The 142,774-nt window shown below is 32.9% G+C and overlaps 13 protein-coding genes and 1 pseudogene across 25 annotated transcripts; 7 read left to right on the top strand and 7 right to left on the bottom strand.

The window, feature by feature from the left end:
- The first annotated feature begins 4,634 nt into the window (after positions 1–4,634).
- On the top strand, positions 4,635–6,583 carry LOC107938767 (probable RNA-binding protein ARP1). Its single transcript, XM_016872006.2, has 5 exons — positions 4,635–4,935; positions 5,041–5,213; positions 5,666–5,922; positions 6,017–6,050; positions 6,148–6,583. The coding sequence occupies exons 2-5, from the start codon at positions 5,052–5,054 to the stop codon at positions 6,346–6,348; spliced, it is 654 nt and encodes a 217-aa protein (XP_016727495.1). The 5' UTR covers positions 4,635–4,935; positions 5,041–5,051; the 3' UTR covers positions 6,349–6,583.
- Positions 6,584–16,278: 9,695 nt separating this feature from the next.
- Positions 16,279–18,465, bottom strand: LOC107938771 (pentatricopeptide repeat-containing protein At2g13600). Its single transcript, XM_016872009.2, has one exon. It carries the CDS (start codon positions 18,463–18,465, stop codon positions 16,279–16,281), a length of 2,187 nt encoding a protein of 728 aa, XP_016727498.1.
- Positions 18,466–23,573: 5,108 nt separating this feature from the next.
- On the top strand, positions 23,574–25,609 carry LOC107938772 (high affinity nitrate transporter 2.7). The gene is made up of 2 exons (XM_016872010.2): positions 23,574–24,892; positions 25,357–25,609. Exons 1-2 carry the CDS (start codon positions 23,766–23,768, stop codon positions 25,595–25,597), a joined length of 1,368 nt encoding a protein of 455 aa, XP_016727499.2. The 5' UTR covers positions 23,574–23,765; the 3' UTR covers positions 25,598–25,609.
- Positions 25,610–25,876: 267 nt separating this feature from the next.
- LOC107938765 (sirohydrochlorin ferrochelatase, chloroplastic) lies at positions 25,877–31,525 on the bottom strand. Of its 2 annotated transcripts, XM_041116836.1 has the most exons (8): positions 31,158–31,525; positions 30,177–30,599; positions 28,258–28,406; positions 27,963–28,180; positions 27,799–27,860; positions 27,183–27,293; positions 26,981–27,073; positions 25,877–26,232 (listed from the first exon to the last, which is right to left on the bottom strand). In XM_041116836.1, exons 3-8 carry the CDS (start codon positions 28,305–28,307, stop codon positions 26,107–26,109), a joined length of 660 nt encoding a protein of 219 aa, XP_040972770.1. In that variant the 5' UTR covers positions 28,308–28,406; positions 30,177–30,599; positions 31,158–31,525; the 3' UTR covers positions 25,877–26,106. The 2 variants fall into 2 exon arrangements, with proteins under 2 accessions (XP_040972770.1, XP_016727493.2); XM_016872004.2 differs by lacking the exons at positions 30,177–30,599; positions 31,158–31,525 and having other exon boundaries at positions 28,258–28,443.
- Positions 31,526–35,892: 4,367 nt separating this feature from the next.
- Positions 35,893–41,471, top strand: LOC107938763 (glycosyltransferase BC10). Of its 4 annotated transcripts, XM_041116838.1 has the most exons (13): positions 35,900–36,518; positions 36,806–36,826; positions 37,194–37,307; positions 37,966–38,066; positions 38,206–38,277; positions 38,887–38,968; positions 39,108–39,188; positions 39,502–39,540; positions 39,665–39,730; positions 39,999–40,148; positions 40,452–40,580; positions 41,229–41,281; positions 41,350–41,471. In XM_041116838.1, exons 1-12 carry the CDS (start codon positions 36,276–36,278, stop codon positions 41,268–41,270), a joined length of 1,140 nt encoding a protein of 379 aa, XP_040972772.1. In that variant the 5' UTR covers positions 35,900–36,275; the 3' UTR covers positions 41,271–41,281; positions 41,350–41,471. The 4 variants fall into 4 exon arrangements, with proteins under 4 accessions (XP_016727490.1, XP_016727489.1, XP_040972772.1 ...); XM_016872001.2 differs by lacking the exon at positions 36,806–36,826 and having other exon boundaries at positions 35,893–36,518; XM_041116837.1 differs by having other exon boundaries at positions 41,229–41,471.
- A 2,658-nt stretch (positions 41,472–44,129) lies between these two features.
- On the top strand, positions 44,130–51,136 carry LOC107938781 (zinc finger CCCH domain-containing protein 41). Of its 3 annotated transcripts, none has more exons than XM_016872019.2 (5): positions 44,130–44,416; positions 45,760–46,563; positions 47,701–48,876; positions 49,211–49,525; positions 50,510–51,136. In XM_016872019.2, the coding sequence occupies exons 2-5, from the start codon at positions 45,820–45,822 to the stop codon at positions 50,888–50,890; spliced, it is 2,616 nt and encodes an 871-aa protein (XP_016727508.2). In that variant the 5' UTR covers positions 44,130–44,416; positions 45,760–45,819; the 3' UTR covers positions 50,891–51,136. The 3 variants fall into 3 exon arrangements, with proteins under 3 accessions (XP_016727508.2, XP_040972773.1, XP_040972774.1); XM_041116839.1 differs by having other exon boundaries at positions 44,150–44,416; positions 45,136–46,563; XM_041116840.1 differs by having other exon boundaries at positions 44,150–44,416; positions 45,709–46,563.
- A 331-nt stretch (positions 51,137–51,467) lies between these two features.
- LOC107938770 (oleosin 18.2 kDa-like) lies at positions 51,468–52,276 on the bottom strand. Its single transcript, XM_016872008.2, has one exon. The coding sequence runs from the start codon at positions 52,185–52,187 to the stop codon at positions 51,681–51,683; it is 507 nt and encodes a 168-aa protein (XP_016727497.2). The 5' UTR covers positions 52,188–52,276; the 3' UTR covers positions 51,468–51,680.
- Positions 52,277–53,791: 1,515 nt separating this feature from the next.
- On the bottom strand, positions 53,792–58,906 carry LOC107938774 (denticleless protein homolog). Its single transcript, XM_016872011.2, has 16 exons — positions 58,683–58,906; positions 58,487–58,599; positions 58,148–58,256; positions 57,960–58,024; positions 57,228–57,266; positions 56,926–57,022; positions 56,757–56,853; positions 56,571–56,634; positions 56,429–56,505; positions 56,242–56,323; positions 55,775–55,839; positions 55,573–55,657; positions 55,225–55,293; positions 55,078–55,145; positions 54,932–54,980; positions 53,792–54,402 (listed from the first exon to the last, which is right to left on the bottom strand). Exons 1-16 carry the CDS (start codon positions 58,747–58,749, stop codon positions 54,016–54,018), a joined length of 1,533 nt encoding a protein of 510 aa, XP_016727500.2. The 5' UTR covers positions 58,750–58,906; the 3' UTR covers positions 53,792–54,015.
- Positions 58,907–70,114: 11,208 nt separating this feature from the next.
- On the top strand, positions 70,115–74,800 carry LOC107938782 (pescadillo homolog). Its single transcript, XM_041116841.1, has 13 exons — positions 70,115–70,304; positions 70,411–70,496; positions 71,092–71,340; positions 71,428–71,553; positions 71,673–71,757; positions 71,871–71,981; positions 72,354–72,447; positions 72,600–72,862; positions 73,018–73,125; positions 73,222–73,343; positions 73,589–73,808; positions 73,938–74,132; positions 74,507–74,800. The coding sequence occupies exons 1-13, from the start codon at positions 70,275–70,277 to the stop codon at positions 74,615–74,617; spliced, it is 1,800 nt and encodes a 599-aa protein (XP_040972775.1). The 5' UTR covers positions 70,115–70,274; the 3' UTR covers positions 74,618–74,800.
- A 985-nt stretch (positions 74,801–75,785) lies between these two features.
- On the top strand, positions 75,786–76,469 carry LOC107938778 (40S ribosomal protein S17). Its single transcript, XM_016872017.2, has one exon. The coding sequence runs from the start codon at positions 75,884–75,886 to the stop codon at positions 76,310–76,312; it is 429 nt and encodes a 142-aa protein (XP_016727506.1). The 5' UTR covers positions 75,786–75,883; the 3' UTR covers positions 76,313–76,469.
- A 742-nt stretch (positions 76,470–77,211) lies between these two features.
- Positions 77,212–106,806, bottom strand: LOC107938775 (titin). 7 transcript variants are annotated; one of them, XM_041116847.1, is made up of 38 exons: positions 106,599–106,806; positions 106,446–106,496; positions 106,309–106,359; positions 104,205–105,155; positions 103,771–103,932; positions 102,331–103,677; positions 102,138–102,233; positions 100,452–101,699; positions 100,224–100,328; positions 99,932–100,090; positions 98,793–99,761; positions 93,819–94,328; positions 93,616–93,714; positions 92,014–93,255; positions 91,798–91,902; positions 91,497–91,655; positions 90,347–91,309; positions 88,437–90,161; positions 88,241–88,357; positions 87,694–87,933; positions 87,354–87,612; positions 87,028–87,149; positions 86,806–86,928; positions 86,599–86,724; positions 86,014–86,262; positions 85,810–85,929; positions 83,414–85,720; positions 83,183–83,308; positions 82,973–83,098; positions 82,391–82,630; positions 82,200–82,316; positions 79,799–82,102; positions 79,591–79,692; positions 79,395–79,508; positions 78,646–79,275; positions 78,401–78,514; positions 78,205–78,315; positions 77,212–78,014 (listed from the first exon to the last, which is right to left on the bottom strand). In XM_041116847.1, the coding sequence occupies exons 1-38, from the start codon at positions 106,641–106,643 to the stop codon at positions 77,457–77,459; spliced, it is 18,192 nt and encodes a 6,063-aa protein (XP_040972781.1). In that variant the 5' UTR covers positions 106,644–106,806; the 3' UTR covers positions 77,212–77,456. The 7 variants fall into 7 exon arrangements, with proteins under 7 accessions (XP_040972781.1, XP_040972780.1, XP_040972778.1 ...); XM_041116846.1 differs by having other exon boundaries at positions 87,028–87,609; positions 87,709–87,933; XM_041116844.1 differs by having other exon boundaries at positions 87,028–87,609.
- Positions 106,807–115,505: 8,699 nt separating this feature from the next.
- Positions 115,506–117,523, bottom strand: LOC107938783 (F-box/LRR-repeat protein 3). The gene is given in 2 exon segments (XM_016872021.2): positions 115,506–115,949; positions 115,951–117,523. Coding segments are annotated over 2 exon segments (1,407 nt in total). The 5' UTR covers positions 117,316–117,523; the 3' UTR covers positions 115,506–115,907.
- A 9,716-nt stretch (positions 117,524–127,239) lies between these two features.
- LOC121203779 (HMG-Y-related protein A) lies at positions 127,240–127,632 on the bottom strand. Its single transcript, XM_041074233.1, has one exon. It carries the CDS (start codon positions 127,630–127,632, stop codon positions 127,240–127,242), a length of 393 nt encoding a protein of 130 aa, XP_040930167.1.
- A 5,774-nt stretch (positions 127,633–133,406) lies between these two features.
- On the top strand, positions 133,407–135,180 carry LOC107926448 (UDP-glycosyltransferase 90A1-like; annotated as a pseudogene).
- The last annotated feature ends 7,594 nt before the right edge of the window (positions 135,181–142,774 follow it).

Below are 142,774 nucleotides of genomic sequence, written 5' to 3' on the forward strand. Positions count from 1 at the left end.
GAACTTTAACAGTAGTCGACACATAGTGTCTCATCGACTCAATGTCGAAATATCCCAATACTTCCAATTCCTATGACATGTCAACTATATCCGACTAGCCCGACACTGTTAATAGGGTATTCAAAATCACATTCATTTCAATATGGTAAAAATACTTACCTCATTCACATTTTCATACAATATAAATATCAAATATAGCAATAACGATTAAGTTCGGTTTATAGAAATACAAACCACTATTTATCGAATTTAATCGATATCTTCGTTCACTTTCTCTTTTCCCTTCTTTGATGACGTATCCGGTGCTACGTTTGCTACTAACAATCATACAATTAAAAATCATCAATATACTAATTCATAAAACACATTTTCACTTTCTATCAAACTTTTACAAAAATTCCAATTTCGTCCTTTTTCCATTACTAATCTTTTTTCTTTAACTTAAGCTTCATATTCTCTTTTAATCAACTCATTAACAATTTCTAACTCATAAAATTCATTATAAAACATAAATTTTGAGCTCTATTCAACTTAATCCCTATTTAAACCTAACTTAGAATTCTTTTAATAAATCACTCAATTTTCACTTCTAACTTCAATTTCTATCAATTTAACCCATAAAACCTCAATTTATTCAACTAAATCAATATCTAAAAATTTTCTATTTTTCTTCATTTTAACCTCATACATGTAGAACTTTGAATTAGGCATCCATAAACAAAAAATTATAAGAAAATAAGCTAAAACATCTTACCAATCAAGCTTTAGGGCCTTAATCCTCAAATTTCCCTTTTCTATTTCTTTCTTTCTTTCTTTCTTTCTTTCTCACGTTTGCTCTCTGTAACTCTTTCTATCTTTCTTTCTTTCTTTCTTTCTTTTTAACTTACTCATAAATCTATATTCAATATAATAATATTAATAATATAATATTATTCTAATAAAATAACTTAATCTATAAGAAAAACTACTTTAACACATTTAATATCTTTACCAACTATTACACATGTTATATCATACATTCACACACATGGCACTTAGGGTCTAATTGCTAGATTAGTCCCTTTACTAATCTTTAATCTATAATTAAACTTTTATACCGTATGCAATTTAGTCCTTTAAACTAAATTCAAGCTACTTCACTTAATTAAACACTAAATAACCATTCAACTATAATTCATAAATATTTCTAATAAATATTCATGAATTAATTTCACGGAAACAGTACTCAAGACTCAATTTTCGATACCGTAACTTTCGGTTCATTACAGTCATTGCCTCGTAGGTTAATGATTTCTTTGATATTTTAGGTTGTTTTGTTTTTGTTTGAATTTATTGTAAATCGGTTTGTACTTACATTATTGACTTTTTATTTCAAGCAGAAAGTATGAGGAAATCAAAAATGGTGTAAGCAGGGGGCATGGAGGGGAAGATTTTCAACAATAATGGGTCAGAAAAATGGTCAAAAATGATTATGTGGTGTGCACAGTCAATAGTCGTTGGAGATTTAATGTTTGGGTGACTAAAATGGAAAATTTCTTTAGCAACGATGACCAAATTGCAAGTTTTTTTTTCTTTTATTTTGGTGACCAAAATAAAAGTGCCTCATGTATGGTCGTGTTGACCTTCTACAACGAATTTTTCTACTCCTTTCCTCCTCCGACAATAGATATGACTTACTATAAAGTCTAAATCATGTTATATAATACGAAGATGTCACCAAATTCGATCAAACAATTGGTTCGTGCATAGGTATGAAATCGCACCTATGTTCCTAGATGTAAATATACTTGCCATTGAATTTAGGCCAATCTTTATTAGTTCTCCCTCGCAAGTCAATCTAGTGAAATTCATCGAGCTCCTAGGGTGAGGGCATAATATTTTGCATAAACCCAAACTAGCGCATCACTTAATCAGATTCATGCATCTCAACCGTTGCAAAAACTATCAATGGCACTTTCCCGTGCTAGGCATTGCGATTCATCAAAAGTTCGGCTGAGATGTATTCTTGAATTCTCATATCAAAGTGTGGCATCCATTCAAACTACAGTACAAAATCATAAATTTTATTACGTACCTAATATTAAATTTCAAACCCTTACGTAATTATTATATAATTGAAAAAGTCAAAAACTAACCTCGGTTTCTGACTGTTGATCTAACAATAACCAGATTTTCTTCAAGCTCATTTGGGATACCCACATGACTCGCATCACTGTTCCACTTATTCAAATAATATGTTATCCCAAAAATATAATAATGAAAATAATAATATGATAACTATATTATTAAATGAATCTTAAATTATTATCTTAAGTTATTTCGAGTGAGAATTGATAAGGGAAGTTTACTCGGGGGAGTAAAAATAGTATGCAATACCATGCCCATGACTGAAGAAGAAGTATACAACCATCGATTTTAATTTTATGTGCTTCAATTCCCCGACACATCTCTCAGTATAATGTAGCCATGACAGTTGATCCCCAATTGAGTCGCTCGACATATTTTAAATCGATTAGTTGTAGGAGCCACCTTTAATGTACCAGATTTCGAGAGCTATTTGACATTAGAAAACCCTTGATCAACTTTAGTATGAATGCTCGAGCGAGTTGTTGTCTTTCAATCACATTAAAAGAGTTGTCGAAATGTGAGAAATTATCTTCTAGCCATTTCATTTCTATCCGACTTCCACTAAACTTGTCTGACACCTTGCGTGATAGTTGGTGGCAAATTGTGCTCCAATCACCAACACACACTACCCCATAACGACTAGCCATCAACTAGTAAACCGAGTTATAATGCCATATCCTTGAGTGTAATCGTAAACTCACCATATGGAGGATGAAATGTGTGTGCCTCAGGTCTCCATCTTTGCAGCAAAGCACTGATAAGTGTGGGCTCCAATTTAGCCCCGCCGAGCATACGGGACACGTGCAAGAATTCCGCCTCTCCCAAGTGTTGTTCAATAACACGTGGTACTCTTGCACTTAAATTGTGTACATATGTATCAATAAACCAATCTTCATCTTGATTATGTAAACATAAAAAATTAAAAAATATATATTAACAACTCAATAATTATATTAATTCAAATAAAAAATATAATAATAATTTCTTATCATATATAATTGGATGTCGAAAATGTGTTTGTGATCCAAACGAATTAGAGGTATTGACATTTAAAAAAATTTTAAAGTTATGAAAATAAAAAAAGATTATAAAATAGAAAATTAAGAGAAATTGAATTTGAGAGAAATTGAATGAAAAAATTTGAGAATAAGAGAATTGAGAGAATATATTAATAGAATTGAGAGAATAGGATTGAATGAAAAAATTAAAAATAGGTAAGGTATATATAGGAAAAAAAATGACCGTTGGATAAAAAAAATTTGTTGGTCAACTAGCCGTTGGTCGCCAACGGTTAGAAAATCAACTGTTGTAATTTTCTAACAGTTGAAAATCTAATTGTTTATATATATATATATAAAATCAGACTTTAGGATAGGGCAACACCACATGACAAAAATATGCGATGTGTTTTCACCCTCTCTCCTCCATGTCACCTTAAAACGCATCTTATAGGGCACATTTTTACCTTGCCTCATGCCACGTCACTTGAAAGCGCATCTTACACAACGTTTTTTAATCTTTTTTTTCTCCATAATCAATTTATTTCACTAATTTTCAACAAAAGTAACCTAAATCCCTAATTTTTTTCAAACCAATATATACGCCTAATTTTGCCCGATAGATATAACTTACCACATGTATGTTAGATACATACTGTGGGGTAATAAATTAATTTCATGAATCAATAATTTAATGATATAGAAAAGGAATACATGCATAAACAAATCATAACAAATGAGGAAAGAAGAAAAATGGAGAGTTGTATACAGCAAGGCACGTATTTTTTGGACCCATTAAAAGTGTGTATATATATAGTATGTATATATATCAAATTTACAAAAAGCAAAAATGAAAATAATAATAATAAAGTTATTTATATTTCATTGGAAATTCTCCCTTTTTACTTCTTTTGTGCCCCTACTTGCAATCTTTTTTAGTAAAATATGCCACAATTTTTTATACTTTTAAAATTAAAAATTTAGTGTTGTACTTATATTTCATAGAATTTAGTCTATTTATTTTTAGATTTTAAAATTTAAGTCCATCTTTTAATATTATTAATTTTTTTAGTTAAATTCAAGTTAATTATAAAATTATTTTTTTAATTACATGGTTATTGAATTAGTATTTTTTTTATTTGAAAACATCTTAGTAACGAATTTAACAAAAAGAAGATTAACAGTGTTAACAAATTAACTTAAATTTTGAAAATTAAAAAATAAAAAGACTAAATTTCATGAAATATAATACATTGTGCCATATTTTTAAAAAAAATGTAAGTAGGGCACAAAAAGAAGTAGGAAGGGGGAATTTCCAATGAAATACAAATAACTTTATGATTTTTTGCTTTTCGTAATTTTGACAAATATACATACTTACTATATATATACACACTTTTAGTGGGTCCAAAAATACGTGCCTTGCTGTATCCAACTCTCCATTTTTCTTCTTTCCTCATTTGTTATGATTTGTTTAAGCATATATTCCTTTTCCATATCATTAAATTATTGATCCATGTAATTAATTGTTAAGCTAATTATCAGTACATGCCAAATAAAAACAAGGGCATTTTCCTATTTTGTTTCTCTACCTAGGTAACCCCCTCTGGGGTATATTTTTCTTATGCATCATCATTTTCTCGTTTAGGGTATCTTTGTTAGGGAATCTAAGGTGAGTTGTCTGTGGATATGAAGAAGTTGAGGAAGGTTTGATGTGATTGCTTTCACTCCATAAATGTTTTCGTTTCTCTTACCCAACGGCTCCTTTCTCACTTTGTCTCTTCATTTTCCAGTATATTTTGGCTTTTAGGTGCTGAATCTCGCCTGGCTTCTTTCCTTTTCTTTTTTTTTTTTATAATAATCTCTTTGGGGTTGGCTTTTTTTGTTTGGTCTGCTTATACCATGTCTGAACCAGGGCTCAATAAGATGGCAGTTGGTGACACCACTTACACCAAGATCTTTGTTGGAGGTTTGGCTTGGGAAACTAAAAGAGATACCCTCAAACGTTATTTTGAGCAGTTTGGAGAGATCTTAGAAGCTGTTGTTATCAATGATAAAAGCACTGGAAAATCTAAAGGTTATGGCTTTGTAAGCTCCCACTTATCCCCCTCTCTTTTCTTTTCCTCTTTAATTTTGTTGAAGGAGAATCAATTCCGTTGGTACAAATCTTTGAAGTATCATCTTTTAATCTGACTTAAACTATCAATAATAAAAAATATTGTAATAACTTCCATAGAAAATCGGTTTACAGAAGAAATACCTCAATTGATGGAGACTGATACTATAAAACTCGGAATAAATATTAAGATTTGACCTGAACGTATCGAAACTCGAATTACTAACCTTAGTCTTATAGAAAATTTATAAACAAATCTAGTAGCACTTGAGCCACTTTCCAGTGGAGTTTAGGGAACAAAACCCCAACCACGAGGATAATATGGATAATATTTTCGATTGTAGACTACTTTAAAAAAAATTCCAAAATAGCATATGCCTCTCAACAAATTCTATTCTTTTTAACTTGGTTTTCAATGTTGTAGGTAACTTTCAAGGATGCTGATTCAGCGATTAGGGCTTGTTATAATCCATTTCCTGTGATTGATGGAAGAAAAGCAAACTGTAATGTTGCAGCTTTTGGTGGCCACAAGAATCCTCCAACTTCTGCATCTCACCATGGTATTCAACCCTTAATTAGCCCGCCACCACCATCTCGAGTGATGGCGCCTCCAAGCATTGGTACCCCCGCATTTTACCGTCAACTCGTTCCACAATACGGACTACCTTACTCGGCTTACGGGTTAGATCATTCCGCAAAGCATGATTTACTAGAATTAGTATTTTATTCTCTAGTTTTCCTTTTTCTAAATGTCTGCTTGCGCTTTACCATTCAGGTATCCGGGTTACACACACAACAGTTATCCATTGGTTAGTCTCTTATTCTATCTAAACCAGTTCAATTTATGTTTAAACATTACAGATGATGGTTTGAAATTAGTTGGTATTGTTGTTTTTGTTTACGCAGAACTATTACAATGTATATGGAGGGCAACATTTGGCATCCCAATACACAACTGGAGTCTACTTAACTTACTTCCCACTCTATCCCCAGTATCCCAAATACCGAGCATTGGCACCCTCTCCAGTTGCTGCCGCACCAGCAAGAGCGGAAGAAGTTAAAGCTATAGTAGGAGCTGCTTCCTCTGCACAAAGTTCAGCACTGTAATTATGCCAATGGAACGTAAACAGACAAGTTAACTGCTTATGCTTAGTATATACTCTCCAAAAGCAGAAAAGAAATGGAAGGGATTTTACACTTTTCATTTTTAGATTTTTTCTTGCTTTTTTTTTATTTCATAAAAATCACACTTCAATATGGCAAAGACTAGTTAAATGAAAAGACATAGTTAGTTACCTAATTTTTGTGTAGAAGTAGAAAATGCAATCGCTCTTAAGCTTGACTTTTACCCATTATTGATATAATGAAAAATTTGTTATCTAGGCCGCAATAGTGGGGCTGAATTATGAAAGAGAAAGGCAAGATGGGTGTTGGCTAGCTTGTCAGGTCATCTTGGCTTTGCAACCTATGACGAGGTTATTGTCTATCTGTCTCTGTCGTATCTCTATAAGAGTCAAAAAATCTGACTTCTTTCTTGGGGGTTTACATCTTTTAGCATCATTTTTTTTATCTCTATTATCCAAATTTTGCATATTCAGCTACCGGGATTCATGGAAAATGTCGTGAATCAATGCAACCGCCCTTCTTGTTTCAAATTCTAGCAAGAATCTCATTTTTAATTGTTTGTTGTTCTTCACATGCTGTGTAGAAACAGAACATTAAACCGCTGAAACCGCTCGAGGGAGGACAGAAGGTTAAAAGGCAAATACCAAATCTAGTGTGCTGTCTATTCCACTAAAAACCTTATATTAAATCCTCCGGGTTGTTCCAACCGGACATCACCATCCAATTGAATCCGAAATTTTGGACAAACAACTTAAATAATTGATTCATAAATTGGTACATATAGATTAAATTAAATTAAAAAATTATTTGAATTAAGTTTTTATTTTTAATATTTTAATACAATTTATTGCTTTTAATAATTTATTTAATTCAATTGGATCAACCGATCAAACAATTGAATTGAGAGAATTAATGATTTAATTGGTTAGATTACAAAAATAATTTTAAATAACCCAATAAAAATATGCTTAAAATAATTTATTTATAGTTTGTTGAAAGTTACAAAATTATTGTTAATTCATTTATAACATCTTAGTTACTCATCTATTTTACTTGATAGTGATGATATGACATATTTTTGTACAGGGTTAATACTTGATTTGACCATTGAACTATAGTGAAAATATACGTTTGGTCCTTTTAAAAAATAACAATAAAATCAAAAAAAATCTAAAAATATCATAAAATTCTAAAATAAAATATGAAAATTCAATATTGTCAGAGAGTAAAGAAACAAAAAAAAATGGGAGAGCAAAAGAGAGTGTATTTTATTGATCAATCGAAATATTTATAAAGCTTCTCCAAAGTCTCTATTTATAGGCATAAGAATTATAAATGAAATAGAGATCTACTTTTAATGACTATTTGAATTTTAAGTACATCAAACTTTATCTTGATCTTAATGGACATCCACTTAATAACATATTCATAACACTCCCTCTTGGATGTTCATTGGTAGATAATGTGCCTCGTTAAAACCATACTAAGACAAAAACTCTGTGAGAAAAAAATTTCCTAGTGAAGGAAACAGAGTATACATATCTATAATACGCATAATATGTTGTCTTATTAAAAGCCTTACTAGAAAACTCAATGGGACAAAACCTCGGTTAAAGGAAAAAAAGTACGTGTATTTACTCCCTCTTTTGAAAACATCACATATTTTCTCATATTCTACATATTCAATCTTGAATACTAGTTTTTCAAATGACTATTTGAATGTATTTGCTAAGCATTTATCACCATTTTTTTGAAAGTCATGAGTGAGAGAAAATTTGGAGAAAAATATATTTTGATATCTTCAGAAGTTTCAACAATAATCATAGCAAACTTTAATCATGATTCTTCTATAAAAATACAAATAAGTATTTTGGATCATTTTATAATCCTCTTTCAACTACTACTGACTAAGTCAAATTTACCACATATGTTCAATTATTTCAATTCATATAAATGAACAATTTCCCAATAATTTCAATATACTTCTGGAATTTTAAATCCTTCAAGGATTTAGAATATAAACTTTACTATATAATAATTAATAAAATGTTGTAACAACAACCATTAGACGCAAGTTAAATCTTTTATGAACTGTCAGTTTAATAATATATCTAAAAGTTATTACATTCACCACAAAAGAATATTATATCTTTTCATAATCAATATCAGGACTTAGCAAAAATTTCATATTTTTATTTCATTTTGTGAAACTAATTCATTTGTATCTTCACTGGCTTTATACCTTTGGATATTTAGACTGCTGGTCCAAAAACTCCAAGAATTTTGAGTTGCATTTTTCTATTTTAACCAATCTATTCTCAATAGATTTATTCAAGATTCTCTTTTCATTTCAACAATAATATTGCATGCAAAACCATTGTCGGCCACTTTTATTATTCAGTTCTACATTTTCTCGAATTGATATAACTTATCAAGATCTCTTATTTTCACTATTTTAATTTTCAGTTTCAGGTACCTGAACTTGGGTCTCTTTTGGAACACCCGCTTCTACTATATAACCATTTAGAAGAATTTTCATCTTGGACACTGATCAATCTATCATTTATTCTAACTAATTGTCCTACTGGGACTTTGATTCAAATTAAAATATTAGATGGTATAAAACACTTGGTTATTTTCATTAAGTTTGTAAATACATCTGATAGTTAACTTGTAATAAAGTGAGTTATCCTTTTTGAACTTCTGGTTCAAATTACTCTCTATAAGGATCTAGATAATGATAACTAATTACAAGTAGTGATTTCATTCAGTTATTATTTTTCTCCCCATAATATCAAGAAAACTATCAAATCAAAATAGTAATCAGAAATTATGTTATAATTGAATCTCCAATACATGCAAAACATTTAATAATACAAGAAGACTTGTAATTAATATATATTCTCAACTTTCTTTGAGCATTCACTAATCTTTGTTGTGGTGGAGCAATTGGAACATATACGCACATTCAAAAGTTCAAAGATGAGAAATATTTAACTCTTAACCAAAAATCAATTGTAATGGGGAATATTTATAACTTATTGGTTTGATGCATACAACACCTAAATCAACATAATCTCATGTTGAAATAGGAAGTTTAGTTCTCATAAGTAATGATTTAAATATTAATCAAATGCATTCAATCAATAATTTCTCTAAACCATTATGCGCATAAATAACAAGTTTTTATAAAAGTTTTTCAAACTCAATCGATAAAAGACTGAAATATAAACCCATCAACTTTAACAATATGGTTTGTCTTCATTGTATAATCTGAAATTAATTATTTTGAAAAGCAATCTTGCAAACGACAGGTTGCAAATTGATAACACATATGTGATTATTTTGTAGATGCATCTACCAAAATCATATAATATCAAAACCATCCACATAGTGGATGAATGGGCTCATATTCATTTCAGAAATGTAAGAAATTAAATCTCTTTAGCTAGTAAGTTTCTCATAAGCAATTTTCATTGAGAACAAGCAACAAACAAGAATTTTTAAATTAAAGAATCTTCTGATTTTTTAATGAATGTCCGTATGAATTCTTAATTAATTTTCGCATCATATATGATCCAGGATGGTCTAACTGGTCACACCAAGTAGTAAATGCATTTGTATCAGTAAATTTCTGATTTATTTTAACATGCATTTTAATTGTACTAATAATGTCAATATAAATTGTGACAAATTAATAATTTTACTGTCATTCCTTTTACTTTGTATCCACATATAAGTACTATTGTGACATTTACTACTGGAAATGTCTAAATTAATATGAAGTTTATAATGCCACTAAGTCAACAAAATAAATATAATTTCCAAACAGTTATATGCAATATTCGATTTAGGGAATATGCCATAATCTTCAAATATCCAAAAAAAATGATGATATAATGAGAATATTATATAATCTTTTCCTCATTCACAATCTCAATATGATATCCATTATAATGAATATTTTTTAAAACCAATGCATTAACCATCACAAATTTTGTGCTTTTTAGATATTTTATATTAACTCTTCTAGAAGTAATTTATACTAGCAAATATTAGAATAATATTTGTTTGTTTCAATATCAAAATATAAGATAAATATTTTCTATCTGTAATGATAAAATTTATTTCTATATTCTCATATCCTTCCTCAAAGAATATTAACGGAAACAAAATATTTGGACATATGCCACATATGTATCAATAATCTTTCATATCATATTGATAACATAAGTTATCTTTAACCCTTAAAGAGTTATTTTGAGAACTCTCATTGTTCTCTTATTTATTACTATGTTCTTACTTTTAATAACCCATGATTATATCTTTTACTTTTTATGTTTTCATTCATTTCAGGGAATACAACATATTTAGTAGGAGAGACTTATAAACATCTCAATAGATTCTTTATTTCATAATCACCATCGCAAACATTCTTGGATTTCAAATCAGAATCTATCTATTCATGTTGTTGTGATTAGTCTCCAATTACAATAAACATGATATAATAAATAAATCATAATAAAATATACCTGAAGATCTGAGTGGTTAAAGACTCTAATGATTACCCATAGTGCACAAGCCTCAATTGAAGACTGAAATTGCAATAGCTCTAGAAGGCAATCAACAACAACTTGAGCAGCAGATTTAGAGTGGCCGTATTATAAAATAAAAAAAATCGTACTGATAACGTGTTATAAAATAAATAGATAGAGAGTAAAAAAACAAAGAAAATTGGAGAGCAAAAAGAGAGAATGTATTTTATTGATCAATCAGAATATTTACAAAACTTTTCCAAGGTCTCTATTTATAGACATAAAAAGTATAAATGAAGCGGAGATCTACTTCTAATTACTATTAGAATTTAAAGTACATCAAAACTTATCATGATCTTGATGAACATCTACTTAATAAAATATTCATAACAATTTTTTTTGACATTGTAAAAATTATTTTTTAAATTATAATTATTCACAAAATTTAAAAATTTATAAAAAAAAAATTAGACCAGAAAGAAGTTAAAAATGACGTTTTAAAATTGTTAGTTTTTAAATGATGTAAATGCATAAAAATATTAAAAATTCTAAAACAACCCATATACTATGAAATTATCCAAAAAAAAATCTTTAAAAAATGATTTCATAAAACTTTTAAAAATATTAAAATTTTTTGAAATACCCAAAACCAAACAATATGTATCCAAAATCCAAATCAAAAGAAACTTTCATAGTTTTTTTTTTTCCTGAGAAAACCAATTTCTAAAAAAATGTAGTAGAAAAAAAAAACTGTCCACTTGAAAGGAAGAAAAGTACATGGGATGAATTATAAATAAAATATGATCCAGATTTAGTTTGTTGTTTAGCTACTGTAGTTCCTTTTTCTTTGATAAAAAAATATTAATTTTTTTTAATGTAAATTGACATGCTCTTATTAGTAAAGAAAGAGAAAAGTAACTATCATAAAGTAAAGACAATACACGATTTCGGGCAAACAAATAAAATAAAAAATTAAAGAAAACCATATCCTTTTCTTTTCTCTGTCCTAGGGACCTCTCTATACCGATACGAAATCTCAAATCACAAATTAAAATGGTGAACCAGATCAAATATGAGACAACCACTCCTCTTCTAGAGAATGAATAATACATTTTCTCCTTAAGTTATCTATTTCTTGACACTCAACTAGGATGATAGATGTTCTACCTCTCTGTCTTCGTAACCTCCTGAACCACCGTCGAAGCTTTTTCAATCCACCAAACATCTCGTTTTCACCGAAATACTTCCTTGGCTAGTAGGTGAGCTACTCAATTTTCCCCTCTCTTTATATGTTGGAAATTGATACTTTTAGAGCCCACAGAAATTTATTTTGCTTCCCAAATAAAATTATTAATCATCAATCTGTCAATGGACATCGCTTTAAACTTCTTTTATCACCACCGAGGAGTCGCCTTCTACTTCCACAGACCGGAAACTCATCTCCTGAGCGAATTTGATTGCTTGGGTGCTTGCTAAGGTCTCTACAGTTAAAACATCAGGTATATAACCATTTCATAAGCAAACTGTGCCCATGATAAATCCTTCACTGTTTCTGATGATAATACTTGCACTTGACACTTCCAGATCTTTATAGAAGCCGGCATCGAAGTTTACCCAAATAGAAGGCTCCAAAAGAGGTCGTCACCCCACTGACTCTATTAGCTTAAGCTTTAATTGTTCCCCTGCCAGTATTTCCAAAAATATCAACAATATTACATTTGCCAATGTATACTCAATGAGCATGAATTTGCCTCTACTTTTATTATTTACCTAACATCAACAGATGATTGTCTACATCCCAACAGCTAAAAGAAACTTTATATATCAAATAAAGCAGAGTTTTGGAGCAAAATAGGTAACTTTTATTCAAAATTTCCAATCACTAATTACTCCATAATTACGCTTTGGCTCTACTTTTATTCTACATGACATAGTGTTTATAATTGGAACAAAAAATGTTTTATGTGTATAAAATTTGTATTTACATTTCACCCTATTTATTTTATATTTTGTGATTGATTACGTTCATGATAAACAAAATACTAATTAATAAAATTTAGACAAATATATAAAGCCCAAAAAAGAGACTTGAACAAAAATACAAGTCTACTTCTAATCAAATCAGGCATTAGGTAAAGTTTTTAAAGCCAGAACTCACACTCGCTCAATTGCATATAAAAGATATATTATATATTATAGGCATAATGATAAATTTAGTTCTTACTATATACATTTTCTGTCAATTTGATCATTATTCTTTTTTTAGCTAAATTCGACCCTTAACCTTTTAAAAAAATAGTCAAATTGTTTTTTTTAATGAGAATGATGACTAAAACGTTAGTTTTTAACATTTTTAGCATGGTAACTCACATAGCAGTCTATGTACACATCATGCTAATATAATTTCATTTTTCTTTTATGTCATGTCAACAAATAATTCAAAAATTATAAAAAAAAATTCATGCAGGCTGTTGTGTTTAAAATTTTAACATTTTAATTAGTATTCTCGTTAAAAAAATCATTTTGACTCTATTTCAAAATGTTCATAGTCAAATTTGACTCTTTTCAAAAAGCTGAGGACAAAATTTAGCTCAAAAAATAAGAATAATGACCAAATTGATAAAATATATAAACATCAAAAACTAAATTTGACATTATGCCTATATTATATTTATAAATTTTTAATATATAAAAATCAAATCAAATCCAAATATTTTAATCTAAAGTCGGAATCGAAACCCAAACAACTCCTAAAAGTCCAACGTGGAATATAGAAATCTAAAACACTTGTCAAGATCCCATTCATTTAGGAAAAAAAATCAAAACTATAAACTAGCCAGGTCAAGGGCATGTTAGTCTTTACTTATCAATATTATGATATCTCTATTCTAATTTTAACTTTCTATTTACAACACAAAAAAAAAAACACACACACACACACACAAATTGAATCACATTTACAACAAAAATGTTACAAAACATAACGTACTTAATAATACTATTAAATGAATTAAAAAAATAAAATATTACTTCATGATATTTAATTATTAAATTATTAAATATTATTTATAAATCTTTATTCTCTATTAAATTAATATTATTTATTTATTTTACTGTAAATTGGTATTCATTGTTTTTTTTTACGTTCTCATTTCTCCACATTTTTTTCCTCTCCCAGGCTTCAACCCACTCATACTTTTGTCTTCTCCAATTAAATTCTTGAAGAGAAATTTATATTCTTAAAGTTCCCCATTGAAGTAATTAGACAAGTCTCTAGACAATTAGATTAAGGAGCAAAAAGAAACTAAAATACCGATTTACTATTTACTGGGGAAAAAAAAGAGAGAGAGATTGAAAATAATTATATTAGAATATAATAACTAGACCAAGTCTGTGGCATTTTACATGAACTAGTTATTATGGAACACCCTTTTTGCTTTTAATTTTTTGGGGTGAACCCCCTTTTTTTTTATCATATCATTTTCAAATGGAGACTTGAATCCTATTTCCATGGAAGATTTCGAGAATATAAATTTTATTTTAAGAATTTTAAATAGAGAAGGCAGAAACATGAGAGGGAAAACATAAAACCAAGTCTAGTTATTTATTTTTAAAATAATTTAATTAGCTTTAAATTGAACTAAAGAAGAGGTTGTGTATGTTTGTGTATAGTAATATTTATACATCTTTAAAATTTGATAATGTGAATTACAAAAATAGGGTAAAGCTTGAAACAACAAACATGACTAGCACGACTTGAATCCAAGTCAATGTATTATTATTTTATTAGTGTCTAAAAACAAATATTTTTAAAATCATCCTAAAAAAACCTAATCATTGTTGAAAAGAATCAAAGTTTTTGGAGTTTTGATTTTTCATTAAATTATTTTTAATTAAGAAAACTAAATATATATATATAAGAAAGGCTAATATTTGGTGCACCAACATTGTACTCTCTTTTTGTCACAAATAATTTTAAAATATTACCATGTGTTTCTCTATTTCAAATATTTATTTTTTTTAATGTTTCACAAATGTTCTATAGGACACTTGTCAACTCCTAATCCTACTTATGAATCGATTCCATTGTTCCAACTATTTATTCTCCAATTAAAAAAAAAAAAGTCTTTGGAAAATGTATTCCATGATTACTTCGTCCTCAACCTTCCTGAGCAAAGAGATTTAAGCAATCTCAAGACAAAGCATTAGTCGGAATCACAACATTTTGAATAAAAAACACATTGACAATCTATATGGAAGTCAAAGAAACAAGTTCACTTTTCTGATTATTGTTTATTCTGTCCGTAAACCGGTGTGGGAATATGACATTACAAAGATCCTTCAAATAAACGTAAAAAAGAATGAACAAGCCCAAGCTGGACATATATTGTATCCAATACTTATCATGTCCAAATAACATTTAAAGTACTACTTTTTTCTTAAATAACATAAATGTTCCAAAAAAATTATGTGTATCTTTCAAATGTAAAACTTAAAAGAATACATAAATAGGTTAAACATCCCAACTGCCTTTCAATAATGTCACAAAATAACTAGCATGCATTATCCAAGCAGATTTCTAGCTAGACTTGCAGGGTACTAGAATTAGAAAAGGAGTATAAAGAGCTCAACAGGTAGGTAATGAAAAGCAATTTGATTTATGCATTGCTAATATGTTGGAAAGACTAGAAATTGCAAAATTTCTTTTTCTTTGTTTCAAGTTCAACTTTTGGCACACCCTAGTTTTTAAGTTATATAAATCTATGTGCTGGACGGCCTTATGATTAGGATTCAGATTATTTTTACCTGTATTGGTTGCAATTGTTGAAGGTGCAGCAACTTCAAAGAGAACTACAAGTTCCCCAGTATGAAGATACAGATGCTATTGCCAGAGTCAGATCACCGGAGTTTTACAAGAATAATTATCAAAATGGGTAGATTCTCGATTCTAAGAGGGGGAAAATCTCCTCCTGTCAGTGATTACGGTTTTTTTCCATGGTCTTCTTCAACTTGTGCAACCCTCCACCTGCTTACTCAGACGGTTCAACCTTGCTTTCTATAATTGAAACCTGGACTCTATTTCCTTTATAAACAAAATTCTGATTACTTCGTAGCTGAGATGAGCCTAAACTTAGACAGTTTTGAGTTTGGAAGGTTTGAGTAGAGAGGCTAGAAATCAAGATATAATGCTCTGATATTGAATCAAGAACTGTCAACCCGTCTTTCTCTCTGATGTTTACGTTGCAGTTGCAACCACCATATATTATGCACCCTTATATACTGCCTTTTAACTGCCTGTACAGCATATAATGCCCATGAAATCCCAGATCATTTCCACAAGCAAGAAAGGGTAAGACTGTAAGTTAAAGAAGTTACTTTAAGAAGCCATCATTTCAGATCTCAAGAGCTCCAAGATATCGTAAATCTCAGCTAATTTTGAGTGTGTTCCATCTTCCGAATAAAAAGAATATAGATGGTTTCTCACCTCAACCCAACTGCAGCCACCACTCTTTTTCAATCCCTTCTCCCTCATTAATTTCCTAACATTTGAAACATCAACCCATCTTCCGGCTGAAGCGTATATGTTTGACAACAAGACTAATCCAGCGGAGTTTTTCTCAGCAAATTCAACAAGTTTTCTAGCCGTTCTCTCAGCTATCTCCTCATTTTTGTATGTCTTGCAACCACTTAGTAGAGCTGCCAGTGCATTAGCTTCAGGTTGAAATGGCATGGAATTTATCAACTCTTCAGCTTCATATAAGCGTCCAGATCGAGACAGCATATCTACTACGCACGTGTAATGTCTTTCTTTTGGCTTTAGACCATATACTGACTCCATTGCACCAAAGAACTCAAGTCCTTTATCAACTAACCCGCAATGAGAACACGCAAATAAAACTGATAAAAGCATGAACTCATTAGGAGCAACAGAGGAACTTCTTTTCATTTCTTCAAACAAGGAAAGAGAACCATCTGCAAAACCACTTTCTGCAAGGCCTTGAATCATAACAGTCCATGAAAATTCATTTCTCTCTGACATTCTATCAAAGACCTGCTTAGAGCTTTCAATATCACCAGATTTTGCATACATATCAGTTAAGGCAGTCCCCAAGTAAACATCATAATGGAACCCTAGTTTTAAGATCTTTCCATGGATATCCTTGCCTTTTTCCAACGAAGCCACACTTGCACAAGTAGAAAGCACACTTGAGAAAGTGAGCTTTGTTGGAGTTTCCCCAGACAAAAGCATTTCATTGAATACTTCAAACACCTTATCAAATTGCTTATTTTCTACATAGCCACCAATTATAATACCCCAAGAGACGTTACTTCGAGTAGGCATGTTATCAAAGAAATACTTAGCTTCATCCATTTGTCTATTCATACTATAGCCACCAAGCATAGCATTCCATGAAACCACATTCTTCTTTTTGATGGAATTAAAAATGAATCGCCCATCTTTAGTATCTCCACATTTACAGTATAAATCAACAAGAGAACTACTGATGAAAATGTCTCCCTCGATCCCAATTTTCTTAACATAAGCATGGATGTTCCTCCCTGCTTGTAAATTCTTAACGTTAGACAATGTACTAAGAATGCAAGAAAAACAAGAGATAGTCGGCCTAAGGCCTTCTTGAACCATTTGTCGAAAGAGTTTCAAGGCCTCTAGATGATCACCACTCTGACTATACCTAGCAATAACTGCACTCCAAGAAACTTCATTTCTTTCTGGCATCTCATCAAAAATCCTCCTTGCCTCTCCCAAGTCCCCCATCTCCACATACATGTCCAAAATCGCTGTCCAAGAGATGACATCTCTTGTTTCCATGCGATCAAACACCCTCCTTGCCAAATCAAATTCATGCATCCTTAAACAAAATGTTATCAAAGAGTTACAAACCGAGACATTATCCTCAAACCCGGTTTTCACTATCAGTCCCAAAACACTCATTCCCAAATCAAAGTCCCCAGTTTCTATACACGCGCTAATCACAGAAGTAAAAGTAACTTGATTAGGCTTAACCCCAGATTCAAGCAACCTTAAAAAAAGTTTCAAACCACGAAAACTGAACCCGTTTTTCAAGAACCCACTTATCCCAGCGGTCCAGGAAACCACATTCTTGAATGGGTTCATTTCAAAATACCACATTGATTCTTCCCATCTTCCATATTTCATGAAACCTGAAATCAACGTAGTCCACGTAACCTCGTTTCTTTCAGGCATTTCATCGAACAGTTTTCGAGCTTCAACCAAATTTCCCCATTCTGTATTAGCTTTAATCAAACAGTTTTGGACAACTAAATCAAACCCATTAAACTCTTTCACTATCTGATTAGCTTCAGCTAATTTCCTAAAATCAAGGTACATTATTAACATCTTGATAGCTATAAATTTCTCAGAAAAAATACCCTTCTTCAGTAAATGGCTGTGAAGGACAGTTCCTTCAGTGACCAAGCCTTTTTCTGAGAAATTCTTTAATAAAGAAGCACATTCTTTAATATAAGAGTTGAAGTTTTGGCTTGGGTTTGTTAAGAAAAGGGCTTTCAATGCAGTTTTCATGCTACGAAATTGGAAGGGGAAAGAGATCGGGAAGGAGAAGTATTTGACGAATTATAGGGGATGGTGGCTATAAAATACCTAAAAATTATAGGGGAAGGATTTGATGAATATTATTTAAAAAATTACTGGATTAACCCCCCCCCCCGCGTCTCTTTTTTCTCCCTATATAAACCCCTCTCTCTTTTAAATTTCTCTCAATTCTCTATTCCATTCTCACTCAATTTTTATTTCTCTTTCAATGTTGACATCAAATCAAGGTGTCCCTCGGTTTAATGTTGGACGACATATCGTTGGTGAGTCGATGCGATTAGTAATTTTCGTATTCGGTCCACTGAAAATTAAATTGACATGATCAATAAAGTGAGTAGTTGGATCTATCAAGAGAGTTGACAATCAAGTTTAAACAACTCACACAATTGAAGCTATCGATTTGACTCGGATTCTTCTAGTTTGTAAAGTTGCCAAGGAATTAAATCATAGACGTTGATTTCAAGGTTATTCACTTGATAATGGTTAATTTTCGAGTTGCTCCTGCAATTAATTTACAACTATGGAAGGACTGGCGTTTGAGGCTATTCCTCAATCGATATAACTGATTAATCGACTGGAGGAGAAAATTTTATTATCTAGGATCAATTCAAAACTGGAATCAAAATTATTCCTATTTCTTCAAATGTAATTTCATTATATTTTTTTGTTGAGTTTTCATATTTATTTAATTTTTATTATTTATTTTATATTCAGATTTAACCCTCTTTCTTTTATTTCGTGAGTGAATTCGTATAAATCTTGGTAGTATGAAATCATAAAATAGGTTAGTCCAGTCTCTGTAGGATCGATCCTACTTCATATACTGAAAATTTTAAATTCAATTAATTTTAGGCATAAAATTTTATTTTTGGTGGATTCGACACCCATCAACAAGAGAACAATAATCCCACTGATAAAACTATTGATAGTTACAAAATTTACGAATTAGTAGAATTAAGGAGACCCAATTGGAAAAGAAAACTAGTTATTTTTATAACTTGCTGTATACCTAATATAGTCTGATTTTGATTTAGACCTAAGGTTTCATTGTTTTTATAAGCCATAAGGATTGGAATTATGAACTCCAGCATGATAGAAGAGATGTGTAACGACTTGATTTTTATCAATGTCGGAAAAATCTATTTTGGGATTCAAATTTATTAAACCAAACCATCCAAATATTTTTATCGAGCAATTACAAAATGAGTGTAGAGTTAGAAAATTGAAATATGAATAATTAAATTAGAAATAAAATTATTCAAAAATTAATTAAATAGAATTTTTTAGTAATTAAATTGATTAAATTATTATAAATGGTACTGGGACTAAATTGTGTAGTAATTAATCAAAGCCCTTGTTAGCAGTTAAATTACCACATTATTTAAACTAACGGACATAAGTGGTCTTAGCCATGAAATTCCACTAAGAAAGTTGACATTAGATGATGACCATTAGATGAAGATAATTATAAGGATTAATTAAATTAGGAGTCCTTATGTTGTAATTAAGCCAAAAGCCTAATGAACAATTTTATCAAGTGAAGAATTTGATAGTGGATAGCCTGATATAAATAGTCACCATTGATCTTCACTTAAATTACCATTAAAATTATCATCACCATTGGATCCCACTGACAAGAATTTTTTAGCTTAATTAGTAAGGAAACGTAGATAAGAAATTGAGAAAAACTCATTGCCACCGTCTCTCTTATTCGGTTTTTGCAAGAGAAGAAAAAAAATGAAAATTTCATAGTTTCTCTTCTTCAAGCCGAGAGCTTTGCCATGGAAATTGGTAGAGAACTTTCAAGGAATTGCCAAATTTGTTGGTGGAAATTTAATTTAGAGAGGGAGCCCATTTCATCGATGTCAAAATTGTGAGGAGATTAGCTTAGTTAGCCGTGGGTTCTTGGTAGGAAGCTTGAAGGGTAGGCGAATTATTATTGGAAGGTGAGTAAGATTCCATTGCATATTTAGTTAAATTACTTTAAATGATAGCTAGACATGAACTTTCAATAAAAATGATTAATATTGTTAGTTGGAGGTCCGTAAAGTATGTTTACGAATATAGGATGGCAAGTTTTCATTTCTATTTTTGGAAATTTACATTCATTTCTTCATTTAAGAGAAACACATAATCATTCCTAAATGTTTCTCATTGCTCCTTTTCTATCCATTCTGTTCATTTCTATTCAAACATGAAATTCATTTCTGGTTTCAACGAGTTAGCTAGGGGACCGATTGGACATTTGTGGTTGAGGCTCAAATGATTTATAATTAAGTTTCAGTTTTTTACTTATTAATTATAAACTCATTTAGTTATAAAGTCATTCTATTATAATATCGTGACTGAGCTCTCCTCAACTTGAGATACCATGACGAAAGCAACTACTCAATGCTCATCTAATGACCTTGTCATAAATGTGTTACCCTCATAGGATATCCTTAATCTATTTGGGATAATATTCGTTCTCTCAATATGATCTATTTTATCTTATAGCAACTATTACATCTTTCTTCATAAAAGTCAATCACCATCAAAAAACGATCAAGTCATCCATTACAGAAACGAACGACCTGCGACCACATTTACTTTTCATCAATCATGTAATGCCAATGAGAGGATATCATTTACCCATGTTTTGAGCTATGAATTTCACTATTGTGAATAACGCTACATACTGCAGAAGTCGTACACCCAATGCACCAGCTTTTGATTCCTTATCTATTTGAATTCAGGTTTTTATTTACATCAAAGTGTACGAGTATGCATGCATAATTCGCCATTCATTCAGGATTTATGTATGTTACACTATGAACGTCACAAGTGAATAAATCCATAAACGAATTTAGGATCTATTCTTCTTGGGTCTTGCCCGATGTATTGTCAGTCTAGTCAATCATATCTATGTCTCTATCTTCCAAGAGTCATTTGCTTTGATACCCAAGATAAAACATCTCCCCAATTGGACTGATAGACGACATATTAGTCTTTCAATCTGTTTGCTCATTTCTGATTAGACTAAAACATTTTTAGGTTCATCTACTAATACAAGTTGTCTTTCTATACTACGATCTGACTACATAATATCAATTAGTATTAGTTAAACATTAAACAACCAATGAACAACATTTGTTTCCAATTTGCTTTACATGCAAAAATAATGTGAGGACAATATACAAAGTATTAATATAATTCACGAATAATTTTATTAATCAATCTATTCGAAAAAAATTACAATTGTACTTAGACAAAAATATTACACTCAGGGCACTAGATCCAACAAATTGCCCTTGAGAAGTCATTTCCCAACTATTTACAGCATTTCCTGCGTTGTTACCAACCTTATGAGAATCGTCCATAGCTAATTATTAAGTCTTCCATTAAGGAATAGGCTAGTTCCATTCTAACCAAACCAAGTTTGTTTCTCAACCATACCCAATTTGGTTTCCAGCTTTCCTATTCCTTCTAATAGAGGTCGTCAACTTGCAGTCTCTTTCAATTTAGTTCTCTAGTTAATTCAAATTTCTAGGTTATTAGAAATTCGAGTGTTATAAAAGAGCTGAGAGGTGGCTTTCACCTCCAAGAGAGGCCTATAAAGTAAAGTTATTAGCAGTAATAGGAATTCTGATTAGAGATCATATGAGTAAATTTATTGGTGTGTGCACTTAACGCATCGCCCATATTCCATCCACTTTCACAACTTAGGTATCTGTTGATTTTTGAGCTTTCCCACTAGAAATAGGTTTTCAAAAGGTTATATTAGTAGGTGATAGTTTAAGCATATAAAGTGTTGGAACATTTTCAAAATATATATAGTGTTCCAATAAATGTAAATGAAAAATTATAAATAACCAAAAGTTATGTCACTCGGTTATTAACCAAAAGTTGTCACTATTTATAGTGATGAGTTATATCTCTTAAATTTGATAGTTTTTTTTCTTGATTATTAATAATTCAAGTAGATATCTATTGAATAATTATGTTTACTGCTAAAGATATGACTATCCATATAGTAGTTATGAAGAGACATGAGGCCTCCTATAAATAGGAGTGAACTTCCGTTCGTATGACACTTCCAAAAATATAGAAACAAAATTCTTTTCTATTCTCCCACCATTTTTTGTATTTCTAGATTGTTCTATAAAGAATCACTACAGAAATTCTTTGTAGAAATTGATATCATTACTATGCTTCGCTCAGTGCTTAGTGCACTATTTTCGTCAGTACAAAATGTAGACAACCATTGGCACCATTGTATCCTCGAGATTCATTTGATAATAACTCTTTTGCATACCATAACATAGGTGGGGGGCGAATAGAACCTTAAAGAAAGCGGCATTGATACACACCTTAAAGCCTTCATTAATTTCTCATAAGTTCATTTTTATCCCACACACCAACAATGAAGCCCGGGTGCTAGACAATTCACTTATCATCAATGGCAGACGACTCATTTTAGGCTTTAGGTATTATATTCTTCATCATATCCGCCGTGAAATCAAACAAAAAACACATGTTCATGCTAACAAGGTTTATCTCTCATAGGTGACAAGGTTTGGATGGAGGATTACTCTAAGAGCATTTCTCAACGGATTGAAAAGGAGAAACAAGATGGGTTTATGAGTCTTTTTTAAGTGTAAATTTAGATAGACAGTGTATTTACCTGCAATTAATATAAAAATAATAATAGTAATAAAATTAAATATTATAACATTAAATAAAAAGTAAATTAAAATTACCACACTTCAAAATCTAAGTTTAGTTTGTTTTCTCACTCTTTCAGTTACCGTTACATTGGCTGAAGGGATAAGACTTGTGTTTATTGTGTTTCTTCTTTCCCGAGGATTGATGCATTGAATGAAAGGAATAGTCCAGCTCTGTGTTTCTTTAGTACTTTCCAATTGCCTTTCATCATTCCTGGTTTTTTCAGTTGGGGTTGTAACTGTTTCCTATTCTTTACTAATGAAATTTTAAATTATATTTTTAAAAGGTTAATCTACAATCATCACTCTCTACTTTATCTATCATAATCAAATAGCTAAATTTAGCAACAAAATCTCCAGTCGAGATAGTTAATTAAACCATTCCAGATTTTTTTTTATAAATTTTAAATAGAGAATCTTTTTTATTTTTTTTCACAAAAATCCAACAAAATCCATGCCATGCATGACAGATTAGAGATTTATGCTTTATAAATTTAAATTCCATGACAAACCCAATTTACATTTCGACTTTGTGCTTTCCTTTCTTTTCGTCGTCAAGCCTCTGTAATGGAACCTTCTTCCCCAAGAAAGCCTCACTTATCTTCTCTACCTTTAGATTCTGAAAACAAAGCCACTGAATTCCACCCTTTCTCCACTTCACCACCTCACATGTTCGCCTTTCACCTCGCGTGGCTCTCCTTGTTCTCTTGTTTCTTTTCCGCTTTCTCAATCCCTCCCCTCATACCTATCATGCGCCAAAACCTCAACCTTTCGGCCGCCGACATTGGCGCCGCCGGTACTGCCGCTTTCGTCGGTTCCATCTTTTCCCGCCTCGCTATGGGACCTGTATGTGACCTCGTTGGCCCACGTATAGCCTCCGCCGCTCTCTCCCTCATCACCGCCCCAATAGTTTTAGCCACCGCTTTTATTTCTTCCCCGACTTCTTTCATCCTCGTTCGTTTCCTCATCGGATTTTGTTTAGCCAACTTTGTAGCTAACCAGTTCTGGATGAGTTCATTGTTCTCCACATCCGTCGTCGGCCTCGCTAACGGGTTCGCCGCCGGTTGGGCTAACATGGGAGCTGGGGTTGCTCAATTAACCATGCCCCTCTTATACTCCTTCGTCAAATCCTTTAACGTACCGGAAAACACCGCATGGCGAGTCATTTTTGTTGTTCCGGCGACTTTCCAAGCTTTAACAGCCATAATGGTCTTAATTTACGGCCAAGAACTGCCATGCAAGGACTCCATAAAGGTTTCAAACAAGCCAAAGGAGAGTTTTTTACTACTTCTATTCAATGGGTTGATGAACTATAGAGGGTGGATATTGGGTTTAATCTATGGCTGCTGTTTTGGGGTAGAAATGACAATGGATAATATAGTAGCACAGTACTTTTACTACCGATTTGGAGTGAATTTAGAGGTTGCAGGGACGATTGCGGCTTGTTTTGGGCTGACGAATTGGTTTGCACGGCCGCTGGGTGGGATTGTGTCAGATCAGATGGCGAAGCTGTTCGGGGTTAGAGGCAGACTTTGGGGGTTGTGGGCGGTGCTGACGGTGGCAGGTTTGCTTTGTGTATTAATGGGACGAGCTAACTCGGTGGGTGGCTCCATTAGTGTGATGTGTATGTTCTCGGTGTTTGTTCAAGCTGCTTCTGGCCTTACGTTTGGCATTGTCCCTTTCGTTTCCAAAAGGTGACGTTTAAACTTTGAACCACAAACGCCCAACACGGTCACATGGACACAATCCTAAGTTAGATTCAAAAAATTATAAAACGGAATTAAATTATTTGAAATTTATTGAGTTGTTATGATTGTTTTAAGTGATCTACCGATTGGAAGAATAACATATTTTAAATTTAAATTGATCTAATGGTCAATCTAGATATAAGAAAAAAAAGTTATTTGAATTTTAGTTAAAATTATTTCATAAAAATAAAATTAAACCATAGAAAATAAAGGAAAGAATAGCTTTCGATTGGTGCAAACAAGTACATATGAAGAAAAGTATACAACAATAATTTTAATAATTCATTGCGTTATTTGAAAAATTTTAAATAATTTATCGATTATTTTATAGTTTTTTAAAATTAAATGATTAAAATGTAAATTTATTGCCTAATTTAATTTCATATATAAAATAATGTGATGTTTTGCAGGTCATTGGGAGTGATATCAGGGATGACAGGAAGTGGAGGGACAGTGGGAGCTGTTGTAACACAGATGCTATTGTTTTCGGGTGATAAATTTTCAACACAAACAAGCATTTCTGTAATGGGGCTTATGATGATCATTTGCACACTTCCAATCTCTTTAATCTATTTTCCTCAATGGGGAGGTATGTTTTGCACTCCCAATGAAACTTCAATAGATGAAGAAGATTATAGCTTGCTGGTTTAAGATTTACAACCAACTGTGAGATAGTAAGGGAAATGCAAAACTATTTATCAATTCTCTCCTATTTGTAATCTTCATACTCGAATCATAAAAGTATAATCTTAAAATTCCATTTCATAGCTTAAAACCTAGTTTTTTACCAATCTTCTAAATTTCAGGTTCTACTAGATAGAATAGGCCTGATTCTTGATTCAATTGGTTCAACTAAACCAATTTTATTTTATCCACCAAGAACTTCATTGTCTAGACCAAACATGTCATTGATAAAAAAAAGGAAATATGTAACAATGAAACTCAAATATGTATTACATCAGATTGCACAAATCATATATTTCGTTTAATACATGGAAAAATGCATCTTGGCATAATTTATGGACAGAACATCCTGAAAGATAAGAAAAACTACTATATATGCAGCCTTTGCATGAACTGTTGGGTTATATTTCATATGCTCAGATCTCAACTTTCGTACAATCGGAACCCTCCGATTCCTACATTCAATCCCGAAAACTTTAAGTTTTAATTACATCCACGAGTCCGTAGAGCTTGCACTTGCTTGTTCCAGCACAAGCTGCACACTCATCGGCGTCTCCAGCTACATGGCTCAAGCAGTGTTTGATCCTATCATTCATGACATCCTTCAAAATATAGAAAAACAATTAGAGAAGAAAATATCTGACGGTCAAGTAAAGCCAACGTACGAGGAAACAGAAACTATCTACAATGATGTTATTAAAAACCTGAAAACAAGACATGCAAAGAGAGATTGATTTAGAGCCAATCATTTGGAAAAGCTAGCAGAGAAAACTTCATAATTTTAATTGAAAACATAGTGACCAAAGAGGAAAACAAGAGAGTTCATAGTTCATACAATAAGCAGCTCGAGCAGGTTATGGAGCGTTATTATATACGAGACATGTTTGAGCAATAACAAAGAAAGTTACACAACAATCATCAATCCTGTCCTTGACAATGACTTACAGGCTTCTTCATTTCAAAACCCATACGAAATCGACAGTTACCAATAAGGTAAACAGGGTGTTTATATGCAATACATGTTTGGACAATAACAAAGAAAGTTTCACAACAACCGTGCACTTGACAATGACCTATGAGCTTCCTAGTATCAAGCTCGTAAGAAACCGATGGTGAACAATGATGGAAACAAGAGAGTTTGTATCACAAGCAGGCCATGGGGCAGTTATTACATATGACGCGTATTTGAGCAATAACAAAGTTTCCCAACAATCACAACAATCATGTACTTGATACTGACTTACAAACTTCTTAGCATCAAAAACCATATTACTTGAGCTAAATATAATAGCCAGAGAGAACTTGTACGAAATCAATGATGACCAAAGAGGAAAACAAGAGTGTTCATACCACAAGCAGCTCGTGCAGGCCGAGTGGGGCAGTTATTATATAAGATACACCAGGGTGATCCTTTGCAGCATCAGCAGTTAACAATGGGATATCCTGTGAAATAACATAGCGACATTCAGCAAACCAGAATTACCCCCCAAACTTCTATAGACACAACAAAAGTTCTTTGTTGAGTTTATCAAAAGTAAATATATTGAGCTACCTGGTACCAATGCCTTCCAGGGAAGAGAAAGAATGGACTAACAATCACGCGATTTGCTCCTCGTTGGACACACAAACCAAATGCATCTTTTATCGATGGCTCGGCCAACTCCTAGTTAAATTAACTGAAAATGTAAGAATTCAGTGCCCAAAATATGATACTATAACATCTTAGAACCAGTGAAAACATTGACATCTACCTTAAAAACACCAAATACTATATATATATATGCCTGTGTTGCTAAATACAGTGAACCATTCAAAGCTAAAACTACTGTTATCAAATTGCCTTCAAAGTTCTAACAGAACACTATCAACATGGGATTCCTTGAAAACTCATGGTTAAAAAAAAGGGTAAACTATACAATTAGTCACCCAACTATTAGTCTCTGTTTTGATCACCAAACTATAAGAATTTTCAATTTCAACACTAACATTTTAGATCGTTTCTGTTTTGGTCACTTAAAAATGATGAGGTGGCCTTTTTCTAACTGGTATAATAATACATTTAGTCCTCAATAATGCAAAAAATTTAACCTCCACATTTACAATTTCTATCAATTTGATCCTCAAACACATATAATTAATATTTTTAATGGAAAAAAAAAAGGAATTACCATATGAGCTGGTTCAACAATTGGGTACCCAGATTTTTCTCGAAACATGGCTACAAATTCATCTGAAATTCATTAAAATTTAAGTATAATTAGCTCAAAAAGTGGTATATTTTTAAATTAATTACCAGATTAAGAAAAAAATTAAAAGTTATTTTAAAGCTTACTTAGCATGAGATTGGATTCTTTACGGCGAGAACCATGGTCCACGATGATAACTCCATCTTTTTCACCGACCCCATTTGGGACCTGTTTGAATCCACCATTTTCGAAGCCCAAACTTGACTTCGCTGAGAAACTTCTGATCCTTGAAGGGCCCCTTTGAAATTTTGGGGATTTGAGGGACGCCCAAGTAGATTTTCTTGCAGTTCTGTCAACTGAAGAACTGCAATTCAAAGGACTGAATTGAAAAACAAAGAGTATATGATTCTTCAAATATGAAAATTCAAAAATATATATTACCTTTTAAGAGGGAGAGTTTGAGGGATGAATAATGATTCTATCGACATCATTGGAGCCAAGTTCTCAATACTTGGGTGAACACTTTCAATACGAAGAAGAAGGACCCAACGATGTCGTATCGTGTATGAATACTTTAGCCCATCTTAAGCCTGAAAAATGAAATTTTTTTGAGTGATGGGCCAGCTTCATTCATAGGAGATAAGGTAAATTTCAAAGAGGCTGCCCTTAATATAAAAGTTGCTTTATGGTTTATTCCTATAATAAGCCCTCAAACTTTTACCAAAAAATCAATTAAGCTCTTCCAAATTTTTTGAGCTTGACTAAGAGACATTTTCATCAACATTGACCATTAGAAATTAATGGCAGTATTAACATGACTATTAACATATGCCACGTCAGCCAATAAATGTTGATGTTACATATCTAATAAATTACTTTTTTTATAAATTTTATACAATTTATGACTTAATTAATTTCTAACAATTTTGATGCTTAATTTTTATAATTTTTTTATATTTTTTATAATTTCATAATGCATCTAAACAAATGATTGTCCCAAAAATAAATGGGTGGCCTCATTTTGTGTATTTATTTTTAAAATATTTTTTTATTTTTTGAAAAAATTTATTTCTTGCTTTTTCATTGTGTACTTATTTTTTATTTGCTCATATTCATTGTGTCCATTTATCCTTGTACTATTTTTAAATTTAGAATTTAATACATGTACTTTTATTTCTATGAATTTAGTCTTTTTACTTTTCAAGTTTCAAAGTTCATGTCCAACTATTAATACTGTTAAAATTGTTTTGTTAAATTTAAGTTTATTACAACGTCATTTTTTTAGTTACATAATTACCGAGTTTTTTTTTCAAAATATCGCACCAACAAATTTTAAAAAAAAAACAATGTTAACAATTAAACCTAATTTTTGAAATTTGAAAAACAAAGTGACTGAATTCTTGAAAATAAAAATATCAAAATTAAATATCAAAATTTGAAGATTAAAAGGACCTATAACATATTTTAGCCTTTCTTTTTTTAACATATCGAATCCAAGTTAATTTGGTACCTAAACTTGGCTTTTTTTTTAATTTTGTACCTAAATTTATTAAATGTTATACAAATTACCCAAAATACTAACGATATTAAAAAAAATTATTATGCTACAAAAAAATTGTCAGTATTAGAGGAAATTCATGTTAAAAAAATAGATATTGAGCTATGCTTAACGAATTAATATTAAATAAGAAAAAAATATTTTTAAAACTCCAAATTAAAAGAAATTCTTTATTTTCAATTAATAATTAGTTAATTAAAATAAAAGTAATTGAACATATAAAATACAAAAATATATCATATCATCTATCACATGTCAGTCATACATTGATTATTTTTACTACCACATAAAAATAACATTTTTAGTATATTCGAGTAATTTGCAAAACGTTCGACAAGTGCCAAATCAAGCAAAAATAATTAAGTACCAAATTAGAAAAAAGAATCAAGTTTAGGTACTAAATTAGACCCCAAAAAGATTAAATACCAACTTTAAGAAAAAGTGTCAAATTTAAACACCAAATTACAAAAACGTGACAAGTTCAAATACTAAATATTATATTAAACCATAATAAATTTCTTCATGTTTCAAATTTCATTCACATGTTTAGAGTACACTCCCCATGTAAGCTAATATTTAATACCCAAATTAATGGAAGAGTCTAATTGATATGATATTAATATTTTAAAATTTTAATTATAATTTTTTAATTTTAAATCACACTTTACTTCCAAATTAATATTTGATACCCAAGCTGATGAAACAATAATATTTTATATAATTAATTATAATTTTAAATTTTAAATCATTGACGACATGTGTTACACTTAAATGAAAGAGTTAAGTTTAAGGTGGCCTTTACCTTAACCTGGCTTACTTTTACTTGGAAGTGGATTTAATAAAAGAGTGTGGCCATTGATTCTTCCTTATTAGAGTTGTCCATGAACCAAGTCGAGCACAACCAAAATCTTAGATTCGATTAGTAGGTTGGGCTCGACTCGGCCTAAACAAAAGGCTTGGATTAAGGCCTCTGTCCTTTCTCTCTATTTAGATAGATGTTCATTTCGTGTTGATTGCAGATGTTGTCTGAATGATTTCTATGGATATTAACGGCAGCAAAGCTGAAACCGTAAAATAATGATCCAGTAAATGTGGTGTTGCAGTTTCTATTTAAATCGGCAGTCCATCAATATTAATCCAACAAATGCCATAACAGTCTCGAAGAATTAAGGCCTAGATTCCATTCTTGCAGCAATGTGGGTGTTCCATCTTCTCCCGTTAAACACTGATAAAAGCAAATAAGATTATGTTTCAAGAACTTACATCCTCCATGAAAGTAAGCTTGGTAAATAACATGACAGTATATCAATTAAAAGATCTAAAACAAGAAGATACATTCACAAACAGATCTATAACATGAAGATATATACCACCGACACTCATACCCCATATCCATATTGTATATAACTAGTTTCTTCTCCAAATTTGATCATTTTACACCAGAAACAAATTATCTAGACCCTAAATCCCAAACATAGATGAACATTAATGTTCATCCATTAAGAAAAACACAAATGTATGCATAACATATTCCAAGTTAATAGGAATATAGATCTGAATCCCATCAGTTTTTGAATCCAATACACAAGAATATACCAAAAAGGATTTATCTTTAAACAATAATCAATTAATTAATTACCAGAAAAACAAATGCGATATGCAAATCATATGGAAAAAAAAAGTCTTGACTAGATTTCAGGGTCAATAACAAAATATGAACAAAAAAAAATCACAATAACAAGAAAAACCCAGAATTTGAAACACACAGAAAAAGAAACAGAACCTGATTGAAGCTTGACCAGAAAACAGAATGAGAATGTTCTTTTCTTCTTCGTCTTCTCCGTCTTCGTATGAATCTTGAGAAGAAACCGAAACAAATCTTAGATTGGTGAGGGGGTGTCGTCTCTGTGAATAAGTGATTAGGGATTGGGAAGGGGAATTAGGGGTTGTAATCGGGAAGGGGAATTAGGGGCTGGGAGTGGCAATGGGATCTGGTAGGGGGAAAGGGATAATATTTGAGTCGGGCTCGAATTAAAAAAAAAATTTATTCAAAGTTTACATATTTTTAAAATGGATTTTATTTTTAAGTTGAAACTTATTTTTGAATTTATAATTTTATTCAAACATTTTCATATTTTAAACGAAATGTTGGAGTTGGTTCAAGTAGCATTACCCATGAAAAATTGTACATTTGTGGCATGTGAGTGTCAATAATTGCTTAAACTCAATCTTGGCAACACAATTAACATATTCCAATTCATACGTGTGAAAAAGAAAAAGGTTAACGGTAATTTTCATCCTTATTAAATATTAATTAAGTAATATCTTTACACTTTTGCAAATGATAAATAAAGTTATTATTATACAATATATTAAAAAACTTTAAAAAAATATTTTAAGACATTTGTTAAATAAACTTAAAAAGTGAAAAAGAAACACAAGGTTTGGCGTGGTAGTTCCTCACCTCGTTTTTAATCTTGTGGTTAAGGGTTCAATTCTCATTTGTGAGAATAGGGTACATTCTATGGTCAATTGTTTATCTTTTTAGTTATTGCTATTAGTAGTGGATATTCTAATTTCAAAAAAAAAAGAAGATAAATTACATTTAAGGTCACTAAATTATTATTAAGTTTACATTTTGCTCATTTAACTTAGAAAATTTATAAAATTGTCATTGAACTATTCAAAAGTTTTCATTTAAGTTATTGAACTATTTGAAAGTTTTTATTTAAATCATCAAGCTATTAAGTTTTTTTTCTTTAAAAATCCCATATAGCAAGTTCCAATCTACAATTTAATGACCAAGACAATGGATCAGCATCTATTAACAAGTAGAATAACATAGCGTAGATCCAAATTGATCTGACGGTCAATGTCGAAGATCAAAGAAGAAAGTTGCTTAAATTTTTGTTTGTGGATTTGTGAAATTTAAAATTGTTTCGTGAAAAAATGAACTATAAAAAAGAAAGAAAATGCGTGTTTTAGATCAATTCACGTGGTGTGAACAAATAAGCTTATATAGCAACAATTTTAATAACCTAGTAACTTAAATAAAAAATTTTAATAATTTAATAACAGTTTTTAACAATTTTCATTAAAAGATTGCAAAAAGATGATGATTCAAAGAGACAAAAAATGGTGTTATTGTCTAAGGTTGTTGAAAGAAAAGGATGAAAATGGAGGTTGATAAATCACTAATTTAGCATTGATCTCTAATGATTTTAGAGAAGACACATTGCTTAGCCAATACCCCACTTTTAGTAGTTGCATTTCTTTAGGATTAATAAACCACTTTTGACCCCTTTTTCATTTATTGTTATTTTATATTCAAGTCCTTATAATTTTATAACAACCAGGTAGTTAGCACTTCTTTTTCTCAAACCATCCTATTTTTTATGTTTATTTACTTCCTCTAGGAATATCATAACATTTCCCTTTTCTTTCATCTGTATTTCTCATCATATCTAATCAAAAAGTCATAATTAATGCCATTTAATTTTTGCTTTTTAAACCATGTTTTTTTATCAATTCATTTTAATTAATTTAAGTATATAAATATCACATGTTTTTAAATAAAGACACATGATAGTTTTTAAATTTTGTTTGGAAAATTTATACTAAATAATTTATATTATTATTAGAAAGCCATTCCCTAATTATTTAGTTTGTAGTAAAAGGGAATAAAGGGATTTTTTTTTAATTTCATTGCAAAATGATGAAAATATAAAAATATATATATATTTGAATTTGGATTTTGGAAGCCTTTATTTGATAATTGCCTTTCAAAAATTTAAAAATATATATACTTCTTTTTCTTGATTGAAGCAATAATTCACTATAATTATTTTCAATTATTGAAAAAAAAAAAGAAAAAAACATTCCCATTATATTGATCTGTTTAAGCTAGAGAACATGAGATTTTAGTGCCACAATGTAGGTGAAGCATTCCACTAGCAAGGTAAATGGATAATTAGACATGGTTTTTTTTTAATGGAAATTATAATTAATAACATACCTATTTTTATTGAATTATTATTTTATACACTCCACAAGCGAGTGCAAATTGATGTTACCTTATTTTTGATACACTGTTAATGGAATTTTTTAGATTTTATAAGCACGTGAATGGGTTATTTATAATTTTTTATCACACTTTATAATACACTTATTAAACTCTTAATCCGTTTATAGAGTTTTAAAAACTTTATTGACAACGTATCAAATAAATTTTTATAAAATAATAATTAAATAATACACTTGACATCATTCTAGACCCACTTGTAAATTTTTATTACTGCACTGTTAATGAATATAATAATTACCCATATATTACTTTCAAGACTAAGTGTTGAACTTATATTTTAAATAATTCATAGTAATTTTTTTGTTTGTTTGTTGGGATTTTTTGGTGGATCAAATCTTTAAAATATTATTCAATTGGATTTATATTTAAAAAAAATCAATTGGCATCATTTTTAATAAGGGTACTTGTGTCTTTTAATAATTTATATAAAAATTTTAAAATAATTTATTTAAAAATACAGTATTAGGGTTTAAGCTTAGATTTAAAAGTAGAAAAACCCCGACCACTATTTTAAAAAAATATTGTTTCTTTTTAAAGTAATTTAAAGATAAAAATATAAATCTATCTTTTTTTTAATTAATTTCACTTACAGAATAAATATGAAATAATCTAATAGTTTAGGTCCAATTTTTTTTTTTGAATTCCTTAATTTAAAAAAATTACAAGGTAAGAGATGATAGAAAAAACACAAGCTAAGAAGGAGATAATTTAGATTAAGAAAATGAAAAAAAGATTTAAATAATAAAAAAATTTTAAAAATAAAAGTACATAGACATATTAAAATTATATATAGTTTTGGAAATTTATTAAAATTATATTCTATAAAAAAAAGTAAAAAGGTACTTGATAAAAAAAATTAAAGTTGAAACAAGAGCGATGTTGGAACGATTATTCTTAATTTGGGATATAGAGTTTCATAAAGTTGAAGTTGAGTGTGATAATACTTTGTTGGTTGAATTATTCTTGTCTGGTGGAACTACGGCTGTTACATCAAGTTTTGCATCGGAAATGGGATATTCGTATCCAACATATTCCGAGAACTTTTAATGGTGTTGCTGATCACATGACTAAATGTACTAATACAGGTAGCTCTTTGATACGTTTATTTAGATCCCCATCGGCTTCAATCATGAACTTATTGGGAAGAGATCGCAACATATCTATTTACTCTTGATTATGGTTTTATCTAACGTAATCGCTTAATGCTATCATTTTCTACCAAAAAAAATTTAAAATATGCTTTGAGTTATTATATTTTTCGCAGATTTTAAATTTAGTCCATACTTTTATTTCAAGAAATATAATTTCCATTAAAATTATTTTGTTAAATTCAGGTTTGTTACAATATCATTTTTTTAGTTATAAGTCAGTAATTTTTTATTTAAAAATCAGGGAGAGTAGGTAGTCGCCTTGCCCCTCTCTAATGGTAAAATTTTCATTTAGATCCTTTAAATTTTAGGAAATTTCAAATTAGTATAATGGTAAAATTGCACTTTGACTCTTAAAAATTCATAATTCAACTCTAGCCATCCTTGAAGTAAATTTTTGGTTTCGTCTCTATTCAAAATATCACACCAACAAATATAATAAAAAAAATTATAGTGTTAACAATCAGACCTAATTGTTGAAATCTAAAAACTAATGGGACTAAATTTCTAGAAACAAAAGTATAAAGACTAAAATTTGAATTTATAAAAAAGTACATAAACTTATAGCATATTTTAACCTTAAAAAACACAATATGAATAATTAATGGTTAAAATATGCTATAAATCCATGTACTCTTCCTAAATTTGGAATTCAGTTCTTATATTTTTATTTTTAGGAATCTAGTCTTTCTATCTTTTAATTTTCAAAATTTCAGATTCAATTGTTAACATTGTTAAAATTATTTTGTTAAATTTAGGTTCATTGCAATGTCATTTTTTTAGTTAGGCTACCAAGTAAGTAATTTTTTTTTTGTTTCAAAAGGTCACACCAATAAATTTAACAAAAAATTAACAATATTAACAGTTGAACCTAAATTTTAAAATCTTAAAAGTAGAGTGACTAAATTCTTGAAAGTCCCTTTACTTTTATTTCTAGGAATTTAGTCCCTCTACTTTTAGATTTCAAATTTAGGTTCAATTGTTAAGGCTGTTTTTTTCTCCTTTTTTTTGGTAAAATTGGTTGGCGTGACATTTTAAAATTAAAAAATACTCACTTGGGAGGCATGTAACTATAAAAAATATGTTGTAATGTATCTGAATTTAACAAAACAGGACAAACAATTGAACTTAAATTCTGAAATTTAAAAAAATATAGGGACTAAATTTCTAAAAATAAAAATATATAGACTAAATTTTAAATTTATAAAGAGTATAGGGACTTATGGCATATTTTAACCTTTAACCAAAATAATAAAAATACAACAGGAATAATTAAATTAAGAGGAAAAAAGAAAAGAAAAGAGTAGGAAAATGAGAAGGCAACTGGAGTGGGATCTGTGTTGAAAAGGGATCTGATCTCCTTCTTCTCACGCAAACTTTACTGAACAAAAAAAAAAAAAAACCTGTCTTCCCTTTACGACACCCACATTAGTGGGCGAATTCGAAACGTTCTTTCTTTTCCTTCACTTTCATCATCACTTCACCATTTTCCTTTCAAACTTTCTCTCCAACCAAACAACTACCGGAATCTCACGTCGAATCCTCTCAATTTCTTAACTGAATTCAACTCATTTCCAAGAAAAAGAAAATGGTGTTTTCGTTGTTGTCTTTCGAGTGATAGAAAGAGAAAAACACATAAAGTAATTAATTAAGTAAAAGAAAGAAAAGAATGAGTGCCATGAAGCGAAAACCGGTTCAGCAAAAATCACAGATTAGATGGAAGAGGAAAGTTTTGGCGGCGCTTTTAGTGTTGCTTTGTTTCGCGAGTTTAGTGTTAATGGAGACACAGTACCCTCAAGTTGTTTCTTTGTCTTCTTTACGACATCGTTTCATCGTTAAACCGAAGATTGCCTTCCTTTTCATCGCTAGGAATCGGCTTCCTCTTGATATGGTTTGGGATGCTTTCTTCAAGGTACTTCAATTAATTTACTTAATTATTCCTGAATTTAGTAAATCCTGCTTAATATGGATGCTTTGTATTTTGCTTTACTATGTTTCTAATTTTAGCATATGTGGATAAAGTTGGTATCTTTTCTTTTTAGCTACATTTTTTTCTTAAATTAGTTACTAAATATTTCTATAGATTTGAAAATTAGAGAAATTATTATGCCTCTTTCTGAATTATGATCTTGATCATCATAATCATGAAGTGTTTTTGTTAATCTCTTTTTTATATTCTTTATTAATTTATTTTTGCAGGGAGAAGTGAACAGGTTTTCAGTTATGTTTTCTTTTTAGCTAAATTTTCCTTAAATTAGTTACTAAATCTTTCTATAGATTTGAAAATTAGAGAAATTATTATGCCTCTTTCTGAATTATGATCTTGATTATCATAATTACGAAGTGTTTTTGTTAATCTTTTTTAGAAAATATTATTTGTTAATTTAATTTTGCCGGGAGAAGAGAACAAGTTTTCAGTTATCTTTTCTTTTTAGCTACATTTTCCTTAAATTAGTTACTAAATATTTCTTTAGATTTGAAAATTAGAGAAATTATTATGCCTCTTTCTGAATTATGATCTTGATCATAATAATCATGAAGTGTTTTTGTTAATCTTTTTTTCTTTTTATTTATTTATTTTTTTCAGGGAGAAGAGAACAGGTTTTCAGTTTATGTTCATTCTAGGCCTGGTTTTTTATTAAACAAGGGAACAACGAGATCCGCTTGTTTTTTGAATCGGCAAGTTAATGATAGTATTCAGGTTAATTTTTGGACCATTTATTAAGACTATAATATCTTTTTTGCTACTATATAAGAAATTTGACTTGCTTTTTTAATTGTCAGAGTTCTTTGTTTCGGTGTCCACTTCCGTATAAATGTGTTCATGTTATCCCCTTGTCCTCATTGGGGTGCTTATGTTGATATCACAATGGTAAATGGCATTTGGATCTTGATTTTCTGGGGCCACAACGTTCCTAGTGCTTCCTTAATGACACTGTGTTGTTGCATGGACTTTGTATACATGCATATATGTGCACGCATCTTTTCGTTAAGGGTATATAACTATACTATATATGTTATTAAATTATCAATTTGTTTGCAGTCCTTCATCCGTGGAGGAGTTGTTAAATTGCTGAAGGATCTGACTCTTCACACTTAAGATGTAGGATAGCTAAGCCTGAATATCTGAGAGTAGAATATTTCATAACCAATAGAGTTGTTATAATGACGAGTTTGTTGGTTTAAGTTTTGCTGCATGTATCTGAGATATTTGTGGACCCTTTGGTCTGAAATTCATTCATGCAATCAATCATAAATAGTAGCCTAGTGCATTACGAAAATGCTGATGATAGATTGTGAACTATCAAATTTTAGTGTTTCTTGACATGAAAAGATTTCCTTCATGTGTTCTATTTCAGGTAGATTGGGGAGAAGCGACTATGATTGAGGCTGAGCGTATATTGCTTAGACATGCGCTTACAGATCCTTATAATGAACGCTTTGTTTTTGTCTCGGATAGGTGAGGATTGGTTTCTATGATGATTGTGCCATTAAGACCTTTCTTTATTTGCATTATTTTCAGTTTTGAAGCTAAGAGAATGCTACTTTTTCGAAAATTTGGTATCTAACAATACTTCAGTTACTTGGTTTCTTCTCAGCTGTATACCAATTTATAACTTCAGTTACACATATGACTATATCATGTCAACATCAACCAGTTTTGTAGACAGGTTAGTGGACCTTTGAATTTTAATTTGTAGATGTATTTTTTGTAGCTCACATGCCATCCATTATTAATATCTATTTGGACAAATTGGCTACTAAATATCGGACCGTTCAAATGGTCTATTGACATAGTTTAGTTTTAGGTCACCTATAGAGAGAATTGGTGATTAACTATTAACTTTTCAGCTGCATCTATATTTCTTATTTATCTTTGCTTGCATAAACATTGTGATGCTTCCTCAACAAGCTACAAATGCTAAAAACCTGGTTCTTGACTGGGAAAGTATACCCTATACGGACTTATGTCATTCTGCCCGTGCCTATTATACGTACTTTGCTGACCTCGAATAGCCCCTTTTTCTCAGTAAGACCTTGCTCTGGGGAATAGATACCAAATCAAAAATGAGTTTGAATGCTTAATCCTGAACTAACTTTAAGACATGCCTATATTGTCGTTAAATGATTCAGTTTCCTGTTAGCATAAACTGGAATCAACTGGTATAAACTTATATGATGCCTTCTTAGATCTTGTAATATTTTGCTATGCACCAACCTTTAAGTTAAAGTGATTTTAAGATTCTCTTTCTCTGAGTGCTCCAATTACTTGTGTGCAGCTTCGCTGATACAAAAGAGGGTCGCTACAACCCAAAAATGGATCCTGTTATTCCTGTTTACAACTGGAGGAAAGGATCCCAGGTAACAGTCAGGTTTTTTGTGGTTGACATCTCCTTATCTTTTTATTGATATAAAAGAAAGTAAAATAGCATTTATTTTTGCTGCGGAACTTTTCAGTTCTGACAACTTATAGTCACCCTACAATTTGCTTATCTTGCAGTGGGTTGTGCTAACAAGAAAGCATGCAGGGGTGGTTGTAAATGATACTACAGTCTTTCCCATGTTTCAACAACACTGCAAGGCAAGTTGTCTTGTATTTATGACTGCTGGCCCTTTTATTAATTTAAAAAGATCATGATCTTTGTAGTCACAGAATGGCGTGAACTTAAGAATTTCAAGCTAATGTCAGTGCTTTCTTCACATGTTTTGAGAATAAATTTTACAAAATGGACGGTTATTCTGACTCCATTGCAAGTTTAGCATGTGAAATTATGGTTTCTTCTCTCAACAGGCCGAGTTTTTTAGAATACACTAAAGCAAATTATCTAAAATGATTTTCGTGGTTGTTAAGGATCTGCTATTTTCTCATATTTTACCTAATCAATATCATGCAGAGGAAATCATTACCGGAGTTTTGGCGAGATCGTCCATTTGTAAGTATGAATATGTCCTTTTTATGTATTTTCAATATTATTTCGAGTCAATTTGGAGGAAGTTTCTTTATACTTTTTAAGTGTTTTAATAGATGAAACGATCTCATGCATTTATATTGTGCAGCCAGCTGATCCAGCAAAGGAGCACAATTGTATACCAGATGAACATTACGTTCAAACATTACTTGCGGTAAGAATTTATCTGCTATATCGCCCTTCTCGACTTTTTTATTCAGCTCTTGAGTTGATATAAAAAGTTTCCTTTTATTGGGAAAAGACATTCAAAATTGCTGTTCTCATCTTCATACTCTTTTAACCAGTGAACATTTTGATTTTGCACTTGAAATTTCTTCTAAGGCTTTGAACTAAAGTGCTAATCATACTGCTTTTGTCATTCTTTCTTTTGTTTTTCAAATTATTATATCTCTTTGAATACCAATCTTATTCAAAATATTCAGCAAGAAGGCTTTGAAGGGGAAATTACGCGCAGATCATTAACCTATTCTGCATGGGATCTTTCGGCCTCTAAAGATCGTGAACGCCGTGGATGGCATCCTGTGACTTATAAGTTTTCTGATGCCACTCCTGTGCTAATCAAATCCATAAAGGTACCTTTGCCCTTCCTTTGCGCGCCTAGATGGTAATAGATTATCGATCTCCTATATTTAAAGCTAAAGGAACAAGAATCATATTTGATAGGCATTTGTACCGGAAACTAATAAGTTTAAGTAAAAACTGTTCTAATTCTTCATTTTTCTTGAACTACTTGTATCTGACATTCCAAATATATGGAAATCTTGAAAAAGAATTGAATGTTCGCATGTTGTATGCTCAGACCTGAATCTAAGTAAACATTGATTGTATTTCATGAAGTGATCGGGAAAACTAAAGGTGTTTAATGACTTATGCAGGATATTGACAATATCAATTATGAAACTGAAAACAGAAGAGAATGGTGCAGTAGCAAAGGGAAGCCAGCCCCTTGCTTCCTTTTTGCGAGAAAATTCACCAGGCCTGCGGCTCTCCACCTTCTTAATTTGGTAAGTTCTAATTTTACCCAAATCTTTTTAGCATATAAAGATGCTGAGAATAACCCGGATGTCTTTTGAAATGCATGACCATTTTATGTAACTCGGATTTTGCTTTTGGTTGAATACCTTTTTTGGCCCCTATACTATACCTAAATTATCACTTTGGTACCGGTACAATCTTTTATCAGTTTGACCCCTGTACTATCATTCTGCATACTTCGTTAGCCCATTGTTGATTTCCATTTAAAAAAAAAAAGGCTTGTTACCTCTTTTGGTTCATGTACTGTAACTAAATTATCACATTGGTACTTGTACACTTCTTTTATCGGGTTGGCCCCTGTACATCGTTGTGTATACCCCGTCTGGAAATTAAGTTGTCCACATGTTGACATGTGATAGACTTTAGGGTTTTTTTTAACAAAAATGAACAGTGGGGTAGCGGGTATACAACATGATAGTAGAATGGCTAGAGCGATAAAAAAAATTGTACAGATACCAAAGTAATAATTTAGCTATGGTACAAGGACCAAAAGAGGTAATAAACCCTTGGTTTTTTTTTCCCGAAGTACCTTCATCCAATACATATCCATATCCAAAACTCACCTCATAAAATAACATCTGCTTTTTTTGTGGTTCTTGGTTTTTGTTGTTGAACAGTCAGTTCTGGGAGCTCGCCGAGGAGCAAAAAGTGAGACATAACAATACAAAGGGTAATTTTCTGTACTTTGGCTAATGTTAGGTAGGATTTGTTAGGCTTAACCTATTGTATTTTTTGCAGTAAAAAATAATAGAGGGAGCTGTAAATTTAGAGAGAGGGGGAAATGAAATCCAATGTTTGTTGTTGTATAATAAAAATATCATTTTCTAAATAAAAATATACATATATGAGAATTTTCATTATTTTATCCATGGATATTTAATTTTTATTTTTATTATTTTATACAATGTATGTTTCTACTCATACCTAGAGGTGTGCATGGGCCGGGCTACTCGGCCCAGCCCGAAGGCTCGCCCGAAAAATGGGAGGGTTTGGGTGAAAATATAGGCCCGAAATATGGGTTTGGACACAAAAATGAGGCCCGTTTAGAAAATGGGCTGGGCTCGGGTAAAATTTTTTTTGCACAGGCCCGGCCCGAATTATATAATAAATATATATTTTTATTTTTAATTATATTTATATTTATATTTTAATTTTAATTTTAATATAATCAATTTTTATTATATATTTTCAATTTGTGTATTGTTTTAAGAATTGTTTTAATATATTTTTTATTTGTTTCTTGTTTTAATATTTGTTTTAAATGTATTTGATTATTTAATATATTTTAAAATTTTTTATTTAATAAAATAAGTTAAAAAAATTTAATATGGGCCGGGCCGGGTCGGGCTCGGGCTTAACAATTTTATTTTGGGTCGGGTTTGGGCAAATTTTTAGGCTCATATTTCAGGGCGGGTTGGGCCTGGACCTAGAAAATGGGCTTGGAATTTTTGGTGAGCCCGGCCTAAACCCGGCCCGGCCCGGCCTATGCACACCTCTACTCATACCCTCAACTTATTAATTGGAAGAAAAGAAACAGTGCAGTTAAGCGGGTTTAAATAAACCTATGTTCTCGTAGATTTTAATATTATGTACAAATTAAAATATTAAAAAATATTTTTTTTTGTAAAATCTGTAGCTAAATTTACATAAAAAAATTTGTTTATTATTAAATAGATAATTTGAGATGATTGAAAATTTTAAAAATAAAATGTCGTTGGGTTCTGGACCTTCGGGGCCTATCGAGCTGGATAGGTAATGGACATATATATATTGATATTGAGGTAAATAAAGGGATAAATTTAATTTAATTTTTATTTTATTTTATTGAATTTCTTTTTGATGTGAAACAAACAGAATAATTAAACGAAATTAACTAGAAATATTTAATGGACGCTGTTCACTCTTATTAAAAGTCAATTTAGTAATATCATCTGCTTCAATTCAAAACAAAAATTTTAATTACAAAATATTAAATAGTTTAAATATATTAACTTTATTAAATAATAAATAAATTTTTTGAGTCGTATGAGTCGATCTTAAATGGTGGGGACCCGTTTCAAGCAAAAATAAAAGCTAATTTATTCATTGTTTAGTCTTTCGGGGGTTGAAAGGAAGTGGATGTACATGTTTGCTGCTCCATTGTTGAAATTGCAAATAAGAGAAATAAAGCCTCTACCGCATTATTTTGTTCCCAGCAGCTAGATTTGTTATGATGTTGTAACAATTAAGTGGATGGTTAACACTGTAAGGGATGCAATTTGTTCACACTGTTATGAAGAGCTACTAAAATGGGAACTGTTCAAATTGCATATGATGTAAAGAGCTGCTAGGATGATGATTGGAGAAAATTGGGTTTAAGTTTAAGCATAGTATAGATAACATAGGTTATTTGTACGTCTTATCCTTACTCCTTTCCCCAGTCCTACGAAGGAATATTTAAAGAGGGAAGTTTACTCAGTCTATACCCTAACTAGGACATCTTCCTCAGATATCTTTTGAGGATTGTGTGCGCCTACTTAGTGTGACAGGATATTTAAACAAAATTTGTTACTCTCTTGGCAAGGCCGTAAGGTCAAGCTTTGCAATGTTCTTGTGTCACAAGATTATTATCCTTTTCTCAAAAGAAAAGTTTGGTAAGATGTGTAGCACACCCATTTATATACATCAAATCTAATCTTTTTCTTGTCGATTTAGAATTAATACATCTTACCTACTTATTTAGAGTGCTTGATATGACACTTAGAACTATTAAATAATTTGAGGAGGTATATTGTGGCGACCATATAAAAATTATAAATAGGAAATGGATTAGGTTAGGCCATGTTAAATCCCAAGCTATATTGATATTTTAAATATGTTTTTTTTTTACCAAGCCTACTTTAAAGCTTATTTGTGTACATCCTTTTCGATTCAATTTAACTTTTAAATTTAGACCAATAATCCGATTCTTAGACCAGTCTAATAATTTAGTATATTAACAAATTTCTATCTTTCAATTTCATGTACCTAGCAATTTAAGAAACATAAGAGAGTATCAAAAGAGAAAAAAAATACAAGGGAATTTTGAAAAAAAAGAGAACATAAGGGAGAGAAATGTAAATATACAAAAATCTAATCCCGAAACAAAATTTTATGGGACAAATATCAAAACTTTACATTAACTTTAATTTAATGTGCAATGTAATATATGAACTTTAATTTTGTGTACTTTTATATATAAAATTTTGATTTGATTCAATTTTCACAAATCACTAGTAATATTATAAATTAATATCATTTTATGTTGATATATTATATACACAAATAATTATATTAATCCGATATAAAAATAAATGTATATATTTATTTTTTTAAATGTCTATTATAATCGATTAAAATTAAAATTTCATATATATATGAATCACAATTTAAATTTTATATATATAATTGCATTAAATTAAAATTTATACATCAAATTGTAGAGATTAAACCAATTTTTATGTATAAATTTTATATTTACCCCAAATTTTTTTCAGCCTTTTTCGTCTCTTTCCTCGTCTCTCAAAAATCTCATTTCCATGTATTTATATTTGTCTTTTTTTAATTAGAAAAAAATTATCACTGCTTCTTCAAACCCTCTAAAATTCTCTAATTACCCCGCTTTATTACGATCCTGACCCTCTCTCCGGCCGACGTATTCTTTTCTATTTTTCCCGAAATACCCCTCCGTCGCCTCATAAAGTACCTTCTTCACGATTTCAAGGTCGGGCCGGATTCAAATGATAGCTCTGAAGACATTCCTCCTTTTATTCGTCTAGAATATTCTGTAAGTTCTTTTTTTGTTAACTACATATATAGTTTGTTTCTTTTTTTGGCGAAACAGGGATTATTGATTTTTTTTGGTTAATTATTCCAATTTCTTGGATTTAAACTGTGAAAATATAGGTTTAGGAGCTTAATTATTATTATCTTTGAGAAATTTTTGGGATTAGGTTATTGTTCTTGATTCTTGTTTAAACTTGTGTCTAGATTTTCGTCGATTTTAGCTTTATTGTAGTTTAAGTGGAATAAATGGTTTTAAGCAGTTTGGAGGTTGTTATTGAGCTTGGTTTTTTTTAGGTTTGAAAATGAGAAATCACAATTTATGACATGCTCAAGGAGTAAAGAAATGAGTTATGGATATGTTGCAGAATGATATTTGAGTTTAAGCTGACTGACATGTCTTAGGGTTTAGATTTACCTTGCTCGAGCTTGATAGGTGGTTTATTATTTGGTTTAAACTATTTTTTATTGATGCCTGGACATGCTTGATTTGGTATGTATTAATATGATAACTTTGAAATGTGCGAAAAAACAAGTTCCATAGACGTTATGCAGTAGTTTTTGCTGTAATATCAGCTTGCTATGAGTTCATGGATCATGAAAACCTCATCGATGTTGAAATAATGGTTTTCTTAGATGCATTTAGGTTAATCTGTATGTTCTTTGGTATTTATGTTAGTGTTAGCTGTAGGCAATTGATTGGCTTGTTTTTTTGAGTGTAAGGTCCTCTTTGGAGTTTATGCTGGTCATATTTTGTAGAAAAGTTAAACTCAAAGGTTGATCTCCTGAGTTCGTGACAAAATGCTTTTTGATGGAGACCGAAGAGTATGGTTAGACGTCAGTTATTCTAACTACCCAAAGTCAAATTATAGTGGCAAAGCTGTGGATCTGGTTGGTTTGTGTTCCATAGCATTGATAGATGGATTTCAATTTGAAATGACTTCTAATGTGGGATATGGATGGTTTCTGTCATAAAACTAGGGAAATTTAGTTTGTTTGCATTTAACTTTATATGCCTTAATTGACTCGTGGGGTAGAACATGGATTTATTGCAATATCAGAAACCTCATTCTGAGGCATTAGAAATGCAAGCAAGTTGTATATATGCTAGCTTATTAGGCATGCGGCCGGAGATTTGTTTATAGTTTTGGGACCATTGGTTATGTGAACTTCCATTTGGACATGAGGTTGCTGTAGTGAGCGCATAAGAATTTATGTAAAAGGTCTATTTATTGCTCTGTCAAGTACTGTTTTATGTTGTTATTATATACCTTAAACTCTTTCCGTTAATCTTAGATCTTCCTTCAAATGGCTTCTCATGTTGTTTGACTGCTGCCATTTTGATAGAGATTGAAACTCTGCATGCGGTAAGGAACAATTGTTTGTTATTTATTCTGAAAGGATCCAATGGAGCTGAAAGCTTCATCACCTAAGCTTGGTGGTCTTTCTCCTCCTGCTTATGTTAGTGATCCTGAGGATAAGGAAGTCAGTGATGAGGAGGATGATGACCGCAACCACAAGCATCGTCGGCGTGATACACGTTCTCAATCATTAGAGACAGATTCTGTGGATCCAGTTTTTACAAGGCCATACAAAAAGCACAATAAACCTTTTGAAAATGGGCATCCTATCAGAGAAAATGAATCTCGAGCAGGTGAAACCTGGAAAAATTACAACGGTTTGCCACTTGACAAAGACTTGGCATCCAAGTTTGGCAAAAGACGCCCTGTATTTAGGTCGAACCAAACATTTAGCGGAGATTATGGTCCTGGTAGGGCAAGAGGAAGGGATAACTCTTCTTGGAAACAATGTGATCCTAGGTTTAGTTCAGTTGACATTGCTTCTCAGATGGTTCAGCCAGGATCTGTTGCTCCAAGTCTCTTTGCAGGAAGGGGATTACCAAATGTTTCAAATGCACAAAGCTCATCATGGACTGCCTTTGGACTTATGCCTGGAATACCAAATGGCGGCCTGGATACTCTCCATCCCATTGGCTTACAAGGTCCGCTCAGGCCTCCGATGAATTCTTCATTGAATATGGGCATTCCTCGACAGCGTTGTAGAGACTTTGACGAGCGTGGATTTTGTCTAAGAGGAGACATGTGCCCAATGGAGCACGGTGTCAATCGCATTGTTGTTGAAGATGTTCAGGTATGCATTTTTGCTGATGTCCAACTTAATCCTGACATGTGCCTTATACAGTTGTCCTTGAACATCATACTGTGATGCAATAGAGGTGTTCACCAGTTGACCTAGCCTGCTTCAGGCCGGGCTTGGTTTTATTTTTTTCAACCTTGGGCCATCTGGCCTGTGCCTATTTCCTGTTCAATAAATAAAATATATTAAAAAAATTATATTATATAAAAAATTAATATTAATATTAATATTAATATATTTTTATAGCGAAACAGGCCATTTGGGCAGGCCAGGCTCAGGCCTGGGCCTGGAAAAAATTTTAGAATCAAGCCTAGGCCTGTCCGAGCCCATGAACACCTCCAGATGCAATAGGTTCCTATGTTCATCTGGATTGTCTTATCTGGCTACCAACAAAAAGTATAGGATGGACAATGTGCTAAAAAGGTTTTTCGGCTGTTAATATTTCCTTTTTAACACCTTTCAAAAGCTTGTTGCAATGTACCTTCATCTCAATGCTGCACTACCACCGAAAGCTAGGCTTTTTTTCTTGTTGCTTTAAGTTCAGTTACCTAGGTTTTGCTGCTATATTTAGAGTGTAAATATGCTATATTACTACAAATTATTCTCATGTTACTTTCTAATATATTCATTTGATGTTTCCTTCCACTTATGTTGATCCTATTTATTTTTTAACAACCTCCTAGCCAACGAAAGCATGAATACCAGACAGATTTCCTGCTTTGGCTCCTTCTGGTAGATTAGCTTCAACTGCTATTGATTTTTAAGTATCTTCTTGAAGGGAAGCCCCCTGGATAGTATAATGGGGTTACACAAACAAGAAATTTGTTCCTATAAAATTTTTTCTGCTTTAATCATTGACCAAAAATATACTACATGAATTAGAGATCTCTGCAATTAAACTTATTTAACATAATCAATATTTGCTTCATGGCCTATATTGACTGGTGGAGTTGCTTCTTTTCCAATTTATACTGTCTTCTAAATGAGGATCTCTTCCATAATGTGCATGCTTCTGAAATCCAAATCGCCTTCATAGGAGAGTTCCTTCTTCGACTTTGATTCTTTATTATCACCCTGAAACACCTGGCATTCCTCATGTATTAAAGTTAACAGTTCTTTTCTGATTTGCAGAGCTTGTCACAGTTTAACCTTCCTGTAACGGTTTCAAGTGCACAGCTATTGTCAACCCCTGCTGTACCTGGACCACTGCCTTCAGGTGTTCCTTCTTCAGCCTCTTTAATGAACAGTGATGGTATTTATAGAAAAAGTAGCAAACCTGGAATGACTGGCGATGCCATAGGTTCAAATGGCACATATACTGTTTTTACCAGTGCTAGTGAGGCTGATTTATATGATCCTGATCAGCCTTTGTGGAATAACAATGGCTCAGAAGCAATGGCAGCTCTCTCAGTTCTACATTCACCCAAGGTTCATGAAATGGAACCCTTGCACAATAATGAGTTTCCAGTTAGAAGCACTGGGTCACAGGGCACAAATTCGTCTGTTTGGGGTAGAATTGCTAGCTCAAGAAATAGAATAGATACAAAACAGGAAACTGATCTCACACGGTCGGACTATCTTGAGAATGAAACCAAGGGAGAACAAAAAGAATTTCCCAGCTCACAAGGCACTTCCTGTCAGGTAAAGCCAATCAGTACTGAGGGTGATGGCACCAAAGTTATGGATTTGTCACTCAAGTCACAGACTGATAGTAGACATAATAGCAGAAAACCAACTCAGAAGGCACTTCGTACACTGTTTGTCAATGGAATTCCCCAAAAAAGCAACAAAAGAGAAGCTCTTTTTTCTCATTTTCGTAAGTTCGGACAGATTATTGACATTTATATTCCATCAAATAGCGAACGTGCCTTTGTCCAGTTTTCAAGGAGGGAAGAGGCAGAAGCTGCTTTGAAGTCACCTGATGCTGTAATGGGAAACCGCTTTATTAAGCTCTGGTGGGCTAATCGAGATAGCATACCTGATGATGCCGTAAAAAGTGGCAGCAGCATAGCAGTAAATCCACATGGTCTAACAGCTCCTGCTTTTCAAGTACAACTTGTTGCTACAAGAGGAAAGGATAATCTTCAACCAACTGCTCAGAAAAGCAATGTTGTCCATGATGCTGAGGTGCCGCCATCTCTGAATTCCCCTAAGCCTGTCAATTTGAATGGTCCCAAGGCTTCACCTCCATTGCAGAAAAAGTTAGAGACTCTGGAGCAGATGAAGGAGGAGCTCCGCAAGAAGCAGGAAATGCTGGAGCAGAAGCGGAATGACTTCCGGCGCCAGTTGGACAAACTTCAGAAACAGGTACTGAGAATTTTCTCTACTTTTAACTTTTACTTCCAGAAAACTGTCGTGTATAGTAATCAGGTTTAGAGGTTGCATGTTCCATAGTATGGTACTTTTTTTAATGAACCAGAATTCTATATCCAAGTGATTTCAAAAACGTCAGTGGGCATGCAGCATTTCCAGTTTTCCGCACATGTATCCTCGTTATTTTCCAATAGTTCAACTACATATTACATTCCATGCTGTCACAAGTTGAGAGATAGCAAAACAGAACATCAAGGTTATAAATATAGATATGGGATAATTACTTATAATTTTAAGTTGATTTAACGTGTGTTTCAACCTTATGCAGTCTAGTGGTGCCAAGGGCGACCCACATACTGAGCAAGCTGCTAAGAGGCAGAAGGTGGAAATTGTGACTGACACTGCAAAAGCTTCAACTTCAAGTTCCTCCGAACCAGCTGCTTTTGTAGCAACACCGTGCACTGTAATGACAGATAAAAACAAATCAACGGAGAATCTTGCATTGCAGGAATCTACAAGCTCAAAGCATCAGTCTCATCCATCAGCGGTGGTAGGGCATCCAATCATGATAAATAAATACAAATTGGACAACCGACCTACTGCTTTTCGAGTTATTCCGCCATTGCCTGCGGGTTTTGCAGATGTGAGTATCTTTCTCGCCTTTCCTCTAAGAAACATATTTGCTCGGTCATTTATGATGATAGATTTTACCAGAATTACTCTTTTATTCCATTTTGAAAATGATAAAAATAAAAAGAAGCGCATTTCACTATAAGACTTTCTTGGTATGTCTAGTACTCTATTTATTTGTAATGATGAATTATTCCAAAGGTGAAAGGCATAACATAGCATGTGATATTTTCTTACTCGCACAAAGAGAGTTTAATAAAATATACTTGTGCTGTGTTGCTAAGACTTGAGTACGAGTCTGATGCGAGGATGTATTTGATTTTGGTGTATTCTCTAAGTTTTTCTTTTTACGTCAAGGGTGGAGTCGCATGGCCATATGCATATCTAAAAGGTTAAAAAATGCTATTAGTCAGTTAAAAATTAAGTCCCCTCTCTTTTCTGATTTAAAAATCTCAGTTCAATCATTAACATTATTAGTATTTCTGTCAAGATTTGTCAACTTGGCATGTTCGATGTTGCATATAATTGACAGTTGAAAATTTTTGACAGAAATTGCAAACAACGATAATGATTGAACTAGAATTTTTAAATTAAAAAAATAGGATTGAATTTTTAATTTTTAAAGTAGAGAACTAAATCTCAAATTTTGTACAGGAACTAATAGCATATTTAAACTATCTAACGTGTATGGGATACGGGTACTTTACGAAAAAGAATGGTCGGAGCAAACATAGCAGGAGCAACATAGTATTTATATGCTCTTTAGTCTTTACATTATATTTAACTGAACTAAATTGTTTTGCTTCGTTTTCTGAACCAGAACATCTTGATTTAGAACATGGTTTCATTTTGATGGCTCATGTTCTTGGCCCCCAAATTTACCTAAAAAATGTGTAGCTCCATCTATAAATAAAACCATACCCAATGCCATAAACTCGGTATTTAATATTTTTCTTTGTAGTCAATGAGAGGTTGCTGAAATCTGTGTGTCAATTAGGTTGATGTTTTGAAGCGACACTTCTCACAATACGGCGATCTCGTCTCTGTGGAGCTGCAAGATGTGGAAAAAGATGATAATACGGGATCAGAGGCATCGCATAATTGCTCGGTTCTTATAACTTACAGCACACACCGCTCCGCAGAGAAGGCGTATGCAGATGGTAAATGCTGGAAGACACATAATTTACAGTTTTCATGGCAAACATCTAGCAATGACCAACATAGTAGAAAGGAAACCAATGTGGAGACCAATGAAAAGTTAACAGCATGCTGCAGTACTTCGGGTAATTGCGAGCATATGGAATGTTTAGTACCGGAAGATCCAAAGCATAATCCATCCCAAATGTCTAAGCATGAAAGAGTGGCTGAAAAGGCTTAAGGGCTCATTTTGAGGCTGTTTTGGGGATTTGTATAGTTGAGGTAAAATGTTAAAAAAACCTATTGAAGTTCAAAATTTTGTGAAAGTTAAAATTCCATTTGTTTCTTTTTTACAGTATAATGTTTGCTTATGATACTCATATATTAGTTGTTGCCACCACAAGGATGATTAGGGGTGGCAAATCTGTTTAATTTTAGGGGACTAACATTCTCCTTTTCCATGAATATTTGGTAACTTCCTTTTTTACTCTCTTTGATTCTCCTTATAATTCAATGGTTAATTTTTATTTTGGTTTTGTTACTGCTTATGGTTGTCTAATTTCATCTCTTTTCTTTTTTTACATTTTTATTCATTAAAATCGAGAAATATATATAACTTTCCTATAATCTTCTTACTGTTTTAAGATAACGGTAAGATTAAAATTCTATATTCGAAATAAAAATATTTTACAGATTGGATACAGAATATAGAATTTAAAATAATAATAATATTTTTTAAAAATAATTTAAATGAAATTTAGGTTCTTTTTTCCTTTCAATATATTAGCCATGCTCAAATGTTGCATCTCGGAAACTGATTTCCTTAAAAAGTAGAGTATATTTTATTTAGAGTAAAAAAACAAGCGTGATTAAGAGATAAAAAGGAAACATACATGGAATTGGAGCAAAACCCACATCATTCACTTAACAACACATGCACACTAACAACATAATACAACCCCACACCCCCCCCCCAAAAAAAAAAAAAAAACCTACATTCTTTTTTATTCCCAAAAGCCTTGTTATCATCTTCAAGTCCTTCCAACTTGACCTTCATGTGCCTTGTTCTCAATCTTCTGCCCAACTTCCTTTGTCTTTTGCCCCACATACTCTGTCATGTCCTGTACTCGTCTCTTTGCATGGTCTAAATCTAGCTGCTCCGTCCCTGTTGCATACCTCAGCCGGTTAAGCACGTAACTCAACGACGACAACCCTGTTAACCCAAACGCCCCGGACGACAAGAACCCCGTCACTGCCATGGCAATGGCAATGGCAGCTGGGACAAGAACTGGGCTGAAGATGATGAACAGCGGTGTGGCTAGCATCAGCCCAATGACGGTGCCGGCCAGTGTTAACCCGGCTAATGCAAGCAGTGTACCACCAATGGGGAGAAGTGTAAGGACGGCTAGAACTTGGCTTGTTGATGGTCCACTGTGATAGTTCTTTGCACCGTAACCGCCTCCGGTTGTATTGTCGAAACGGTACTGTGGGTGAACTTGAACTTGGTGCGGCAGGTTGCGGTCACGGACTTCAGCCATTGATACAAAAGCTTATGAACTTCAACAATAGAGAGAGCGAGAGAGAGAGAAACTTTGACAGTTGACAGTAAAAGAAAGAGATGGAGAGAATAGGGGAAAAAGGGGAGGGTTTTATAAAGGAATAAAGAGGTTTAATGGGAAGACACGTAGGGGATGACATGGTGAGTCGAGGCTTTGCATGGGGAACAAGTTTCATTGTGATTCCTTAGCAATAAAAATTAAAAAAGAATCTTAACAGACAAGATTTAAAGAAAGTTTTAAAATGTGAAATAATTTCTTGTATTTTTTATCAATTTTTAAAAAATAAAAATTGAATTTCTAAAATTAAAAATATGGAAAGTAAATCTGGGGAAAACATTGCTGGAATTGACATGGTTGTGCAAAATTGTTGCGTTGTGGTTTTTGTGTTGGGACATATGGGTTTGAACTTTGAAGTGGCCATATGCCCCCTTATGATGTCTTTGCTAAAAGTCATTTCTATGTTGTCCTTTCCAGGTCTTCTTAATCTCTTGCACCAATTAACACTTAATTCCTTCATTAGAAATAATGAATAATAATCTTAATAATACTCACTGTTGTCCTTTCCAAATTATAAACAAGGTTAATTTTTTTGGTATTAGTATTGTAGTTTATGAAAATTATAGATTCAGTCCATATACTATACAGTTTGGTTATTTATAATTTATGTACATTTTAAATTATAAAATTTTAATTTTATTGAACAATAACTGTTAAATTTATTAAGTTCAATCATGTTATTTTTAAAATTTGATGCAACAAACACATTATCATATGTGTAATGTTATGTCAATTTGTTATTTCATATATTACTCACCAAAAATTTAATTAACAGATTAATTGTCATTTGCACTAAGATCAAAATTTCAAAATTTAAAAGTATAAAAACTTAAAATGATCCAATTGAAATATATAAATCAAATTTACAACTATACATATATTATAAGACAAGTAATTTAACTTAACCAAATGAATTTAACTATTTTTATTTAGATCAAGACTAGAATTTTAAAATTAAAAAAATATAAAAAATTAAAATTAATCAAATTAAAATACAAAAATTAAATTTTTTACTCTTACTAAATAGCAAAATTTAACCTTATAAAAAATGTGTTCTTAATCTATACAACTAAGGACGGCCCACAATGAACACCTGTCCATCTTTTACCTTTTACCTTTTACATGAGAATATTATGGGTAAATATTAATTCCAATCCCTCTACTTTTTAAACAATATGAATAGTTAAATTTCAATTTGATTCCTATATCTCACTTAAATTTTAACATAATTTAATACCTCAATTTTTATAATACCATTAATTAATCTAAATATTTTACTCAAATTAAAATAATTATGTAAACTTTTAAAAATTAACATCACTAAATTCTTTATTAAATTTAAATATATTACAATATTATTTTTTAATTATTTGAATACAAAATTTATTTTATTTTTTTCAAAATATTACATCAACAAAAAAATTCTTACAATATTAATAAATGAGTCTAAATTTTTTAAAACTTATAATAAAATTAATATTAAAAAATTTTCATATCCAATTTATATAATTAAAAAATTAAATAATTTATATAAAAAATTATCTTTAGTTTAATTAAGTAAAATTCCCCGGCATAGGGCGTAGACAATCGTAGCTAGGTTTAAATTCGCTAACCAATTTACAAAACCAGAATCTATACCCATAACCAAGTTATTGGTGTTTAAAGTGAAAGGAGTTTGAAGAACTTTACTCAACACTACTATTTTTTATACGAAGCCTTTTTCCTCAATGAGAAATTTACCGCCAAAGTTTCATGGAGCTGCTACAAAGTAATCTTTAATGGTTTTTCTTTTCAAGGAAGAAGGTGGGTTTAAAACTGAAGATGGGCTTTTCATTGCAGGTTCAGGTGTTTGTTCAAAGCTGCTTGGTTCATTGGTGTCTGAAATTGATGCTAATAACTTTTTCTTATGCCCTTCTGGTGTACTAAGCAAAAACGTAGTGGTTATTGGGTGTGATGGTGAGCTCACTTGGATTTGGTGTAATGGTTCATTTGGTGAATCTGAGCTGCCGCTTTCTTCATTATCATCCATCAAAACTTTTCTACTTTCTGTGCTTGGAATCGCATTTACTCTTCTTCGGATGCTAGATGGTGATCTTGAGGTGGAGCAATACTTGTTTTCAATGTTCCATATCCTTACCTGACATATAAATTCAGATTTGAAGAATGATTCAATAATTCCAACTGGTTGCAATGGGAAACACTACTTTAATTTGACTCATTTCATATAAAAAATCCTTTAAATTCGATAAAGATTGCTAGTCAGATTGCATTTCCTATGCTGTAAATTCAATAACAAACAAGTACTTTTTATTAAAAATTCTATCTATTTTTACTTTTAAAAATTAATTAAATAATTATATAGAGCATGTTACATATACCTCATGCTAATATATATGAACTAATTTTTAACAGTAAAAATAAATAAAATTTTTAATAAAAAAAATATTTTTCATTTAATCTATTTTTTTTAATAAAAAATACAATGCAATCTAACTCCGTAATACTCTTACACTTTAAATTCATGTGAAGAGATGTACACTATAGATTGATACCCCTCAAATTCTAGTAACATTGAATACCCTGCTCAACTGTTATGTTAGACATTAAATACATTTATAGACACTCACACTCAAATCTAAATAACAAAGCTTAATTCCGACACATACCGTGAAATCATCTGCAGCAGTTGCTATCTTTCCTATCTCAGATGGGCACCTGCAAAGTACAAAAAATATATATTAACGTTTAAAACCTAGCAAACAGCGAATGGGAAACATAATAGAAACTACGGTTGCAGTGAAAGGAAATTTACCAATCTACTGCAGTGACTTCGCCGTGATGATTTTTCAAGATGATAGGCTCCGCTTGAGGCTTGTTTACCTGGTTTCCATTGCTAACTAAATCATGTTCATGTATCAACATAGAACAAGAAAAGTTTGTTTTTAAGAATATAACCAACCTTCCATATATGAGCATTTCCATTACTGGAACCACTTAGTATGTGATCTGCATCTGGACTGATTGCTGCCTACAATTGCATATAAATTCAAAGTTAGGAGAGATTATCAATATAACAAAATTAATGGTGTGCATAAGCTCTATGTTACTTGAACTTGAATGTAAGTTTTGGAGGCAAATATGCAACTAATATGTTCAATTTTTTCCCTCAATTTGAAAGATCATACCCTTGTACCTAAAATATGTTCGGATGCAAATACTTGAAGAAAAATGAGAGTCCGAGCAAATAGCTTGGGCTTATTAATAACATTTAAAGGATGAAGAGGACATAAAATGAAACAGAATATACCTTCACATAAAAAGACTCTATTTGGCATCCAGAGAAAGTTTGCATAGGTCCCTTATCAAGCTGAAGTACATTATACAAGTATACTCTAGTAAAAGGAAAAACAAAATGAGATATATAGCAGTAATTAATGACTTTTTTTTGTTAGTGTACAAACCACCAAAACAGAAATTTTGACTCTATAGTTAATCTCGTCGATCAGTACCTATTGTCCATGCATGATGCTGTGAGGAACACTCCTTTCGAATCCTGAGACAAGCTAGATATACCCTGAAATCAAGGACAGAATTAAAAGAAGCCATGTTAATTAGATTTGAGTGTATGTGTCACATGATATATATATCTAACACCAATTTTTTCATATATTTAGGATCATGTGCTTGTATTCATATTGAACAATGGTTTAAGTTTGGATATTGCGGTTAAAATAAAGAACTAGAGCAACATTAGCATAGTAAAAAAAAACGCCATGAGACATGCATGATATATGTAACTCTAATTAAAGCTCTAGATTTTCGGATCAATGTCAACCCTCATGCATGCATCTGGACCATTTTGCAGCAGATTATCGGATTGGACAGATTACTCAACTATGAATGAATGGCTTTTAATTTCTCATAATCTCATGCTAAAATAATCATTTCAACATATTCCGAAGGAGAGAAAGGCAACCTTTTTAGATGAAGACTCTGGCTTGGAACATGCCCGAGTGACATGAGATTTCAGATTTCTGGTATCCCAGAACTTCACAACGCTGAAATAACCAGGGTTGGAAGGAAAGGATATTAAGTACACATGAATTTATGCTTAAGTACTCAAAACTTAAACCTTAGGGACCTCAGAGGTGCTTCTAATTTACCTGCCTGCTGCTCCAGCTGTAGCAATGGAAACTTCGTCCTTGAGATAAACAAGTGATGTAATGCTTGCAGCAGCAGCCTGACAAGATTAAGGTATTAAGAATTGTTTATGAAATTCTGAATAAACCTCAGCAGTGAACAAACCTTGCCATGCCTACCCCGCCTTGCTTGAGATGAAGCATGAGCTCCTTTGACCATGGAAGTTGCTCTGAATGTAGTGACAATAACAGTAATCCATGAAGTGACAGCTTATTACCAAATATTAAAAATACAAAAGGCCGACATATTGAGATATATATGTATGTGTGTGCATGCATAGCGATAACTTACGTAAGGCAAACCCCATCATATCTACTTCGGGAGTTAATCTTGCATCTTAGATCCCAAATAGCAAAGGACCCATCTCTCGAACCAGAAACAACAAGATCTGTTGGAAAATTAATGCTTAAAGATCATATCTTTCTGCACCAAAAGAAAAAAGGTTTTAAGAAAACCTTACCAGAATTTGTTGGATGAGAACTCAAGCATTTTACACTTCCTGTGTGCAACATCAAGACTCCAATGCATTTCTTTTCCAGAGCATCCCATACTTTTATCTGCAAAATGTCCAAAAGAAAAGGCAATTCATTTACATCCGTCGTTTCTCTCATTGAACTGAAATACTAAAGATGCACTTTTGAAAGAAAAAGTGAAGCCAATTTTATAAATAAATAAATAACTCAAAATAAGGGACACGTAGCACAATGTAAAAGAATCAACTAAACAAAGCCTTAAACAGTCTTTTTATGCATGGCTACTTACAGTTTGATCTCCTGAAGCTGTTAAAATGTGACTATCTTCCTGCAAGAAATATTCACCGGCGTTAAGGGAAAAAGAGGCATGGAGCATAGAACCATTGACTAGAATAGTTTGCAGGGCAATGATGATAAAGAATTGTATTAAACAATTAAATCACGTTAGCTTTATCTTTTTTCTTCAAATCATGACACATAATTCATCAAATAAGAAATAATTGGTTTAAAATCTATGGCATAATTTGAATGAAAAGAGATATAAAATGACGTGATATATAACAATTTCATGCAATCATTTCTTTAGCAATGACCTCTTCATATTGTTTAAGGTAAACCAAAAAAACTGACCTAGATAAATTTTAAGTTGATAACAAATGTTCTTAATTCGTTTCTATTGTGTTCAAGAAGTCGGTATGCACAATTATTAAATAATGTTTCCCCAACCAATGCACTCTTTTCAACCATCCACACGAATCTAAGTCCTCATCACAAGCTCAAAAAGCATCAAAAGGATGAGCACTTCTGTCAAAGGGTACAATTCCACACTAGTGCCAAAGTGAATATATTTTCACTCGCATTGTGTTTACAAAAGTAATAAATACTATCATGGTCGATTAGACCGTGAATATCAAAAGCAAAGGGAGCCAAAACCACTAAAAAACAACTAGAGCGTCACATTAGCACCGCGATTTATTCGCGTAATCTTCTAAAAGTCAAATGCAGAAAATCGTGGGATTACCTTTATCCAGCATACATCAAATATGGCATTTTCATGAGCAACCCAATCACTGATTCTTGCTTTTTCTGCACAAAATTTTTTAGATTAAATACATACAGCCAGACAGACACATATACATATCACTGTTAATAAAATTGAAAAACTGAAATTGTCATTCTGAAAGAAAATACAAAATTAAACAAATGAACCTGCATTTTTCTGGTGAGATGCAGCGGAAGAAAGCTTCCTACGAGAATCAAACAAGCTTACATATCCAGCCTCATCAGATACAGCAAAAATATGAGAATTTTTACTCGCCTGTAATTTAAGATTTCACAAATGAAATTTTTAATGCAATCCATAAAACGAAGGCACACACAAAAATGAATGCAGATACCAAGTCAGATTCAAAAGCCAGTCAGACTTGAAACATAATGAAATACTAATCCAACTAGTAAAACTAAAAAATTATACCAACGTTGTTGTAGAATAAGAAACTTATTTATAATATATTTATATGATTGATTATTTAAAAAAAAAACCAGCACCTTGCAAAAAGAGATGGCCAACGGAGGAGTCGGGTCAGCATCGTGTTCAATGGCGACAGCGCCGATTTCAGTAAAATCCGAAGCTAATTCATCAATAAATGGTCGTTTTCTAACTGAAAAAAAAAAGAAAGAAAAAATATATTAGATAACAAAAAAAAGGCAAGTAACAGAGCGAGAGACGGAGAATGTGAGTTACCTCGAAAGCTACTGAGTTCTCTGGAACTGATGCCATGGAAACAAGATTTTAATTTGGAGGAATCCATTTGGATTTCTCAGAGAGAGAGATTTGAAAATCGAAAATATTAAAAGTTTAAAATTAAAAAATAATAATAAAGAATAAAATGAAATGAAATGGAGGGGAATGTTTATAGATTTCCTTTGATTTGGCGCGATGAGTGTTTGGCTGTTTTGAGATGACGCGGGAAAACTCAAATTTCTTTCCTAGTATTTACCGGCGGGGGCATCTTTACTGAACAATAAAGTTAATTGTATCAAAAGTGACTAAACTATTATTAATTTTTTTAATTTGGTTTTTAAATTTCAAATTTCTTTTAATTAAGTCCTTAATTTGTTATTGTACCAACTAAATCTACACTTATTCATAGGTCAGACTACTCACTCAAATTTCAATAGAGTTTAGGTAAAATTATTAGGTTTTCAAGTTTAGGTAAAATAATTGGACCCGTTTAAAAATATGGTTCGGACTTGGACTTTGAGTTCATGCTCGAGCTCGGTCTAACCCATTTTTTAAGTTTGTAATGTTTTATATTATATTAATTTTTATACATTATGTAAACTATAATACAAAAATTAAATCTATATTAATATATAATATTACTATAATATAAACTATTAAAAAATATTAAGATGACTATATATAAATCTTAATAAATAAAAAATATAATATTATTAAATATCAAATTAAAACAATATAAATATATTTTTAAAATATTTCGAAGAAAAATATAGCGGATCTAAAATAGGCTTGAGTTAACCATTTACAAACATAGCAGGCTTGGAAAAAATTTTAGACCCATGTTTTGAGTCAAGTTAGGCTTGAACAAATACAAAGTGTGTTGATATCATGTTTATGTCCCAACCTGCTCCAGCCCATGAATACCTTAAACCTTTAGCCGTTAATTTAAGTATCAAATTTCAAGACTAATATGATGAGAATTATACTCAAAAAAGGTTTAAATATGCCAAAAGTTTTTAAATTAGAGGTGCTCATGGGTCGGGTTCAAGCTAGGCTTAAACATTATACTAATATTCTTTATGTTTGCTTAAGTCTGGCCCAACCTAAAATCTGGGCCTAAAATTTTGCCCAAACTCACTCATATTTCCAAAAGGCTAACCTAAGCCCGTTTTAGGCCCTCCCATATTATTTTTTATTTTTAAAAAAATATTTATATTATATTGTTTTAATATTTAATAATTTTATATATTTTATTTGTTGATTTTTTTATTTAGTCATCTTAACATATTTTAATGTTTACATTATAGTAGTATTATATATTTAGTATAGATTTATTTTTTTAATGTGTTCTAAATTACATAATATAAAGTATTATAGACTTAAAACGAGTCAGGCTTAGGCCTTGAATGTTCAAGCCCGAGCCCGACCTATATTTTAAACTAGCCTAATTTTTTCCTTAAACCCATTTTTCAGGTTTGATATTTTTGCCAAAATCCTCCTAAATTTCGGGCCCAGGTGGGTAGCCCAATTAATGAACAGTCTACTCTATATTCATTTGAAATTTAAAATTAGTCTCTATACTTTAACGACTAAATTAAATGGATGGAGCAATCTTTTTAAATCAAAAGTAAAAATTACAAGGGCTTAATGTCTCAAAATTAAAAATACTAATTTGCATAGTTTGTTGTATTAAATTGTAAATTGAGTTAAGTTGTTGTTTAATGTCTATAAACTTGTTACGCATTCAATATACTTACTATGTTGCATCCCTTTTCCTTGTTTGCTAACTTGCGAAACGTGTCAAGCCGAATCAACGTTGAAGGTCACACTATCCTATTGTTGAATTGGTAAATGTTTGATTGTTTTAAACCTTAAGTTGTGGCGTGTATATAGGTGTCCTAACACATACATACTTAAATGTAAAGAAGTGTTTTGGTATATACCTTAAAGTATAAAATGTTTTGATGACTTTGGTAATTAGAAATGTTTTGGTAACCTAGTCCATACATAGAAATGAATATATATCCATCTCGTACTTGGTGATGTATTAGCTAATAATCATAGAAAAGGCATATGACAAAGAATTGAACTTGTTTTGTGGTGACTAGAATGATGGCCTTGGTGTGAAAGTTTGAAATGTATGAAATAGATTAATTGTAATTGTTGAACTCATGTTGAATTGACATTGTTTTGGAATTGGTAAATGGCATTTTTTTTGGTAGGAAATGGTGTGTATTTTGCATGTTTTTGAGTGATCAAATTGAATGGTTATTTGAAGGTTTGGTTTAAAGCTTCAAATAGGTGCTAAATGAATTACATTTATTAAATTAGAGTCATCATCCTGACGAGCAATCTTTATCGTCGCAATGTCGACTGACAATGAGTCACATCACAACGTCGAGTGGCCAGAGATCACAACATGGCATACTATTTTGGCGGCATCACGATGTTGATCTTGACGTTTTAAAATTTTATGATTTGATCCTATTTCGAGCTCGGGTTAACCAAAGAGTTTCTGTAAGCTCGATTAAGGCTCGGATTTGATTGTGTGACATAATGTAAACGTGTTTAGTACTTAATTGCATGTTTGAGTAATATTTACTGTATAATTGATGGTGTTTGTTCTGACAAAAAATGTAGCATCCTATAACTCAAACCCGACAATCGGATCAGATGAGGGGTGTTACAATATGGGTTGGACTCGGACCTTGAATTCGAGTTTCAACCCGACCTGGCCTATTTTTTTAGTTTGTAATGTTTTATGCTATATTCATTTTTATACACTATGTAAATTATAACACAAAAATTAAATATATATTAATACATAACACTACCATACATGGGCGAAACTAGGGGGTTGGCAGGGGCCTCGACCCCCCTAAAATTAAAAAAAAAATAATTTAGGCCCTTTAAAATTTTTAGTAACGGTAAAATTACACTTTGCCCCCTAAAACAATAAAAAATTAGTTTAATAATTTAAAATTTATAGAGATATAGACTACTAAAATGGCGAAATTGCATTTTTTCTATCGTAAAAATTACAATTTAATTTCGCCCCTAAAAGAATTTCCTCTTTTGCCCCTACTACTATAATATAAACATTAAAAAAAAGTTAAGATGGCTATATAAATTTTAATAAATAAAAAATATAATATTATTACATATTAAATCAAAATAATATAAATATATTTTTAAAAATTTCCAAAGAAAAATTTGAGTGGAGCTAAGGCTAAAATGGGTTTAGGTTAACTATTTACAAAAATGGCAGGCTTGGGAAAAAATTTAGACTCGTGTTTTGAGTCAGGCCAAGCTTGAACAAATACGGAGTGTGTTAATATCATGTTTATGTCTCACCCCACGCCAACACACAAACACTTTAAGCCTTTAGCCATTAATTTAAGTATTAAATTTCAGGACAAATACGATGAGAATTATATCCAAAATAGGTTTAAATATGCCAAAGGTCTCTATATTCATTTGAAATTTAAAATTCAGTCTCTATACTTTAACGGTTAAATTAGATTGAGGGAGAAAGTTTTTTAAACCAAAAGTAAAAAATTCAGGGGCTCAATGTCTCAAAATTAAAGTATAGAAATTAAATTTTAAATTTTAAAAAAGTACATGGACCTTTGACATATTTAAACCATTTAAGTGGAAAAGAGCCTCCTAAGTCATTGTTTGTGAAGGAGTTGATGAGGAGGGGGATGACGCCCTATGGGATGTTATTATGAATTGAGTTCCTCTACAATAAATGTCATAACAACTTGTCTAATCAAAGGGAGCACTCCATGCAATTGAATGGTGAAGGCTTTAAGGTTGGCAAAAAAATTATTAATGGTTTTGCTTTATCTATACTGACAACCTTCCTGCATTTTTACTGCCTTACAAGACCATCACTAGAATATTTTTAAATGATTTTTTATGAGTGTTCGCCATTACTGTAACACCCTTATCTGATCCATTCGTCAAATTCGAGTATGGAGTGTCACAACTGAACCAGGTTTGTGTACAAGATTGGAACTCATTACATTTAAATCAAACTTTTAAATAAAGTTTATTGTTTGACCTCTGAACTCTAAGGAAACTAAGTATTTAAAATAAATATTCGACTCCATAACGAAGTCTTTAAAGGTACCCTCTTCCTATATGCATTACACTTTATTAACAGAGCTCATTGTTTCAACACAGTTTAGCAAGAGAACTTAATGAGTTTCTAAATTGAATTACTTATACTTAGACCTCGACTCGCAGGGGTAAAAAAGAAAATATACTAAATGTAGTAACTCCCTGCTTGTGCGATAATTTCTCTTAAACCTTATGTAGCAAGTCTAATTTATTCTCAATCCTATCCATTAATGAATAAATCATCAAATGATTTCCTTTTGGGCAAACCCTGTCAACCTTTGATCAGTCTTGGCAGTTCCTCGGATGTCTCGCCATCTCCGCTGACTCTATCATTTCCTTGTGTTTTGTTTCTTCTATTTATCCCTATTGTGGAATTTTCTTTCCATTATGATATTATAAAGGAGTCCTTTAGGCCTACATTCTTCAAGGTCATTGGGTATGTTCCCCCTTTAGCGATCATTCTGAATTTGTTTAGTTCAATGTGGATTCCTTATCTTATCATAGTCTCACAGGACTTACTGACTTTCCTTCTGTTGGGAAAACTCGTGAAGTTCCTCAACACTCCGGTGGGCTAAATCCCACTTGGGTTAAATTGAGATTGGTTTATACCCTCATAACTGTTGGATCACCAGTACGCCTCGTAGCGCAGCAGAAAAATCATTTCAGCGATCATTAACCACAGATCCATGTATGATGAACGAGTCAGATTGAAATAGGGGGTGACGACCTTAGTAGGAATACTAGAGTGTGCTGTCTGAATGTGATAATGGGCCGGGCTGGGCCTGACCCAGACAAAATTTTAGGCCCGTCTACTAGGCCCGAGCCCGGTCTGGCCCGAAATATGGGCCTAAAATTTTATCTAAGCTTTTTTCGAAATAAAATTGCTAAGCCCGAGCCCGGCCCGACCCGACCCATATTATTATTTTTTGCTTATTTCATTAAATAATTTTTTTTAAAATATAATAAATCAAATATATTTAAAAACATAAAAACAAATATTAAAACAAATAAAAATGATACTAAAATAATTTTTAAAACAATACACAAATTGACAATATAATAAAAAATGGTTATATTAAAATATTAAAATGATTAAAAATAAAATAAAAAATATATTAATATATAATTCAGGCCGGGCCGGGCCAGGCCCGGGCCAAAAAACTCATACCCGGGCCCTGCCCGTTTTCTAAACGGGCCTCGTTTTTTTGCCCAAGCCCATTTTCCAGGCCTATATTTTTACCCAAACCCTCCCATTTTTTGGGCGGGCCTTCAGGCCGGGCCGGGTCGCCCAGCCCATGATCAGCTCTAGTGCTGTCCACCCCACTCATACTCTTAAGTAAGAAGTTATTTTAAAATAAACCATTACAACTCAACAAGGATTCTACCTTCTGTTCCTATAAATAAATAGCACCAATAGAGATATTAATACAATTCTAAGAGATTTTTACTTTGTTGGAAAGTAGATAACATTTATTCTCAACTATCAAATATATTTTTGTAGAATAACAATTTTACCTGTTTCTATTAAAAAGAGAGAATTTATGTTTTCATCGCAAATAAAAGAGAGAAAACTTTTTCTAGTTTTGTGTTTCGATCAAGTTGGTTCGAGCCCATACTCGAAGTAGTTCGTGGTATGAAAATAGTGGAGAAGATCGTTTGGTTGAAAGTCAAGAACAATGAACATCCGCTAAGCCAAAAACATAAGTATGAATTCAGTTAAGGTTTATTGCTATAAATATCACAAACCGGGTCGATTTTTCAAAATTTTAATTTTTAGCTATGCAAGAAAACTATTTTAAAACCATTTTTTTTCCAACAAATGGAAAATGTGTTGGAAAAAAGGGTTTAGAAAATATAGCGGAAAATAAATTTAGGGAAAAACCAAAGTTTTAATTTTTTTTTTCCAAAACAAGATCTTGGTTGTGATTAGAGGTGTGCATGGGCTGGGCCCAGACAAAATTTTAGGCCCGTTTTCTAGGCCCGGGCCCTGCTCGGCCTGAAATATGAGCCTAAAAATTTGTCCAAGCCCGGCCCAGAATAAAATTGTTAAGCCCGAGCCAGGCCCGGCCCATATTAATTTTTTTAGCTTATTTCATTAAATAAAAAAAAGTTTAAACTATAATAAATCAAATACATTTAAAACAAATATTAAAGCAAGAAACAAATAAAAAATAATACTAAAACAATTCTTAAAATAATACACAATTTGAAAATATAATAAAAATTAATTATATTAAAATTGAAAATAAAATGTAAATATGATTAAAAATAAAAATATATATTTAGTATATAATTCGGGCTGGGCCGGGCCAAAAAAGTTTTACCCGAGCTCGGCCCGTTTTCTAAACGGGACTCATTTTTTTACCCAAACCCATATTTTGGGCCTATATTTTTACCCAAACCCTCCCATTTTTCGGGCGGGCCAGGTAGCCCGGCCCATGCACACCTCTAGTTGTGATATCTAAAATAATAAACACTTAATCAAAATTGTACCTTTTCGATTAGTCTAGGATGAGCGCTTCGACTGAGTAGTCTTCTCCGCTATCCTCAAACTCACGTCTGCTGAGTGTGGGCTCGCTTTGAATCAAAAAAATTTTCACAAAAATTACCAGTAGGGTAATTTTACAATTTCTCTAGACTTTTAGGTCAAGTTGTAAATTAGAAAAATATCTCTAAAAATTGTCTAGAATAATATTTTTAGAGAATTTTCTCTATACAACTTTCTCTTGAATTCAAGTGTGTGCAAATAATGATCCAATGCTCTTTTTATATATGGAGAGTTTAGAGAGTTTAATTATAATTAAACTTAATCACTTTAATATTAAATTTAATCTAATATTTATAAATATTAGATTAAATTTAATATTTATCTTATTAAAATAATAGAATGTTTATCTATAAAATAAATTAAATTTAATATCAAATTATTAAAATAATATTATTTATGAAATAATTAATTTGAAATTAAATTATCTAGTGTAACTCTTCCACTACTCAACCAACGATGACCAACCGCTGTCAACCACCGAGACGCTGTCATCGCAGCCATTGGCACCGTTGTGTCCGATTATGCAGGTGTGACACCCTTACGGCACCCCGAGTCGGTTTGATCTAAGTCAATGACGACCTGACCAATTCAATCTAGCCACTGATTAGACCGATTGGCCCGGTTTCACATATTGGGCCCAATTTGACCAATTTTTGGGTTTTGGTATCTGTTTTTAGGCTATTGGGTCCAATTTACGATCTCAAGTCCAATTTTAAAGTTCAATTACCAATTTGAGCAATTATCTGACTTGAAAATTAACTTCCAAAAATATCATATTAATTTTAATTTATCTGATTGATTTAATTTTACTTGATCAAAATTAAAATTTTCCAAAAATCACTTAGATTTTTCATATTAATTTTTCTTGAAAATTCTTTAATCATATTCTCTAGTTAAACAATTTTTACGACCACCTAATTTAATTCCACATCGAATAAATTGACTCAATTAAATTATTCCAAAGGTCGTAGAATTTTCTTCTGGTTCAAATGAAATCTGATTGAGCTCTTGATGAGATAGCGGAGGGACCAATTAGACATATACAATTAGGCTCTAGTGATTGCAATTATGTCCATAAGCATCACTTCGATAATTCGCAATTACTTAATCATAGAGTCAGTCTACAAGAAGTACCATGATTGAAAACTTCTTATTGTATACTCTTTACGAAAGCAATTCATCCAACTACTTTGTCCAATTACATCGTCATATGTGTGTTTCCCTCATATGAAATCCTTGATTCCTTTGAGTTAAATCCATTCACTCAATACAAACATATTTTATCTCATTGTCACTATTATGTCTTTTTAATGATAAATATAATCACTGTCAACAAATGATTGTGATAAACTGTTGTTCGAGAACTAGCAACCCATGGTCACGTTCCATATTTATCGATTCACACAATGTCAATGAGAGGATATCATTAACTCTTTAATTGAGTTATGAATTCAAATGTTGCTATTAAAGCCATGTCATACACAAGTCATGCACTCAACATACCGGTTATGGGCTCGATCATCATTAGAGCATAAGCCTCCACTTATATCAAATCACATGAGTTGCATACGGATGGTCAGTGACTAACTCAGGATTTAGGTAAATCACACCATGAACGTCACAAGTGAATTAATTCACAAACAGATCTAGAATTTATTCATCTTGGGTTTAGTCCAATGTATCATTCTACCAATGAATACATTTATGTCTATACTCGTGGAGTAAATTGCTCCGATAGCCAATACTAGCCATCTCCCCAATTGGAGTTGTAGATGACATAACAATCATTCTAAGTTTTGAGTCAAATGCTCGCTTTGATTCTTTTACGGGATTACAGACTTATTTAGATTATCTACTGAAGTAACTTGTCTTTCTTGCAATATAAACATTATTTACAATGTCACTTTTCTTCAGTTTGAACTTTAGACAATCAATGAGCTAATTTTTGTTTGTCATGATTTTGTTATGCATGCAAAATATAAAAGACATAATACTGAAATGTGAAATTAACTTTATTTATTCATCGTTCAAATAAATAGAAAACAGTTACATATTTACTACAATATGGACACATTTCCCAACAATATGAAGAAATATCATGTTGTGCATTCTGTGTCACATGTTCACATGTTATTGGTTTTGCAGAGGTTCAGGCGGTTTGTACAGAGAGTGTATACGCATGATTTTGGCTTTGCGTAGGTTCAGATAGATTTTACTGAGATATATGCGCACATGTATATGATAACCTTACGTGAGTTCTTTCAAATATGAAACTTTGCGGAGTCTAAGGCTTAAAGCCTCATGTATGTAAGCGAGCTCCGTGGCCATGGGCACACTCAACATAAGATGGTTTGCTAGACTTATCTCATGATTCAAGTCACCACAGGCCGCTGGTCTTGTTCCCTAAGCTTCATGACAAAGTTATACATAGAATTCCACTATGTGAAGTCCGCATAATAGTTCATGTATATGAATTCGCATCTCTATTTAAATGTTCGTTATGGATCCTTATGAATGAGTTTGCCATATATGAGTTGACATCCATGAATTTTCTGTATGAACCCGTATGTATGATAGTTCGTTGGATTTATTTTTATGATTCAAGCTATGGCAGTTAGATGATCTTATATTAATATTTCAAGTTTTAATAGTTCAAAGAGACTATCTTTCCCCAGAGTCAGTATGGACTATTATTAAAGTAAGAGGTCGCATGGGTTTGTCTTTATGTTCAAGCTACGTGAATTTGTATAAATTATTTTTCTCAAGCCAAATCCGTAGGGATCTTCTTTCATGTAGGGATCATCTTTCATATAGGAGTCCGCCAAAGACTATATTTAAAATCAAAAGTCTATAGTGACTATTTGCCAAATAAGAGTCTAGCAGTGACTATCCACCAAACAAGAGTTTAGCAATGAATATTATTTAAGAATGAGTTCACAAGTACGAACCTACATATATAAATTTGTGATTATGATTCCGCATATAAAGGTTTGCAAGTATGTATTCACCAAGCTCAAGTTCGCATATATAATATTTTATGTGTAAATCCGCATGTAAAAAATTCCCCAAGTGTGAATCTCCATGCATAAGTTTTATGGAATCAATCTGTAGTACATTAATCCGCAATGATGATAATTGCTAAGGTAATTCGCATATGTTCTGTTCGCAAAAAATGTAAAAATCTATATTGCATGAAATCATTCCAAATTGTAGCCTATAGCATGGGTGATAGAAATAGAGGATTGTGACAATGCAGAAAGTGTACAAATTTTCAACTTGAGCCAACACAATGGATGACAAGAGTACGTCAGGAATATGTGCCAACTATAATTATGCAAGTGATGTCAAACAGGAGATCAGACTCATGAAGTTCTAACTTATAAATTCATAAATGATATGTTATATTAGTAAGTCACTAAGTTCATTCAAACTTACTTAGTTTTTGTTATGTTTTCCAGGTATAATGGTTTAAATAAGGAGATGAAGAGGGACTAGGTCAGAATTCATTCAAGCTGAGGCGAACTTGTATTCTTAACTGTAACATGCATATAGTGGGCAACCTAGAGGCTAAGCTTCGAGGTCAAAATTTTTTTTAACAAAATATGAACCGTAGTATTTTATTTACAACGTAGAGAAATCGATTAAAAATATTAAAGTTGTTATTATCAAATTTTCATAAGTCCGTTTGTTAAGATTTTTAAACTATAAATTTATAGTTGTATTTTTGTTTAGCAGGATAACTAATTAAACATGTTAAGATGTTACTAACAATATTTGAACTATGTTAAGATGTTACTAACAATATTTGAACTAAGTTAAGTATGATTAAAGACGGCATATATAGCTGTTTTAGTCATGTTAGTCGTCCAATTTAATTGTAAATTGTTCATAGTTTATTTCGGAGATGACATGACATTTTGTAATCGGACCTATCGATCGAGTTGGGTACAGAGTGTTACATAAAACCATAAACCTAGAAACCACCAAAGCTTGCAAAAATAGATGAAAGAGAGAGGGAAGAGCCATCTTCATGCAAGAATCTTGAAAAAAAATATCCAAAAGAAATTAGGAGGAAGAAAATAGAAGACAAGAGAGAATAGAAGAACCCATACTCATCTCGGGCTTTGTAGGTTAAAGTCTTTTTGGGCAACATATTGACGATTTAAAGAATAAGAAAGAGGAATGTGGCAGAGAGTAACATATCTTGGGTTGGCTGCGATTCAAAGGCGTATGATGACGGATTGGAAGCCTTTATTTTGAGCTAACAATGCTTTTGGCCATTGTGCTTATTGTTTTCAAAGAAATCACTTATGTAGTTTAAAAAATGATGAAGATGAGAGTTTTTCGGCAGCGAATTTTGTTGGAGACAGTAACTATGGCTAAAGTTACTAAAAATAAAGAAAGAAGGATCAGAAATAAAAAATGAAAAATTTTTGAAAGAAATAGGGAAAAATAAAAAATAAAAAATAAAAAATAATGTAAGATAATAATGTGACCAGACCCACGACTTAAACTAATTTTTTAAAAAAGTTTACGTTGTAGAGCTGCTTATGCTTTAACGACACAGATTAAAAAACAAATTCGGATATTTTAGTGATTAAATTGAATGTTTTTATAGTTTGATGATTAAAATAGAAATATAAAAAAATTAGTGACTATTCGGATAGTTTACCCTTAAATAAACTATAATTAAAAACTTTAAAACATAAGCGAAATAATCTAAAGTTATCTGGGCCACACAGTTACCTAAGCCCATGAAAGGAGAATCCTACCCGGATAGCCGTCATCGTTTTCAAAATCCTATATTTATCTACAGCTTAAACCCTAAGTGTTTCTTCTGCCTTTTTGCGCCTCTCCTTTTTTTTTAATTTTTTTTTGGCTCTTTTGGTTCTCATTTTCTCAACTCTATCCACAGTAGTATGGGGAAACCAAAGCACTACCGACCTCCGGCAAGTTCTTTTGAACTTTATTGCTTTCAAATTGGCGATTTCAATTTTCAAATTTGACTTATTGTAAGGATTTTTTTTTCTCATAATTTATGGTGAAATTTTACAGGGAAAGAAAAAGGAAGGAAATGCTGCGAGATATGTGACGAGGTCACAAGCTATTAAAATCCTTCAAGTTAGCCTTTCGGATTTCAGGTTCATCTCTTCTTTCTCACTTTTATTAATTATTATTATTTAAGCTTCCTTTATTTGCCTTCTTTTATCATTTTTTTTCATGTTGTTTTTAGCTTCGAAGATCAATTAGCTAAGAATTTGAAACTATTGAGCTTCGTTAAGCTGAGATTAGTTCATCAGGTAGCAGTTAGTTGCTATATTTGCTAACTGTTTTTTGCTCACTGAACCAAAGAGAAGAAGTGTGTATGGAAAATATTCTTATTGCTAGCTTTTTACTTCAGCATGAGTTTATTACTATGTTCATTTTATGTTATATTTTAAAGCTAGAAGAAGTGTGTATGGAAAATATTCTTATTGCTAGCTTTTTACTTCAGCATGAGTTTATTACTATGTTCATTTTATGTTATATTTTAAAGCTATTTGTTTTTTTTTAATTGATATGATTTTGCTTTTATTATTATTATTATTATTATTATTATTATTATTATAAATCGAGGATTTTAGTAAGAAAACATCAAAAAAAGCCTCAACGAAATGAAACGCGTATTGATGGGGTGTGTTATTTTTTATTAAATATGGTAGGCTTCGTTTTGCTTTAATGGATTTAATATTGCAGGAAATTATGCATCCACAAAGGAGTATTTCCGAGAGAGCCAAAGAAGAAAGTGAAAGGAAATCATCATACTTACTATCACTTGAAGGATGTCATGTACATTCTTCATGATCCACTACTTGAGAAGTTTAGAGAAATAAGGGCATATCAAAGGAAGATAAAGAAAGCTAAGGCTAAAAAGAATGATGAGTTAGCAAAGCTTCTTCTATCTCGTGCACCTTCTTACAGACTTGATATGGTCATCCGTGATAGGTTTGTGAAACAATCTTTGTATGTTTTATTTCCTCTCGTTGGTAGTTGTATGAATTCTGTAGTATCTAAATGTGTTTGGTATTTTAGGTATCCAACATTTATTGATGCACTTAGAGATTTGGATGATCCTCTTACAATGGTGCACCTGTTCGCAATGTTGCCTGCCATTGATAGGCTTAAAATTGAAGTGAAGCGCATTCATAACTGTCGAAGGTTGGTGTGTTTTTCATTATTATTGAGTAATAAAACAAGAAGAGAGGGATTGATGGTTACCTTACTTCTAGAATCTCATCAGTTGCATCTTTGTCTTGCTATTCTCGGTTCTTTTTCAGGTTGTGTCATGAATGGCAAGCCTACATTTCTCGCACACATAAATTGCGGAAGGCTTTTGTGGCTGTAAAGGGTATATATTACCAGGTACTGGGACCTTATGTTGCTGTTAATTGTAATTATTTTTCCTGCCAGCTATTATGCAGTTTCTACCTTCTCTATTATGCATGTTGTTTAAGGTTACTCTCTTCCTCATGCAGGCTGAGGTTGATGGTCAAAAAATCACATGGTTAGCACCACATGCACGGCAACAAGTATTAACTGATGATGTTGACTTCAATGTCATGCTAACATTTTTGGAATTTTATGAGGTTACATCTTTCTCTCTCCACGTTGCCTAGTTTGTAAACAGATATAGAATCTTTTTATTAATGAGCAAGGACTGTCATAGTCAGAAAGGTGGAAGGTGTGTCGTGAAGTCTTAGAAACATAGGTAAAATAAGCTTTTAAGAGCATGAAGGAGAAGCTATTAGTTGTTGTTCTTGTTATGTTATTTTTATTTTACCTTTTTAATTTTAGATTACCTATCAATTTAAGTCATATCTTCCTCCTATATTGCTTTGCTACTTTTATGATAAGTTTGTAAATTGTTTCAAGCTACTTTATCGCCAGCTGTTGTTATCTACTAGTTACTTCTATTTATTGGCTTTTATTTCTTTTTCATTTATTTATTTTGAGTGCAGGCACTTCTTGGCTTTGTCAATTTTCAACTTTATCATTCTATAAATGTGAAGTATCCTCCTATTTTGGATCCCCGGTTGGAGGCTCTGGCAGCAGGTTTGCTTTATTGCTTTACTTTTTGTAATGACACTTGCACGTTCTTTTCAGAATTATATGCAGTTTTAAGTGCTGACTATGAATTATTCTTGTAAATTTCTTCCTCTTGGATGTATATGATAATATTAATCTTCTGTTTCTGAATACTGCAGATCTCTATGCATTATCAAGGTATTTTGATGCTAACCACAGAGCCGTTATTCAAGAACCTCGAGTTGCTGGTTCATCTAGATCGGAGCAAGAGCAGGAGGAGTCTGACTTACGACTTGCTCAACTTCAGCATCAACTGCCTGCCAATGAACCTGGTGCACTAATGCACCTTGTTCAAGATGCATCCAGTGAAATTGAGGAAGACGAAACTACAAGGAATTGTAAAATTCTTTTTCAAAATAAGAAAATTTTCTTGAGTCGTGAGGTGAGATTAATTCTTCCTGGCTGAAGTTCTATTCTATATCAAGTCTGTGTAGATTTGCTTCATTTTGTTCAACAGAAGCAGTACACTAAGTGGCTTTGATTTCTTTAGATTAGTTCATTTCTGTTGGAATAGTTCCTAATGCTCCTTGTATTCAGGTTCCAAGAGAATCCCTGCTTTTTGTCATTCCTGCTTTTGGAGGTATTGTTTCTTGGGAAGGAGATGGAGCTCCATTTGCTGAATCTGATGATAGCATCACTCATCAGGTGCGCCAATAAACAGAACATGTGTGAGATTTGCAGGCACCTGGTAATTTTGGTTTTGGAGACTTCCTTTTTTACTTGATGTTTTTGTTTGTGTAGATTGTGGACAGACCAACCCAGGGACATGTGTATCTTTCAAGAGAATATGTTCAACCTCAGTGGGTTTATGACTGCATAAATGCACGAATCATCTTGCCAACTGAGCCATATATGGTTGGGAGGTAAATTTTTGGAACTTGCTCTTGAAATATCTATTTAATCACTGTGTTTTAACTTTTTGCTTTTGTTTTGGTTCAATGTATTCCTTCTGGTTCTCATTTTCTAATTTGGTTTCTTCATTTATATAATTTGGTGTGTGCATACCCCCTTGAATCGATATGAATCATTTAATTGCAATTGAAGCTGGAATATTGTCATTTCATGTCAATGCCATCGGTGTTTGATATGGCCATCTTCCTGTCAATAGGGACCCACCTCCACATCTGTCACCTTTTGTTGATGATGAGGCTGAAGGGTATGTTCCTGATTATGCCAAGACCATTAGACAACTACAGGCTGCTGCAAAAAGTGATATTCAACCTTTGCCTGGCACGGGAAATGATGAGTTGGATAACTCTCAAAATATGTTGGCAGAAGGGTTTATCAATAGAACAGAGGCTATGGAGGCTGCTGAGAAGAAGCAAGAGGTATGTTGTGCTGGAGTTCTAGAAAATTCAATACACGATGGATATTCAAAAATTATATTGCTTTTACATGGGAGATCCTAGGAAGTTCACTTATGCCGTTACTGACTTAATGGTTTTATATTTTTGCAGATGATGCTTCTTGAGAAGCAGTATCATAATGAATTGAAAATGGAACTTCAGGGTGTCTCAAGTATAAATAAGCTGAACTCTGAGGATACCAAGTCTAAGGAACAATCTCTTCCTGATGTAGAAGAGCAAAGTGCCGAGGATCCATCAAGACTCATGATGTCTCGTAAAAAGAGGGGGCTTTATAAGGCCATTGAGGTAACTTCATTAACCTTCTTATCATAGCTTTGAGCACCCGACTTTCCATGTTATCATAGTTTTGTTGTAGTTGATCTATCAATTTGGAAGTTTGCCAGCATAGATATGGGTTTCATCTTAGTAGTTCCCACCAGGCAATAGTTTATTAATTTATAGTGTTTTTCTCTGGTTTGGGGAAAAAAGGGAAGGGGATGAGTATGTATCCGACATAGGCATGTTTCGATCTTTTTATAGTTATTCTATATGTGAAAGATCATAGCATTGCCCATGTTTGAACGTGTTGGACACATGAGGAAAAAAAGAGAGGAAGAATTTGACATTATGAATCGATGTTTCATCTTTGGTTTGACTTGATTGTATTTCGATTTGGTCAGATGGGCAAGCAACAGAAGAAGGAGCGTGTTGAAAAACTCAAGGAGCGGAAGAGGAATATTGAAGCAGCTCAGAAATCTGAGAAGAAGCATAGAAAAGCACAAGTTTCTTGAGGTTTTTATTTTTATGTTTTTGGTAATATTGTTTTATGACAAAGCTAGTTAAAGTTGATAGTGATTGTAAGTTTAAGAGTTGCGCCAATTGTTGGTGTAAATGGCTAAAATTTTGTTAAGTTATGGTTTAAAGTTATTGAGATTTGGAATGATAAAAAAACAAAAACTGGGTTCATCATAATATATTCATATCTATCGTGCAGTCCCAAAATTAGAGAATCAAAAGGTTCCTATTGCCTATTGGTATAATTACATACAAGCTCTTAATGTTGAGGGTAAAAATGAACAATTTCCACTAATCAGAGCCGAAGAATATAAATTTTAGTGTATCCAATAATGAAAGAGAAAATGAAGAAAAATCAAAGCTAAGTATTTTAATAAAATCAATCTTGGAAAGGAGAAATTAATTAACTAATAAGAGACCTTTAGCTTTATGCATCCTTACGCCCCCGATGGAAGGTAGCTGGAGGCAACGGTTTGGTCAGAAGGTCAGCGAGCTGATTTACGGTATGGAGATGCGAAACTTCAACTTTTAAAATAGGTTAGATTGGAAATTCGTTTAAATTGATTAAAAAATCAGTTAAATCATTTTTAAAATTTTAATATTTTTTAGTCAAATTCGTTGGATTATCAAGCTAATAAACTGGTAACTTGAATGGTTTGACCATTAATTCAATTTGAAAAACATTGATAGGAACGTATTTCATTCAACCATAAAAGATAGGATTGATACAAATATAAATGGTGTTGATATTGCCATTTGTGACTTTTGAGAATAGTTGAAAGCTTCATTTCTATTTAATTTTTATATAAAATGTTCATAAATATGTTTTTATGTATATTTTTTCATCCTCATTGTGTTATAATCTAGTTAATAAAAATTGTGTTGATTGAGTCTCCGTTGTTATTGTAACAAATAAGATACATAAGTTGAAGTGCACTTAAACACGTTTTTATCCAAATTTAAGATTGATGGAGAGGTTATAAGTACAAATACAAATTTAAAATCAAAATTATATCTTACCAAAAAAATAACTTTTTATAAAATATTAAAATTTAGTGATGAAGTTAAATAATTGTGATGAGTAATATTTATCTAATTGGGCTCAACCAAACCCAAATAAAAAAATAAATCTTAAGCCCAATTCAAAATTTCCTTCTCCATATATAAAATCCCTAACTTAAAAACCCTAACCCTAACCTTAACTTCCTTAGTTTTCTCTTTGCAAAGACTTCAGCCACGCAGCCCCTCTACCGATCCAAACAATGGGACGCGTCCGTACGAAGACCGTGAAGAAATCGTCTCGTCAGGTAATCGAGCGGTACTACTCTCGCATGACCCTTGATTTCCACACCAACAAAAAGGTTATAGAAGAAGTAGCTATTATCCCATCCAAGAGGCTCCGGAACAAGATTGCTGGGTTCTCAACCCATTTGATGAAACGGATCCAGAAGGGTCCGGTTCGTGGCATTTCTCTGAAGCTTCAGGAAGAAGAGCGTGAGCGTCGTATGGATTTCGTCCCCGATGTATCGGCTATTGCTGTTGATTCAATAGAAGTTGATAAGGAAACCATTGATATGCTTTCACTTCTTGGAATGGCCGATCTTCCCGGGATTGTTAAGGTTGATCCGGTTGCTGTTCAGGTTCCTCAAGTCGGGTTCGGACGTGGTGGAGGACCCGGAAGGAGGTTTTAAGTGGTGGGTTTTCCATGGATATGATGGGTTCTTAATTTTAAGTTTGATATGTTTTCTTTTGGGATTTTGTGTTTTTGTTGCAACCATTTTAGTTATGTCTAATGCTACTGAAAATTTATTAAGTTTGATAAGAACTACCTTTCGAAGGTTTTTGGAACGGGTAATATTTAGTTGTTAGCTTGTTTAATTAATTCCTATTGAGTTCATTTTCTCTTTGGAAATCATTTTTTATTTCTAAGTTTGTTTTTAGCTTTTGAAAGATCGAAATGAAGGGGTAAAGAGTATGAGTTCAAGCCCTCATTTGGCATTCAAATTCGGAGTTCCTTTTTAGGTTAATGAATCTCAATTCAGTTTATAGGGAATTTGTTTTATATATTAAGTTCTTGTTTTGCAATTTTCAGTTGCAATCGAAATCAAGAAACTAAAAAGATGATCATTGCTTATTAAATTCTAGTGAGATATGATTCAATTCCATGTATTCAGATTGTCTTTGAAGTGTGCTCATAGGGAGGTTCTTTTCAATAAAAAGTCTCGTGTTCCGCAAATTTCAATGGAAATTGCAAGAAAGAGACTGAATATGATGTTCAAATAAAGTATGGTTCAATTCCACAGCTGTATCATTTCTGCTGTGCCAAAGGCATCCATCAACTTGTAGTTAATATTATCCAACTTCCATGATCTTTGGTATCATATTTTTTGTTGTCTTTATATTCCATGATCATGGTTGGATTAATATTACATATGGATAAATGCATGGAAGACGAACACTTGTTGGGTTGAGTAGTAAAGAGCTCAATATCCCTTAAGCAAGGTTAGGAAGGTTTTGGTTTTGAGTTTTTTCAATGGAGAAAATTAGGTGATGTAATCTTCAATGAACAAACTGATCGGCATAAATGTGATTATAGCAAGCTTAGAAATATTGCGACTTCGTAATACTCCGTTTTACAGTTCTGTTTACTCTCCCAGTATTTTCATGAAAAAGTAACTAGAAACACCACTTTCTCAATATGCTGTAAAAACACTCCAAGCTTAAACAAACAATGCCATGAACATAAAACAATTTGACTGAAAAGAAACCATTATTAGAAACCACCTAAGCATACGTGATTCTTTGTTGATTGACACAATTGGAATTGGATAATCTTCATTTCTTGCTCTCCTTTGGTGATATTGGTTTCGATTCTTTTGAATGAGATGATTTACCAGTAATTGCCTTCTTCATCTTGGAAATCGAATGCTTCACTTTCGATCCAACACCTGACAGTATGTTATGAGATTTTTTATGTGGTTTAATACCGGGTTCTGTCTTACTGTTTTCATCACCTTCATCTTCATCTGTTTTTGCTTCTTCCTCTGGTGGTTCTTCCTTGCTTACCACTAGTTCCTTTTCTTCAATCACATTTTTAGCTCCTTGTAATCCTCTTGTGGATCTTTGGAGTAGGTCATACAATGATAGCTTAGCTGAATCCTCTGATTCAGGTTCCTCAGATTTTTCAGCACCTTCATTCTCTGGTCTTTTCTCTTTTCCATTATCGGGTCCTGCTTCTGAATATATCTCTTGAGCATTTCTAGGTTCCAAATCTCCAACTACAATTTTGTCTGAGGTTTCAGAAGCTTCATCCTGCTGTTCTGTTGGAAACTGTTGCTTGCCAATTGAATTTGTTGTCTTTTTGCACTCAATAGAATCTTTCTCTCCTGGAATCTGTTCGCCAAATGTTACATTAGTGATATATCTATGCTGGACATAGTATGTTATGTAATGACTTATGTTTAGACTCCATGGATGGACCTTGAAAAGGATTCTTTTAGAGCCCTCTTAAACTACATTAAGCTTGAAGTTGTTTCATTGCCTTACTCATAATGTGATATCATTTTTCTTACTAGATTCTTACTTCCTCTACTATAGTGGCTTCTTTCATGTCATCCTTCACAGTTTCATCTTTAGCAACGGTCTCTTTCTTGATATTGTCTCTTGCAGCATCCTTTGGAGTTTCCAAGGTGGGCTGTTGTGAATTTAAGATTCAAGATCAAAAGAGAAGAGGCAAGAAAAGAACCAAAAGATTATAGATGAGCATTTCGAGAACTGACCTTTTCATTTTGAATTTCATATGTTGGGACTTCGAAGGTTTCTTTTGTTTTGTCTCCAGTATGTTCATCTTCTTTGCTGCCATCTTCAAAATGAGAAATCAGGTCCTCATTGATCTGTCAAGATTGCTCCCATTGTTAGCAGTTGTTGAGTTCATATATAAAGTGTAAGAGCAAAACAAAAAGAAGAGAGAAAATGGAACCAGTGAAGAGTGCATGAAATTATTAAGGTTTAAATTGGATCTAACCTTTGTTTGTGGAGGTTGGATAACTATAGATTTCTCCTCCACAACAGATTTTAGCTCCTTGTTTTCTTCCTGCTCCGAGCATATATTGTCTCCAATCTTCATATCTGAAGAATCTTTATCTCGAGTTTCCACTTCCATCTGTTCTTTTTCTTCTCCTGCATCTACTGGAGCTGGATATTTATTCTCTTGTTTGTCCACAAGAAGAAATCGGGAAGCATCAGTTTCATCTTTTGCTTCTTTCTCAATCGTGTCTCGAGTCAATTGTGAAGTTCCTTTCGTGAAGTTTTCGACATGGTCAGATGATGATATCTTAGTCAAATCTTCCATGGATACAGACTCCTTGATTATTTCTTCACTTGAATTATTTACTGTTTTTTCTCCAGCATGTTCTATTCCTCCTGAATAGATCTCTTTGACATCTCCGATTTCAGCCTTTTGCGGATCAACTCTGTCCTGCAAATCTATCCGAACATATTCCCTGACGACCAAACTTGTTATCTCCATGTTCTCAATATGATCAAATTCCCTTGGAATCTGCTTATCAGATGCTGTCTTTGTTGTTTCATCAGTCTGCTGAATATCATTGAGTATTTGATTGCCTTCTGCAATGGATATTTTGGAGCTTGATTCCTGATAAAAGATGAATGAAGAGCTGCTTAGATTTATGAAGTCAAACAAAACTGTTCTGTTTCCAACTAGAGTTTCATTTGCATAAAATATTAGGCAAAGTTCGAAAGGAGGGTTCATACTATTGTGGTTTCAATCCTGACAGCTGAAGCTTGGCCTCGATCCTCAACAACTGCATTTTTGATCTGCTTTTCGATTATCTCATTCTCACTGGTCTTTTGAGCTTCCACAATGAACTGTTATAGATCAAAGGTTCAATTTAGATATTAAAAAACATGAGCGAATACGGTGAACAAAGTTTAGTTTCAGTTTCCTGACCTCTTCAAATGTATTGTCTTCAATCGGTTCATCCTTACCCACATTTTCTCTTGCCTCATCTTTGATCGGCTCTTCTGAATGGGAAGTCGAATAAGAAGCAACCTGTTGATTTTGGCCACTCAGTTAGTGGTTATCGAAGACAATAATAGAAAGGAGAATGAATAAGAAATACATGCAATTATTAAGGTTTTGAGCTAGTATTGCTTACCTCTTCTTTTGAAACTTCATTCAGTATGATTTCATTTCCTTCATTTGTTTGCTCACACTGATTTTCTTCACCGTCTGTCCCATCTCTTGCTTTGACAATATTCTCTTTGATTGCAGCATCTTTTGTTTCTTCGTTGAGTAGTTCATTGTCAAAAGCCTTTTCATGTATCTCCCTTTTGAAATTCGAAGCTTCTTCAACCTCTCCTTTTAGTTCCGGAATCTTCTCGTGACCCTCATCTTCTTTAAATTCTGTTTTATTTGTTTCATCTCGTTGGACCTCAGAAGGCAATACAGAGGTTGTGATATGATGGTGGTTAGTTTCACCTCTCAAAATGGCTTCGGCTTCCTTTATCTTGTCCTTTTCCTGGCTTATCTTTTCCTCTTTCTTTACTCCATCAATGTGTCCATTTTCAGTTTCTTTTTCCTTCATATCCTCCTCCTCGGTATTGCCAACTTCATCAACAGTTTTGTGCTTATACTCCTCAAATTGCAATGTGGCAACCAAATTTGAAATTTGCTCCTTGGGTTTCTCTGTTGCGGTAGTCTGAGAAGTAGCATTATCATCTACTGCAAGAGCTTCATCCTCCTTAAGCTGTTCCTTTTGCAAGGTCACATCATCTCTAATATCACTTCGTAAGAATTTTGCTTCCTCCATTTTCTTACATTCTATCTTCCCGGCTGTACCAGCAGTCATTTCATCTTCTTTGACAGCTTCTAGCCCAATGGAACTTCGCTTGTGTGAGCTTTTCTCTACTGTAATCTGTGCATCAGAAGCATCTTCTTCTGTCTTGTCTTTTATGATTTCCCCTTCGCTTGTTTTCTCATCTTCTGTCTCCTTAGTTTCAGGCTCACCAGGTCCTTCCTTTTCAAGCATTTCAGGTTCCTTCACCTTTTCTTCTTCTTTGCTGGCATCAGCTTCATGCTTTGGGTTCTGAACAGGGAATTCTAAATACAAAGATTGTTCATTTGATTCCTCCATTTGAAGAGCTTGAGCAGCAGCAGTTTCATCGTTTGTTGCATCATTAAGCTCCTGAAACTCTTGTTTTTCTAAGCATGTCTCAGCTTTTTTCTTTGCATCAGAAGGATCTTCTGAAATCTTGTCCGGACTCATGTCTGCTTCATTTTTTTTCTCTTCTTCCATCTTTTCAGCTTTGCTCACATTTTCTTCTTCGTCCGAAACTAATGGAGAGCTCGTAGTCTTCTCCTCGGGTTTATTAGTCTCAAGAGTCTGCTCACCAGTTATTCCATCTCCTGCAACAGCATCTAGCTTTGTGGGTATTTCTTCCTTTGTTTTGCCATATTCTATCTCCTCATTTATGGCTCCAGTTCCATGTTCGCTTTCCTTGGAAGCCAATGTTGAAAATGTAGTTTGAATTTTCTCCTCCGGTTCCACATTAGGAAGACCCTCATCAGCAATTGTCTCTACTGCTTTAAGCTCTCCTTGTTCTTCATTTGGCAAGCGTACCTCTTCTATTCTCTTTGTGTCAGAAGAATCTTCTCGGCTCTCATGTTTTATTTCAGCATCCTTCTGGATCTCTTCTTCAATATTCTCAATCGGGTTTGCAATTCTGATATTTTCACCCTCAGAAAGCAATGTGCAAGCAGAACTTTGAAGTTGCTCATCTGGTTTCTCTTCTGGAAGAGTATTGGTTGAACCAATATCATCGATGAGAATAGTTTCAACTCTTTGAGAGATGTAATCAGATGATGTTTCAGGTACTCCTTCAATGTCTTCAGTTTTATTGTCTTCCAGTTCTGCTGTTGGGCCTTTCTCAGGTTCAGCAACCTGATCTTTGTGCATGTAAAGTGCATCTGCATCTCTCTTGATTACCTCCACTTCATTGTTGTCATTAAGTGGGACTTCAAGTGCCAAGTCGGAGGATATATCTTCAAGCTGCCCCATCTCTACTTCTTTAGTCTCTTGATTGGCATCATCTTTAATGGTTTCTAGACCCATCTTGACTGAGCTGATATTCAATGTATTTATGAGCTCCTCATTCACAGCATCGTTTAAGCTCATCTGTGCTCTTAAGTCTGTCGCAACTTCAATATGACTCTCTTCACGGCAGAGTTTCACGTCATCGATAATCTCAGCTTTTTCTTCTGCTTCTCTATCTTCACTGGACACTTTTGCTGGATCTGTGGACTCTTCACCCTGTCTCCTTTCTTCTAATTCTTCTATAATGTGGGATCCTTCTTTGTCATGGGTTGATTTTCTTTCAACCTCTGTTTGTTCTGCTTCTATGTGCTCTCTGGACTCAGCTTCCTTGATACATTCAGTTGAGACTGAATTGTAGTCTTTTGCCTGTTAACACATAGTTAAAATGTTTGAGATTTTGACACATAAAAAGAACTATTTTAATAGAAGTATATAACTATTTATTAAGAATTACTGAGATGACCTTATTTGCTTCATCTCCTCTTGATACTGGAGGAATTTCATTTGTACTACTTTCTTCCTCCATGACATGTTCTTTGATGGCTTCACTAACATCAGCTTTCTCAACTTCCTTATCAACCTGCCAACAATGATAATGTAACTGAAATTCACCTTGAATAAACATGAAGACAAAATATCTTACAAGCTCTTTACCTTTTCAGACAAAACGACAACGTTGGTAACCTTGTTTTCATTTTCTTCTCTGTTAATATAGTCTTCATCCTTCAGTTTGTCTTTCAGTTCCTCTGTAATATGTTCCTTGATTTCTTGACTGGTTTCATCATCTTGGCTCTTGGTGTCTTCAGGGATTGTTTCATTACTTTGGTCTTCAGCCACGGGTTCCGAGTCGGATTTGGGCTTTTCTTCAAAACCTGCTAGTGCTGGCTCAACATTCTGTTCGAAATTAATACATTAGTCGAGGGCTTGAGAAATCTGCTACTTAAATGACGAGAAGCAATTGAATGGTGATAACTGATATGACAAACGAACAAGATTAGACATACTATACAACTATGTTTTTCCATTATCGTATACATATGAAGTTTTGGTTTTTGTTTTCTATTGATAATTTGATTTGACGAGGTTCTTCATTGAGTTAACCATTTTCTATACTAAAACCTGAATCCAGTTTGTCATTGGAACGTGAATTCAACAAGTCTGTTGCAGTTCCTATTACATTTACATTTGCATAAAATATTATGCTAACTTTGAAAGGAGGGTTGAAAGTAGTCTGACCTCTTCTGTTACTGTTATAGTTTCAATCCTGGAAACTGAAGCATGGCTTGGATCCTCAAAAGTTTTATCTTCAATCTGGTTTTCAATTATCTCAATTTCACTGGTCTTTTGAGCTTCCTGAACGAGCTGTTATAGATTTAATATTCAATATGTATTTATATAAGAGAAAAAAATGGAAGATGAACAAAGTTATAGTTTCTGTTTCCTTACCTCTCCATATGTCTTGCCTTCAGTCGGGTTTTCCTTTACCTCATCTTCCCCAGAGCCATCTTTGATCAGCTCTTCCGAACAGGAAGTTGAATAAGTTGTTTCAGTAACTTTCTTGTTCTTTTTGACCTGTCAAGTTTGACCCTTAGTTAATAGTCATCTAGATAACAATAGAAACGAGAATACATAGAAAATAGATGAAAAATTTATGATTTTTGAGCTAGTATTGGTTACCTGTTCTATCGAAACTTCATTCATTGGGATTTCATTTCCTTCATTTGTTTTCTCACACTGGTTTACTTCACTCCCTGACCCATCCCTTGCTTTGACAAGATTCTCTTTGATTGCAGCATCTTCTATTTCAGTGAGTAATTCATTGTCTAAAGCCTTTTCGCATGTATTCGCTTTGAAATTTGAGGCTTCCTCAACCTCACCCGGTTTTTCTTGAATCTTCTCGGGACTCTCATCTTTCGATTCCATGTCATTCATTTCATCTCCTTGGACCTCAGAAGGCAGTGCAGATGTTGTGATATGAAGGTGATCAGTTCCAACTTCCAACACAGGTTTGGCCTCCTTTATCTCATCCTTTTCTGTGCTTATCTCTTCCACTGTCTTTACTCCATCAATTTCTCCAATTTTCGTTTCTTCTTCCTTCATATTCTCTTCTTCAGGATTGAGAATCTTCTCCTCAGGTTTCTCTGTTGGAATAGTCTGCAACGAAGTATTATTTTCTGCTGCAAGAGCTTCATCCTCCTGAAGCAGTTCCTTCTGTAAGATCACATCTTCTCCATTATCTTGTGAGAATTCTGCTTCGCCTTTTTTCTCACTTTCTATCTTCTCAGCTGTACCAGCAGTTGCTTCGTCTTCTGCAAAAGCTTCTAGCTTGACAGAGCTGTCCTTTTGTGAGCATATCTCTGCTGTTGTCCTTGCATCTGAAGCATCTTCTTCAGTCCCATCTTTTATGATTTGCCTATCGTTTGTTTTCTCATCTTCTTTCTCCTTTTTTTCATGCTCTAGCATTTCACTAGTTATAGCAGTGGCTGAAATATAAAGTTGCTTGTCTGAGGAAGACTGATCAGAAGCAATTTCTTCTTTTTTAACTAACTGAAGCTCATTTAGCTCTTCTGTTACTCCAGCTGATGAGTCTTCATGGTTCCCATTGTGAAGCTTTTCAGTTTCTTTCCCTTTTTCTTTGTTTGCTTCAATCTCTTGTGATTCCTCAGTTAAGGAAGCCTGAGCAATAATGGTTTCTTGATCTATAACAGCTTTAGGCTCCTGAGGTCCTTCCTTTTCGAGAAGTTCCACTTCCTTCACCTTTTCCCCCTCTTCTTCATTGGCCTCAGCTCCATGCTTTAGGTTCTCTTCAGTCAATTCTGAGGAAGACTGACCAGAAGCAATTTCTTCTCTAGTAACTAATTGAAGCTCATTTAGCTTTTCTGTTTCTCCAGCTGACGAGTCTTCAAATTTCCCATCGTCAAGCTTTTTGGCTTCTTTCCTTTTCTCTTCGTTTGCTTCAATCTTTTGTGATTCCTCTGTTATTGAAGCCTGAACTATAATGGTTTCTTGATCCATAACAGCTTCAGGCTCCTGAGGTCTTTCCTTTTCGAGAATTTCCACTTCCTTCACCTTTTCTTCCTCTTCTTCACTGGCCTCAGCTCCACGCTTTAGGTTCTCAACAGTCAATTCTGAAGGCAAAGATTGCTCACTTGATTCCTCCACTTGGGGACATTGAGCAGTGGCAGCTTCATCTTTCTTGGCATCGTCAAGCTCCTGGATTGCTTCTTTTTCTGAACATGTCTCTGCTACTTCCTTTGCATTAAAAGAATCTTCTGAGATATTCTCTGAAGTGTCTGCTTCACTTAATTTATCTTCTTCTATCTTCTTAACCGAGCTAACATTTTCTTCCTCCTCCTTAGAAACCAATGGAAAGCTTGTGGTCCCCTCCTTTGGTATTTTAGTCTCAAGAATCTGCTCACCAGTTACTTCTTCCAACTTTTCCACACTTAGGCCATTCTCGGCTTCAACAATCTGATCTTTGGGCATGTAAAATGCCTTGAGATCTCTCTCGGTAATCTCTGCTTCATCATTGTTGTTAGTTGGGGCTTCTGGTGCCAAGTTGGAGGATCTTTCTTCAAGCTGCACCTTCTCTATTTCTTTGGTCTCTTGATTAGAATCACTTTCAAGGGTTTCTAAACTCATTTTGACTGAACTGATATTTGCTGTATTTTCAAGCTCCTCATTCACCTCAGTGTTGTTTAAGCTTGTCCCTGCTATTACTTCTGTCACAGCTTCAATAGGACTCTCTTCATGACAAAATTTGGAGTCATCAATAATCTCCTCGATTTTTTCTTCTTCTCTGTCTTCACCGTGCTCCTTTATAGGGTCTCTGGAATCTTCGTCCTGTCTCCTTTCTTCTATTTCTTTCGTAACGCCGGATCCTTCTTTGTCGTTGGTCGAATTTTCTTCAACCTCTGCTTTTATCTGCTCTTTGGACGCAGCTACCTTAATACATTCAGTTGAGACTGCACTGTAGTCTTTGACCTGTCAATACGTAGTTAAGATGTTTGAGAATTTGACATATCAAAAGAGCTATTTGAGTATAAGTATTAATTGTGAATCACTTATCTAACCTCATTAGTTTCTTCATCTCCTTTTGATACCGGATGAAGTTCATTTGTGCTACTTTCTTCCTCCATGACATGTTCTTTAATCTCTTTAATACCATCGACTTTCTCAACTTCCTTATCAACCTGCCAAAAATGAATATTTTTCAGTATAACTAAGAAATCTCCTTAAATAATCATGTAGGCAGAATATTCAGAAGTGTTCTTTACCTCTTCAGACAAAATTACAGCCTTCGTAACTACGTTTGTGTTTTGTTCACTGCTGATGCTGTCTTCATCTTCCAGTTTGTCTTTCAGTTCCTCTTTTATCTGTTCTTCAGTTTCTTGATTCTGAACGCCAATGCTGATTTCATCATCTAGGTTTTTGGTGTGTTCAGGGATTGTTTCCTTACTTTGATCTTCAGCCACTGCTTCTGTTTCAGATTTTGATTTTTCTTCAAAACCTGCTATTGCTACATTCTGTTTGAAATTGATACATTAGTTGAGGGCTGAACAAACTCAGCTACTTAACTAAAGAGAAACAGTTGAGGTGATATGAACATTCGGACAAGGTTAGACATTATATACAACTTTGTTTTCCATTATGGTATATATATATAATTTTGGTTTTTGTCTTCTTCAATGATTTGATTTCATGACGTCCTTCAACGAGTTATCACATTTTTGTGCTAAAACCTGGAATCTCTTTTGTAATATGAACCGATTCATGGAATCGACTAGAAAGTTGCACACTTATACTTCCTATCTGCGTAAAATATTATGAAAGGTTAAAGGAGGATTCAATGGTAGGCTAACCTCTTCTGTTACTGATGTGGTTTCAATCTTGACAACTGAAGCTTGGCCTGGATCCTCAACAGTTTTATCTTCGATCTGGTTTTCAATTATCTCGTTTCCACTGGTCTTTTGAGTTTCCGCAATGAGCTGTTAAGGACAAAGCTTCAGTACAGATATTGAAAAGAAAGAATATGTAAGATGAACGAAGTTTAGTTTTCATTTCCTGACCTCTTCATGTTTCTTGTCTTCAACCAGTTTATCCTTCAGCTCTTCTCCAGAGCCATCTTTGATCATCTCTTCCAAATGGGAAGTTGAATAAGATATTTCAGTAACTTCCTTGTTCCCCATAACCTGTCAATTTTCTCTCTCATTTAATAGTTTTCACAATAATAAATTTTAATTGCAAGGAAGTACGTGAAATTGTTAAGGTTTTGAGCTAGTTTTGCCTACCTCTTTATCCAAATCTTTATCCACCGTGATTTCATTTCCTTCAATTGTTTTCTTGCATTGATGTTCTTCACCCTCTGTCTCATCTCTTGCTATGACAATTTTCTTTTCGTTGGCAGCATCTTCTGTTTCAGTGAGTAATTCATTGTCAGAAGCCCTTTTACATGTCTCCTTGTTGAAATTTAAGACTTCCTCTATCTCTCTTGTTTGTTCTTGAATATTCTCTGTACTTTCTTCTTCTTTCAGTTCTGTTTCCATTGTTTCATTTTCTTTGACCTCAAAAGGCAATGTAGAGGTTGTAGAATGAAGGTTATCTGTTGATGTCTCACCTGGAACAATATGAACTGCAGCTGCTCTATCTTCCAAGGCATCTTGAAGCTCTTTTGTGCTCTTTGATTGTGAGCTTTCTTCATCTTCAAATGATTCTGCTTTTATTTTCTGTTCTTCTATAACAGCTCCATGCTCCTCCGATTCCTTGGATATAACCTCACTAATAATTGTTTCACCTTCCAACATGGCTTCAGGTTCATTTGTGCTACTTTCTTCCTCCATGACCTGTTCTTTAGTATCTTCACCACCATCAGCCTGCTAAAGTTAACTTTTGTCAATCAACAGAAATAAATCTTCTTAAAAAGTCATATAGGCAAAGTATTTATAAGTGTTCTTTACCTCTCTAGACACAACCTTATTTGTGTTTTTGTCTTTGTTAACACTGTCTTCATCCTTAAGTTTGTCTTTCTGTTCCTCTTTTATTTGATTTTCAGTTTCTTTATTTTGGGCATCGGTGTTGGTTTCGTCATCTTGGTTCTTGGTGTCTTCAGGGATTGGTTCCTTGCTTTGGTCTTCAGCCACTGGTTCTGAGTCAGATTCGGGCTTTTCTTCAGAACATGCTAGTGCTAGCTCAACATTCTGTATGAAATTAATAAGTTAGCCGAGGGCCCCAGAAATCCACTAAAATGAAGAGAAACAATTGAATGGTGATATGAACATCTGGACAAGGTTAGACACTTATAAAATTTTGGTTTTTTTCTTCTTTCAATAATTTGATTTTATGAGGTTCTTCAATGGGTTAACTGTGTTCTATACTAAAACCTGAAATTCCTTTTGTCACTCACACAGATTCATAAAATTAACTAGACTGTTGCACAATCTGTTACGGTTACATTTGCATAAAATATTATGAAAAGCATGGAAGGAGGATTCAATGCTGTCTAACCTCTTCTGTTGCTGTTGTGGTTTCAATCCTGGCATCTGAAGCTTGGACTGGATCCTCAACAGTTTTATCTTCTATTGGATTCTCATTTTCACTGGTCTTTTGAGCTTCCAAGATGACCTGTTATAGATTAAAGCTTAACTACAGATATCAAAAGGCAAAAAATGAGTAAGATGAAGAAAAGTTTAGTATTGCTTACCTTTTCTGTTGAAACTTCATTCAATATGATTTCCCCTGTCTCCGTTCTTGCTTTGACAAGTTTCTTGTGGATTGCAGCATCCTCTGTTTCATTTAGTAACTCATTTTCGGAAGCCTTTTCATGTATCTCCTTATTGAAATCGGAAGCTTCCTCAATCTCCCTTGTTTGTTCTGGAATCTTGTCGGTATTCTCATCTTCTTCCAGTTCTGTTTCCTTCCTTTCATTTCCTTGGACCTCAGATGGCAGCATAGCGGTTGTAAGATGAATGTGATCTGTTGGCAATGTGTCAGCAGGATTTGGAAGATCTTTGTGTTTTTCTGTCTGGATCACTTCTGAAGAAGCATTGTCATCTACTGCAAGAGCTTCATCCTCTTGAAGCCGGTCCTTCTGCAAGGATGCATCTTCTTCATTATAATCTTGTGTTTTCACACTTTCTATCATCTCATCTGTTATAGTTCTTTCACATTCCTCTTCCTTTGAAGGCAGTGCAGAGCTTGGATTCTGAATCTGTTCATCTGATGTCTTCTCAGTGAGAGTCTCACTGACTGTCATTTCATCTTCTGCAACAGCTTCTGGTTTGAAAGACCTTTCGGTTTGTGAGCATATCTTTAATGCTGTCTTTTCCTCCTTAGCATCTTCTTGAATCTCGTTTCTTATGAGCTCCCCTTCGTTTGTTTTCTCATCTTCTTTTTCGGTGTCATCATTTTTACCATCATCAAGCTCGAGAAATTCTTCTTTTTCCAGGCATATCTCTGTCGTTGTATCTGCAACTGAAAGATCTTCTGAAATCTTGTCTGGAATCATGTCTGCTTCATATATTTTCTCTTCTTCTATGCGTATATTTTCTTCATTGTCTTCCTCAAAAACCAATGGAGTGCTTATAGGGCCCTCCTTTGGTTTATTACCTGAGAGAGTCTGCTCACCAGTTACTACACCTCCTGTAAGAACATCTGGTTTAGTGGGTACTTCTCCCTTTGTTTTTCCATATTCTATCGCCTCACTGATGTCTATGGTTCCATGCTCACTTTCCTCAGAAGGTAATGTTGAAGATGTAGTTTGAATTTGCTCCACTGGTCCATCAGTTAGAGAAGCCTGATCAGCAATAGTTTCTTCTTCTGAGACTGCTTTAAGTTCTGTTTGTTCATTTGACAAGCATACCTCTTCTATTGTCTTTGTTTCAGATGACTCTCCTCGACACTCTTGTTTTATTTCATCATCCTTCTGCATCTCTTCTTCGATCTTTTCAACAGGACTTGCTTCAGTCTCAGAAAGCAATGAGCAATAAGAAGTTTGAATTTGCTCCTCAAGTTTTACTTCTAAAACAGTTTTAGGGGAACCCATATGATCTATTTCCCCCAGTAGCTCAGCTTTTGAAATTTTGGAGGCTTCACTCTTTGTCTCTACAAGCTCATGGTCCTGGGTTAGGTTGCCAACCGTTTCTTCTCTTACTTCTGTTACTGCTTCAATACGACTCTCATTATAAGACAAGTTTGAGTCATCAATTATCTCCTCAGTTTTCTCTTCTGCTTCTCGATCTTCGCTATGCAGACTTACAGGATCTCTGGACTCCTCATCCTGTCTCATTTCCTCAAATTCTTTGGTGATGTGGGATGCTTCTCCATCACTGGTTAAATATTCTTCAACCTGCAAACTTTCTGCGACTATCTGCTCTTTGGTCTCGACTTCCGTGACACATTCAGTTAGGACTGAACTGTAGTCATCCACCTGTGCATAAGGTAGTTAAAAAGTTTAACAATATGACATCAAAAATGTTATTTGAGTAACTATTCATTTTGAACCTGAAAAGTGTACTTATTCACTAACGTTTGATACTGATTTTCATATAATTTACTTGATTTTGTTTTTTAAGAAGAAAGAGAGTGAAAAGAGTAGAATAATTGTTCACTAACCTTTGCACTATAATTCGTGATAACCATCTCAGGAATCTGATTTTCTTTTTCCATTTCAGTCTCTTCTTTCAAGCTTTCCGGTTTTTCTATGTTCTTAGCAAGATTCTCTTCTCCTGTGGCCTTTTTGTCATCCTTGCTAGTACCCAAGGTTGCTTCCAAATCCATGGCTCCATCCAATGGCTTTCCATCTTCAAATTTTGATCTTTCCAGTCCTACATCTGATGAATTTTCAACTGGCAGTGTTTCCGCTTCGCATGCGTCGGTTTGATTCTCTAGTTCTCTATGTTCTTCACCACTAGAGTCATCGGTGACCTCTAGATTAGATTTCTCCGCCAACTGTTCCTCGACTTCATGTCTACTCTCATTTCCTGTATCTTCAGGCTTAGCTTTAGGGACATCTACTAGTGGATTATCTTCAGTTAGAATTGATTTTTCATCCGTTATTTGTGGCACAGGAGTTTCTGAGTGCTCACTGGAACCCTGCTCTTTTTCTGAAGTTTCGTCAGTTCTTTTCCTTTCTTCAATGTGTGTGGCCTCATATTCCTTCACTTCATCTCCTAATATTTCTTTCAAGGGAATCTCCTTGGTGGTCATCTCCAATTGATCTTCACTTCCCGCATTTGGAACTTTATCCTGCATTGCATCTTCTTCTTTCCCCATGTCCTTCTCGTGTGTTACGTGAGAGTCCCCTGATTTCACATCAAGTTCAGCACTGCATGCACCACTCTCTTCATGTTCAATTCTTGCTAAGCTGTTCTCTTCGATGACAACAACATTATTTATTTCGTTCTTTCCCTTTTCGACTTCAGCATGAGCTTCAGTTTCCTTTTTTTCTTCTGTTTCTGCTACACATGATGCCGAGGTTTCTTCTTCAATGTCCTTTTTGGACTCCTTGAGCTCAAGCGACAAACTACAGACATGGTCTTCTTTCACTTCTATTGGTGTTGTTTCTTCTTTTGACGCCTGTATAATATCAAACAGACTAGAATCATTATTTGGCTTTGCTGTTTCCTCTATGGGCGCTGTTTCCTAGATGATTTAGTTACTAGCCTTTAAAACAATTGGATATATATATTGATGGAAGATTGAGTTCAGAAACATTGAATAAGTGGAAAAGTTAAGATGTTAGTGAGTCCTACTATCTACTTACCTCTGTTATCGACACCACTGCTGCATTCTTCTCTTCTTCAGCTTTTTCTTTCATTGTATCCGTCATTAGTGATGTCTGATCTTTCTTGTTATCTTCCTCATCTAGAATTTGTTTTTCTGTATTCTCAACGGTGCTGTCTGGTTCCAGATTTTCAGAGACCTGAATAAAAAGTAATATTGGGAGATTGGTGAAACGTGGAGGTTTTCAGCTTCCAACTTGATCTTACGACTTACAAAGAAAAAAAAAAACTTTATTTTAAGAACTAGGCTCTTCAAAATTTTAGAAGTAACATGAATTTCACCTCTACTTCAGGTGTGGCTTCATTTTCATTTTCTTCTGTAGCTTTCAGTGAGTCATTGATGATAGCACATTCTTCCTTCACGATCAATGTTGGGCCTTCACAAACCTGCATGAAGAATAAGGTGTACTTTAATTAATAATCCCTGAAAGAGATTAAAATTGTTTTAAAAAAAGGTTTTAAACTGAGTTAGTATTCATTCATGCCCTAAATTTAGACCTCTTTGGTTTCTTCCTGATTTAAGTTATCTTCTACTTTCTCCATGGCATCCTTTGGTAGTGCACTTCTGTTCTCTGACTCCTGCAGTATACTCTCTTCTTTGTGTTCTAAAGCTTCATTTTCCACTGGTTCAACATCGGAGAACTTGTACTGCTTTTCGTGCTCATTATCCATTAGTTGTCCACCGAATGAGACAGTAACATGTAAATCATCAGCATTCTCGTTTGGAATCTCAACTTCCACGGTTTCATTACTCTGACTTGCTTTAGTTTGTAGGTGGTCAGTTGGTGAGTCTTCCCTCGTTTGTCCCTCGGATCTCTTGTCATGGTCTTTGACCGATGTTGCTTCTTCAATGCTTGTGTTTGTTTCTGCAGTTTCGGCACAGATGGCAGTATTGACATCCTCAGAAACTGCATCTAAAGGACACACATGGTTCTCCTTTTTCGGTTCATTCTTTTGCTTGAAGCTCTCCTGGATTTCGTCCTTGTGGGAATTTTCCTCTTGATTCTTCTGTACGACACCAATATTTTCTACTTCACTAGTTTTTACTTCAGGCATTGGAACAATGGATTCCTTGTCCTCTCTCATTTCAGACAATCCCTTTGTTATGGCCAGCTCCTTGTCTGTCACCTGTATGACTCTCACATCCACCGCAACGTTTTCTGAGTGCTTGTGTTGATCTTGATCTTCTTCTGAAGTGTCCTCGGCTATTTTCCTATCTTCAATGAGAGTCGTATCATATTTTTCCAAAGGCATAGAAGAATGTTCCTTAACATCATCTCCTAATACCTCTTTCAACAGAATCTCCTTGGAGGTCATTTCCATTTGATTTTCACTTCCTGTGTTTGGAAATTTATCCTGCACTCCATCTTCTTCTCGGGAAATCTCGATGTCCTTCTCACTTGTCACATATGATTCTACTGATTTTACCTCAATTTCTGCACTTTCTAAACCAATCCCTTCATCTTCACCATCAACAACATTATTTATTTCATTCATTTCCTCTTCTTCTGGTTCAGCTTTAGCTTCCTTTAAGTTTGTTTTTACCGTTTCCGCTGTTTGTGATGTGCAGTCCAAATCAGCAGTATTGATTTGTTCGTTTACCCCTGTTTCTTCTTCAGTATCCATTTTGGACTCCTCGAGCTCAAATGAAGAGCTGCAGACAAGTTCTTCTTTGAATTTGATTACAGTTATTTCTTTTTCTGCTGTACCTGAAGCTGCAGTTTCTGGTCCTCTACACAGCTGCAGGATATACAAAATTTCAATATAACTCTGACAAAGTTCTGGATGGTTATGGACTTATAAGACAAATTCCAATGGGCCATGGGTCGTCTTTGTGCTAAGTTCATGAACTGAACTTTTTATTCTTTGAAATCCAAGTTATCGTGAGGTTTGCTACTAGCATCAGTTGCCTCATGACACCTCTCTTATTAAGGATCTCTATTTTTGGCCTTATCTTTTCTGGTTTTGATCAGAATTCACTCAGCTCTATATTTTTACACTGTGTAATGGATAGCCCATCACTTCTGATTGTACTGTTTTGCATTGTACGCATGTGTTTGCCAATAATAATGGTTGTTTGTTCCAGTTGTAATTTTCTACCTCTTCAATTGTAATCTGATTATTGTTGGTGTCTTCCTCCTCTAGAATTTGTTTTCCATCATTCTCAACTGTGTTGTCCGGTTCTAGCTTTTCAGCGACCTGAATGAAAATATATTCATAGATTGGTTGAACATGGAGGTTTCAGATTTTAGCAAATAGATTGAAATTGAGTTAGTATTCATGATAGGAACTCTTTTGATTACCTCAGCTTCATCCTTGTCCACAGTTTTCATATTTAGATTCTGCTTTTGCACTTCATCATTTTCATCAGTTCGGACATCAGGATCCGATTCAGAGGATATCTCTTCAAGCTGCACAATCTCCACTTCTGTCTCTTGAGCATCACTCTTAATATTTTCTACAGTCGTCTCGGCTGAGCTTATATTTGATGCATTTACAATCTTGTCGGTGTCGTTCAAGCTCGTCTCTGCTGTTACTTCTAGTACAGCTTCAAGACGACTCTCCTCATGACACGGTTTCGAGTCATCAATAATCTCCTTGGTTTTCTCTTCTGCTTCTCGATCTTTGCTACGCAGACTTACAGGATCTCCAGACTCTTCAGCCTGACTCATTTCTTCTAATTCTTTGGTGATGTGGGATGATTCTACATCATTGGTTGAATGTTCTTTGACCTCCAAGTTTTCTGCAACTATCTGCTCTTTGGACTCTGCTTCCATGAAACATTCAGTTGAGACAGAACTGTAGTCTTCCACCTGCGCATAACACAGATAAAATGTTTAACAATATAACATCCGAAAATCTGTTTGAGTATCTATTCATTTTGAAAGTGAAAAGTGTAATTATTCACTAACGTTCGATACCCATTTTCATATCTTCAATTTGTTTTTGTTTTTTAACAAGAAAAAGAGCAGAATAAGTATTCACTAACCTTTGCATTATAAGTCATGATAACCATCTCAGGAATCTGATTTTCTTTTTCTATTTCAGTATCTTCCTTCAAGCTTTCCGGTTTCTCCATGTTCCTTGCTAATTTCTCTTCTTCAGTAGCCTTCTCATCATCCTTGTGAGTACCCAAGGTTGCTTCCAAATCCACAGCTTCATCCAATGGCTTTCCATCTTCAATTTTTGATCTATCCAGTCCTACATCTGATGGATTTTCAACTGGCAGTGCTTTTGCTTCGCAAGCATTGGTTTGACTCTCGAGTTCTCTATGTTCTTCAACAGTAGAGACATCGGTGACCTCTAGATTAGATTCCTTGGCCAACTGTTCCTCGACTACTTGTCCACTTCCGTTTCCCGTATCTTTAGACACAGCTTTAGGGACATCTACTAGCGGATTATCTTCACTTTGTATTAATTTCTCATCCGTTATTTGTGGCATAGGAGTTTCTGAGTGCTCACGCTGATCCTGATCTTTGTCTGAAGTTTCGTCAGTTATTTTCCTTTCTTCAGAGAATGTTGCCTCAGATTCCTTCACTTCATCTCCTAATGTTTCTTTCAAGGGAATCTCCTTGGTGGTCATCTCCAATTGATCTTCACTTCCTGCATATGGAACTTTATCCTGCACTGTATCTTCTTGTTCGGAATCTCCATGTCCTTCTCGTGTGTTACGTACGAGTCCCCTGATTTCACATCAATTTCAGCACTGCATACACCACTCTCTTCATGTTCAGTTCTTGCTGAGCAGTTCTCTTTGATGACAACAACATTATAGATTTTGTTCTTTGTCTTTTCTCTTTCAGCTTCAGCTTCAGCATCAGCATCAGCATCAGCATCAGCATCAGCTTCATCTTCAGCTTCAGCATCAGCATCAGCTTCAGCTTCAGCTTCCTTTATGTCTGTTTCTTCTGTTTCTGCTGGATATGATGCCGAGATTTCTTCTTTGGTGTCGTTTTTGGACTCCTTGAGCTCAAACTCCGAACTACGAGCCTGGTCTTCTTTCACTTCTATTGGTGTTATTTCTTCATTTGACTCCTGTACAATATCATACAGACTAGAATTGTTATTTTGCTTTGCTGTTTCCTCTATGGACACTGTTTCCTCAATGATTGTGTGGCTCGTCTGTAAAACATTGAATATATAAGTTGATGGAAGATTGAATTCAGAGCCATTGAATAAGTGGAAAAGTTAAGATGTTAGTGATTCATACAATCTACTTACCACTGTTATCGACACCACTGCTGTAGTATTCTCTTCCTTAGCTTTTTCTTTCTTCGTCTCAGTCATTAGTGTTGTGTGATCCTTCTTGTTGTCTTCCTCCTCTAGAAATTGTTTTTCAGCATTCGCTACTGTGTTGTCTGGTTCCAGCTTTTCACAGACCTGAACAAAAATAGTATCAAAAGATTGGTGAAACATGGAGGTTTTCAGCTTTCAACTTGATCTTCAGACTTTCAAAACAAACAAAAAAAATTTCTTAAGAACTAGTCTCTGCAAAATTTTAGAAGTAACATGACTGTCACCTCTACTTCAGGTGATGCTTCATTTTCATTTTCTTCTGTAGCTTTCAGTGAGTCATCAATGATAGTACATTCTTCCTTCACAATCGACATTGGACCTTCATGAACCTGCATGAAGAATAAGGTGTACTTTTATTAATAATTACAATGATAGTATCTGAAAGAGATTAAAATTGTTTTAAAAAAAAAAGTTTTAAACTGAGTTAGTATTCATTCATGCCCTAAATTTACACCTCTTTGGTTTCTTCCTGTTTTAAGTTCTCCATGGCATCCTTTGGTTCATGTTTCTGTGCACTGCAGTTCTCCGACTGCTGCAGTATACTCTCTTCTTTGTGTTCTAAAGCTTCATTTTCCACTGGTCGAACACTGAGGAGCTCATACTGCTTTTCGTGCTCATTGTCCACTAGTTGTCCAACATATGAATTCATAACATGTAAATCATCAGCCTTTTCGTTTGAAATCTCAACTTCCACGGTTTCATTAATGTCACTTGCTTTAGTTTGTAGGTGGTCAGTTGGTGAGTCTTCGCTTGTTTCTCCCTCAGATCTCTCGTCATGGTCTTTGACTGATGTTGCTTCTTCGATGCTTGTGCTTGTTTCTGCAGTTTTGGCACAGATGGCAGTATTGACATCCTCAGACACTGCATCCAAAGGACACGCATGGTTCTCCTCTTCGGGTTCATTCTTTTGCTTGAAGCTCTCCTCCTGGATTTCGTCCCTGTGGGAATTTTCCTCCTGATTCTTCTGTATGAAACTGATATTTTCTACTTCATTAGTTTTTACTTCAGGCATTGGAACAATGGATTCGTCGTCCTTTCTCATTTCGTCTGATTCCTTTGTTATAGCCAGCTCCTCATCTGTCTCCTGTACAACTTTTGCGTCCACCATATTTTCAGGGTGTTTGTATAGAGCTTGATCTTCTTCTGAAGTTTCATCAACTATTTTCTTCTCTTCAATGAGAGCTGCATCATTTTCTTCTGAAGGCATAGTCGAACCTTCCTTAACATCATCTCCTGATACCTCTTTCAATGGAATCTCCTCAATGGTCATTTCCATTTGATTTTCACTTCCTGCATTCGGCATTTTATCCTGCATTGTATCTTCTTCTCGGGGAGTCTCGATGTCCTCACTTGTCACACACAATTCTTCGGATTTTACGTTAATGTCTGCACTTTTTAAACCAATCTCATCATCTTCACCATCAACAATATTATTTATTTCATTCTTTTCCTCTTCTGGTTCAGCTTTAGCTTCTTTTAAGTTTGTTTCTTCCGTTTCTGCTGCTTGTGATGTGCAGTCCAACTCAGCATTACTGATATATTCTTTTACTGTGGCGGCTTCTTCAGTATCCATCTTGGACTGCTCGAGCTCAGATGAAGAGCTACAGACAAGTTCTTCTTTGACTTCAATTGGAGTTATCTCTTCTTTTGCTGTACCTGAAGCTGCAGTTTCTGATCCTTTACACATCTGTGTGGTAAACAAAATTTCAACATAAACATGATAAATTTCTGGACGATCACGGACTATATTATAAAACAAATTCCAACAAGTCATGAGCCATCTTTGTGCTAAGTTCATGAACGGAATTTTTTATTCTTTGAAATCCAAGTTATCTTGAGGTTTGCTAGCCGGCACCAGTTGCCTCATGACACCTCCCTTATTAATGAACTCTGTTTTTGGCCTTTTCTGATTTTGATCAGATAACCTTTTGATGTGGCATAAGACTTCTGGTTGTGCTATTTTGCATTGTACGCATGTGTTTGCCAATAATGGTTATTTGTTCCATGTCTATTAATGGAAGTAGTTCGGAATTATATTATAAGTTTGAAGTTGAAAGATTAGAGAGTTGTATAATTTTCTTACCTCTTCAATTGGAATCTGATTATTGTAGGTGTCTTCCTTCTCTAGAATTTGTTTTCCATCATTCTCAGCTGTGTTGTCCGGTTCTAGCTTTTCAGTGACCTGAATGGAAATATAATGGAAGATTGGTTAAGCATGGAGGTTTCAGCTTTTAGCAAATAGATTGAAATTGGGTTAGTATTCATGATAGGAACTGTTTTGCTTACCTCAGCTTCATCCTTGTCCACAGTTTCCATATTTAGGTTCTGCTTTTGCACTTCATCATTGTCATTAGTTCGGACATCAGGATCCAATTCCGAGGATATCTCTTCAAGCTGCACATTCTCTGCTTCTGTCTCTTGAGCATCACTCTTAATATTTCCTACAGTCGTCTCGGCTGAGCTGATATTTGATGCATTTACAATCTTGTCGGTGTCGTTCAAGCTCGTCTCTGCTGTTACTTCTGTTACAGCTTCAATACAACTCTCCTCATGACACGGTTTCGAGTCATCAATAATCTCCTCGGTTTTCTCTTCTGCTTCTCGATCTTTGCTACACAGACTTACAGGATCTCCGGACTCTTCAGCCTGTCCCATTTCTTCTAATTCTTTGGTGATGTGGGATGCTTCTCCATCATTGGTTGAATGTTCTTTGACCTCCAAGTTTTCTGCAACTATCTGCTCTTTGGAATCGGCTTCCATGGAATATTCAGTTGAGACTGAACTATAGTCTGCCACCTGCGCATAACATAGTTACAATGTTTAACAATATAACATCCAAAATCTGTTTTGAGTATCTATTCATTTTGAAAATGAAAAGTGTAATTATTCAGTAACGCTTGATACCCTTTTTTATATCTTTAATTTGATTTTGTATTTTTAGAAGAAAAAGAGTGAAAAGAGTAGAATATCTATTCACTAACCTTTGCATTATAAGTCATGGTAACCATCTCAGGAATCTGGTTTTCTTTTTCTTTTTCAGCATCTTCTTTCAAGCTTTCAGTTTTTTCTATGTTCTTAGCTGAATTCTCTTCTTCAGTAGCCTTTTCGCCATCCTTGCAAGTACCCAAGGTTGCTTCCAAATCCATGGTTTCATCCAGCGGCTTTCCATCTTCAAATTTCGACCTTTCTAGTCCTACATCTGATGAATTTTCTGCTGGCAGTGTTTTTTCTTTGCAAGCATCGGTTTGATTCTCTAGTTCTCTATGTTCTTCACCAGTAGAGACATTGGTGACATCTAGATTAGATTCCTCAGCCAACTGTTCCTTGACTTCATGACTACTCTCGTTTCCTGTATCTTCAGGCTCAGCTTTAGGGACATCTGCTAGCGGATTATCTTCATTTAGAATTAATTTCTCATCCGTTACTTGTGGCACTGGAGTTTCTGAGTGCTCACACAAATCATGATCTTTTTCTGAAGTTTCATCAGTTATTTTCCTTTCTTCAATGAGTGTGGCCTCGTATTCTTTCACTTCATCTCCTAGTATTTCTTTCAAGGGAATCTCCTTGGTGGTCATCTCCAATTGATCTTCATTTTCTTCATTGCGAACTTTATCCTGCATTGCATCTTCTTCTTTGGGAATCTCCATGTCCTTCTCATGTGTTACGTATGAGTCCCCTGATTTCACATCAATTTCAGTACTGCTTACACCAATCTGTTCATGTTCTGTTCTTGCTGAGCTGTTCTCTTCGATGACAACAACATTACATTTTTGGTTCTTTTCCTTTTCTTGTTCAGCGTCAGCTTCCTTTATATTTGTTTCTTCGGTTTCTGCTGTATATGATGCTGAGTTTTCTTCTTTGGTATCGTTTTTGGACTCCCCAAGCTCAACTGAGGAACTAGGGACATGATCTTCTTTCACTTCTATTGGTGCTATTTCTTCTTTTGACTCCTGTATAATATCAAACAGACTAGAATTATTATTTGGTTTTTCTGTTTCCTCTATGGACACCGATTCCTCGATGATTGAGTTGCTAGTCTTTAAAAAAATTGAATATATATGTTGATGGAAGATTGAGTTCAGAACAGTTGAGCTATTAGTGAGTCATACAATCTACTTACCTCTGTTATCGAAACCACTGCTGCAGTATTCTCTTCTTTAGCTTTTTCATCCATCGTCTCGGCCATTAATGTTGTCTGATCCTTCTTGTTATCTTCCTCCTCTAGAATTTGTTTTTCGGAATTCTCAACTGTGTTGTCTGGTTCCAGCTTTTCACAGACCTGAACAAAAAATAATATCAAAAGTTCGGTGAAACATGGAGGTTTTCAGCTTTCAACTTGATGTTGAAAAAAAATAAAAACTTCATCTTAAGAACTAGGCTCTTCAAAATTTTAGAAGTAACATGAATTTCACCTCTACTTCAGGTGTGGCTTCATTTTCATTTTCTTCTGTAGCTTTCAGTGAGTCATTGATGATAGCACATTCTTCCTTCACAATGAATGTTGAGCCTTCATGAACCTGCATGAAGAACATGGTGTACTTTTTTTAACAATTACAGTGCTAATCTTGGAGAAGTGTTTAAAATTGTTTTAAAAGAAGCTTGAAACTGAGTTAGTATTCATTAGTGCTTTAAATCCAGACCTCTTTGGTTTCTTCCTGATTTAAGTTATCTTCTACGTTCTCCTTGGCATCCTTTGGTAGTGCACTTCTGTTCTCTGACTCCTGCTGTATACTCTCTTCTTTGTGTTCTAAAGCTTCATTTTCCACTGGTTCAACATCGGAGAACTTGTACTGCTTTTCGTGCTCATTGTCCATTAGTTGTCCAACGAATGAGTCAGTAACATGTAAATCATCAGCATTCTCGTTTGAAATCTCAACTTCCACGGTTTCATTACTCTGACTTGCTTTAGTTTGTAGGTGGTCAGTTGGTGAGTCTTCCCTCGTTTGTCCCTCGGATCTCTTGTCATGGTCTTTGACTGGTGTTGCTTCTTCAATGCCTGTGCTTGTTTCTGCAGTTTCGGCACAGATGGCAGTATTGACATCCTCAGAAACTGCATTCCAAGGACATGCACGGTTCTCCTTTTCGGGTTCATTCTTTTGCTTGAAGCTCTCCTCTAGGATTTCGTCCTTCTTGGAATTTCCCTCCTGATTCTTCTGTGCGAGACCAATATTTTCTACTTCACTAATTTCTCCTTCAGGCATTGGAACAATGGATTCTTTGTCCTTTCTCATTTCTTCCGATCCCTTTGTTATAGCGAGCTCCTCGCCTGTCACCTGTACAACTTTCACATCCACCACAACATTTTCTGAGTGCTTTTGTTGAGCTTGATCTTCTTCAGAAGTTTCATCAACTAATTTCCTCACTTCTAAGAGAGTTGCATCGTTTTCTTCTGAATGCATAGCAGAATGTTCCTTAACATCATCTCCTAATATATCTTTCAACAGAATCTCGTCGGTTGTCATTTCCATTTGATTTTCACTGCCTGCATTCAGAATTTTATCCTGCATTCTATCTTCTTCTTGGGGAATATCTCTGTCCTTCTCACCTGTCATGCACGATTCTGCTGATTTTGCATCAATGTCAGCACTTCCTAAACCATTCCCATGATCTTCACCATCAACGACATTATTTATTTCATTCTTTTTCTCGTCTTCTTCTGCTTCGGCTTTAGCTTCCTTTAAGTTTGTTTGTAACATTTCCGCTGCTTGTGAAGTGCAGTCCAAATCAGCAGTATCAATATGTTCTTTTACTGCTGTTGCTTCTTCAGTATCCATTTTAGACTCCTTGGGCTCAAACGAAGAGCTGCAGACAAGTTCTTCTTTGACTTCGATTAGAGTTATTTCTTCTTTTGCTGTACCCAAAGCTTCCGTTTCTGATCCTTCACATGCCTTCACGATAAACAAAATTTCAATATAAACATGATAAAGTTCCAGATGGTTACAGACTATTATAAGACAAATTCCAACAGGTCACGGGTCATCTTAGTGCTAAGTTAATGAACTGAATTTTTTATTCTTTGAAATCCCAGTTATCTTGTGGTTTGCTTGCTGGCATCAGTTGCTTCATGACATCTCCTATTGTGGAACTCTTTTTTTGGCCTTCTCTTTTCTGAATTTGATCTGAATTTACTCGGCTCTATTACTTTTACACTGTTTAATGGATAGTCTTTCGATGGGGCATAAGACTTCTGGTTGTGCTGTTTTGCATTGTATGCATGTGTATGCCAAAGATTTTTATTTGTTCCATGTCTATTGATGGAAGTTCGAGTTCAGAAATATATTATAAGTTTGAAGTTTGAAGATTAGAGAGTCATATAATTTTCTTACCTCTTTAAGTGTAATCTGATCATTGTTGGTGTCTTCCTCTAGAATTTGTTTTCCATCATTCTCAACTGTGTTGTCCAGTTCCAGCTTTTCAGTGACCTGATTGAAAATATATTGAGAGATTGGTTAAAAATGGAGCTTTCAGATTTTAACAAAAAAATTGAAATTGAGTTAGTATTATGATCTAGAATCAGACCTCTTTAGTTTCTTCGTGTTTCAAGTTATCTTCTATGTGATCATTTAGCTCTTGCTGTATCCCCTTGTGTTTGTTGTTTAAAGCTTCACTGCACTCTGAGCCATTTCCGGAGTTCAAGTGATATGCCTCTTTTATAAACATTGTGTTTTCATTGCCCATTTCACTTGTTTCAGATTTTAAATCTGTTGCTGCTGTTTCTGTGAATATGTGCTCTGGAATTGTGTAATCACTGCTTTGACTTGCTTTAGAGGCATCTTCACTAACTTTTTCCTTCTCCTTGACTGCAACCATTGCATCATTGAATTGTTCATTGGGTTGAACATCGGAGAACTCAAACTGCTTTTCATACTCGTTTTCAGCTGATTGTTGAACTGATGAATCAGTAACATGTAAATCATCAGCATTGTCATTTGAAATCTCAAGTTCCATAGTTTTGGTATTCTGGTTTACTTCATTTTTTTGGTGTTTGGTTGATGAGTCTTCCCTCCCTTCTCTCTCGGATCTTTCTTCATGGTTTTCGACTGATGTTTTTTCTCTGATGCTTGTGCTTGTTTCTGTAGTTTCACGAGAGACGGCAGTATTGACATCCTCATGAACTACATTCAGGGGACATGAAGGCATCTCCTTTTCGGGTTCATTTTTCTGCTGGATTGGGATCTCTTCCTCCGGTTTTCCTTCAGGCATAAGAACAGTGGATTCCTCTTCCCTTTTCATTTCATCTAATGCCCCAGTTACTGCCGGCTTTTTGTCTGTGTCTGGTACAACTTCCATGTCCACTGCAATCTTTTCTAAGTGCTTATACGCCCTATCTTTTTCCAAAGTTTCATCTGTTATTTTCCTTTCTTCAGTGGTTTCGTATTCTTCTGAAGGAATGGTAGAATGTTCCTTAACTTCATCTCCTATTGCTTCTTTCAAGGGAACATCCTCAGTGGTCATCTCCATTCTATCTTCACTTACTGCATTCGGAATTTTATCCTGCATTCCATCTTCTTCTTGGGGTTTGGGAGCCTCCACGTTCTTCTCGCATGTTACAGAGAAGTCCATTGAATTCACATCAATGTTAGCACCTTCTACACTGACCATGTCATGTTCAGTTGTGGCTAGGCCAATCTCTTTGACCGCAACAACATTCTTTTCCCCATCTGCTTCATCTTCTTTTACTGATGTTTCTTCTTCAGTGTCCATTCTGGATTCCTTGAGCTCAAACGACGAGCCACGAACAAGGTCCTCTTCGAGGGTTTGTTGTATTTCTTCTTTTGACTCCTTTTCATCAAATGGACTTGGATCATTATCTCGCTTTGCTCTTTGCTCTATAGAGTCCATTTCCGTGACCTTCGAGTTGGTAGCCTGTATAACAATTGAGCGGGTAAGTTAACAACAAATAATTGTACGAAAGGAAAAGAATTGTTGGACCTAAATTAACTATCATTGTTAGCTGACCTCTTCTGTCAACTTCATTAGGCTGCTTTCAACTTGCTTCATGTTTTCCTCTGCAATTTCATCTGTAATTGACGAATCAGAGATGTCAGGTATTGGATGGTTCTTTGTTTCCGGATTTTCTTTTCCGGTACCTGGAGCCTCCATTTCTGATTCTTCATGGACCTGCATGAAAAAACACAATTTTGATTTAACTACGACAAATTACTAGAAGGTAACAGATCAGATTATAAACAAGAACAAACTTGAAGTAGGATAAAGCAAAAAAACTGTTTAAATGCAGAGTGTGGTACAAGATGGTCCGGGTCTGCTGTTCTGCATGTTGTGCATGTGTGTGGATAATGATTGTTTTTGTCATGCCTTTCGTGGAAGTTCGAGTTTGGATATACTGAATAAGTGAGAAGTTCAGAGATCAGTATGTCATATAATCTACTTACCTCTTTAACAGACATCGTTTCCCTCCCATCTCCCTCAGATCTGTCTTCATGGTCTTTGACAGATGTTGCCTCTTCGATGCTTGTGCTTGTTTTTGCAGTTTCACCAGAGATGTCAATATTTGCATCTTTGTAAACTGCATTCATAGGATTTGCAGGCTTCTCATTTGGGGTTGAAACATGTTCTGCTTCAGTAACGTATTCTTTAGGCATTGCAATTGCGGATTCCTCATCTATTTCCATTTCATCTGATGCCTCCGTCACGGCCAGCTCCTTGTCTGCTGCCTGTATTGCGTCCACTGCAACCTTTTCAGATTCAGAGTTTGCATCATCCTTACATAATTCATTTGACGTGCTGAAATCTTGGTCAGTTTTCTCATCAATCTCACATTGTCCAGTTTCTTCTCTTGTACACTCTTCAACAATATTCTCCATCCTGATATCAGAGGCTTGAGAATGCAGCTCTTTGGTTTTCTTGATGGAAGAAGTATCGAACAAATTCTCATCTTGGCTGGCATCATTTTCTCCATTGACGCATTTGTTCTCTTCAGGTTCATGTACGCAAGCAACCTCTTCACTTTCAGCTACCATTGAGGGTAAGTTGTTCACTATTGGATTATGAGAATCCATTGAAGCTTGTTTCTCGAGTTCTTCACTGCCATGATCCATGTCACCCTTTTCAATTCCGTCTCGAGTTCGGTCCTCTTCTTCGATACGAACCACTGTTTTTTCTTTGTCCTCTAGTATCTTCTCTTCTTTAAATGGAGTGCCATCCACCTCTGTGTGTTCTAATATTCCACTGGTCTCATTGGCAACCATGGAAATCTCAGGTGATACTAAAAAACTTTCACCCTTAGAGATTCCAGTATTGCCTTCAGTGATGATATGTGCCGTTTCGATCCCCTTATTATCGGCAGCTACTTCCAAGGTCAAGTGCTTGCTCTCTGCTGTTTTCTGCATGAAGAAAACAAAGCTTTTATTTTCATTTACATATGTGGTATTTATTCTCTGGAAGAATAAGCTTCTTTGGTAACAAAAAAAATGGCATACTTAAATCTATTTCTGGTAATTGTTCCCTGTCCTATGTAATATTAAAGCTAGTTGGCTGTCAGATAACAGTTGGCAATTTTGGACATGAACTATAGACGTGAAAGAATAACGTGAACATTCTCGAGACTCGGTCTATAATGTCTCGAGACACATTGATGAATTTTGTTAATTTGAATTGGATTTGAATCTTTGACTTCGAGTTTGATACTGTATAACACGGGATTTCTGTTATGCATGACCATATCCGTAATTGAAAGTGGTTTGAATTATGTCATGTCCGAGGTGGTTGTGCAAGCATCGTGAACACAATACAAACATTGTCCTCTTCGGGGGTCGACTAACCCCTCAAGGCTTTCATTCAATGGCGTGTCTCCTTGGATTTGAAACCAACACTTCCTACAACACATATGGTAGTCTATCTTGAAAACATAGTACCGTTTGATCTTTGCAAAAAAGACCGCTATATATATGTGTTATAGGAGGTCTTAGGTTCAATCCAACTAAGCGCATCTTTAGGTGAGAAAGCTTTTACGAGGGTTAGTGGACGCTCAAAGAAGACAATTGTGCTCTCAATGCCCGTGTAACACAGCCTATGGCTGGTCAAATGGTGATAGGTCGTGACAATTATTTTTTAGAAAAGAGATTTAGCTTGTCTTTAATGTTAGTGTTAGTATCTGGTACGGATATGTGCCCGATACGTGTTCAATTTTCTTTTTCCAAGTTTTCCTTGTATTTCTAAAGAGAACTTGTTGATGCATGAACCCTGCATCAACAGATCTAAAAATATATGCTTACTACCTTCTTTAAGCTGATTGAAAACCGGAGATTATGTGCTTCATCAATCAACTAGAAGGATAGTAATAGAACTTAGAGATCCTCCAGTTTTAAGTGTTTCAACAACACCGAAAAACTCAAAAGCAGAAGTGCTATTTAAAGATGAAACCTGACGCATGATCTTTCTGGTTTAATCTGTCATCAAAGACATCTGATCTTTGATGACGTAGAGTGTTCTAAAGTTTGCTTAAAGCACAATACGTGTAAGATGAAAGAACATTACCACTATTGAAATGGGCTCTTGAATGATCACTGCTCCAGTTGCCATTTTTTCCTGCACAAGTTATCGAATTCTAGTTTGAGAGCCTATCATATCAAACATTCATAAACTGTGAATCATGTAAGATGAAAGAACTTTACCACTATGGAAATGGGTTCTTGAATAATCACTGATTCAGTTGCAATTTTTTCCTGCACAAGTGATCGAATTCGAGTTCAAGAACACTGAACAATACTGCCTATCATCCTGAAACATTCATAAACCATGAATCATATAAGATGAAAGAACTTTACCACTATGGAAACCGGTTCTTGAATGATCGCTGCTTCAGTTGCCATCTACTTTTCCTGCAGATATAATAGAATTCGAGTTTGTGTTCGAGTTCGAGAATACTAAAGAAAACTCCCTATGATCTGAAACATTCATAACCATGAATTGGTTGATGATTGTTATATATATGTGCATAAATATTGATCTGGTAATAAGAGGAGTGTATTGTTGATTGTAAGCTGACAAATGCAACTTGGTATTTGCTGATATAGATGCTGAGTTGGACACATTTGTGGAATTGGCCCTACTGATTGGTCACTCACATGGCAAATAATGTAAAAATATGCTCTTTTGGTTTAAGATCAAATTCTGATTTAATAATTGTTGAGATGTTTTCAGTTTCAGACAAAACCCTTTTAACAGTTCCTTTTTTGTAGGCTTATGTTATTAGAGCTGTCTTTGTTGGGGGGTTCTAACACCTTTTTCTTCACAATTAACCTTAAATTTGTGATCTTAAGCTTCACTTTAACTCCATGACCAAAAATAAATTCCTCTTATAGTCTTTCAAAATTTGACCAAAAGTTATAACTCATAATTCGTATATTCATATCATTTTCGTGTATTTTATTATATTATAATCGTGTTTAAAATATTTATATTTGGTTTAATTTGATACTTTTTCTGATGGGGTGCCTGTGCTATTTTTTTTTTGTCTAAAGTAGTACTTGCATTTGACAAAAATTATACATTTTGGTACTTGAAAGTAACAGTGTTAATGTTTCAGTGTTTAACTTGAGTTTTAAAGTTGATTTGTTGAAAATTCATAATTAACTGATAATATTAACAATTAACGTTTATCAAATCAACCTTAAAACCTGAATTAAGTATCAAATACGAGTATCACATTAGTTAAAAATAAACATGTACTAAATTAAAAAAATTAAATTTAAATACCAAATTATGTATTAAAACTATATTTATATAAATTATTGAAGCAATCATGTACACTTACATATTCACATTCTTCACATTCCTTCACATTATGTTTTCAATTATTTACATTGTGGTCCTATCATATATGATATTAAGATCACATGGACCATTAATTTTAAGGCTAAAGATTAAACTCGTCAATCTCAAATATCAAATATTTGGCAAAAATTAGCTTAGTTTAAATCATGCTCGATCGAGACTAGCTCCTAACTTTGATAGTATTGTCGATTTTGATTTGAGAAGTTTTATAATTTTATTTTACGGAAAAAATCTCATTATGTATAAGCTCAAATCTCTCTCACTTTCTCTATATATGATAATAATAAATTTTGAACTCACGTTACAAATGTAAAATTTATGAAATTCGAATCTAAATATTTATGATTCCGAGATTGCAACTTCCTACTACTAAAAAAATCTAAAATTTATTGCCTCTACATGAAGCATTAATATTGATATTAAGGTTCTTCCTAATTTACCTACTTGAAACAATGAAAGATATCAATTTCAGTGGTTACTTTGATTGTAAAAATGGGCATTGAATTAGAGATTTAAAGAAAATTTCAAGATCAAAAGTGGTTGTAAAACTTCATGATTAATTCTTTGAAAATAATTAATGATAATTTTCAAAGGTAAATTTACGTATCTAATAGGGAGAATTTTCTAATTATTTTAAATATAATTGTCTTATATAAAATACCAGTTTAGTGAGGTCGCATCATTTGGTGCCCCATTAATCTGTCTCACTAACTCTTAACTTCCCATAATAATAATTTTTTTGAGAAAAAATTATGGATGCTTTTTACATTTTTGACTATCAGTTTTCAAATAATATAAAAACACGATAAAAGCATCATAGAAGTCTCTATATTAATAGTTAGATTATATTTTATTTTTTATTTAAAAAATAGGTAAATTAATCTTTGTACGTTAAATTAATGAGTAAATCGGTCATTTTTGTTAAAATTTCATATGTTTTGTATTGTTAAAAATTAGTGTATCTGACGGAATAACTAGATAACGATACGTGATGTGTGACGTGTACTTTATGCAGACATACAAAGATCAATTTTTAACAGTAGAAATGGATAGAATTTTTAACAGAAGGTTGATTTGCTCTTTAGTCTAACATATATGAACTAATTTACTTATTTTTTAGTAGAACGGTAAAATATAATCTGACTCTTAGTATAAAGGTCTTTCATGGTACTTTTACTAATTTAATGTATTGATTTATATATGACTCATGTATAAAATACAAATTATACATATATGTAGAGCTTTAAATAAAATATTTTTGTTGATTGAGTCTTAACTTAGTTGGCATTAGTATTGTTGTCAGTAAAAGAGGACATGGGTTCGAGTGTGTTGAAGCGTATTATTCTCTTGTTTAAGAGTTGGAAAGGGATTATGGGTAGTTCTTTTCTAGACATTATATTAAAAAATAAAGATTAAGAATGGTGATGCTATATTTATATAAAAAGAAATAAATAAAAAAGTGAATATTTATAATTTTTTGTCCGAATTTAAATCTAAACTCAAATTTAATAATTAAGCTTAAAATTAAATGTGAAATATTTTTTATTAAGTGAATGATTTAAATAAATCGATTTTTATTTGGAATTAAATCTTAATTTTTTTTTAAAAATGAGGATAAATTAGAAGGTTGAGTTTAACAATTAAATACGTAAGAGGAATTGAGTTGAAATTGAAATGGGTGTGAAAATAACAGTGAAAGCGACAACTTGGTTAGTTCCATGCCTCAATAATTATTGTTTTGGTACTTCTTTTCTTTGAAATTTGTAATTTTAGGTCCGACACTTATTTGTTAGAAATATAAATAATGTACTAAATTAATTTAATATATTAAATGCATATATGATATTTATGCTTAATATTTTTAACATTGATTGTATTGAATTTGTAATTAAAAAATAATTTAAATATTGAAATATAAATAAAAATCCATTAGTTCATTATATGAAAGATTATACAATTTGGAGATAAAACTAATAAACACCCGTTGAATGTGGTGAATGACAAGTTTTATCAATATAATAAAAGCTTCAGCCTCAACATAATAAAACATTATGACATGTTGACAATTGGCTTTGTCAAATCTCAAGCATATGGAGTGATTACAAACATTTAATATAATAAAGAAATCAATTTCAGATGGTCCAAAGCAACGGGCAAAAAAAGGAAAAGGAATCGAGTATCCAAAAAACTAGAGGATGACAACAAAATCATACCTAAAATCACTTGCGAAAGCAAAACTATATGTATAAACAAAACTAAAAAAAGTGTTATATGAGCAAATAAAAACTTCTAAAAGTAAAAACTTATTAAACAACGGAAAACAAATAAAAATATATATAAAACTTAAACAACACACGTCCAAATCGACGCGTCAAAACAGAAACCAATTAAAAAGCTGACGAAGAGGTACCCACTTTTTAAGAGAAAAGTGCTGGTGGACGACGGAGTTTTAACGACGACAAGCACTGTTAACTGCCCATCACTACTTGTGAAAACTAGAAGGATACTTACAAAATAGATTTGCAAATTGAAAAGCGAGAAACATATTAAAAGAATGAAGAGAAAAAAAAAAGGCTGATAAGAGAGAAAAAAAGGAACAAAAATTAATCTGAAAATTGGCATAAAACGAAAAAGAAGAAACAAACTACTTGCAAAAATAAAAATAAAAACTTTTAAGATTTCAAATAATTGAGTTTAATTCAAATAAAGAACATAATTAAATTGATCTGTTTATACAATTCAAATTTAATCTTTCAGTTAATTAAGGTTCTTAATTAAATAAAATAATATCAGTCCCTCCCTAATTATCAAATATTTAATTTAAGCTTAAAATTTTAAAATTCTATTTTAATCCTTCCAATGCCAAATTCTTGATTCAAATTAGGCTTTTCAAGTTTTGATGAAATAATAAAATAAAAAACCAAACAATTTTTATTTATGTTCTTTAAAATTTCATTTTCTATCAGCCATCATTTATGTTATAAAGTGTTAAATCGAAAGAAGAAGGTGAAGCAAACCGACCAAACAAAAATAAATTGTCTTGGTCCGCCGCCCTCTACGTGGATATACAAAGATTCCACCAACTTGTCTTTTGCCTTTTGAACTACTATATTATACAATGTTCCTATGTTTATTCATTATCCATCTGAATTTCTTAATTTCATGAATCCATTTTATTTGAATTTTTAATTTATTTATATTTTATATTTTTAATTACACACTTTTTCAAAAAAAATATTTATTTTAATGCAAGTTATTGATAGCTTGGCTTACTTATTTAATTAGATTTAATTAAAGAAAGTCGATTCAATTTATGAATAGATCCAATTTTAATTTATTTATGTAATAAATTAAAAATATATAAATTATTTTTAAAAATAGTTATCACTTTCTTAAAAATTTTAAAAATAATAATTGAATTTTTTTAAGCCAATTCAACCTTTCTGATTTAGATTAAAAACAAGAAATAGTTGAGTCTGCTTTTGACTTCATTTATTGGAAAGGTGATAACACCATTAACCAATAATTTAAGGACCAACATGTACACAATTTTGATTGTGCAAGAAATTTCAAAATTTTAGCAAATTACAAATTTTGCTCTAATTTACTTTTCTAAATTTTGGCTCTCAATTTTTATATAAAAAATAATTTTTAAGTGATAATATGATACGATATTAAAGTATCATACTATTGAAAATGTTATTAAATTCAAGAACTAATTTAAACTAAAAAAAATTTAAGTATCAAATTAAAAAAAATACTAAATTTAAAGATTACATATTGAATTATTTATCAAATAGTAATTGAATGAAAGTATTAAATCCAGCAGTTCCATTAAGAAAGATGAGCAAAGCATGAGGTTGGTTGGGCATAAAAGAGACAGTGAAAAAATTGAATAAAAATAGAGGCCCCCACCCCTACGGTGACTGTCCCTTTCATTTGGTCATAGTCGGTCAATCAAGGGAATGAATATTGATAATTATAGATAATGGACGGTTCTTTATTGCCTTCATTTCCATGTCATTGCCAATTATTATTATTTGTAACCACTTTGTTAAAGTTTGGAAGTCGGGGATGAGTCATAAATTTGAAGAGAGGAGATATATAATTTTCATCAACATATTAATTTATATTTTTGTAAATTTTAAAGGATTAAAATGTATATTTAACATTTTTAAGGGTCAATGTCACTATTTATCTCTTTATCTATGCTTCGCATGTAGAGTAAAATCTTTCGTAACTCTACTACCAAGTCTTTATAGTAACTAAGTTACATCCTAGTAAGGCACTTTATGATCTTATTAGGATATTTGCTTAATGGTATCCACATTAAGTTTTCCATATATGTAAGTCATTTCTGTTACCAGGAGATGCTAATAAATTACTTTTACACTAATTTTCTGTTAAATCCTTTTCAGAACCATCAAATCTTTCAAATACTTTTAGATAATCATTAACGACCTTTGACACATCGTGTAAATCGCTTTCTCTCTTTAATCTTACATTTTATATCAATAAATATAAAAAATATATTTAAAATAATAAAAATAGAATTGAATGTTTGTTTATTATACGCAAAGAAGAAAGGGTTTTGGTTCCTAAAACAATACTCTAACTTGGACTCTTTAAGAAAAAGTTGAGCATGCAGTGAAATTAAAAAGAAGGAAATATTATGTGGAGAGGTGTAAACTCAATATAATTTTAGGAAAAGAGGATAGTGGGCAGCCTAAAGATGTGCAGGTGAAGCCATGTCAGCTCACATATATATTATTACGATTAATGTTTTCTATTGGAAGGGGTGCATGGTTAATGTTAGGTAGCCATGCCGTCCATTTGGCACCGGCCCACCACCGCCAACGGTGGGGCCAAGCCAATCCAACGTCGTCATTTTCTTTTTGAGCATGATTCATTCCATACCACAAACAAGAAATAGGTGACAACTACCGACGTTTATTTTAAATTTTGGCTGGGGTTTCTCCTAAACATCACAGTAGGTGGAATATTAGATTGTGAAGGGAAGAGATGGGTAATATATGGTATTGTCCTAACAACTTCATTTTATCTATTTTATTAATTTTAGTACGTTAGATTAAAGAATAAATCAATCTTTCTATTAAAATATTTATCTTTTTTACCATTAAAAACAAGTCCTTATATTGGGGGTGTTCTTAGAGGTTCAAATGCAAAGTGGTTATGGGGCTATGCGATGAGTTTCGGTAACAAGTCAGTCTTTAAAGTTGAAACAAGAGCGATGTTGGAAAGATTATTCTTAGCTTGAGATAAAGGGTTTCAAAAAGTTGAAATTGAGTGTGATAATGCTTTATTGGTTGAATTACTTTTGTCTGGTGAAGGAGCTAGTAGTAATTTAGTGGAATTGCGGCTGTTACATCAAGTTTTACGTCGAAAATGGGAGATTCACATCGGATATATTTGAGAACTCTTAATGGTGTTGCTGATCACATGACTAAGGCTTCGTTTGGATGGGCGATTGACTGTGGTGCGGTGCGTTTAACTTACTTTTTATCTCACGCTACAGTATCGCTACAGTATCTAATCTCACCGCCACCGCTGTTTTTACACTAACCGCAGCTAAACGCACCGCCCATCCAAACTCACCCTAAATGTGCTGATACAGGTAGCTCTTTGATACTTTTATTTAAATCCCCACCTGCTTCGGTCATGTACTTGTTGCGAAGAGATTGCAAAATGTCTTTTTACTATTGATTATAGTTTTATCTAATGTAATCGCTTAATGCTGTCCTTTTCTACAAAAAAACAAACAAAAACAAGTCCTTATATGTTAGCATAAGGTACAAATGACATGCTACATATCATTATTTGATTATTTTGTCAATTATGTTAGTTTTTAATAGTAGAAATGAATGAAATGTTTAACAGAAAAGTGCTATTTGATTTAATGTATAGAGATTTAATTTACCTATTTTTTATGTAAAAAAATAAAATGCAATCTAACATCTAATACAATAATTTCTATAGGTTTTACACTTTTTTATTCCACCTGATTTGGAAACATTGCTAAAGTGACCAAATTGAGTTTGAAATTTGTTTTTTTTGGGGTACCAAAAGAAAAGGAGAGTAGAATAATCCTTTTTAGAGTATACGTTTGAGTTTTTATACGAGGAAACTGTCCAAAAAGAACTATCAACTTTACAATACTACCTGATATCCCCGAGCAAATTAATTTCATATAAACTATTTTTGTAAGTAGTTGGTCAAGCTAAAAAAACCAACCATCACATTTCCCTCTATGCTAATACGTGTATATTTTATATCTTCAATCACTTTAATTATGCTATTAATTTTATCAAGAGTTATCGTCCAGTACTATGATCTTAAATCAAAATAAAAGTATCATTAAATTACTAAAACAATATTCGATTCGATAATTAATCCTTTCGTTCCATTAAAAAAAATAACACAAACAAATTTTTAGACCAGAAAAAACCCACACCAGAAATGGAAAATGAGCTTACAATCAAATAGTGCATGGTTCAAATCATCAACTTCTTGTTCGCACCATTTACACAAACATTGCTAATCAGATAAAAGGATCTTTTTTTAATCAAGAATTGTTTGGTTATCATAGAGGCTTCGGTTATTAAATAAAGTATAAATTAAATATATGTAGATACTTCCAAGAGAGTTATTTTCTCTAAAATATTTGCATTAATTTGAAAAATTAATTTTACGATCTCAAAATATTAATGGATTCAAATGTATTTCCACATTTTAATATCGAGTTTTTACGGTTATAACAAAACCACCACATTTGTTGTTTCTTTGAAACTTATTGGATTGATTGGGAGTAAATGTCGAACTGATAATGGTACGCTCCTTCTGCCATCCCCAAAATTTTCACATATTTGGAGGATCACTATGTTAATATACACATTTAATACGAGCTTCATAGAATCTGAACATGATAGTTAGTTGGTAAGAAATGCTCAAACTTTTCCAGTGTTGACATTTCCAAGCTATCAATAATATGATACATTTCTTGATGTAAACATGCCAATGGCTGAATTTAACCTTATATCCCTCCATGAATAAGACATGAGAACGCTTCAACAAACTAATTTAAAATATTAGCAGGAAGTGACTACTTTATTATTACAAAAGCAGCTCCTTTTATTACAGATAAGATACCCAAATCAAATTTCTATTCGTGAACAACCAGAAAACAAGTGAAGCTATTTGGCTGCTTTCTATCATTAAGACAACATCTTTCACTTAAGTGTAATTGCCGATTGAGTCTTAATTTAGTTGACATTAGCATCGTTGGTAGTGTAAAAGACATAAATTCGAGAGTGTAAAAAAAAAAAAATTGGGTGTAAATGTCAGATATGAATATATATGCGAAAAATATTTTGTTCATTTTTTTGGTTAAAATATGCTCCAAGTCCCTATACTTTTCATACATTTGAAATTTAATTCATCTGCTTTTATTTCAAGGAATTTAATCATTTTACTGTTCAGATTTCTAAATTCAAGTTCATTACAAAGTTAATCTTTTTTATATGGCTACTAAGTGAATTTCTTTTTTATTTCAAAATGATACACCAATGAATTTAACAGAAGAAATTTAACAGTGTTGACAATTGGACTTGAATTTTAAAATCTAAGAAGTATAGGGACTAAATTCTTAAAAGTAAAAGTAGAGGGACTAAATTCCATATGTGTAAAGAGTAAATGGACTTGGAGTACATTTTAAACTTTAAAAAAAAAAACATTTTCTAGATCCTTTGAGGGTCATATCTTCTTATACACGTCCAAAACTATGTCAAATACAAACAGTTGAAGAAAAATAAAGAGCCGGAACAAAAATAGGCAAATACCTTGACCCTTGAGCACAAATATATTATAAACTGGATAGCAGATTCAAAAGAATGTAAACATTCATACTCAATTCACTCATAAACTTGTTTAAGTACCATGAATATGAAAATGAATTACAGCATGAACTCTAGACTTAGCTCGGTTTATATCTAGAGTTCGAATTCTAACATCTGCAATCCCTTCTTCTATTAGATTGCAGTTATTACAACAACAAACAGGTTTAGCATATGTTTATTCAGAGAGCAATGCAACTCTTCTCAATTCCAGAACATGAAGCAATGAAATATTTACAGCAAACAAGCAAGATTTTTGGTGTGTGTGTATGCATACATACATACATACATACATACATACATACATACATACATAAATTTATATACATATATATACATACATAGAGAGAGAGAATATGTACTACAATCAATCAATTCATCAACCAGAAGTTACCTCTATAACTTTATGCAATGCCCATGTTCTTGCAATGTTAGAAACCTTGTTCTCCTCAACCACCATTTGTCTCATTTGTGAACAGTTCAAAACAAGGAACTCAACAGCCTCAGCTTCAATCCCAGGACAATTCATGATATCAACACTTTGTAAACACTTGATGTTCTTAGACATAGAAAACAATGTCACACCAGTTATCTTCCTACATCCTCTTAACTTCAAATCTGTCAGATTATAACATGAAATTAGCATTGAAGTGAGCTCTTTATCAACCAAGAACTCATTATAAGACAAGTCTAATTTCCTCAAGATCCTTAAATTTTGTCCCAAGGTGGCTAACAATCCTATCTCTCTTTCAACAACATCACAGTTTATCAATGCTAGTTCTTCAAGACTGCTATACAAGGCAGTCCCAAGTGTATTTAGACCTTCACCTGTAACAAGACAACAACTTTGAAGCTTAAGTGTTGAGAGATGTCTTAAATTCATCGCAACAGCTGAGAGATGAGTGTTGTTGAGGTCTAATGGTAATCTAAGGTCAAGTTTCTGCAAATTACACCTGCAAGTGTTTATGAATTCAAGTAAACCTTCTTTGCTTCCTCCATCATAAACCAATAGAGAATTCAATGAACCACAATTTTCAGCCAATTTTAATAAAACCCCATCAACAATACTCCTACATTTCCTTAAGTCAACTTCTTGAAGACCTTTAACACACAAGATAAATGATGAAAATGATCCACCATCACCAACACTTGCACAGTTCTTTAGCTGTAATTTCTTGAGCCTTTTACAGTTCCTCCATAGCCAACCAATACCCTCATCACCTGCTTGAATCCCAGATAAAAACAGGGTTTCTAAACCGAATTCTGCATCCAATTCCTCATTTAAAAGCGACCCAAATTTATTAACTCCATTGGGGCATATATACAAACACAACTCCTTCAAACAGGGAAATGACACAACCCAGCTGATATAAAGAGGTTTAGATAAAGAAATAGTGATACAAGAAAGTTGGGAACAAGATCTTGATAGTGAAAATAAAGAAGAAACAGAAACTGGACCAACTAAGAACCTGAGATGATTAAGATTAGAACAAGAAGAAGAAACTATGAAAAGAAGGTGATCAGTAAAAGCAGTAGCAGTGCTTGAATTGGCGTTAGTGATTGAATCAGATAATACAAGAGAAAGAGAAGAAAGTGAAGGATAATAAGAAAGAAGAGAAGATAAAGAAACAAGCATTGAATTGTGAGGAAGAAACCTGAGAGAAAGTGAAGTTTTTGAGCTTCTATAAAGGTTAAGCCAACGCTTTGAAACTAAAGACACTGATAAAGCAGCCGATGGTGTTGATGGCAGCCTTTTGAATATTTCTTGTAATAATTCATCACATAACATGGTATCCATTACTGCAAATTACTCAAAGTTTTCTGGGATTTTTGAATTGAAACACCCACAGCAAGACTGAGTGTTTGACAACTGGTTTTCTGGGTATCATCAAAAAGGTTGAATTTTGATGATCAGGTGAGAGAGGAAATTGGGTCTAAAAGGTTGAATTTTGATGATCAGGTGAGAGAGGAATTTGGGTTAGATTTGAAGTGTGAGTTGAGAATTTGAATAAGCGCAGATTGGAGCGCGTGTTAACAAAAGTTATTGTTGGGAGTTGAAAAGGACAGATTTCTCCATTGTTCCAACCTAAAAAAATAAAACCATTAGGGATTGAAAACTCGAATGTTCCTTTAATTATAAGTAAAAATATAGTAAATAATTTGTGTTAAGAGTTAGATTATATTTTATTTTATTTATTAAAAATAATAAATTAATTATTATATATTAAATTAAATAGTAAATTGGTCTTTTTATTTTTTAAATTTCAAAATTAAAATCTAATTATTAACTCTGTTAAATTTTTTTATTAATTTTTACTACATTTCAAGTTTATGAAGAATATAAAAAGTTATGACATATCCTAACCTGGCTTGATTTTACCATTTTAGTAAAAGTTTTATTTATTTCTTACATAAATTTCTAACAAATATATATATTCACCCATATAGTAGGTATATCTATACTTATTTGATAGGGTATCAACTCAATTACGAAATTACTAAAATATATTATCATATATAAATTAAGTTATACTTTGATGATGATATTTTTTCCTTCTTATTTAATAAATCAATAAAATTTTGGTAATAATGAGATTTAAACTCATAACACCATACATGATAAACAATCAGTTTTACCATTATAACCAAAAACCCAATTGATTTTTATGTGAACTTTCAAAACAATTATATTTGTTACTTACTTAATAAGGATCCATCTCTTAGTGTGCATGGCCGAAAAAACTTGTGACTTTAATGTTTCCGACGGTCATTTTTCTTCCTCAATAGCTAGAAATGGTAATAAATTTATTCCTTGGTATAAATGAACCTCAAGAACACTTCAAGATAGAGGAGAAGAATATTTAAGCATAGTAATTAAGAGAAAAGCTTCAAATTCTTTACCTTTTTTATTTTTTATTTTCTCTTGCACATATCTATTAGGTACTTATTATTATTCTCACATTTATTCTTTGAGAAAGCTTAACATTTGTAAATACACATCTTTGAGAGGTCTTTATTGTTTACATATTTTTTTGTATTACAAAAGGCTACTTAAGGTTTTTGAAGTATAAAACCTTAAATGAATTGTAAAAGGTTTTACTTGAGTCTTGCAAAAATTAGAGGGTTCTGGTTAAGCCATAAAAATTAGGGGGAAAGTTCTATCTTAGTCTGGTGAAAATATAGAGATTGTAAATGTTATATTTTCTTCTTGAAAGATATCAATTCAAGCATAGTGAATTGGGAGAAAATCCTTAGTTCAGGTATATTAAAGTAGTAGATGTAGACAATTGTGGTTGAACCATTATATAAACCCAATTTTTTTTTCTTTTTCCTCGTCATTTAGAAAAGTTTGTAAATAAATTTAAAATATCAATTTATCCACACTTGATATTTTTGAGCCTAACAAATTTATCACTTAAATCAAGTGGAGTGATAAAAGGATTTATATAAAATATTTCTCAATCTCCACCACTTTCTACTAGGATTTTGTCCCCTTAATCCAATGATTTTGTTATTATTATTGTAAATTTTCGAATAAATTTGTTTAATAAAATTTCATAGTGAAATTATTATATTTTGTATAAAATATTATTTATTCAAGTAATTAAAATAATTTATTTTAATTAAATTATTTTCTCAACTCAACTTTAATTCCGTCAAAATTATGATGATTTTTTCATATTAAAATCTAAAAGTAAATAAATTTAATTATCTTTTTTCGTAAATATACAATACCCAATTAATTTAATTTTCAATTCAAGCTTAATTATTTAATTAAAATTAATTAAATAATAATTCAAAGAAATTAAATTAATTTCTAAGTCATCTCTTGTTCCTTTCAAGAAAATGCATTTATTGTTGATAGTAATCAAACATTTTATTTTTCTTTTGTCGTTTTCATTTATTTATTGTACCAGTTCTAATGCAATCCATTCATGGCTGTGTTTGAGCTAGCGATTGAACCAAAAAAAAAATATAATTAGAGCTTAATAATTTATAATTAAATTTAAACTTTTTTTATTAATTACAACATTGTTTAATTATGGAGTCAATCCACTAAATATATTATGATTAAACTCTCAATTATATACCATTATGAAAGCAAATTAGGTTTATGTTTTGTCCAATGATATTATCAAATACAAACATAAACTCTTTCAAGTAACTTTTATGGCAATCTATCTCATACTACATTACCTAGTCTTTATTAAATGAATTACCTCCTGGTGGTATTGATATTGTCTGTGATTTTCTATTGAGACAAAGCTCACCTAATTGAGAGCTATGAGTAACAAGGTTTTTTTTTTAATAAAACTAACCCAAAATTTTTTATTAATTACATAAATGACTTTTTTTTATTAAACACGTAAATGATCTAAAATCTACAGTGAAAGTTGGTCGAGGCAAAGAGTTTGGTGCCATCAACATGCCACGTCAGTAACCGGGATAAAAAAATATTTTTTTGGTGAAGACATGTAGAATGATGCCACCTATATAAATAATAGGGAAATATTGTAATTTTTGAAAATTTGGGAGCTTTAAAAATTTTTTCTTTTTCTGGTAGAGCCTAGTTTTCAATGTCCCCTACCCGATTTCTATCCTTTTTATTATTATTTGTTTTATAATATTTTAAATATATATTTTTTTGGTGGAGCCATTCTAAATGGCGCCACTAGTTCATTTAAACTTTTTGTTTAAACTTTTATTTATTATTTGTTTTATAATATTTTAAATGTATAATTTTTTGGTGGAGCCATTCTAAATGGTGCCATCTGTTTATTTAAACTTTTTTAAAATTTTTTATATTTAAAATTATTAAAAAATAATTTTTTTATTTGGTGGAATCTCAAATCGAACCGTATGATGAGATTATCAATATCGACAGCATTCGAGCTACAATTTCTATCGTACCGGTACTTACAGCTGGGGATCAGCAGTGTTGGCCATATTTTACCGTGAGCTTTGTCAAGCAACAAAACACGGGGTAAGTAACATGGCCAGTTGTGTGGGGTTGCTATAGTCCTCGATGCTATTAAATTGTAGCTTGAATGCTGTCGATATTGATGATCTCATCTGTGCAGTTCGATTTTGGATTCCACCAAATAAAATGCTATTTTTAAAAATTTTAAATATAAAAAATAAATTAAAAAATGTTTAAATGAATTGATGGTGCCATTTAGGATCACTCCACCAAAAAATATACATTTAAAATATTATAAAACAAATAATAAATAAATTTTTAAAAAAATTAAATAAACAGATGACTCAATTTAAAATGGCTCCACCAAAATATATATATTTAAAATATTATAAAATAAATAATAAAAAATGGATAGAAATCTAGTAGTGGACATTGGAAATTGGTGGAGCCAAGACATTGGAAATTGGTAGTGCCAAATTATTTGGCTCCACCAGAAAAAGGAAATTTTTTTTAAAGCCCTCCATTTTTTAGAAATTGCAGCATTTTGCTGATATTTATACAGGTGGCACCATTCTACATGGCTCTACCAAAAAATTAATTTTTTTATCCCGGTTGCTGACATTGCATGTTGATGGCGCCAAACTCTTTGGCTCCACCAACTTTCACTGTATATTTTAAGTCATTTACATTTTTAATAAAAAATGGGTCATTTACGTAATTAATAAAATTTTTTGGGTTAATTTTATAAAAAAACCGAGTAACAACATGACGTGTTTGAGTCTATTCATAAATGTTCTAGTAACAATCTTATACAACATCTAATAAAGGCTTATTGGTCTAAATTGGCTAATCGACTTAGGGACGGTAATATTTGGGATTAAAACCAATATAGTTTTATTAATATTGAGTTTGATTAATTCCCCTTCAAAAACACCCTTGACAATTCTATATATGAAGTCCTCAGCTATATCCTGTAATATCCCGAATTAAGGCCTAATCGGAATAGTGGTTTCGTGACCACAAATCTGAGATAGAAATAATTATTTTATAATTATTTTTAGGTTTATGATATGATTGATAATTGTGTGAAAATTTCATGAAGAAATTTTTGGCATAGCGAGTTTAATTTAAAGTTAGTGACTAAATCGAATAAGTTGCAAAACTTGCATTCTAGAAGTTTTTAGTATGAAATTGCTTTGAAATATTAATTAGGAGGTCTTAAATGGTAATTTGACCAATTTTAAGTTCATGGACAAAATTAGGACATGGAAGGAATTTTTGGAAAGTTTAGTAGTAAGGGCATTTTGGTCATTTGGATATTAAATGAAATAAAAATAGGAAAAATAACCCAAAATGATCATCTTCTCCATATTGTTCTGCCGATTTTTGCTCTCCTCCATAGCTGGGGTTTCTTCAACTTTCAAACTTCATAGTAAGTGATTTCAAGCCCCGTTTTTAATGATTTTTATGTTTTTGAAATCCCGGTAGCTCGATTTAGCTTATGTTAACAATAATTCAACCTATGGTTCATATTTGGAAAAATACCCATAGGTGAAATTCGTGTATTTTGATGTTTTATGACAGAATATGAGGTTTTAAATTTTGTTAGACAACTTGTGCTACTCGGTTTTGAGTAAAAACGAGTAAAAAGGCTTAATCGGTAAAAATATTTAGTAGTCATAAATACATGTTAGAGTGAGAATTTGATGTTGCCATAGAAGGGAAAAATGATCAGAATGTCATAAAACATAATAATAAGCGATGAAGTTTAATTCCCGAGCCTAGGGGCAAAAGTGTAATTATGCAAAAGTTTAGGGGCAAAATGGTAATTTTTCCAAAGTTCGTATTAAGGCCTGTTTTAATGAATGTATGTATTAAATAAGATTAATTTGGTATTATAGATCAAGAGAAACGAGATTCAAGTCGTGATCGAGGGAAAAACAAAGTTTACGAGGAATAGGCTCGATTGTTAAAAATTTTGTACCGAGGTAAGTTCATGTGTAAATAAGGTAGCATAATTGTTATTTTTAAGTTATTGATGTTAAATATATGATATGCTGATTTTTATCATGAAATATATGCTTTGTGGTTATTTTCGAATAAAATGCAAATTAAGTGTATTATTTGTTAAATATAAAGTGCTATCGAATATTGGTTTCGGTATTTTACGGAAGATGGCAAGGAGATGTGTTCGAGGAAAATCCCGTTTGAACCTTAGGAATAGATTAGGATACAAGTGACATGTTACTAGGATGGTTGAACATCCGAACTCGTTGAGTTGAGTCCGAGTTCACTTATGGATGTGAAATGTCCGAACTCGTTGAGTTGAGTCCGAGTTCGTGAGATGTAACTAGGCATCCGAACTCGTTGAGTTGAGTCTGAGTTCACTTATGGATGCGAACGCCCGAGCTCGTTGAGTTGAGTCCGAGTTCACTTATGGGCGGGTTACATGGTAGCTTGGCTACAAATGTGGCACTTATGTGCAAATTATCCATGTATCCGAGTTATATTCCGATGTGTTCAATGGGTAAAATTTCTAGTGAAATGGAAGAACACTTAAGATGCAGGTGACGTATTGGTAAGTATTGTGAAATGGACACTTTGGACAGGTATGTACTTAACCTTCGGGTTGAAAATAGATACAACGACGATAAGGTGGTAAGATGATTAATGATGTTTAGAAATGTGATATATGTTTTGGTGACACCATGCTAAGGTTGTTTGGTATAATTGTATTGTTATGTTACTTGTTATTTGCATATGACTTACTAAGCATTTATGCTTACTCCCTCCTTTTCATTCACTGTAGTTTTGAACAAGCCGGCTTAGGAATCGGGACAGGTCGAAGGTTCGATCACTCTATCCGAAGGACTCTTTTTGGTAAATGGCTTGTAAAACTTAAGTATGGCATGTATAGCAATACACCTATTTTGTGTAAATAATTTTGTGATATGACCATGATTTGGTTGAGAAAATGCTTAATAATGATAAGTCATGGAAAATGCTAAGTTAGATCATGTTTGATGTCATGGAAGTTTAATATGTTATCTAGATCATAAAAACTCATGAAAAGATGAAATTTGCCATAAACAGAATATTGCAGCAACACTGACATGAGTTTGAAAATTTACTAAAAATCATAGAAATTGAATTTGGTGATGGATTAAATATTAAATTTAAGCCTAGTATGTCTAGTTTCATATAAAACAAATGAAACAAGTAAAGGAATTATATGTTATAAGATATTTGAATTTTAGTGAAACAGGGCCAGAGCGATTTCTGGATCCCCTGTTCCAACTTTAGAAATCTACCATAAATTTTAAAAAAATAATTAGGTGGTGTATTTTATATTCTTGGAATCCTTATTGAGTCTAGTTTCGGCATAAATAAACGGCATAGTCATATAAACTTTTCACAGAGAGAAATATGGTTCGTAGTAAACAGAGTTCAGTCCAGTCAAGTCCTGAAATAGGGGTAACTTTAACTAATAAAATGTATTAATTGGCCAAACCAAAAATTCTAGAAAAAAATTAGTAAATAGATATATGAGTCTAGATTTAAGGAAAATTTACGGATCTTGATTTCGAGTTTTTTAACTCGAGATATGATTTTTCTTGTAACTGTGACGCAGGTAGCTAGGAAGCTGTGAATGTAGAAATAAATGATTCGAAGTTCTTAATTCGATAAATTATGTTCGGTAACACCTCAAGCTCGACTCCGGCAACGGTCTCGGGCGTGGGGGCGTTACATATCCCACTAGCTTTGGAAGGATTGTGGTGGACGCCATCAACATTAGGAGCCTTGAGGGGGATAATCTCCAAGAGGGCACACTAAATTTCATTGTAACATCCTACACCCAGTTTGGAGGACGACCGAATGCAAAGCACCACATTCATTATCAAAGCAATGCAAACAAACGTTCATATAGTCATATTTCATAAATTTTTAAAGTTAAAAGCATGCTAATCAATGTATTGAATATTTATAGATCATTACAAGTAAAACTCGAACCCAAATGGACTTACATATGAAGTTTCAGGGTCAAATATGGTCAAATATAGGGCCAAGTTACAAATCTTAGGTCAAAATACCAAAACATGGTAGAATGTCTCAAAACTTATGGTCCATGTCTCGATATTTGCAACCCTTGGAGCTGAAAATTGGTTACTGTCTAATAGGTCTCTGAGACTTTCTCACTAAGTCTTGAGACATGTTCATAGAAATGCATCTACAAGTCTAAAATGAAAAACATGTCTCAAGGCTTGTTCATCCAATCTTGAGACTTAAACCTAGAAATACAAAAAAATATCATTCAAAGTCATGCACTTATGCTTCTAAATGCATTCTAATAAGATAAACACGAAACCAAGAGCATACAAGCACATTTAACAAATTAAAGCAAATCCATAACACATAATTTCATAGTCATATATACATTTAATCAAAATTTGATCATGCAAGTTGTTGGGAATCGACTCGTATAAACAAAGAACTAGAACGAGTAGAGAAGGTCAAACACACAAATATATACGTGGAAAAACTTCTCTCTAATGATGAGGATAAAAAATTACAGGCAAATGAGACTTCACTAATGAGAAAGTAATGGGAAAAGTACAAGATGAAGATAATAAAAAAAAACCTTGAACCCCGATTATAAAGCCCTCCAACTAAAACACAAAATTCTCTTAAAACTCTATTAAAGTTATTTCTTAATTAAATAGTGTTGTATTTTTCATCAACCTTTCTAGAGTTACTAAGACCCTTTTATAGGCCAAATTTGGAGGTCAAATATGACTAAAACGTCCTAAATTAATTAGAATTCGACTCGAAAAATAATAAGAGTTTAATTGAGAGAAGAAACCCAATTTATATGAGATCATTTCACCACGTCATGCCATCATATGTTGCCTCATCGAGACGTCATGTGTCGCGATGTCGAGATGTCTTTTGCTCATGGCAACGCCGACTCTATTTCATCCAAAACACACTCCCCAGAAGTAAATTGCAAAAACTTAAAAAACATATATGCATACCATCAATTGTCAATATAAAGTCATAAACATAAGTAAAGAAAGTTACCAAAAGAGTGTCCGAACATGCAACATTATATCAAATAACCAAAGACAAGTATCTTTAGGATAAGTGTAAGGCCTAAGTACATGCCATATTTAAAAAAAAAAAAAAATTCAAAAGACTTTACAAAAACCAATGCTTTAAAATTTGATACTACTCAAATATATGAACTATTCACGAATCACTTGTAACTTACGCACGAAACAGAATTATGCATGTTGAACTTTTCTATTAAATGTAATATATTATTATTATTATTATTATTAAATGTTGAACCTATAGTTTTAGGCTTTTTAATATTTATATTTATTTTTCCTTTTATTTTCGGAGGCGTCAATTGCAATTACCTTGGAAAGCGCGTTTGAGATTGGTATCGACTTCCACGTCACAGCCCCCCCTTTTTTTTGTTTTATTTTTAAAGATTTTCTCACATATCATCATGAATTTATGATGAACATTGTATCCGACAAAAAGACTGAATTTTTTTTATTTTCTTTCTTAATTTTTCAGAATAATTTACGTGTTGGTTTTGTATCAACGCCTCTCAATTCTTTTTACATTTCTACCATTAATTATTTATTTTTTTAATTATAGATAAAAATATAAATGCTATAATATGCTGAAAGTAGATTTTATATATTTATAATTTAATATTAATATTTTTATTTTTGAGAATTTAATTCTTTTATTTTTTGAATTTAAAAATTTAGATTTATTTGTAGACACTCTAAAAATTTTTCTGTTAAATTTACTGGCGTGATATTTTGAAATTAAAAAAAATACTCACTTAGTATCTATGTAACAAAACAAATGACATTGTAATGATTTGAATTTAATAGAAAATTTTAACAATGCTAACAACCTTTAAAATTCAGATAAACCTTTTAATTAGAATCAAGTAAGATCGTAAATGGATTTATTTAATTTCTATATTATTAAAAAAATTAAATAAGTCCAAATTGAAATAGATTTAATAGTTACTTTTTAAAAAAAATATTATTTACTATTTAACGTATTTAATATTTTTAAAACTTTTATTGTTCTGTAAATAAAATATTTCATTTGAAATTTAACTGCAATTAAAAGAAATAAATTTCAAGCTTTTATATAGTAAATGTTCATTCTATTATAATTTGGGCTTATTTAATTTTTTTAATAGTGCAAAAATTAAAATAGTCTATTTAATAATAAAGAAACTAATTTAATCTAACTCCTATAATATAATATAATATAATATAATATAATATAATATAATATAATATAATATAAGGACTGCCTAAGTATTTTAACCTTTTGGTATCAAACTTTTTAAAATTCCAAATTTTGTTTTTTATATTTTGGTTGCTTAACTTTTCTGTTTTACATATCAATTTTAATATTTGGTATCAAAATTTGCCCAATCTTTGAAACATTTATGGTTTAAGTATAAAATTGATATTGATATTTATTCCTTTTTTCTAAATTGATACTTAAATATTTTTTCTGTCAACTAAATCAGTACATTTTTATAACGCCGTTAAGTTTAAGATAAGTAAAAAAATAAGTTTATGACACGTGACATTAATCACATTCTGATGTCATAATTTAAAATATATTTTAAAAATTAATAAATATTTTAAAATATCATAATTAATATTTAAATATCCTTGTTTTATTTTTACGACATCATCATGATGCCAATGGGTGCATTTTTCCTAGGTCTATCCATAGATTACTTAACTTCACCGGCTAAGACCCAAAATTAGTAGCCGATATCGTCAGTTTAGCCTTAGGAGGACGTCTGCGACCACGTTTTGGAGCCGAAGAACCGTCGAGGACGTTCGAAGTAGCAGAATCTGACACTGGAACTTCTGATTCGGCAGAGGGAGCAAACTTATAAGACTTCCTTACCATAACAAGTTGACCGCTACTTTTCAAGAGCTTCAAATGTTGAGTCAACAACTCGTCGTGATTCGATGGCAACCGTTTGTGAGCTAAAATGACCCTTTTGCTTGATCCATTCCTCTCTTTCAAAGCACCAATGGCCTCGATTATCATGTTTGAGTAAAGAGGGTGGTCGAAAACCGGAGGCATCATGGCCGCCACCGGTGGTTCTACCACAGCAGCTGGAGCGGGGACCATGCGGGGACAGTGGATGGGGGAGAAGGGTCTACGGAGATGGAAGTTGACGGTAAAGAGTTCAATTTATGCTTACTGGTTAAATTTTGCTTTGGGAAAGTGATAATAATTATGGGAGGGAGAGAAATAAAATTTAGTTTTTATTTTATTTTATTTTTCTAATAATAAAAAATGTTTTAATTTTTAAATATTAATTAAGGATAGTGGGTTGGTTTAATTGTTTTAATTAATTTTTAAATATTTTTATTGGTTTTTAATATATTTTTAAATTATGATATCATTAATGTTACATATCACAATTCTATTTTGTCACCTGTTCTGAATTTAATAGTGTTATACAAAAGAAAAAATATTAAGTATCAATTTAAGAAAAATTGACAAATTCAAATTCAATTTGGGGTAAACTAGAAACATTTGTAAATATTGTTAATGCCAATTAAAAATTGTCAAGACAATGCTAGTTACAACTTAAGGAACATCTAGCAGGATAATTTTACTTGCATTAATTAGGTGCCAAGTTTTGATAAACTCTGCTTGGAACTATAATTGTTGATCTTTGAAGGCTTTTAGTAGCTCATAAGAGAAGACTTCACGTGCAAGAATAAAGCCAAGAAAGAATTAGATTTAGTCTTTTAATATATTTGAAATCCCCTTAAAAAGAATATTTGATTTTCAAGGAGTTTGATGACAAGAAAATTCCTGTTGAATATACACTTTATTAAATATCTTTTTAATGCCTATATTAGTGAAATTAGGGATTGATATTGAGTGTAATTTAACAATCTTTTTAAGTTTTTATATTGGATTATAACATGAAGATTGAATGTGAACCATACATTAGTGTTAACAATGTTAAAAGTTAGACTTAAATTTTAAAATACATGGATTAAATTTTAAATTTTTGAAATATCCAGTGACTTAATGACATATTTTAGCTGTACCAAATAACGCATAAGGATTTGCAAATAATTTTGGTAAATAATTTTGAAGTTAATATCATTTGAGAATTATATTATTTGAATAAAAACACCCAACATTTACAGCAAGTACTATTTAATAGTATATATATTTAAAAAGTTAATATTTTATTAATTTCATAACAATTCATTTAAATTATAAAAATTGAATGGGAATTAACTCGGTTTACAAAAATATTTTTTTAGTCAAAATTAAGGTATCTATCATCGTTAACAATAATTAAGTCCTTTTTCCTAAATAATTTTAAAAAAAACAAACGATTAGCTACATAAATATGCTTTATATATATATATATTCATGTGAGCGTAAATTAAATTTCCAACTAAAAAATTAAGAGACAAGATAAACAACTATCATATTACATAATCAGCTAATAACAATATTTTGCAAGTAATTCAATAGAAAAATGTCTTTATGTAAACATTAGATTTTAATGCTTAAACCAGCCAAACCACATTAATGTTACACCTCCAAGGCTTGACGACTTTTCAGCTAAGGTCTAAAAGCTTGTAGTTTGGAGCTAAATGCTCTTCGGAATGTTGGGTAATTTTCTTTTTAAACTTTACTTGATTTTACAGCACTATTATTAGTAAAAGTTTCCAAGGGCAAATTTATGAGCATGCATATCCTATTAGGATACGCATCAATTACATGCCACATTCAAGCTCAATTTTCTTCGTATATCATGCTATTTTTTATACCTATTTTATTTTATGGAATTTAATTATTTTGGATTTATAACGGTTCCTTATAATAATATTGTTTTTAAAATTTAAATACGTGTACTCTCTTTGAAAATGTATATTTTTTTACCATTATATTTAATACTTGTTCACCTTAAAGTTGTTGAATATTGGCAATATCCCACATTAGGAAAAGATAGAAAGGGAGGGGGTTTGGTTTGTTATATATAGAACCCCTCCCCCTTTGGTTGTATCATCCCAAAATCTTCTCCTTTGTAATATTTCTAGAGGAAATATTAATTTGGTAGTGTCCGAGGACGTAAGCTAAATTGGCCGAACCTCGTTAAAACTCTGGTATTTTATTTCTTATTTGTTTGCTTTTATTTAATAGCTTTATGTTGGTTATATTTATTTAGTTATTATTGCTATAAATATCTAAGTGAGTTCTGTCTAGTTGTTGGGTTTTAAGCGGGACCATTGTGACCCCTCCAATTTAACTGGGAATTTTCTTAGTATAATTGTTGGCATAATAATTATCTAAATATTTCTGATAATATTGTTATTAATATTATCGTCGCTTCCGCAACAATTGGTATCAGAGCCAAGGTTTTGTAGTATGCTCTGTGTTTGCAGCTTAGTCTGATCTTACACATCAGAAACATTTCCTAAAGCTTGTGGGTATTCTGCATTTGGTGGCTATTAAGTAGAAGCTATGGCAAAAATGACAGAAGAAAAACCATCAATATCAACAACTTCCACTTCGTACATTTTGCCGAGGATTGGAACTGCAAATACGAGATTTGTAGTGGAAATTTTTGATGGAACAGGTCATTTCGGCATGTGGCAAAGTGAGCTTCTAGATGCCCTCTTTCAACAGGGTCTAGATATTGCCATTGAGGAAGAAAAACCAGAAGGGGTTGATGATAAAGAATGGAAGACCATCAACCGATTGGCATGTGGTACAATTCGATCATGTCTTTCCAGAGAGCAGAAGTATACATTCAGTAAAGAGACTTCTGCAAGTAAATTGTGGAAAGCATTGGAGGAGAAATTCTTGAAGAAGAACAGTCAAAATAAGTTGCATATGAAGAAAAGACTGTTTCGTTTCAATTATGTTCCTGGTACCACGATGAACGAGCACATTACCAATTTTAATCAGCTGGTGGCTGATTTGTTGAATTTGGATGTGACTTTTGAAGACGAAGACTTGGCGTTAATGTTGTTGGGATCGCTTCCTGAGGAGTTTGAGTACCTTGAAACTACTCTACTTCATGGAAAATCGGAAGTAACTTTCAATGAAGTAACTGCTGCATTGTATAGCTATGAACTACGCCGAAAGGATAAGTTGAAAGGTTCAGGTGAAGCAGCAGTGGAAGCATTGGTAACAAGAGGTCGTCAGCAAAGTCAGTCTAATGGGAAGAGAAGAAAGTCCAAAGGTCGAGCTGTTGCCAAAGATGAATGTTCCTTTTGCAAAGAAAAAGGACATTGGAAGAAAGATTGTCCAAAATTGAAGAAAAAAGGGAAGACTCCGCAAGATGCAAATGTTGCAGAATGCAATAGTAAAGCAGAGTCAGACTTTTCTCTTAGTATGACATCTTCAACATTATATGCAGATGAGTGGATCATGGATTCTGGTTGTTCCTATCATATGTGTCCCATTCGGGAATGGTTCTTTGAATTTCAAAAACTAGATGAAGGGGTTGTTTACATGGGTAATGATAACACATGTAAAATAGCCGGGATAGGTTCAATTAAACTGAGGAGTCATGATGGATCTACTAGAATTTTGCGGGATGTACGATATGTCCCAAAGTTGAAGAAGAATCTCATCTCTTTGGGGTCGTTAGAATCTAAAGGCCTAGTTGTGACAATACGAGATGGAGTTCTTAAAGCAACTTCAGGAGCATTGGTGATGTTGAAAGGCATAAGAAAGAACAATCTGTATTACTACCAAGGTAGTACAGTGGTCGGGACAACAGCAGCAGCAATTTCGAGTACCAAGAAGGACGCTGAGGCAACACAGCTGTGGCATATGCGTTTGGGCCATGCTGGTGAAAAATCCTTGCAAACTCTAGCCAAGCAAGGATTATTGAAAGGTACAAAGACTTGCAAACTTGAATTTTGCGAGCATTGTGTTCTGGGAAAACAACGAAGGGTGAAATTTGGCACTGGGATTCACAATACTAAAGGTATTCTGGATTATGTGCATTCTGATGTATGGGGACCGTCCAAGACTCCATCACCTGGAGGAAGACGTTATTTTGTCACCTTTATTGATGATTTTTCCAGACGAGTTTGGGTGTTTCCTATGAAGAACAAAGATGAGGTGCTTGAAGTTTTCCTTAAGTGGAAAACTAAAATTGAAAATCAGACAGGAAGGAAGATTAAGGTTCTCCGATCAGACAACGGTGGAGAATATAAAAGCGATCCTTTCCTGAAGATATGCCAAGATTGTGGCATAGTAAGGCACTTCACCGTAGGTGGAACACCGCAACAGAATGGGGTGGCAGAGCGTATGAATCGAACGCTTGTGGAGAAAGTTCGATGTATGTTATCTAATGCTGGATTAGATAGAAAGTTTTGGACTGAGGCTGTGACGTACGCTCAACATCTCATCAATCATTTGCCATCATCTGCTATAAATGGCAAGACTCCTTTGGAGAAATGGTATGGAAAACCTGCTACTGATTATGACACCTTGCGCATTTTTGGTTCTATTGCATATTATCATGTGAAAGAATCAAAGTTAGATCCAAGAGCAAAGAAGGCTCTATTCATGGGCTTCAATGCTGGTGTTAAGGGATATCGTTTGTGGTGTCTAGAGGCAAAGAAGACGATAATCAGTAGGGATGTTACCTTTCATGAATCTGCCATGTTGAATAAGGTAAATCCAGAAGGAGTGAGTAGTACTTCGCAGCAGGTGGAGTGTACTCCGCAGCAGGTGGAGTTTGAGCAGAGTGTGGTAATTCCAGCAGAAGGTACCACTAGTGATTCTTCATTGGCAGATGCAGAGTCAGATGAGGAAGAGGTTTCTACCCAAGAACCTCAACAGCAATCAGAGCCAATTGCAGTCAGAAGGCAGAGACGAGAAATTCAGAAACCAGCTCGTTTCACTGACATGGTAGCTTATGCACTTCCAGTTGTTGATAATATTCCATCCACTTACACCAAAGCCATTCAGAGTTTAGAGAATAATAGATGGTTAGGTGCAATGGAAGAGGAAATGCAATCTCTAGAGAAAAACAAGACGTGGAAGCTGGCACAACTACCAAAAGGGAAGAAGGCGATTGGTTGCAAATTTGAAGACACTATTGAAGTTAGTGTTATGAGAAGATGTTCGAAGATGTGGAATATCGCCAAGGTGGAGATTTGTTGAATATTGGCAATATCCCACATTAGGAAAAGATAGAAAGGGAGGGGGTTTGGTTTGTTATATATAGAACCCCTCCCCCTTTGGTTGTATCATCCCAAAATCTTCTCCTTTGTAATATTTCTAGAGGAAATATTAATTTGGTAGTGTCCGAGGACGTAAGCTAAATTGGCCGAACCTCGTTAAAACTCTGGTATTTTATTTCTTATTTGTTTGCTTTTATTTAATAGCTTTATGTTGGTTATATTTATTTAGTTATTATTGCTATAAATATCTAAGTGAGTTCTGTCTAGTTGTTGGGTTTTAAGCGGGACCATTGTGACCCCTCCAATTTAACTGGGAATTTTCTTAGTATAATTGTTGGCATAATAATTATCTAAATATTTCTGATAATATTGTTATTAATATTATCGTCGCTTCCGCAACAAAAGTAACAACTAATGCTTGATCATCAACCAATAGGGGCTGTAAAGAGTACCAACCTCCTAAAATGTAAAATTTTACTTTTGATCTTTTAATTTTTATAAGATTTTACTTTGATAAATAGTAAAATTATATTTTGATCATTTAAAAATGATAAAATTTTGATTTAATCTTTTAAAAATAATAAAAATATAAACTATTAAAATTATAAAATTATATTTTAATCATCATAAAAATATAAGATTTTTAATTTTAATTTTATCATTTTTAACTAAATTGATATTGATATTATTTTCAATAAAAAAAATTTAAGCGCGTGCGTTTATAAAAATTACAGATAACTCTAAACGTTGTATTAGAAAGAGTAAGAGTCCTATAGAACCTGCTCGGAAATTTGCTAGTAACTGGCAGAAACCAAATGTTGAAAAAGCCATAGAGAGAGTAAGAGGAAAGCCAAATGGATACAAATTCATCAAAATTTTCAACCCATCATGCAGTTCTTTTTCCATTCATGTCAAAAGGTCACATCATACCAATTCTCAACCTAGCTCGCCTCCTGCTCCGCCGTGGCATGGCGGCGACAATGTTCACCACCACCGGAAACCGACCCTTTATTGCCGAGTCTCTTGCCCACACATCCGTCTGTATCATTGACATCCCTTTCCCTCAAAACGCCCCTGAAATCCCACCTGGTGTTGAGAGCACTAATTTATTACCTTCAATGTCGCTATTTTTTCCATTTTGTAAAGCCACAAAGCAGATGCAACCCATGGTCGAAGAAAAGCTCCAGGTTCTGGTTCAGGTTCGACCAGTTAGCTTCATGGTGTCAGATGGGTTCCTATGGTGGACCCTTGAGTCTGCAACAAAGTTTGGATTACCAAGGTTGGTGTTACTGGCATGAACCAGTTTGTTTCATGCATGATCAAAGCTGTTTTTGAGGACAAGCTTTTGGTTGGGGTTGAGTCAGATGACGAGTTAATCACAGTGACTCAGTTTCCATGGATTAAGGTTACAAGAAACGACTTCAATACAGTGATGCCTAATCCAACAAATTCTTCACAGGAGTTCGTCATTGATCAAATGAAGAAATCAACATCAAACAGTTTTGGGTATATCGTTAACAGCTTTTATGAGTTGGAAAAAGTTTATGTTGATAGTTGGAACAGTGAGGAACGCCTAAGGTTTGGTGTGTGGGACCATTGTGCTTAGCTGAACCCGAACGTGAACCTCAAAAGAAACCCTTTTGGATTCAATGGCTAGACCAAAAACTAGCTCAAGGGTGCTTCGTTCTATAGGTAGCATTCGGCTCTCAAGCCGAGGTTTCATCGGAACAACTCCAACAAACAGCGATGGGATTGCAAGGATCAAAGGCAAACTTCTTATGGGTTTAAAGGAAAGAAGAATCAGAATCATTTGATGAAGGGTTTGAAGAAGGGGTGAAAGAGAGAGGCATTGTGGTGAAACAATGGGTGGATCAAAGTCAAATACTGAAACACCAATGTGTTGAAGGGTTTTTGAGTCACTGTGGGTGGAATTCAGTGCTGGAAAGCATATGTTATGGGGTCCCAATCCTTGCATGGCCGATGATAGCTGAGCAGGCACTGAATTCGAGAATGGTGGTTGAGGAAATCAAGGTAGGGTTAAGAGTTGAATCGACATGCAATGGGATGGAACCTTTGTTTGTGAAGGTGGAAGGGTTGATGAAGATGGTAAAGGAGTTAATGGAAGGGGAGATGGGGAAACAAGCAAGGAAAAGAGTGAAACAAGTTGCAGAGTTGGGTAAGATGGCTATGGCGGACGCTGATGGACCGTATTGGCAGACTTGCTTATTAATGAACTATGCAACAAGAAGCAAGCGGCCATTAAAATTGTCTAGCCACCTTTTCTTTTTTTGCGTGTGTGTGGTCCTAACTTCAGGATATGCCCTTTCCTAAGGGCCAAGTGCTTAAACTTCTTGAACAAACGAAGAAATTACAAGGATGATATGTGTTAAAATGGGCTTGAATAAAGTGACATGTTAAAATGTAAATAATTGGGTATGAGTTAAACAAAGCTTAACACTGAAATGCCATCTAATTAACAAATAAGATTGAATTTAAATGATACTCTCGGAATAAGGGAACTTATGTAGTTATCCATGGAAAATGTGCAATTTGAATTGAAAGATGGTATAACATTAGTGAACGACCAACAAATGAATAAAATAATGGGTAAAATAAGTGATGTGTGAAATTTTAATGAATTATAATCGAGTATTAAGAAAGAATAAGTTAGTGATTGGATTTAAATACTTGATAATTTGAGTCGAAGATTAAATATTGTGTCATCGAAGGATCACAATACCGTGCAAAGTTGGATGGGCGTAGCTAATTTAGTTTTGTAATATCTTGTATTATAAAACTTGAAATGGTTTAAATTTATAAATTTGGCGTTATTTTCATAATGATTATGATATTTTTTTAGGGTAAATCACATCAACAGTCATTCAATTTTAAGAAAAGAATAAAATAATCATTTAATTTTTAATTCAATTAGTAAACTTTAGAAAAATAACAAAACAGTCACCCACTAACATTTTTCAGTACAAGCAATTAACTTGCCACGTTGGATATTTTCATGTTATCCCTCTCATACACCACCTTCCATTAAGCAACAAAAACATAAAGAGAAAAAGGGGGGCTTTTTCACCATTTTACTTCATCCTTCTCTGCTCTCTCACCACCACCCTTGATGTTGGCCACTTCCACAAGTCCACTATCCTTTAATCATCACACTAACATCACTCATGTCACTTCTTTGCTAAGACACCACATCCATAACCACCAAACCCCAACCCCTACACATTCTAGACCTATGAAATCCCAACCAAAAACAAAAATACCAAATAGCAAGCATTCAAAACCAAACTAGCAAAAAAAGAACAAGAATATCAAATGGGCCTACATCAAAAGAGAGAAGTAAAAAAAAATAAAAAAGAAAGAGAATTGAAAGAGAAGAAACCCACACCCATTTCAGTTTTTACAGGTTGGAGAACTCAATCCACCAGTTCGATGATCCGAGCGGTCAAGAGTCATGGTTGGTCGAAGAAGCCTTGTGGCCAGAATATGGTGGTGATCCGACAGTGTACGTCAGAGATCTATGGAAGCCTTGTTCAAAGCTTTGATGTCTTAATCTTAGGATTTTGAAGGCCTATTGGGAAATTTGAAGTGAGATTTGAGAAGAGGCAAAGATGAGCCATTTGGTAATTGTAACAACCCGATTTTGACTCTAATTGGACATAGTGGTTTCGGGACCACAAGTCCGAGTTAAAAAAATATTTTAATATTATTTCATGTGTTTATTATATGTTAATTTACATGTGTGAAAATTTCGTGAATTAATTTTATTGTTTGTGTGCTTAATTTAATAAAAGGACTTAATCGCATAAAATGTGAAATTGACGAATTAATGTGTAAAGTGCTAACTTGCTAATGTCTTTATAATGTGAAGTCCTTAATAGGAAATTAGGCCATTATTCAAGATAGTGGATCACATTATGCTTATAAATTATAGTTTTTATATTATGTATAAAGGTTATAATAATATATATTATATTATAATGTTAATATATTAAAAGACAAACAAATTAAAAGCCACATTTTTCATCTTATTTTGACCGAAACTAGAGAAAAGAAAAAGAAAGAAACCTAAGCTAGGTTCGGCCATCTTTTGAAGCTTAATTCAAGGTTAGTTTTTGTTCGGTTTTTGATGATTTTTACGTTTTTGAGATCGTTGCTTTGAATACTTCAAAACCCATGTCTTAATTTTGTGAATTGATGAATATTTTGAATTATGCCATTGATGAATATTTGTGTTTTGGGATGTTTGATGATGAATAATGGAAGATATGTCTTAGATTAACATGTTTTGTATTGGTATTTTTGATGAATTTGAGTATTTAGGGCTAAATTGTGAAAATAAATTTTTGAGGGACTAAAATGTGAAATAAATGCAATGTGTGGACTTGTATGAGAACCATGAATATTCGGCCCTTGTGTGTTATGGGCAAATTTTGTGTATTTTGTGTTTTGTGCAAAAAGGACTAAATTGCAAAAAGTGCAAAATGTTAGGGGCAAAATGGTAATTTTCCCATTTATGTATTGTTGGACTCAAATGAATGTTTTGATGAATAAAAAGGTTAAATTTGACTATGTTTAGATCAAGGAACGAAGAAAACGAATTTGGATCGGGGGAAGTCGAAGATAATCGAATAGTCGATCGTGTTTGCTGATATCCGAGGTAAGTCTATTAGCTAATTAATGTCATAAAATCAGTATATAAATAAGTATATGAGCTGTTTTTGGATGAATTATAATTAAAAATATGATAGTTGAAATAATTAAAAGTATGAGTGAATTATATATATATTATGCAAATCTACATCTATATGTTCTCGTATTGAACTTAGGTACGCCATTTATACAAGTTTATAAGGGGTTCGACTATGCAACTATGCATGTATATGTTCTTGTGATAAATTTAAGTATGAAACTTATATATGAAAAAGGGAGATTCGATTAGGTATGTATGTTCTTGTAAAGGTTCTTGAACGGGGTTGAAGAGATGAAATTATTAGCTTGGATTATCTTAATGTGTTCGAAAGTACGATATTAATAGTATGCTTCAATGTGTTAAGTTATATATATATATATATATATATATTCGGATGTATAATTTAGATATTGAGTTGAATTTGATGACTGAACTTTTTATACCGATGTGGGTTAAGGATATAGTGTATAAATTATTGAGCTGAATTTTTTTATGTGAATTCTATATACCATTATGATATACAACTCCTATGAATTGAGATTCTTTTGTTAAAGCTCAGTATCATTCGGTTTATCGTTAGTGACATAATTCAGACTTTACGTCTAGCAGGCTTAATGCCGGTGAAATTATTCAGACTATAAGTCTAGCAGGCTTAATGTCGGTGACACATTTCAGACTATAAGTCTAGCAGGCTTAATGCCAGTGACACATTTCGGACTATAAGTCTAGCAGGCTAAGAGCCGGTGTATTGAATCAGGTTTTAAAACCTAGCAGGCTAAATGCCGGTGAATCCGTTTAAAGCATGTGATAATATACAATTGATACCTCTATGATTTTGATTATATGAAATCGATGTATACATAAATGTTCAATCACATGATTTTAGTCATATTAACTTGATGAGCATATATATATACATATATTTGGTCTAAGCAATTGATAGATATGTATATATATATATGTTGCATTCGGCATAGGTGGATATATTTATGTGTATGCATTCGGCATAGGTGAAAATAAATGTATGTATCAATGCATTCGGCATAGATGGGTATAGGTGCATATGTGCATTCGGCATTTATGGATGATAAGCATAAAAATTTGGCTTTTGATATATGTAGTTGAATAGTTGTATTTAAATGGATTCGATGAAGTGCGAACAATAAGTACTCTAGAAATCAGTATATGCTGTTAAGGATTATGCTAGTAACTTGATTATATGCATATAATGTATATACATTTGTCCGTTTATGTGTATTAGATAAATATACATCCTTTTTGACTTAAACAAAATGACTCAATAAAGTAGTGTTTGATTAGTAATCATATTTGATGATTGTAATTTCAATAAATTTACTTAAAGAATTATATGATTTATTTATATGTATTATAGATATGCTGTAGACTTACTAAGCTATAAAAGCTTACTTTGTTTGCTTTCGTTCATTCGTTTTTATAGATTTTTTTTTGAGACGCGTTACGAGCTCGGGGATCATCAGCACCGCCCATCACACTATCGACTTCTTTTGGTATTTTGTTAAATATTTGAACTCGATCTTATGGCATGTATAGGCTTGATAATGTTTTGGATAATTTTGAATCCTATTGTGTAAATAGCAATGCGAAAAGAGTTTAACTTCCATGCTTGAATTTGATTATATATGTTCATGAATTGGACTTGCATTTGGAATTAGATATTAAAGTTATGTTTATGTGAGCTTGGTTTCGTAATGCCTCGTAACCCTGATTCGGCGACGGAGACGGGTTAGGGGTGTTACATTTTATTGGTATCAGAGCTACGGTTTAGTCGATTCTTGGAACTAGCGTAGCGTGTATGAGTCTAGCTATACATGCCATAGTGAAGGTACGAATATTCATGGTTCTGATACCATAGCTAGACTCATACACGCTACGCTAGTTCCGAGAATCGACTAAACCGTAGCTCTGATACAAATAAAATGTAACACCCCTAACCCGTCTCCGTCGCCGAATCAGGGTTACGAGGCATTACGAAACCAAGCTCACATAAACATAACTTTAATATCTAATTCCAAATGCAAGTCCAATTCATGAACATATATAATCAAATTCAAGCATGGAAGTTAAACTCTTTTCGCATTGCTATTTACACAATAGGATTCAAAATTATCCAAAACATTATCAAGCCTATACATGCCATAAGATCGAGTTCAAATATTTAACAAAATACCAAAAGAAGTCGATAGTGTGATGGGCGGTGCTGATGATCCCCGAGCTCGTAACGCGTCTCAAAAAAAAAATCTATAAAAACGAATGAACGAAAGCAAACAAAGTAAGCTTTTATAGCTTAGTAAGTCTACAGCATATCTATAATACATATAAATGAATCATATAATTCTTTAAGTAAATTTATTGAAATTACAATCATCAAATATGATTACTAATCAAACACTACTTTATTGAGTCATTTTGTTTAAGTCAAAAAGGATGTATATTTATCTAATACACATAAACGGACAAATGTATATACATTATATGCATATAATCAAGTTACTAGCATAATCCTTAACAGCATATACTGATTTCTAGAGTACTTATTGTTCGCACTTCATCGAATCCATTTAAATACAACTATTCAACTACATATATCAAAAGCCAAATTTTTATGCTTATCATCCATAAATGCCGAATGCACATATGCACCTATACCCATCTATGCCGAATGCATTGATACATACATCTATTTTCACCTATGCCGAATGCATACACATAAATATATCCACCTATGCCGAATGCAACATATATATATATACATATCTATCAATTGCTTAGACCAAATATATGTATATATATATATGCTCATCAAGTTAATATGACTAAAATCATGTGATTGAACATTTATGTATACATCGATTTCATATAATCAAAATCATAGAGGTATCAATTGTATATTATCACATGCTTTAAACGGATTCACCGGCATTTAGCCTGCTAGGTTTTAAAACCTGATTCAATACACCGGCTCTTAGCCTGCTAGACTTATAGTCCGAAATGTGTCACTGGCATTAAGCCTGCTAGACTTATAGTCTGAAATGTGTCACCGACATTAAGCCTGCTAGACTTATAGTCTGAATAATTTCACCGGCATTAAGCCTGCTAGACGTAAAGTCTGAATTATGTCACTAACGATAAACCGAATGATACTGAGCTTTAACAAAAGAATCTCAATTCATAGGAGTTGTATATCATAATGGTATATAGAATTCACATAAAAAAATTCAGCTCAATAATTTATAAACTATATCCTTAACCCACATCGGTATAAAAAGTTCAGTCATCAAATTCAACTCAATATCTAAATTATACATCCGAATATATATATATATATATATATATATATAACTTAACACATTGAAGCATACTATTAATATCGTACTTTCGAACACATTAAGATAATCCAAGCTAATAATTTCATCTCTTCAACCCCGTTCAAGAACCTTTACAAGAACATACATACCTAATCGAATCTCCCTTTTTCATATATAAGTTTCATACTTAAATTTATCACAAGAACATATACATGCATAGTTGCATAGTCGAACCCCTTATAAACTTGTATAAATGGCGTACCTAAGTTCAATACGAGAACATATAGATGTAGATTTGCATAATATATATATAATTCACTCATACTTTTAATTATTTCAACTATCATATTTTTAATTATAATTCATCCAAAAACAGCTCATATACTTATTTATATACTGATTTTATGACATTAATTAGCTAATAGACTTACCTCGGATATCAGCAAACACGATCGACTATTCGATTATCTTCGACTTCCCCCGATCCAAATTCGTTTTCTTCGTTCCTTGATCTAAACATAGTCAAATTTAACCTTTTTATTCATCAAAACATTCATTTGAGTCCAACAATACATAAATGGGAAAATTACCATTTTGCCCCTAACATTTTGCACTTTTTGCAATTTAGTCCTTTTTGCACAAAACACAAAATACACAAAATTTGCCCATAACACACAAGGGCCGAATATTCATGGTTCTCATACAAGTCCACACATTGCATTTATTTCACATTTTAGTCCCTCAAAAATTTATTTTCACAATTTAGCCCTAAATACTCAAATTCATCAAAAATACCAATACAAAACATGTTAATCTAAGACATATCTTCCATTATTCATCATCAAACATCCCAAAACACAAATATTCATCAATGGCATAATTCAAAATATTCATCAATTCACAAAATTAAGACATGGGTTTTGAAGTATTCAAAGCAACGATCTCAAAAACGTAAAAATCATCAAAAACCGAACAAAAACTAACCTTGAATTAAGCTTCAAAAGATGGCCGAACCTAGCTTAGGTTTCTTTCTTTTTCTTTTCTCTAGTTTCGGTCAAAATAAGATGAAAAATGTGGCTTTTAATTTGTTTGTCTTTTAATATATTAACATTATAATATAATATATTATTATAACCTTTATACATAATATAAAAACTATAATTTATAAGCATAATGCGATCCACTATCTTGAATAATGGCCTAATTTCCTATTAAGGACTTCATATTATAAAGACATTAGCAAGTTAGCACTTTACACATTAATTAGTCAATTTCACATTTTATGCGATTAAGTCCTTTTATTAAATTAAGCACACAAACAATAAAATTAATTCACGAAATTTTCACACATGTAAATTAACATATAATAAACACATGAAATAATATTAAAATATTTTTTTAACTCGGACTTGTGGTCCCGAAACCACTATGTCCAATTAGAGTCAAAATCGGGCTGTTACAGTAATGATGGTTGGCCAGAGAAGGCATGAACGGTGGCAACTAGAGTTAAGAAAAAAGAAGAAGAAAAAAAAGGGATAGAGATTCAACGGAGTTGCTTAGGGCACAAAGATTCTAAGGGATAGCAGCGAATTGGGTGGTGGCTCCACCTTGGAAGAACAAAATGGTCGTAGCTAGAGTTTCTTCTTCTCTTCTTCTTTTTCTACTTCCCAGCTAGGGTTTTTAAATTAGGACCGTTTAAACAAAGCCAATTAAAAGATAGGTTAACTTTTTATTACGTCTAATGGAAAATGTTAGTGGGTGATTGGTTTGTTATTTTTCTAAAGTTTATTAACTGAGTTAAAAGTTGAGTAATTATTGGTGCACCTTACCCTATTTTTTGTTGCTTTCAATTTAAGTTTCAGCCTCTAAAATGATTTAAACATGTTTATGAGATCAATTTGAGTTTAAATGTATTTTGGTATTGTCTTAAAGTATTTGGAACTTATTGATATGTTTTGATGATGTTTGTAGATGATTTTAAGTGTTTTTGGACCAATTGTAAGGTCCACTACATCCAATATTGATACTTAGTT

The sequence above is a fragment of the Gossypium hirsutum genome, chromosome A07 (genome assembly GCF_007990345.1).
Source record: "Gossypium hirsutum isolate 1008001.06 chromosome A07, Gossypium_hirsutum_v2.1, whole genome shotgun sequence".
Taxonomy (NCBI): domain Eukaryota; kingdom Viridiplantae; phylum Streptophyta; class Magnoliopsida; order Malvales; family Malvaceae; genus Gossypium; species Gossypium hirsutum.

What these genes read in the sequence shown, in the direction of transcription:
- LOC107938771 (XM_016872009.2), bottom strand. Translation starts at nt 18,465, where the DNA reads ATGAAAACTGCATTGAAAGCCCTTTTCTTAACAAACCCAAGCCAAAAC.
- LOC107938770 (XM_016872008.2), bottom strand. Translation starts at nt 52,187, where the DNA reads ATGGCTGAAGTCCGTGACCGCAACCTGCCGCACCAAGTTCAAGTTCAC.
- LOC121203779 (XM_041074233.1), bottom strand. Translation starts at nt 127,632, where the DNA reads ATGGTCCCCGCTCCAGCTGCTGTGGTAGAACCACCGGTGGCGGCCATG.
- LOC107938775 (XM_041116842.1), bottom strand. Translation starts at nt 106,643, where the DNA reads ATGGCAACTGAAGCAGCGATCATTCAAGAACCGGTTTCCATAGTG. An exon ending in CAGTGGTTTCGATAACAGAG is followed by an intron (nt 99,762 to 99,931) that starts GTAAGTAGATTG and finishes GATATTATACAG; the next exon opens with GAGTCAAAAGAAGAAATAGC. An exon ending in ATGAAGTTTCGATAGAACAG is followed by an intron (nt 83,309 to 83,413) that starts GTAACCAATACT and finishes CAAACTTGACAG; the next exon opens with GTCAAAAAGAACAAGAAAGT.
- LOC107938781 (XM_016872019.2), top strand. Translation starts at nt 45,820, where the DNA reads ATGGAGCTGAAAGCTTCATCACCTAAGCTTGGTGGTCTTTCTCCTCCT. An exon ending in TGGACAAACTTCAGAAACAG is followed by an intron (nt 48,877 to 49,210) that starts GTACTGAGAATT and finishes AACCTTATGCAG; the next exon opens with TCTAGTGGTGCCAAGGGCGA. An exon ending in TGCCTGCGGGTTTTGCAGAT is followed by an intron (nt 49,526 to 50,509) that starts GTGAGTATCTTT and finishes TGTGTCAATTAG; the next exon opens with GTTGATGTTTTGAAGCGACA.
- LOC107938765 (XM_041116836.1), bottom strand. Translation starts at nt 28,307, where the DNA reads ATGATGTCGATAGAATCATTATTCATCCCTCAAACTCTCCCTCTTAAA. An exon ending in AGAATCCAATCTCATGCTAA is followed by an intron (nt 27,861 to 27,962) that starts GTAAGCTTTAAA and finishes AATGAATTTCAG; the next exon opens with ATGAATTTGTAGCCATGTTT. An exon ending in GCCTGCACGAGCTGCTTGTG is followed by an intron (nt 26,233 to 26,980) that starts GTATGAACACTC and finishes TATATTTTGAAG; the next exon opens with GATGTCATGAATGATAGGAT.
- LOC107938763 (XM_041116837.1), top strand. Translation starts at nt 36,276, where the DNA reads ATGAGTGCCATGAAGCGAAAACCGGTTCAGCAAAAATCACAGATTAGA. An exon ending in AAGTTAATGATAGTATTCAG is followed by an intron (nt 37,308 to 37,965) that starts GTTAATTTTTGG and finishes GTTCTATTTCAG; the next exon opens with GTAGATTGGGGAGAAGCGAC. An exon ending in ACTGGAGGAAAGGATCCCAG is followed by an intron (nt 38,969 to 39,107) that starts GTAACAGTCAGG and finishes CTTATCTTGCAG; the next exon opens with TGGGTTGTGCTAACAAGAAA.
- LOC107938774 (XM_016872011.2), bottom strand. Translation starts at nt 58,749, where the DNA reads ATGGATTCCTCCAAATTAAAATCTTGTTTCCATGGCATCAGTTCCAGA. An exon ending in TTCTCATCCAACAAATTCTG is followed by an intron (nt 56,854 to 56,925) that starts GTAAGGTTTTCT and finishes ATTTTCCAACAG; the next exon opens with ATCTTGTTGTTTCTGGTTCG. An exon ending in GGCGGGGTAGGCATGGCAAG is followed by an intron (nt 56,506 to 56,570) that starts GTTTGTTCACTG and finishes TAATCTTGTCAG; the next exon opens with GCTGCTGCTGCAAGCATTAC.
- LOC107938782 (XM_041116841.1), top strand. Translation starts at nt 70,275, where the DNA reads ATGGGGAAACCAAAGCACTACCGACCTCCG. An exon ending in CGCATTCATAACTGTCGAAG is followed by an intron (nt 71,554 to 71,672) that starts GTTGGTGTGTTT and finishes GTTCTTTTTCAG; the next exon opens with GTTGTGTCATGAATGGCAAG. An exon ending in GAGCCATATATGGTTGGGAG is followed by an intron (nt 73,344 to 73,588) that starts GTAAATTTTTGG and finishes TCCTGTCAATAG; the next exon opens with GGACCCACCTCCACATCTGT.
- LOC107938772 (XM_016872010.2), top strand. Translation starts at nt 23,766, where the DNA reads ATGGAACCTTCTTCCCCAAGAAAGCCTCACTTATCTTCTCTACCTTTA. An exon ending in GTCCCTTTCGTTTCCAAAAG is followed by an intron (nt 24,893 to 25,356) that starts GTGACGTTTAAA and finishes GATGTTTTGCAG; the next exon opens with GTCATTGGGAGTGATATCAG.
- LOC107938778 (XM_016872017.2), top strand. Translation starts at nt 75,884, where the DNA reads ATGGGACGCGTCCGTACGAAGACCGTGAAGAAATCGTCTCGTCAGGTA.
- LOC107938767 (XM_016872006.2), top strand. Translation starts at nt 5,052, where the DNA reads ATGGCAGTTGGTGACACCACTTACACCAAGATCTTTGTTGGAGGTTTG. An exon ending in AATCTAAAGGTTATGGCTTT is followed by an intron (nt 5,214 to 5,665) that starts GTAAGCTCCCAC and finishes TCAATGTTGTAG; the next exon opens with GTAACTTTCAAGGATGCTGA. An exon ending in CTACCTTACTCGGCTTACGG is followed by an intron (nt 5,923 to 6,016) that starts GTTAGATCATTC and finishes TTTACCATTCAG; the next exon opens with GTATCCGGGTTACACACACA.